This window comes from Lethenteron reissneri, unplaced genomic scaffold (genome assembly GCF_015708825.2).
Source record: "Lethenteron reissneri isolate LAM-NWPU_2019-01 unplaced genomic scaffold, ASM1570882v1 scaffold_1405, whole genome shotgun sequence".
Taxonomy (NCBI): domain Eukaryota; kingdom Metazoa; phylum Chordata; class Hyperoartia; order Petromyzontiformes; family Petromyzontidae; genus Lethenteron; species Lethenteron reissneri.
The window spans coordinates 92874-232117 of NW_026891119.1; the positions used below are offsets into that span (position 1 = coordinate 92874).

Below are 139244 nucleotides of genomic sequence, written 5' to 3' on the forward strand. Positions count from 1 at the left end.
GCATACACACTTCTTCATACATACACACACGGGCGCACATGCATACAAGTGCGCATACACACACGAGTACAAAGGGATTGCGTTCTACTACACGAACAAATGTGCGAACAAATGATTTTACATACCTATACACACACATTCACGCATGTACATATCCACATCAACGAGTGTAAATAAACACACGAGTGGACATACACAGAAGTACAGATCCATGTACATACAAACAGTAGTATTTTTTCACGACCTCCTGTTGTTTGGAATTACCCAGCCACGAGCAGAGTTCGGAAAAAAAGAATCCGCTACCTAATCCGCGGTGCCGGACGGTAACGCTGCGGTGGATGTGAGCAATGTCCTGGAGGGAAGGCGCGTAGCCACCACAGATACCCACGAGGTCTCTGGACGGGTGCGAGGCGCTGGTAACCTCTCCAAATTCAATGCAATAATTATTTTTAAAAACATCCAAAATATTAAACACATACACACGAGTTTAACACGTAGGATTTCGGGGCCAATATCATCCATAATAGAGGTTGTTAGGTTAGATCGCTGAAGTATATAAATGTGTCTTTAAAATAAAACATTAAATAAATGCATGCCGACAAAGGGCAGCATACTTCAATAGAGCGCAGCTGCGTGGTCAACACATCTATGCTTCAATATAAGCAACGAAACAGTGAGACTTCCCAAATCTGATTGTCGACTGATGAAGCTAGTTTTAATTACAGGCGAAACGTCGTACTCAGATTGTAAATGTTGTGGCTTGGCTCTCCAACACACCGGTGTGCTGTACTCGTGAAACATTTGCTTGTTCTGTTTACGTGACAATCCTTACTAGTTCGCTTTGTCGGGTGGTGGCGGGTTTCAACGACACATTTATATATTTAAGCGATCGAACCCAAAAAAACCTTTAATATGGACATGATAATAAACCAAGCTTACAAGCTAAACCATTCAGATGAGCATTCAAAGTTCATGGCAGAAATTATAATATAAAACACTCGTTTTCTAGAAGCACCCCGCTCAACACGATTGTCATTAAATATATTTATAAAACAAAGTCAGTACAGTATAAACTTGCACATCTTATTCCAATCAAGCTCGAGATCACCAATTTTTATATTTCAGACTGTATGTCGCTTTATAATCCTCTAAACTTGCAGCAGTTTAGAGGACATTGGGGGGTGAATATTAGCAAATTAACTCGAAGCACGGAATAATGCATGGAGATGCACATCCTTATTCAAACGGAAGTGTACAATTATGCAGTGAGATGTACATACGTATTATGTTGCTAGATATGCGGATTGTTAATGTAAAAATTACAATTGAAGACAAAGTCCATGATAGGCCAAGGCGAGAACAAAGGATTTGGATGTAGTGAGATGTACATACGTATTATGTTGAAATGCAATTATGGGATTATTCACTACTTGTGGAATGCGTAGGAGGTGGGCGGGGGGTTTCAAAGTCATATTATGCCCGTGCATTATGCAGGATTAGCAGCATCAAAGGGAGGGAGTAGGGTTAGCATTCATAAAGGGAAGGAATGTTAATAGTATGGAGCTGCAGTAACTAAACCACCACGTAAAAAACTAAAATATGAACTACATCAGTATCATTAGTATACTAAATATACTCTCCAATAAGCTGAGCTACTAACAGAAATTCATACATTACAATTTTACGTCGCAAAAAACAGAATATGCCTCCAGCTACACTTTTTTCTCTTACATCACACGAGTCTACCCCGTACTATATACTGCCATAGACAAACCCAACATTAAATAATATGCTGTATAACTATACACCACCCTATACCTTAGACTATACATTATAATATTACACTATGTATTATTCTACCCACCCTACTGTATACCATACTGCTGTATATTCACTATACAATTATGATACTATATATTACCTTATACATTATATTAAACATTACACTTTTATACTATTTGTTATTATACAATCTTCTGTGCGCCTTTTGGCGTCATCTGGTCCAACCCATATGAGACTAGGCTCGAAGGAAAGCTGTCTCGGGTGTGGACCAATCAACTTCAAGGACAGTGCACATTATCAGAGTTATGTCTTTTGTTTGTATTTATGACTGCAGGTATTGCGGTCTATGCAAACATGACTCCTTGCAAAAAGGTGTCAGTTTTGTTGCCAGATAGAAGGGTAAAGAACCAATTATCACACTCCCTGTTGTTTGGCATTCCCCTGCCCACGAGTAAAGTTCTGTAAAAACAACCCCCTACCTCATCAGCGGTGCAGGGCGGTAAAGCTGTGGTCAATGTGAGCAATGTCCGAGAGGGAAGGCTCATAGACATCACAGAGGCCCACGAGGTCTCCGGACTGTTGCGATGGGCTGGTAACCCCTCCACATTCAATGCACTTACCGTGAGAACACGTGGTAAATAAAAACACACACATCACTGTACATACACATCAGTGTAAATACACACTGCTATAGACTGATGATGGTTATAATAATAAACAACACTTACAAACTATACCATCCAGATGGGTATCCAGAGCAATTGTAACCGTTTTAATTGATCGAATATAACAAATAACCTTCGTTGTTTAGACACACCATCAACAAGAGTCCTTAAAAATATCCATAAAATCAAGTCACCACGCTATAAAGCACCTCTTAGAATATCTCCATCAGCATTGCAACATTTTATACTTATATTCATAGTCGATAAATTGATCACAGTTTACAGGCCATTGTAAATGTGCAAACTAACAACATGTACATACCACCCCCCAATGTCCTCTAAACTGCTGCAAGTTTAGAGGATTATAAAGCGACATAGAGCCTGAAATATCAAAAATTGGTGATCTCGAGCTTGATTTGGAATAAAATGTGCAAGTTTATACTGTACTGACTTTGTTTTATAAATATATTTAATGACAATCGTGTTGAGCGGGGTGCTTCTAGAAAACGAGTGTTTTATATTAAAAAACTCTGCCATGAACTTTGAATAATCATCTGAATGGTTTAGCTTGTAAGCGTGGTTTATTATAATGTCCATATTAAAGGTTTTTTTGGGTTAGATCGCTTAAATATACAAATGTGTCGTTGAAACCCACTACCACCCGACAAAGCCAACTAGTTAGGGTTGTCACGTAAACAGAACATGCATATTAGTCACTAGTACAGCACACCGGTGTGTTGGAGAGCCAAGCCACAACATTTACAATGTGAGTACGACCTTTCGTCTGTAATTAAAACTAGCTTCATCAGTCAACAGTCAGATTTGGGAAGTCTCACTGGCCCCTACAGCTCGTGAGTGTGACGTCATGAGTGTGACCAGCGGACTGCCACGATGCTGCCAGGTAAGGGTAAACTTGTGTGATGGAGATGCTTCACCTGAAACTCGCCTCCACACGTGTTCGCTATGAACATTGTAGCAATAAGGGACGATTAGTCATCTTTAACATGTCAGGTCTTTATTGTTCTGCAAGTATATGAACGTTAAAACTCGTAGAAACACATGCACACTCGTGTGTAAATGCACACCGCTGTATATACAGTCGTGTTTGGATGCACACTCGTGTGTGTATGTCAACTCGTCCGTGTTTTTTAAAGGAAACATGGTAGCAATAACGTACGATCAGTCATCTTTAAAAACAAATCAGGTCTTTATTAATTTGCAAGAAAACTCACGTTAATACTCGTGTAATAACAGCCATAGAGGGTTCACGTGGGGATTGGCTTGCCAATCCTGCTTTGTAGCCAATAAGGGTTGAGATAGGGAGCATGGCCCCGGCGTGATCACGGCATGTCATCAGGAGTGATTGGCCCAGCCATTCGGGGCCCCAGCTAATGGGAAGCCGGATGAGAGGCGTGGTCCCGGGATTGACAGGGAACCATCGAGAATGGTCGAGGCTGTCCATGAAGGATTGGCCGGGGGGACCACGTGACGGAGGGATTAAGAGGGAGTGAGAGAGAACGATCGAGAGCAGACTGGGGAACGAGCAGAGCGAGATGCCACGCGCGTACGGGGGCTCTGGGTGCCACGTGCGCGGTGGGAACTGGTGTGAAGTCTGCCCGCTCTCTGTTGTCTGCCAGCAACGGAGAGTGTGTGAGTAAAGTGTATTGTGGTGAAAATAAAGAGGACCGATTCCGAAGCCGTCTCAGAAGGATTATTACACTCGTATCGACATCTTTATTAATACGCTTGCTCAAACAGGAAAGGAACTAGGCAAATTATTTCCCAATAGGAATTCAACAGTTAAAAGATATTCTTAAAATCAAACTTAGGATGGCTCTCTTTTCATGTTCACGGAGAATCGCTACAAATCCTTTGTTCTTCCCCAACATACAGGGTGCACCATCAGTACAGACAGAAATAAGTTTATCCATCGGTAGTTTTTTTTATTTAGCAAACTCCATGAAAGACGTGAATAAATCCTCTCCTCTTGTTGTCCCTTTCATTGGCAAAACAGCCAAGCTTTCCTCACGCAGTGTGTCACCTGCAGCATACCTGGCAATTATACTGAACTCAGATAGATGGCTAACGTCTGTTGACTCATCTAACGCGAGAGAAAAGTATGTCCCGGCGTTTATGTCCTTAATTTGTGTTTCCTCGACTTGATTTGCCATCATGATGCTACGATCGTGAACAGTTCTTGCTGACAGAGGCATGTCTTTTATTCATTTGATTATCTTGTCTTTATTTGGGAAGTCATCAAACAGTTCATTGGCCACATCAAGCATGAATGTTTTGGCATACTCGCCATCTGTGAATGGCTTTCCATTCCTTACTATTGCCAAAGCACCCGCAAAGCTAGCGGAATTCCCGTCACCTTGCTTGGTCCACACACGTAGTTGCTGCTGACTCGTCTGCACTCTCCGCTGTAGCTCTTCGCATGCCTTTTTCCTGCTGTCCCCCGCTGGATATTTCGATGCAAATGAAGCATGGTGCGTATCGAAGTGCCGCTTTATATTTGACCGTTTCATCAATGCAATTTTATCATTGCATATTAGACATACCGCAGATCCTGCTCTCTCCACAAATGCAAATTCCTCTGCCCACGCAGCCTGGAATGCACGGTAATCATTGTCTTTTTTATTTTCACCATCTTTTCCGTTACAAGGGTTGAAGCGGATAAACTAGTTGGCTATCTGATCAAATGGATTTCTACACCTTTACAATAACCCGTCACATGCTCGCGAGCCATTGGTTCCCGACCCGACCCACGGGTCACGGGTCACAGGGCCCGTGACCCGTGAAATTTATCTTCAAAACTAATTTCTGTTTACTTTAAAATGACACAGTATTATTAAGCAATATCACAAGTATTTAAAAATCAGTTCCAAACTGATTTTTTAAAATTATTATTATTTTTTTCAACTCAAAATTGTCTGGGAGCCATATGCCGTCACCGGAAGAGCCATATATGGCTCGCGAGCCATAGGTTCCCGACCGCTGGTGTAGTGTATAGTGTAGTGTATAGTGTAGTGTATAGTGTAGTGTATAGTAGTGTAGTGTATAGTGTAGTGTATAGTAGTGTATAGTGTAGTGTATAGTAGTGTATAGTAGTGTATAGTGTAGTGTATAGTAATGTATGGTAATGTATAGTAGTGTATTGTAGTGTATAGTGTAGTGTATAGTGTAGTGTATAGTTTGTTGATGGCTCGTGTGCCATCAACAAAAGGACCCTGTCCACCAAAACATGAAGTGGTAGATTAGTGAGATGAGAGACCTGGAGACAAGACACAGGCCAGTGAGATGAGAGATGAATAAGCGGTAGAGTTTGGAGAGCTATAGACATACAGATTAGTGGTCACAAGCACACACATGTTACATGACCCGCCAGCACATGTCAGCTTTCTTTTACGTGGCTCTGGAAAATGTGGCTGAAGATCCCCCGCTCGAGAGTGGATTGGCAGCAAGGTGGCTCTGCACGACGCGAGGAAGCAGCAAGGTTGGACTGGACAACACTCGAGACTTTAATTGCATTTCAGGGCGAGCCACAGGTGCCACGATCGCACGTGGGCACTCGGTCAGTCGCGACGAAACCTACAGATCACATTCATTTAAGCAACACACAAGGTACACAGCAAATGCCACTTGTACGCAGTTAGTGCTTCGCTTTGGGCCAGTTCATTAGCAGACAACCGCTGGAGTAATTTTGAACTTTGCTCTTAACATCCCCGAGTGATTTCACTGTGCCACGTGCTGCTATTCTGCGCGCAGTAGCGAAGCTGCCTTGTCAACGATGAGAGGCGACTCCTCGCACCGATGATGGCGATGGCGGAGGCGATTGGATTCGTAGCCGGATCAAGCGGTGCCAGTCCCCCTTTATACCGCGTCGACTCGTGTCGTCGCCGAGACTCCGCGAGCATCCACTACACACCACTCTCCACCTCCGCCACCGTCACGTCGAACAAAGACAGGTCCACGACGCCGCGCTCCACATCGACGTCGATCGGCGCAAACAGCCGACCGGCCAGGACCTCCGACCTCAGGTACGAGGTCCTCTGACGGCAGACGGTGCCCGAGCCCTCGCAGGTGGCCTGCAGGAACACGGCGAGCTCCACGTGCTCGTCCGGCCACCTCGGCTCTCGCAGCAGCAGTGGCAGCAGGGGGCTGTCGGGGCCCAGCTCGTGGTGGAAGGTCAGCGGGAAGAGGAAGTAGGGCCAGGGCCGGGCCCCCAGCTGGTCCGGCCAGAAGTCGACGGCGCTCTGGCGGAGAGGCCGGCCCGGCCGCGAGCGGTAGAGCACGGCCGACACGGCCACGTCCAGCAGCGCCGACGGGCGCAGGTTGGCGACGCGGAACGCGAGGCGGCGGCGGCGTCGCTCCCCGCCGCGGCCCCCCCAACACACCACCGCCACGTCGCTGAAGCGGATGGTGCCCGTGTGCGGCTTGGGCCGCGCCATCTTGGCCACGAACGCTCCTGGGGGCGGCACGGGGGCGGCTCGGCCGCCGGGGTCAATTAATAATTGTCGCGCGCACAGCGCGTCCCAAGAGACCCGGGAGGGTCCCGCTACGTCGGGATGTTGGGCTGAGGGGGGCCGCATTCACCCAATGAAGCCAAACTGCGATTGTGCTCAACACCGACCTGAAGCTTTCGTCTCCGCTCCATTTCTCATCATCTCCACTCTCGCGAGCACCGCTTAGTTTCACTTGTCAAACGTCACAACTTGACCACTACCCCCGAGGGCGCTCTCGGTGCCAAACCACGAGACCGAGAAGCCGTTGGGGACTCGCACTCCCGTCGTAGGTCGCTCACAAACTTGGGAGACGGTGACCTCTTGATGAGGTTTATCCAAATGTATTCTGATAGTGACCCTAAGAAAAGCGGACCACAAAGCAGTTCTACAGGAACCGTGGACGGTTTCTGCCTAATGCACAGAGGCCGAGTGCCTGTTGTGCGCGTTGTAGGTGACCTGCGTCTATCCTCGCATCACTAGCATTGAAACGGGCGTTTTACTTCCCCCCCCCCCCGCCAACCCCCATGAATCCGGCGGCCACGTGGCGCGGAAACTCAGAGGAGCCCCCCACGTGTCCGGGCACGGCTCTAGCCACGGGCGGGGGGGGGGGGGGGGGGGGGGCTGCTCCGGACGCCGAATCCACGGGGAGGAGGAGGAGAGCAAAGCCACAACATTTACAAGGGGAGTGTGACGCTTCGCCAGTAATTACAAACTAGCGTCGTCGAGTGGACGGCCAAGATTTGTCGAGAAATCCGTCCCGTTTCGTTCCTTGGAGGGATAGATGCGACGACGTCACACGCCGCGAGCCCTTCGCGTGCGAAGAGGGGAAAGTAACGAATGCACGCAGATTACAATGGGCGGCCATTGCTGGTCGGGTCACTCGTGGTAATCAACGTGAACTAGCTCAGATCCACTGCTGGATTATATGTTTCCCGCCCGAGGACGGCCGCTTGTGTTGACTTTACCGAAAGAACCAAAGGGGTGTGGATTCCAGCAGTCACGAAAGCTTCAAATCACATCGTGCTCATTGATATTCTTGGGTCAATGGGTAAAGTCACGTAGATAGGCTCAAAGAAAATAACAAAAAACAACAAAAAACGACGACGCTTCGATCGCAACACAAGATGAAACGTCCCGTAGACCCAAGCTTATTAATTGCTACAGTCACGGAAGCTTGAGGTCAAGATGCTCATTTCTGGCCAACCCTCACATCAACTGTGTCGCTCATCTCCAGGAGAGGTCCCGAGTGGCAACGTGCGCGCAAGGAGTCCCGCTGGGATCGGCTCAGCAGCCGCCCCCCGCTCCACGGGGCCACACACACGGCTGACAGAGGAGCGCTTTGAACGTTGGCAGGAAAGCTTCATCAGAGGACTGCATCCCGCGCGAATGTGAGGGAGCGTGCGAGAGACTGTGGGAGCCCGTGCCTGCGATGGACGCTGGAATTCGGAAGCCACGGAGGAGTGCGATTATAGCCACGCAACCCCCAACGGTGCGGGTCGCGGTGGCAGTAAAACCACCACGGTAGCGGAGTATGGGCAGCAAAACGACGGCAACTCTGTCTGTGCCACACTCTCTCCTCCCGCTCACACCGCCGCGTCTCACTCGCTCACACGCACGCTGAGACAAATGTCCTCGGTGTAACCGTAGTCAACTTGTGGGGCGAGTGCTGTTTGCGAGCACATACGAAGAAGGAGCACGAAGGGATGGATGGCCAGCACCACACCCGTCAGCCTCCGTCTCCTCGGTGGCGATATTCACACACGTGGAGTGGTGGTGGTGATGTTCACACACGTGGTGTGGTGGCGATGTTCACACACGTGGAGTGGTGGTGGTGATGTTCACACACGTGGTGTGGTGGTGGTGGTGTTTACACACGTGGTGTGGTGGTGGTGGTGTTTACACACTATCTCTAACACACACACACTGTCTCGAACACACACACACTAACACACACACGCACTGTCTCTCACACACTAACACACACACTAACACACACACAATAACACACACACACTGTCTCTAACACACACACTAACACACACTAACACACACACACACTAACACACTCTAACACACACACACTAACACACACACACACTAACACACACACACACTAACACACACTAACACACACTGCCTCTCTCACCGGTCATGAACGCGTCCAGCATGAGTCCCAGCACCATGTGCGTGCCCAGCAGCGCGGCGGCCGCGGGGCACGCCTCGGGGTCGGGGTGCATTGCCCCGTAGCCCACGGTCAGCTGCGTCTCCAGGGCGAACGAGAATGCGGCGAGCAGCCCCGTGAGCCGCCGCACGCACACGGCGCCCGAGGGGGGCGGGGGGCCCAGGTCGCCGTGCAGCAGCGCCAGCGCGTACCAGGCGAGGCCGAACAGGAGCCACGAGAGCGTGAAGCTGGCGGCGAACGCGAGCAGCACCAGCCCCCAGCGCAGCTCCAGCAGCCACGTCCACAGGTCGCCGAGGCGCTGCAGCGCGGCGCGGGGACCCCGCGGAGCCCAGCGCCGGCGGCTCGAGCCGTCCCGGCCGATCAGACGGCCGCCGCCGCCCCCCCCGGGGACGCCGTGGGGCCGGTGTCCGCCTGGGGAGGGGGGAGCCGGGGCCGGCCTCCACGGCCAGGGACACAGGCGCCGCAGGCGACTGGGTCGAGTCACCGACTCGCTGCTTCTCATCCGGGTCGGGGGTCTTCTCGGCTTTGCCTGCACTGCGAGTCTGGCTCGCTGTGGTGTCAGTGCCCCGTCTGGGTTGCACGCCCTGGCGACAAATTTAACATAATAAAATACAATTCTCACGACGTTTCGGCCACAACGCAAGCAGCCGTCCTCAGGTGAAGAACAGGTCTGTCGGGAAGACGGCGTCTGAATGAAACACCACCAGGCTTGGCAGCGTATATTTAAGCTGGGTTGGAGGGGGGAAGGGGCGCCTTGACAAAGGAATCTGCATATCAAGAGGAATTTAGACACGGGGAGACACGCTGAGACACAGAGACACGGGGAGACACGCTGAGACACAGAGACACGGTGTGACACAGAGACACAGAGACACAGAGACACGGGGAGACACGCTGCGACACAGAGACACACAGACACGGAGAGACACAGAGACACGGTGTGACACAGAGACACGGGGAGACACGCTGCGACACAGAGACACACAGACACGGAGAAACACAGAGACACACAGAGACACGCTGAGACACAGAGACACGGGGAGAGACACAGAGACACATCGACGATGATGGTGATGATGGTGACGATGATGGTGATGATGGTGATGTTGACTATGGTGATGATGGTGACGATGATGGTGATGATGGTGATGTTGACTATGGTGATGATGGTGGCGATGGTGGTGATGGTGACGATGATGGTGACGATGGCGATGTATCCTGGTGGCGATGGTGGTGATGGTGACGATGATGGTGATGATGGTGATTGTACCCTGGTGGCGATGATGATGGTGATGATGGTGGTGATGGTGACGATGATGGTGACGATGGTGATTGTACCCTGGTGGCGATGGTGATGATGGTGACGATGATGATGGTGGTGATGGTGACGATGGTGATGGTGACGATGATGGTGACGATGGTGATTGTACCCTCGTGGCGATGGTGATGATGATGATGGTAATGATGGTGGTGATGGTGATTGTACCCTGGTGGCGATGGTGGTGATGGTGGTGATGGTGGCGATGGTGATGATGGTGATTGTACCCTGGTGGTGATGATGATGGTGATGATGGTGATGATGGTGATGATGGCGATGTACCCTGGTGGCGATGGTGATTGTACCCTGGTGGTGGAGATGGTACCCTGGTGGTGACGATGGTGATGATGATGGTGATGATGGTGATGATGGTGACGATGGTGATGATGGTGATGATGGTGGTGATGGTGGCGATGGTGATGATGGTGACGATGATGGTGATGATGGTGACAATGGTGATTGTACCCTGGTGGTGATGATGGTGATGATGATGACGATGGCGATGTACCCTGGTGGCGATGGTGATGATGGTGATGATGGTGATGGTGACGATGATGGTGATGATGGTGATGGTGATGATGATGGTGATGATGGTGGTGGTGATGATGGTTGTGGTGATGGTAGCGAGTAGCAGCAGCACCTATGAAGGTAGACACAGACAAAGATCCCCCGTGTAGCCTCTACAGACTGCTGAGGCAAGTGCTGTTAGTAGCGAGTAGCAGCACCTATGAAGGTAGACACAGACAAAGGTCCCACAACCACCACCACCACAACCACCACCACAACAACCACCACCACCACCCCCATCATCACCACCACAACCACCACAACCACCACCACAACAACCACCACCACCACCACAAGCACTACCACCACAACCACCATCACAACCACCACCACAACCACCATCACAACCACCACCACAACCACCACCACCACCATCACAACCATCACAACCATCACAACAACCACCACAACAACCACCACCATCACAACCACCACAACCACCACCATCACAACCACCACAACCACCATCACAACCACCACCACAACCACCACCATCACAACCACCACAACCACCACCATCACCACCACCACCACAACCACCACCATCACCACAACCACCACAACCACCACCACCACAACCACCACAACCACCACCATCACAACCACCATCACAACCACCACAACCACCACAACAACCATCACCATCACAACCACCATCACCACAACCACCACAACCACAACCACCACCACAACAACCACCACCACTACAACCACCACCACAACCACCACCATCACAACCACCACCACAACCACCACCACCACAACCACCACCACAACAACCACCACAACAACCATCACCACCACAACCACCACCCCCACCACCATCACCATCACCACCACAACCACCACCACAACAACCACCACCACCACAACCACCACCACCACAACCGCGATGAGAATTTCTCACCTCGGGTTGCAGTTCACACGAGGCGGCAGGAGCAGCTGCTGCTGCTGCCTCGTGACGTCACGCGGCACAGGCCGTGACGTCACTTCTGGGATTCAAGTTCAAGTTTTCGGTGTCGCCCCGGGAGCCATTCGGCTCTTGAATCGGGTGCAACCGCAACAAACAGAAAACAAAAACACGAACAAGAAACATCTTAAAGTGAATACTCCCCTCCCGCAACGAGCGGCTCTGTAACTTAAATAAATTATGTTAATGAGCCCCCAGTCACCGGGCGTGGCTTTGCCCAAATAAGGATTGGCACTGGGACGTAGGTGACGTCACGCTCAAGAGCTTCGCGGTCGGGAGTGGGTGACATGACATCACTTGCGAGGCACACCGCCCCCTGGCGTTTGACGCCGATGAGGTCACGCTGCGTGGTGACGTCAGAGAGCGGGGTCAGAGTTCAAGTTGTTGTTGGCAGTGTCGTGAGCGCTGCGCTCCGCACCGACTACCCGAGTTCCATTCCCGCTCGTGGCCAACACCGCCAGTGACGACTTTCTGAGCCGGTCCTGAGCCTCCCCTACGTCGACTCAGCCTCAAACGAGTACCCGGTGCGGTGTGTCCAACATCGCTAGCACTGGGGAGACAAAGGCGGCCGGGCGTGGTGCTGGCCACCCACCCCCTCGTGTGCCGTCCCACCCTTAATAGGTGCTCGCTAACAGCACTTGCCCCTACAGTCTGTGCAGGCTATACGGGGGATCTTTGTCTTTGTGTGTTGGGAGCAAGTTTGAGTGGCGTATAGTCGTGGGAGTTGAACGGGCGCCTGCTGCTACTGACAGTCATTGACTGCGGTGGGACAGACGCTCATAGACACACACAGACAGAGAAGACAGGCGGACAGACAGAGACAAGAGGAACACAGACAGAGAGAGACGACATAGACACAGAGACAGGCAGAGAGAGACACACACAGAGGCAAACAGAGATACAGACAGAGATGTTGAATCGAACACACCGAACTCGCTCCATTGAAAGAGATTCCTCGATCTTTGCCCATCCCCGGAAGTCGTTTTAGTTTCTATTTATTTCCCTGTGTGGTGTGTAGTGTAAGCAATGTGGGATATTGATGTACACGGACATGAACAAGATCAGCAGACAAGACGTCTTTCATACTCTTTGGTTCTTTCAGTAAAGTCACGTAGGTAGAAAAAATTAAATAATAAATAAATCACGACGTTTCGATCGCAACACAAGCGGTCGTCCTCAGGTGAAAACTTCCAGACATTGTCGCGGCAGAAGTCACGTGAGCTACAGCTGAGCATTGTTTGACTGGTAAGAACGAAGTGGACCAGCCTACAATAGATTATTTCGTCCGTCCGTCCATCCGTCCGATGTCCGATTACGTGTAGCAACATCGCCCCCTACTGAAAACACTTGGCATGATCCTACAAAAACCTTTAGACTCTGTGAGGCTTTCCTGGCTAAACAAGTGTAACATTCCCTTATAATTCCCTCAGATAGCTTTTAATTAAAACATTTAAATTAATGAGGCTCTCCTGGCTAAACACGTGTAACATTCCATTATAATTAAAACTTTGAAATTAAATAAAAAACTCACAGCGCCCTAAAGCCTACAGCTAGGCCTAAAGCCTAGAACTAGGCCTCACAGTCTCCCTTCGTATCGTACCCCCGCGTGTGTGAAAGGGAGTTCATGTTTAACAATGTTACATTCCCTGATGTTTTTAATTTAAATTAAAAATTAGGTCACAGCGCCCTAAAGCCTACAGCTAGGCCTAAAGCCTAGAACTAGGCCTCAAAATCTCCCTTCGGATCGTCCGATTAGGTGTAGCAACATCGCCCCCTACTGCAAACACTTGGCAGGACCCTACAAAAACCTTTAGACTCAGTGAGGCTTTCCTGGCTAAACAAGTGTAACATTCCCTTATAATTCCCTGGGATAGTTTTTAAGTAATACATTTCAATTACAAATGTACTCGCAGCGGCCTAAAGCCTACAGCTAGGCCTACAGCCGAGAACTAGGCCTCAAACTCTCCCTTCGTATCGTACCCCCCCGCGTGTGTGAAAGGGAGTTAATGTTTAACAATGTTACATTCCCTGATGTTTTTAAATAGAAACATTTAAATTTAAAGCTTTTACATAAAAATAAACTCCCTACCCCCCCGTCGTCGGCGGGTCTCCAGCCTAGAGCCAGGCCTGGAAATCTCTCCCCCGCTTGGGGTGTATTGGGCGGGGCTACAGCGGTAGGGGGTGGGGCTGGGCGGGGCTACTGCGGCAGGGGGCGGGGCCACGAGGTGCAGGGCGGGGCTACGCGGGGTTGGGGCGGGGTTACGGCGGTAAGAGGCGTGGCCACGAGCTGGGGGCGGGGACACCGAGATGGGGCGGGGCCACGGGTGGCCGGGGCAGGGTTACGCGGGTGTAGGGCGGGGCCACGGGGGCGGAGCGGGGCCACGGGGGACCGGGGCGGGGTCAAGCGGTGTGAGGCGGAGCTTAGCGCGATGGAGGGAGGGGCCGTTGGCGAAAAGGGCCGGAGTCTACAGTCGAGAATACAGTACCGGGGGCGAGAAGGCGGGGCTAATAGTCATAGGGGCGTGGCTTACCCCAAGAGGTCAAGACCATGGGGGCGGAGTGTGGGAGGGGCAGAGCAGAAAGGAAGTAGAGATACGTCACGTGAGGGCTGCGTTAACCAATCGTATCCCACGTCTCGCGTTATCGGTTCCCGCGCGTGTCGTGATTTGTCGGATGAATCAAGCACGTGGAGTCCAGCGGACCAATCGCAAGGCGTCTTGCTGGGGGTGGGGGGGTCGGTTCACTCGCGCTGCCATTGGATGCGCGCGCCGCGGGCGCGTGGTTGGTTGTCCTAAGAATGAATTACTGGGGACGTCCAATTTATTTCAATGCGAATTTAGCGTTACTAAAACAATAGCTGCGTGTAATTCACGCAGTGAGGGAAAACTGTTAAAATTTCTGATAGTATAAAATATCTCGCAAGCCATTGACCGTTGCTAGGAGACCCAACGACCAATGAGCGCGCGCCTCACTGCGGTGACGTCACGCCACAACCTCACCGGTTAACTTTTTTCGGTCAAGTCACGTACATAGAAGAAATAATACTGAGTGAACCTGCCTACTACTACTGAGTTAACCAGCCTACAATATATTATACTGTCCGTCCGTCCATCCGATGTCCGAATTGGGTGTTATGACGAAGGAGGCAGAAGCCATGCAGCGGCAGGCCAATACCGAGGCCCGCAACACCGGCCGAGCCGTCTTGACGGAGGAGGCAAAAAGCAAGCAGCGGCAGGCCAATACCGCCGCCCACGCCGCCGCCCGAGCTGTCTTGACAAACGACGCAGAAGCCATGCAGCGGCAGGCCAATACCGACGCCCGCGCCGCCGGCCGAGCTGTTTTGACGAAGGAGGCAGAAGCCATTCAGCGGCAGGACAATACCGAGGCCCGCAACGCCACCCGAGTAGCCCAGTCCGATGAGAAGATAAGGGACGCAAAACGACAGGACAACACGGCTAAGCGTCGCGGCGCTAGGGAAGGCCTTTCAGTGACCAGCAAGGACATCCAATAACAACAGAACACCTCCAAACGTGGCATGTCTCGCACCATTCAAACCCAGGCGATACGCTGTGCCGGGGATGAGCGGCTGATGAGGCTCGCATCGACTATTGTCGAAAAAATAACGATCGATCAGGCTGACATCGATGTCCTTGCTCAAGGTCAGAATTACACAAAGCACCCTAATTTGGGTCTTGCCTACTTTCACCTTTGCTCCGCCGACCCGAACGGCCACGTGTTCAACAACGAAACGTTATTTGGCGACCAGTCTGGCGCAACATGCGAGCTTATTACTTCAACTATTGGTGCGCCTGTGTCCAAGGGTGACGCCATGCGTTGTCAAAAGAGTGCGGCCACTCACGATCCGTCAGGCGCCATTGCCGTGTGTGCCTCTTGCAACGAAATTATCTTTCCTGGCGAGAACGCGCCTGTCCAGCTCGATATCGTGGGGCTGCATGATGCGTTCCATTTGACATTGCAGCAGATGCAGCAACTCGACAGCATGCCAGCGGATGTTGTTTTTGTGCATGTTTCCGTTCTGCGGTGGAATCGACGCTGCTACCACTTGAACCCCGACTTGGTTTATGACATTCATGCGATCGCTCTGTGCACGACATGCGCTGCCAACCCATTGTCTCATGAGTACAGCATTGCTTCCGGACATGACTACGGCCGCCAATCCGCAATGCCGCACCTCAATGCGACGACCTTGAGTGCAGTTGTGCCTGTGCACAACTTTAACATAAACATTTTGGTGCGCCCACATCACTCCATGGGACAGTATTTGCTTTCCAAGTGACGGTCCAGTTGAAGTCGCGAAAACGCTTCCTGTTGTTGACGTCACGCGCCGTCCACACATCACATTCCTTGGCCCTCGTGATCAGTGGCGCAAAATCTGTGGCAAGTTTCATGCTTTGTACGATATCGATGTCCACGGGGCTTACGCGTGGCTTCGGGTTTGGAAACAGCTGCAGCACCCATTCTTTGTGGATGTCACTGTGGACAACTCAACATCAACGCAGTCGAAGCTGATGGAACTCGGGGCGCTAATCGAAGATGAGGCAATTGCTTACGACGAAAAGGATGTGGCCGACATGAGCAACGAGCTGGACCGCGAAGATGAAGCGACACCCGTCCTCGACGACAAGGCACCAGTCGCACTAGTACACTCTGCTGTTTTGCAGACCCAAACCCTCGTACCTCTTGGTCAAAATCTGGCGCTGGATGCTTTGGTGCAAATCGTGCAGCCTGACGACGCCCCGTCTACGAAACCTCCCCGCGAAAAGATCAGGCCTGTTGTGGCCGTGTCGTGGCGCGGAACACGGCTTGTGGAGTGGGACGAAAACGACGAGATATTGATGGGGGCATTTCCCACGCTCTTCATGCTGGGCAAAGGTGTGCCCAAAGGACCAATGACCGTGAGCTTCCATCGGCATCTAGGCCAATTCTACGATGGACGCTTTGAGGACACTCTTTGGATTTCTACAGCGTTCAACCAAAAGCAACGACACGCCTGTATTCGCAAAGCGGCTTCAATTGGAACGAAAAATTCAAAGACGCTCGAAAGCCTCGGAGACCTCGCAAATCTGGATTCCTTTCGTGAGACTCTTGCTCGGGCTCGAGACAACCCGTTGACTCAGGAGGCGAAAGTCCTGAACGCCAAAATATGCAAAGTTCTCTCGATGGTGGGATCCACTGTCCCCTTCAGCCCATTTGAGCGTGCCGCAACGCGTCCGAAACTGCTGTCTACGCGCTATCGTTATGGCGTTGGACTCCATTTCATCACTTTGGCACCCCCCGAGTTCGAGGATTTGACAACATTGCGCGTGGCGATCTTGCGAGTCAAGCACTGGAATGCATCGGTTCAAAAATTGCACCAAGAAGGAACTTCTCGATCGGACTTGCCCAATGATGTGACCGACGGTCCTGGTGGTCGACTTTGTCTGACGGGTCAGAATCCCATGCTGGTCGCACTTTCCTTCCTGCGAAAACAGCTGGTTCTTTTGCATGACGTTATCCGTTGCCCTGCTACGGCAACAACTCGCGTCAGTCGCAACTACACACAACGTGAGCGTGGAGCTTATGGCGTCGTCTCGGTTTTCAACGCCATTGTGGAGCCACAGTTGAGTGGCCGCTTGCATTGGCACATGACGCTCTACTCCTCCTGCCTAGAACCTTCGCTATTCACTCGGCTTGCAGCCGCGCCTGACAACCTGAAAGACGCAGCCGCGGCGTTTCTTGCGAGCACATCATGCACGCACGTGTCTTTGGCCACCCACGACTGGTTACGTGAGTTCGAGGCACACGAGGTCCCAAAACCTCGTGCTGCCGAAATTGCTGTGCCTCCTGCCTCGGACTATGAAGCCTTCGTTGAAGTCGCCGAGCGCAAAGCGATCCTCACAGGATGGCACAGCCATGGGTTCACGTGTGAGAAAGGAAAACGTGGCAAATATATGTGCAGCCTGAGCATGGGACGCGGAGTGCACGATCGTCCTAGCTGTCCTCTTCTTCTCACGATGCACAAAAACGAAGACATCAGCAAGGGCATCCGATGCGACATCGAGGGCCGCGAAATTGACGCCGCAACGATTCAGTTCCTCGAGCAGCCATTGAACCACCTCAATGGCGTCCTGCTGCGGCCTCATTTACGGGGACCGATTGTTTGGGAGTTGCACCGTCCAGAGCAAGACGCTATGTTTGTTGAAACTAACATCATCGCAACCAACCTGCTCGGGTGCCACAACAACTCCTCGATTATCAGTGGTCAAGACGTGGGCGAGGCTGTCGAAGAATACGAAGCTTCCTACATGACAAAAGGAACAGCTGAACTGCGGCAGGCAACCGCGTTCCTGCTTGCCGCAGTCGATGAAATTCACGCCCATCCAAGTCGAGCAGACGACAGTGGTACGAAACGGCGGACCGGCAAACATTTGGCTACTCGCACTGTCAACGCATTCTCGGGCGGAGCACAATGGTCTCTACCCTTGATGGCCTACGCACTTTTGGGACACGTCTCACATCACCAGTGAGTCTTTCCGATACGTCTTTGCCAACGAGAACGTTGCCTACATTGCTCATTGCCTCAAGGCAAAGGACGATGTGCAAGTCGATGCGTCACAGTCAACTGAGGTGCGCAATGACAACCTTTATGCCGAGGCGTGCTTGGACGAGCTCATCGCATCAGTTGACTGCAACGAGAAGAGCGTGGATTTCTGTGGGGGTACTGCGGCTTACGTCATTGGGGACAAGCGATTTTTTTTTTCTTTCGCAAGCAGAGTCGTACGCACACCGAGGCCAGCACTTTCAAGCTTTTTCACAGCTCGAGTTCGAGTGCATCGTTGAGCTAGTACCGAAAAGGAAGCCTGGGGAAGAGTACTCTGGCCGTGGGCGCCCTTCACGCAGAACCTTTCCTCTTGGCAGCGGCCACAAGCTCTTTGATCACTATGACGGCTTAATCCGGACGAAAATTAAGACAGCGATGCTAGCTGGATCCCACCCACCACTTTTTCCCGGAAACAAGCCTGACGAGGATTCAGCGCAGCTCCGGTGGTACAAAGACATGGACGAGCTCGCCAAATACGTCATGGCTCTGCTCACACCATGGGGGGTCCATAACATTGCTTCGACTATGGATCATTGCAGCGATGGACTATGTCAGCTTTTCAACGATTGGAACTGCAGCACTGCGTCGCTTGTAAATCGACAGCGCCTGCGATACATCCAAAACATTATGAGCAAGGGCCATCAAAGCAGCCGCAACGAAGTCGCATCGAGTCGTTGGCGCGAGCGCAATGCCGATTGGTGGGCAAACCTTCGTCACTCGAGCACAGTCAATTGCTCTGTGGGTTCTGGTGAGATCCTACCGGACGACGCAGAGGCAATGGGTCGCATAAGCCACAGAGAGCTTCAAGAACTTACAACTGCGGCTTCAGCAGGTGACAACAATATGGATGCTGCGCACAAGACACTGCGGGACAACTGCTTCGCCCTTCATGGCTCATTGAGCTCTTTGCGCCCACATGCAGCAGCTTCATGTGTCCCGGATTCTTCTATCGTGTACCAAGACCATCATTCTGCCACCAGCACCGCCCCCGATCTTTTGGTGATATGCAAATCAATCCACAGCATGACAATTTAGGATGCCACTGCCACGGGGTCGGATTCATTGCTCGGTGGGAATGGACCTTCCGCGGATACCAACTCGTTGCATGCTTCACCACCCGTCGCCCGCAGTTCTTTAACCGAGGCGCAGCTCGCGATTGTAAAATTCATCATGGACGACGCCGGCCAGAAGCTGTGTCTCATGCACGCCGGTGGTGGAACTGGAAAGTCGTTCATCATCAACCATTTGCAGCGCGAGCACGAGCATAACAACAGTCCAGGTCAACTGCTGCCCGACCGGCGCGGGGGCCATAAAGCTTCCCAACGGACGCACATTCCACATGGTCTTCAAGGCGCACCAGCCAAATTTAACTGCGGGGACGGCAAATGGATGCTATTGCGAGGTCTTTGGGTGGCAACCGTCTCGCACTAGTGTGTATTGACGAAGTCAGCATGTTTCCTGCGAACTATCTCGTTCTCATGGACACCCGCCTCAGATCGATCTATGACCGAGAGTTGCCATTTGGTGGCATCTCTATCCTTCTCAGTGGCGATTTTGTGCAACTACCGGTGGCGGGAGCTGGTCAAGATTTGTATCGCGCCATGTACGGAAACGCAAACAGCGACTCTGCCCAGGCTCGCAGTCTTTTTGCCCAATTTCGCGTCTTCGACATCACCCAGCAAATGCGAGCTGCAAAAGACCCGGGTCATCAAAAGCTGTTGGAGCTTTTTCGGGCACTCCCTCAAAATTACCCCGTTGGATCGCGATGGTCGAAAGACATGTCGTCCTATAAGCTCATGACGGACCCATTGCTTCAAGCTCTTACGCGTGCACTGACGACGGTTGAGGTGGCCCAAAGCGTTGAATGGACAACGAACTCAGTGGTCCTAACGACAAGTAACACCGATCGGAGCGTCATAAACGGGGCAATGGCTGCTATCTTCGCGGCGTCCAACAATACTCCATTGCTACGTTGGCGTCGACAGCTCAAGCTCGAAATACCCAATGCTCTAGCGGTGTTGCTGTACAACGAGGACGCATATCCGGAGCTTTTTGACTCCTTTGTGTTCGATGCACCAGGTCAAATCCTTTGCAACGAAAATGTCAACGTCGAGTATGGCATAGCAAATGGGACAAAATGCCGATATGTGTCGCTGGCATGGGTCGACATCGAGACCAAACACGCTGCTCTTGGTGCCATAAAAGCGCGTACAGACGGGCAAGTCATTGACTTACATTTTGCACTGGACTACATTGTAGTTCAAGTCCAAAGCACGTCCATTGGATCGTGGCCAACACACCTAAACCTCTCTTGCGACAAATCGGTCCTGCATATCCCCATTGGACTAATCCAGCGATCCCAAAAGCATTCCCTCCGCATGGGCAAGAACCTACGAGTCGAGTATCGAGCCCATGCATGTACCTTGGCCTTCGCCCTCACTGTATGGAAAGCTCAAGGTGACACGTGCCCGCGCGTCATAGCCCACCTGGAAAGCAGTCCCAATGCGCCATCATTGACCTACGAGCTTCTTTACGTAATGTTCTCGCGGGTGCAATCGTCGGAAACTTTTCGATCCATGCCGCTGTCTCTCGGTTTTCAACCTAAACGTCTTTATAAACTGCGACCGAATCTTTTTGCGACACGGTGGCGAATGGACATTGCAGAGGACGGGTATTGGCGTTCAAGGGACAATATGCAAACAGAACTCGCAAACCCGCGACGCCCAAAAGCAGCTATGGCACGTGTTCAAGGCAAACGGACATCTACAGGTGTCAACGCACAACTGCCGATCACGCGTCCTGTTAAACGCGCTCGAACAGATGTAACGCGACCTCCAAAACCTACTCAGCGCTACAACGTTTCCATGCTCGAAAACCCCAAGTGTGATTTGACTACCGAGAGCAATCGGCAAAAGATGGTAACAATTCGCACTGTTGCAAACCCCGACATCGTCGATGTTGACGCCCTGGAAATCGACACGGCTCAAACACATCTCTTTACGCACTTTGGAGTACCTGTGTACAAATCAACTAAACGTTCATTGGTGCCAGGCGTTTGGCTCACGAGTGCTGCTGTCGAGCTTTTGATGCACTGCGCTATTCAGGACCAACGCCAGACTATCGCCATCATCTCACCCGACATTTATGCGACCTATTCCCAGGATCCTACGAATTGGCCACGTCAAATCTTGGAGAACGACCGACGTGCTCTTCGATGCCAGCACGGGTTTGGTGACCTTTTCACTCGCCACCTGTGGTTTATGCCTATTTGCAAGGATGGCAACCACTGGCAACTCTTCTGCTTTGTTAACCCTGGACGTCCAGACGCGTGGGTTACTTTGCTTGACTCGTTGAGCCGAGACGGAAAGCCAAACAACGCTATGCCACTCGTCACATTTGCCAACATCTTTCTGGCCATGCTCCTGGCAAATCACGCTGGACAGCTGCAGCCTGCCCAAAACGTGTGCCGTGTCCCGTTGCAAGCAAACGGATACGACTGTGGTATTTTTGCTCTTCTCAACACCAAACATTGCGTCCAGAATGCCGCTTCACTTGTGGGATTGCACCCACCTCTTGGCCCCCTCGACTTCACTAAGTGGTACACACCAAACGACGGCGCTGCATATCGTGCAGATTGTTACTACTCACTGTGTCTGCTCCAAGCTGCACTCACGTAGGTACATACTTGTGCAATACTAGTATTTTTTCCACAACGGTTACTACTACTTTATTGTTTCCTATGTTCCACTACGTCTACGTTTCCATCCACTTATTGGCGGCCATTTTTTGCCATTTCATTTTATTATAGCCATTCATTTGTTCGTTCCTACCAGCCCACCCCGCAGGGACCTGTTTCTGAGTTATGTTTTAATGTCCTGAGGTTAAGTGTGTTGGACGGAGTGGAGCAGCTCCATGGAGTCGGTGCAGTAAAATGACAGCAGCCCCGCCTCCCAGTGCAGGTGACACCCGACTCTCCGGGGAGGATCCTTCACCGGCACTGAGGTCAATACACCACCATGATACACTGAGCAGCTGTTGGTATTTTTATATAAAACCCAGGATGAGTCGTTCTGTCCCAGCCCGCACTCTTTACCACTCCCTTTCAGTGCGATCGTCCCGTACGCGACTCCAACCATCCAAATCCCCGCCACGCCCCCCACGTCCACCTCCCAGTAGTGCTGACCCGACGAGAAGCTCTCGGTGCACAGGGCTTGTGGCCAGTGATCAAAGCGGTGCGGGTGATCGGGGGGGCGACCCTGAGAGACAGTGGTCCGCGTCACCATCCTGAGGTCTGAGGAAATCTGGAGGATGTTGTGGGCCGAGTTTGGGTCCACAGTCGGTGAGCGTCCGTACGTGAATGCCAGCAGGTTTATCACAGCTCCCTGCAGGGCTCTGATCGAGGCGATGTCTTTTTCACTGGGAGATGACGGTGGAGATTCCTTCTGAGTGTCTCTCCGGTTTGTCTCCTTTAGGTGAACCTGCAGGAACGTGAGCCAGTCCCTCTCCTCCTGCAGAGCGCGCGGGCGCGTAGCTGCTGCCTGGAGGTTGCTGATATCACGCTCGTAATGAGCGATGTTCTCCTTGATCTGGGACAGCAGCTCACACCCCTTCACGTCCACGCGATCCAGAGCTGCCTTCTCGTCTTCATCCAGCGTCGCCCTCACGCGGGTGAACTCGCCTGAGATGCGAGCCTTGGTCTGGACCGTGGAGTCCTGCACGTCCTTGCGAGCGGCCTTCATCCGTCCCACGGACGCCTCCGCCTTCTTCCTCTTCTCCTCCACCGCTCGCGTCTCCTCTCCGACTCCATTCTTCAACCAGACTGCTTAGAGACCTGGTAATTAAGGGCCAGAGCCAGGGTTCGGCAATCAGAGCCGTATCGGAGGCGGCAGAAGGCAGCAGTCAGTGGCTCTGGATGAAGAGGAAAGACCCCAGCTGGGCCCCGAAATGAGAGGGCCAGGAGGTATGCGGTCAACAATGCTTGACTCAGGGAGGAGGACGCCCCTGCCATGCATAGTCCCATGGGATGTTGGCTATCAACAACAAGGCAACTCCTATGACTAATTGGGAATGGGACGCAAGCGTAGGATTGATCACCCTGTCGCTGGCCGCCTTTGGGGAGGGTGTATCGTGTGAAAGGCCGAAACACCCTAGGAACCTAAGGTACACTACTGACGATGCGCTCCCCAAATTTCACCAGGCTCACTGTTCATGAACTCTTGGAAGTGCTTGCACAAAGGATAGTAACATCTCATCCTATGTTCTTGGAATCTATTCCGTGTCTGATGCTCATCCTCCAGTGCGATAAACTTATGACCCGTGTGGTCTCCTGCGATGGTGCAGTCCCTGCACACGATGCTGAGGAGGTCTTGCTTGCAGTAGAACTTGAGCTACTCTTTGTGCCTCTTGCACTTGCGTTCTTCAGGGTTCACATCTGGTGAAACCAGGACGTGATCATTGAACTTCTTCTTCGCTCCTGCCCCCCCCCAAATCTCGCGAGAACTCGCTCCTGCCCCCCCCCAATCTCGCGAGAACTCGCTCCTGCCCCCCCCAAATCTCGCGAGAACTCGCTCCTGCCCCCCCCCCCCCAATCTCGCGAGAACTCGCTCCTGCCCCCCCAAATCTCGCGAGAACTCGCTCCTGCCCCCCCCCCCCCCAATCTCGCGAGAACTCGCACCCGGCGCACGTCCTCCAGGCAGCTCCTCTGCAAGAAAGGCGGCACACAGAGCGTCGGGACTTAATGATCATGCACACCGCCCTGCTGCATGCGTGGTGTGTGTACAGAGCGGGTAGTGTAGCAGTTAGCACCTCCTCGTGACTTGCAGCTTGCACTTGCCCCCATGCGTTGCCAGACTTGTGCTTGGAGCCCGTGGCATCAGGCGTGGCGGCAAGCTGCCTGCCACCGGCTCCAGCGGCAGAGTTGCTTCCTCTCCGGGCCCCGCGGCCACGCGGCGAGGTCAGCGGTGGCAGATAGTCGGGCACGGCGAACACGGCCATATCCGGTGGCGGTCTTGTTGTCTTACTGCGGGGCATGGCGGATATTCCCCAGATGTAAGGCTGCTTCTCGCCATCTTCTTCCGTCTCTGCGTCCCAATCCTCCGGGCATGGCTGTGCCTCTCCGCTGCTCTGCGGCACCGAAGAATGACCATCTCCTCTCTCCGCACGCGCCGCCCCTTGCGACGAGGAGCGTTTGTTGCCATAAAGGCAGGTACACTGAATGATTCGGAAGCACACCGGACACTGGCTGCGGGGCGGTGGCGATGTGGTGCGCGATGACTATGCAGTGTTTGATGTTGCCATGAGACCACCCCAAATGCACTCGGAATGTCTCAGCGCAATTTGCGCGAGAGCTTGAACGGTGCGTACACCGGACATTGATGGCGAGACGGTCGCGATGTGTTGCGTGACGGTCAATGAAGTGAATATTATTGCCATAAAGGCATGTACATTGTTTTTGAATGCACGCACAAGTGATCAATGAAGTGAATATTATTGCCATAAAGGCATGTACATTGTTTTTGAATGCACGCAAAAGTGATCAATGAAGTGTATATTATTGGCATAAAGGCATGTACATTGTTTTTGAATGCACGCAAAAGTGATCAATGAATTTCGATTTAAAGCTTTCGTGACTGGAGGGAATCATCTTGGTTTTTTCGGTAAAGTCACGTAGAAGGGAAGTAATAAAATAATAATAAAACATAATTAAATAATTCTCACGACGTTTCGGCTACAACGCAAACAGCCGTCTTCAGGTGAAGAATGAGACTGCCAAGCTAGGAGCTTATATATAAGCTGGGTTGGAGGTGGAAGAAGAGCGCCTTAACAAAAGAATGTGCATATCAAGAGGAATTTAGCATATTCATGGGAAATGCGTAGGAGGTGGGCGGGGGGCTTTCAAAGTCATAATATGCCCATGCATTATGCAGGATCAGCAGCACCAAAGGGGGGGGCATGGGGTAGCATTAACAAAGGGAGGGAATGTTAATAGTTTGTAGAAGCAATGAAACATGTCAATGGGAGAGCGGTGGCAGGAGACCCGCAGCGGAGCAAATAATGCATTCCCTGTGGAGAACACAAGATACACAGTTAATGCCAGTGAGTGGACTGCGGTCCGAAAGTCACCGTAAACGTGAACAACAATCAGTTAAGATCCGAAATGATTTATTACGTCCTTCCAATGATTGCTGAGCCAGAATCCATCTTCTCGGTTGAAATTGTCTGTGTATATGTGGATCGCCTCATGAACGAATCTCTCATGGTAGCCAAATGGCTTGCAGAGAACCTCTGTCTTGGAGAAGTCAATGTCATGTGAGCCCACTGAATTGTAACAGTGATCTGCCACGGCTGAGGTGTTTGTCCTACCATTTTCTAGAAGCACCCTGATCAACACGAGTGTCCTTAAATGTATTTATAAAACAAAGTCAGTACAGTATACATTTGCACCTCTTAGTCAAAATCAAACTGGACAACAGCATTTTGATACTTCAGACTGTATGTCGTTTAACCTGCAGCAGTTCAGAGGACATTGTCGGGTGAATATTAGCAAATTCACAGGAAGCACGGAATTATGCATGGAGATGTATGTAATTATTCAAACAGAAGTGTACCATTTCGCAGTATAATGTACATATGTATTAAGGTTAAATTACAATGGCCAGATTCGCTAAGCGGATTGTTAATGTGTAAATTAACAATTGAATGCAAAGTCCATGATAGGCCAGGACGAGAACAAAGGATTGGTATGCTAGAGGGGAGTTATAAGGGGCTTAAAATCAGACCTCAAGACCATTTCGAGAGGGATTTCACTGAGGATAGACGCGCAACTCCTCGCTCTGCAGATGACCCTTCTCCTGCGAGACCAGCCTGGCGAGCACGATTGCACGGCGACTGGGAGAGTTCGTGGCGATCTCTTGAGACGGGTTACAGGGACATCGATACGCCGTGCATCAACAAGTGTCTTCATTAGTGGATACACTGGTAGTCGCGTGTAGCCCGACTTACGAGACTTCACTGTGTGTCGGTTAGCGATTTGAGCAAGACCTCCACGCAGCTTAAAGGGCGCCTTTAACTCTCAACAAGACCCGCGACTGTTACTCTGCTCTGAAGAATCAGTCACATGGAGCAGATGAACTCTCCACAGCGCCACACACACACGGGCGAAAAGCCGTTCAATTGCTCTGTGGGAAGGCATTTTTACAGAAATCATATCTTAAGATTCACCATAAAACACACCAGAAAATCTGCAATGATAGGGAAGTTATAAGGACACTCGTGTTGAGCGGGGAGCTTCTAGAAAACGATGGTGTTATATCATAATTTAATAAACTTTGAATAATCATCTGAATGTTAAAGCTTGTAAGCATGGTTTTTTAATGTCCATATTAGAGGTTTTTGGGTGAGATCGCGTAAATATATAAATGTGTCGTTGAAACCCGCCACCACCCTACACAGCCAACTATAAAGGGTTGTCATGTAAACAGAACGTGGCCAATTCGTCACTAGTACAGCACTAACCGCTGTGTTGGAGAGCCAAGCCACAACATTTACAATCAGAGTACGACGTTTCGCCAGTAATTACAACGAGCTTCATCATGCGACAGCCAGATTTGTGAAGTCTTACTGTCTCGTTCCTTATATAGAAGCGGAGATTTAAGGTGCCATGTCATCTTCTCACAGCTAATTGCGTGTTAAAGTTAATTCTAGACTTCGTCACGTTAAGGTGGTGCTTTGTAGTCCTATCGGACTACTTGTTGATGTGTTGTGAAGCGCAGTGGTTGTGTGGTGGTTCAATTTCTAATTTTTCTCTCGTGGTTAAGTGGTTTTGTTGAGCTAAAGTTGGAGAAATACTGTGATCACAACTTTGCTCAATATTTTAAACACGTTCTTTTTTTTTTGTTATCATTGTGTAATAAATAAAATAACTTAAAACAACAGGTTTCAGAGTGTGCGTGGATTGCACGTTCGTTCTTGTGTTTGATGGCTTGGACTTCTGGACGAATGGCTTCAGTCGAAAAGGACGTCAATGGGGAAATCGACGTTTACGTGTTAGAATTTAAGAATATGTTTTAATTGTTGAATTCCTATTGGGAAATAATTTGCCTAGTTGCTTTCCTGTTTGAGCAAGCGTATTAATAGAGATGTCGATACGAGTATTAACGTGAGTTTTCTTGCTGATTAATAAGGACCTTATTTGTTTTTAAAGATGACTGATCGTACGTAATTGCTACCATATTTTTTCTTTAAACAAAAACGGACGAGTAGACATACACACTCGAGTGTGCATCCAAACACGACTGTATATACAGCGGTGTGCATTAACACACAAGTGTGCATGTGTTTCTACGAGTTTTAACGTGAATATACTTGCAGAACAATAAAGACCTGATATGTTGAAGTTGACTGATCGTCGCTTATTGCTAATTGTAGCATCGCGAGACGAGGTGTTTGAGGAGCACTTGAAAACTGCCACAGTCTTTAAAGGAACATCAAAGACTGTACAAAATGAGCTGTTGGATTGCATGCTATCAGTCATCAGGGAGCATATAATGGAAGAGGTGAAGTCAGCTAGATTCGTAGCAATTCAAGCAGATGAGACTACTGACGTTTCTACACAGACTCAATAAGTGCTTGTGTTCAGATACATTAACACGGACCATGCTGTGCAAGAACGTTTCTATGAGTTCATCCCTATCTTGAATACAACAGCCGAGTCGATTGCCAGTATGATTCTGGAGAGGCTGAACAGTCTTTTCACTGATGATGACAAATCTAAACTCATCGCGCAAGCATACGACGGGGCAAGTGTGATGAGGGGAGAGCGGGCTGGTGTGCAGCAAAAGGTGCGTGAACATTATGAAAATGCACATTATGTGCATTGCTATGCACACCAGCTGAATTTGATCATGCAGCAAGCTACATCTCAAACTCCAGCAGTTAGAGTATTCTTTTCTGATCTGAGTGGCATTACCAGCTTTTTTACCCGGTCACCAAAAGGCACTACTATTCTCGACGAGATTGTTACACGAAGGCTGCCAAGAGCCTCATCCACAAGATGGAACTTTAATAGCAGAATCGTGAACACTGTATACGAGAACCTAGATGACCTTATAGAGTGTTTCAGATCTATTGCGACTGACAGCTCATTTGATAGCAACACGGTGAGGGAGGCATCTGGCTTCCTGAGGATGCTGCAAGATGAAGACTTTCAGTTTTTTCTGCATCTGTTTCATCAAATCATGCCTCACGTTGACGTGATGTACCAGCAGCTGCAGAAGAAGAACCTTGATGCAGTCTTCATCAAACAAGCCCTCCAGAACTTCACAATGAAAGTGCAGTCCATCAGGTAAGATCATATAATATTGTTCATACCTTCTCAATATAGGACCATGTCATTTAAAAATGCATGCTATATGGTAACAAGATTTAGACACTTAAAAGTGGGGAACTAATTTAATCATCTGCATCTTTGGAAATTGTAATTACCTTGTTTGTAACAAAGTTTAGCCAGCAATTTTTATATCTTTTGAGCTATTCTCAGAAAATATATCTAAAACAGACTATTTGTGTTGCTTCTGTTTTTCTAAGACATGAATAAGTATTGTCAATGACATGAGATTATTCATAAAACATGTTTTATTCATAAAAACACTGTTGATCTATCTGTGTTCAGGGACCAGAGCTCATTTCAGGAGCAGGAGCACGTAGCAACAGGAACAACACGATCTAGGAGGGACTTGGGAGAAGAAGACAAGCAGAGGCTGTCTAAAGAGGTCTTTATTGCTGACCATTTAAATACTCGAGTGTTGGAGAATCTCACTTTATTTTTACAATCAGTTTAGGAAAGGATAGTAGCAGTATTTTTTACTCCTAGCATTGTACTTTGAAATTTGTACATTCCATTCGAACACCAACACAATCTTTATCCTACACGTCAACGATTCAGTGAACAATATTATTTGTCGCCACCTAGTGGAATCTTTAATAAAATAAACTGAGTGGATTGAAAATACATTTACTGGTCAAAAACCCTTGTCAAACTCCATTTGAGCTTGAATTTTGGTAATATGTTAATTAACGTAATAACACACACACACACAAATCATCGCTGTCGGACGGAAGCCTTGTATGTCCAAAACTGTTACTTTTCAGGAAACGAAAGAAAACCTGTTTTTTCCCCAAAATAATTTCCAAGCTCTTTTAATGATTTTCATTGGCTACATATTTGTAAAACACATTGACAGATGTAAAGGGTGACCAATAGCATTAATTTTTGAAAAAAATATTGAGATATAAAATATGGATTCTTCTTGATACATTGTTGCTGTCGGGATGGAAACCTTGTATCTCCATATTTATATTATAATACATAATTTATGTTATAACTAAAATAAATGTATTTATTTTGTCAGGTCTGCGACACAATCTTGGTCCACACCAAAGAAAGTTTCTCCTTTACCGACCACCTTGTAAGTGCCACGCTGCTACAAGGAGAGATGTTTCAACAGCATGGCCATACATTCCCTGTTGAGGCTTTGAACATCACTGTCAGGGCATACCCTATGTTAAATAAGGCGAAGCTGAAGACTGAACTGTCTCTCATTTATGAGAGTCCAGAATTCAAGGGCTGCTGTGGTGCACTGGCGCTGTACCAGGTTTTGCTGAAGTACAACCTCCAGGATACTTTTCCAGAGACTGTTGCTCTGTTGAACATCCTCATAACCACTCCCATGACAATTACTGAAGCTGAGAGGTGTTTCTCAACCTTAAAGAGAATCAAGACATTCCTGAGAAATGTAATGGGACAGGAACGTCTGAATGCAATGGCTATGCTTTCCATGGAGAGGGAACTAGTCAGGAACATGCCTGCTTTCAATGAGAGAGTAATTGATCACTTTGCTACTTTGAAAGAGAGAAGAGCAAAATTTCAGTATAAGTAAGCAGTGTATTAAGCGAGTAATGTGATGTAAGCAGTGTAATAATAGTGAGTGTAGAAACAAACAAGGAGATGTATTGTAAGAGTCACTTTATTTTTCATTAATATTAAAGTAGTGAAGTTGCCTTTACATGCTTAAGCTGTTAATGTATCCATTGCATGGGTGGACCTTATCCTTATCAATCATCCAGACATTTGCCCCCCCTGAGAGATGTTGCAGGAGCCGCCACTGCTCCAACACACAGCAACCAGTTAGTGCTGTACTAGTGTAATGCGAGCAAGAACAGGGTGGGTGCTGCCTCCACGCCACTCACACGGGCCGGAGTATTGGGGGGCGGAGCCTGGTCGACGGAGCGTGTGGGAGGAGCCACTGCTCACCTCGGCTCCAATGGGAGTCGGGGTGAACGGGGGGCGGAGACGGGGGCAGTACGGGAAGGAGGAGTCAGGGTCACGTGATGGGGAGGATATAGGGAGAGAGCCGGAAGAGATCGGGAGTTGGAAGAGAGTGGAAATAGGGGGAAGCCACGCTGGGCAGTGGTGGCGGCGCCATTTGCCACGTGGTGGAGGCCACGGCACCGTCGGCCAGCGGTGTGCGTGGGGTAGCCGCGGCTAGCGGAGCGCGAGGGGCTAGCGGAGCGCGAGGGGCTAGCGGAGCGCGCGGGGCACACGGAGCAGCAGTGTGGCTGTGGAGTGTACGGGGCACACGGAGCGTGCGCGGGGTGCACGGCAGAAGAGGCGCGGGTCCGACCGAGGACGCCGCGGGGTGTGAGACAAGAACCCAATGAAGGACGAACGGAGACCTACATCGCCTGACAGAGTCCTTTATTACACATTTGAACCACGACGAGTGAGCGTGGTGCTGGAAATGCCACGGGCCGAGTAGCGGGTGGATGCAATAATGCATCTCTCGTCTTCAGCCGAGTTCAATTGTCCCATCATCGTGAAGGCTGCACGGTTAGGAGTTGCCACAAACAATGGCGCAGCGACAACTTTGAACGCCGAAGGCTTGCCCCCAAAGTTCTGGAGGAGCATGCGTACACATTTCTCATTTCAGGCATCAGCAATTTACAAAGGTGGGAACAGTGAATTACATTCAGATTCCAACTACACCAAGTTTTACTTTTCTCAACGTAGATCCTGAAAAAATGAACAGGTTCGGTCATCAGAGATTGCGTCTGTCCATCTTATTTTACAATGAGCGTACGAAGACATTGACGATGTATTTTAAATGCATTTCCATATCGTTATATGTACATACACATAAACAGCATACATTCATAATAGATTCTGCTCCAGTGATGTTGCATAATGAATAGAAGCTTAATTATATATACAAGTTATTTACTGTGCATATTAGCATTTAGACGCTCAACTCGTGTTTTTATAGTCATGTGCCTGTGTTGGAAATTCCACATTCCTATGACAGTCGAATCTCGGTGCAGGACAACCACGGCTGACACCCCCTGAAAATAGATCGGAAATAAGCGCTGAGAATGTTCAAACAATACTCGGCACCTGCACATTAAAGCCTGTGTACACGCACACTGAAATATGAGGATAAGGTCCCCATTTTGTGCCTCCCAGCAAAATACGATCCAGAGCTAAGGGTTGCCAAAACTTTACACCACAAACTCTGATTGTGAATGACAAATGAAAGCCGACAGGGAAGAAGAATAGGGCTTTAAAAAAATTAACCCGTAAAAACAAAGTTTTTCACTATAAATCCTGTATATGTGTGGCATCGGTTTTATTTTTTTATTCATTTGTTTTTCTTGAGTAAGAGTTTCATTTTTATAGTGTGTTGACACACATCCAGAATAATTTTCTGTGTTTAGGAAAAATATATGATTGTGTTAGTGAAATTTTTTTTTCCTACAAAGTGGAAAATTTTGGAAATTTTTTTTCCACGAAAATACTTTGTCACGCACAACGAGTCTGTGTGCAAAATGTCAGCTCGATTGGATCACAGGAAGTGGGTTAAAAACGACCGAAAGATTTGCACGGTCGTAAGCAAGTGAACTTAATATAAAGGATTTTAAAATGGATATGTATTTCCCCCTTTCGTCCCCTCTGCTTTATCAGTGTTGATTCCTGTCACCAAAGTACACGGATTTCAAACTCTTTTCGATCGGCACAGTACCACCCTTCGCTTCTCATCGTCAGATTCATAAACTTGACGTCTACAAAATGAACAACTTTTTCTCAGCAACCCCAGTTGGGACTCGAACCCACAATCCCTGGCTTAGGAGGCCAGTGCCTTATCCATTAGGCCACTGGGGCTACATGTAGCATGATGAAAACCTGGCTTATGTACAGACTTCGTAAATAAACTCACAATAAAAAAATATATGTTTTTCCCCTTTCATCCCCTCTGTTTAATTCATGTTGATAATTGTTTTTTTTCCTAAAAGGTGGGAAATTTTGGAAAAAAAATTTCACGAAAATAAATTGTCACGCACAACGAGTCTGTGTGCAAAATATCAGCTCGATTGGATCACGGGAAGTGGGTTAAAAAACGACCGAAAGATTTGCACGGTCGTAAGCAAGTGAACTTAATATAAAGGATTTAAAAAAAAGTTAAATTGCAGTCACAGTTGACGTTCTTAAATGCTCTCAACAGTAACCCAAAGTTTACTCGGATGACACATGCTGGGTGAAAGGTTTTGATTGTGGCCTTGTTAAATAATTGCGCTGTGTTTTTTTCAGGCCCAATAATTGCTTCCAGGTTGATCGTTCGCCAAAACCTTCCATGCTGCGCACATTCTTGCTGCGTTGCGAGCTGTAGGAAGTAAAGGAAAAGAAGAGGGAGGGAGAGAAAGAGAAAAGCCCGTATAATTAGAGTCGGGCAGACATGTGCGGGACACTTGCAAATGCGTCAGTTGTATGACAGGCGATACATTTGAGACTAAATATTAGGTTACCGTTCTTCGCGGCATTCGTTATTTAAACACGTACCTGACAAAGACAACCGGCTACGACTTACCCATTGGGCCGTGTGTTTATTGGCGTGTGTATCAATACAATTGCAAAGGGGAGTGGTGGACATGACGGCTCGTGCATTTGAGTTCACGAGCCTCGTTTTATAGGATCCCGTTCTTTGGCCACAGGGCCCAACGCAACTGAACCTGCCCGAGGTTGACTCGGGGAAAAAATTAGTACTCGGTACGGTGAGGACAACACGAGTACTCAGGTGAATAACAAAACAAAACCAGTGCACTTTGTTGCTGGCCACACAACAAGGCTTCATTGATCTTGCAAACAGCACTTGCCCTGATAGTCTACAAGGTAATTTGTATATTGATATATTTAAAGGAAATATGTTTCAGGCAAAAAACGTACATTTGTGAGTATATAAGTGAACAGTAATTGCCACGTGTTATATTTGTGCCTGGAAAATAATTGCACCCAGAAAGAATTACATAGCGTTACACATCATTAATAAGCACATACATTAAAACAAACTATCTAGTTGACATGCCAATCAATTGTTAACTGCACACACAAGTTCGACCTATAATGGGCTCTTAACATTTACGTTTTATTAACGCGAGGTACTCTTCTTAAACATTTCCACATGAAACCTGTTCGATGGCCCACTCTCACAGAGTACCTTTGAAGAGATATGGCAACGTTCCACAATCCAAGTGCATACTTGTTTTTTTGCCCATGTGTATGGCCATGTGCCGTTAGCGATCACCTATTACACCCGACACCCAATCAGAGGAAAGTTAGTCAAATTGCACATGTATTGCTCTCTGATCTAAGCCACCCAATATGATTTCTGCCCATGGGAAATCGGTATTCGAAATAGGCTTAGGTTTCCTTTAGGTGAATTCAGCCAAAATAATGATTATCTACGGCAGTATATCAGTATAAGTGATGAGAGACAAAGGCAGTGGCGGCGTGGTGTGATGCTGGCTACACGAGCTTCGTGTAGCTGTGCCGACCTTAACAGGGCGCTCACAACGCACTGTGAACACTTGGCTTGACAAATGGCTAAACAAGGTTCTGTGTGCGTCGGTTTGTCTGCGTGTATGCTGGGAGCTGTGCTGCAGATGTCCGAGCACTGTGCAGCGCTACAATCCCACCAAAAATTGTTCAATTCCCCACCATACACATCTGTCCCGGGTCACAGCTAGGTTTACTCGGCCAAAAGTGAGTATCTGGTACAGGACGTATTATATCAACAAAGGTAAATAGGCAACCGACAATGTGGTGTGGGCCGAACCGCTCTCTCGTGTGCAAAGCTGGCCGTGGCGAGTTCTTGCTCATGATAAAGTCTCCAAGTCTCCAAGGTTCAAGGGCAGGGGGGGGGGAGGAATCATTGATTTCTGTGTGTGCATCACTGTGCGTGTGTTTCCTATATCCCCCTTTGGGTGCTCCCCTCTATGAGCGCGGCAAGTATGTGCAGGTGTGCCATGTGTATGGCCCGTCATGCGCGGGTGAGCGAGCTTTCCCAGGCATGTACATACCACCCCCCCCCCCATGTGTTGAAGTGCACACGCGCACGTGTACGAGTGCGCCCAAGCAAAATGTGTGTGTCCACCAGCGCACGTGCGTTGCGTTCACCTGCACGGGGAGCACGTGGCTTGCTTCTAAAACACCTGCGGGTGTTTATACACCGCAGCAGGTATTTATGTAGGGCTGAGTTAACCTAAGGGAAGCCCAGGACATCATCAAAAGTCACTCGCCGTTGATGTTTACCATGGCTGCAAATCAAATCCAGGACACTAATGTCGTAGCGCAATTGCGCTGACACACACGTCCATGCACACGGGATGTGTTTTAAACGTGCGTTCATTTTCTTTTTCGTTGATTCTGACGTGAATTTGCAATCATCACTGATTCTTTCTCATGGGTAATCAATAATGGAACATTTCTTTGAGAAAGCAACGTTAACCAGTATAATCATCATGTTTAAATAATAAGTCAGAAATTCAAGCCCTTGAACAATCTACCGCTGAATGACGGCCTCTCCTCGCCTTGTTGGTTTTGAGGGTCGCCTGACCATATTTAACGGTGCTGGGTTGGCAAAGGTTAAGACGAAGCCAAAAAGGATTTCAGATATTAAAGAGCACTGATGTTCTCTCTGGTTAGAAATTTTACTTTTGGGTCTGAATTGATAGCTTAGTGCACTAACCACGGCACCACTGATCCTCCCAACGTATTCATATTCATATGTAACTACCACATCATCATCAGTTATGGTATATACACTGCTGGATGAAGATCTCCATATGCCACGTCAATCCTGTCTTGTTTATTTTAACTCGTATTGCGTGCCCTTCAGTTATCAGATCAACCAATAACAGCAAAACAAATTCCATTAGGAATTTGAAGATTAATTCCTACAAACAAGCAAACTCTCTATAGATGCCCAATGACGTTTGAGAGAAAGAGCCACTCGTTGAGGAGACACAACACATTTTCGATTCCGGTTTCCGGAATTGAGGATGCATTTCTATTGTCCTCGATGTGTGAGAGTTTTGTGGTGGAATTCCGAGACAAATTCCCAATAGAATTCCAACAGACGTTAGAAATGGGATTGAGGAGGTGTAAAAGAGCCGGGGTAATCTGGTGAAAGCTGTGAGCTTAATGCCTCTGTCGAGAATTACATTTCCATCTGCTTACCAGTGTCAGGAACTGTAATGTCCAGAGGCATACCAGTGATCGTACCAGCTGTAAAACGCTTCTTGACCACAATTACAACGTTCAGTGGATTCGCAACCCACCGCTAACGGTTGCAATCACAGCTCGATATCGACAATTCCCAAAAACAACGGCATCGTGAGGTCATTTTCTCCGTGTATGCGAGTGTGTTTAGTAGCACGCTGGTGCTTTTTGTCTTGTGAAAATGACTTAATAGGAGTGCTAATTTGAATGCTGCAACATTTCACTTTGCACTTGTGATTTGGGGAATTGGCAATCGTCTCCTAACCCTCACGAATTCCCATTGCAGCCAGTGCTGTGGCCCATCGTGGGATAAATGGCACTCGTGTGCTTATGCAGCAATGGATGGTTTTTTTCGAAAGAAAATTATGGTTTATTTGTATAAAAAACAGTCAGATCTATTGGTAAAAATGTTTTTATATTTGCTATGAGGAAGGTTAATCGCAATTGTTAGAAATATCACTTATTGTACGTTATGCTGTGTCCTTTGCGCAGTGTGACGGAGGAATGTGTTGTAGTTTGCATTATTTGTTGTCGTGCACCACTGCCAATGCAGATGTAGAGGTGTAATTGCGCATGGCTACGAATGTTGAGGTGTGATTATGCATGGCCACGGATGGCCAACAAACACAAGGGGCGGGGTTACGGCCGTACACAAGGGTGGCACTCGCACCGACGTCCGCATGTGTATCCCCCACGGGCCCCCCCTCGGGGGCGAGTCCTATAAAAGGTGATGAGCTCGAGGGCTCGAGGTCGGGACTCAGCTTTAACCAGAGAAGACGGAAGACCAGCTAGTGTAGGCCCCAGAGCTCCCCTGGCTCGCTGTCCTTATAAGGGCCGACCAGGGCAAGCCGGTGGCGTGGCCCCGAGAGCCCAGACGAAGCTGGTCTGGTGACTCAGGGAGCCGGGATCCCAGCTTAACCAAGCTGGGACAGATAGCCTCCCCTAGTCCCGTAGTGGAGGAATTGGTATAGGTTAGAGGGGTTAGCTGTCGAGAATCCCTGTAGCCAAGTGACCTGTAATAAATGTGTTGGTGTAATAAATAAGTGTGCCTCCGATCCTGTCGTCAAGCCTCCATATATACTTACTACATCTGGGGTCAGAAGTAAACGTCCAACGATGGACACACGAGGGACGACACGTACCAGGGAGTCGGAGATGGAAGACGCCGCGGCCGAATCACCACCAGAGATGGCCGGGGTCGAATCGGAGCAGCCGGGGCCGAGTACGCCCGCGCCGCTACGACAGGAGGAGGGGGATGCGTCGGCCGAAGGACTCCGGCTGGCCCACTCCCGCCTGGCGGACCTGCTCTACGCCGCGGCCGCCGCGTTGGAGGAGATCACGCGGCTGGGGGCTGGAGGAGCAGCGCGGGTCGACGACGGCAGCCGGCGCGGGGCGACGTTTCCCGCCACCCCGACGCGGCTCGCGGTCAAATTTCCCGCCATATCTACAGTACGAGCGGAGGGCGGGGCCGGCCCGCGTCACGTGTCTGCTGAGCGCCAAGCACAAGCCGTGACATCATCAACGCCGGCCGGCGCGTCAACATCGGAGCGACCGGCGATGCCATGGGCACGGCCCGCCCACACTGTATCATCGGCGGGGAGCGACGGAGAGCGTTCTGCGGCCACGGACGCCGCCTTACAACAGCGTCTGCCGCCTCTTAAAGAATTTGTCGGCGCTGACGGAGACTGGGGCGGCTTCAAGAGGCGGTTCATCGCTCATCAAGAGATGGCGAACTGGTCGGACGCCGAGGCCCTACGCGCGCTGCCAGCGATGCTGGACAACGACGCCCTGGCTACCCTCACCTCGGCGCCGAGGGAAAAGCGCGCCACTCTACACCTGGCGTTGCAGCTGCTGTCAGCCGTCTATGGGCCGCCTTCGGACTGCAGGCAGCTGTTCCACGATCGGAGTCGGGGCGCCAACGAGTCACCCCTGGCCTTCCGGACGGCCCTCCTGGCTCTGGCGAAGGCTGCTTTCCCAAGGATGGACGAGGAAGGAGTGGATGCCATGGTGGCTGAGAAGCTGCTGCTACTCGCTGACGAGCTGGACGTCAACGTCCTGGCTCAGGACGACGCGGAGATGTCGTCCCTGCTGGTCGCGCGCCACATCCACGGGGGCTTGCGGTCCCTGCGTCGAAAGGCGGCAAAGGGGGCGGCCAGCCATGCCATGGCGGCTACCACCCTCCCATCGGAGGAGGTCTGTGGGGTGGAGCGGCGAGGGGAATGGAGAGCGGCGGCACCACAGGCTCGGAATGGACCGAGCCGCCAGGAGCAGCCCAGGACATCGGGGGCGCTCACACGCTGCTACAACTGTGGCCTGCAAGGCCACGTTGCGTCAGGATGCCGGGCTCCCCGTCAGCGCGGGGCGACACCTCGTCAGGACGCCACGCCGTCTCCTCCCAAACTCCAGCAGAGAAATACGGCGAGTCGCGGCACCTCACACGTTTGGCCCACGCACACATCCGACACACACTCACGCGCTCAACCAAACAGGGCTCCAAATTCCCCGTCCGTCGCGCGCGATTGTTCTATAATGCGGCGAGCGCTCCAACCGGGTCAGTGGTCGGAGCTCGCCCATCGTGTCGTTGCTGCGTCGGCGGGATCATCGGTTGTGGTCGGTCATATTGATGGGGTAGAGGTGCGGATTTTAATTGACACAGGGGCATCGGCGACCATTATATCTGATTTGATTTATAACATCCTTCCCGTTCAAAGTCGTCCCTTGCTCCCTGTTGACGTGCCATGCTATGCTGCTAACGGGGGCTCGCTGGGCATTATTGGGCAAATCCGCGCCACTATCTGCATTGGAGACATTAAATTATCCGGGCCTGTTTTGGTTTCCTCCTCACTCGCGGTTCCGTGCCTGTTGGGGACGGATTTCTTGGCCAAAATGCCCATCCGTATCCTGATTGACCAGGGGTGCATTGAGCTCCCATCGGGCCGACGCGTTACATTTTTGTCTTTCCCCACCACGGAGCGCCGGGCGTTTGCTACCGTGCAGGCGCTCGTGACAAAAACTGTGCGCGTACCTCCGGGGGCTCAGATGCTCGTCCCTCTTAGGTTGCGTCGGCCGTTTAATGAAGGGGTTGCGGATCGGGGGGTCTTGTTGGGACCATCTCGGGCCGGGGTAAATGGACCCGATTTGCTCGCGGCTCAGACCATGGTGAGAGGGGATGGGGACCCCTTCATTGCAGTCCTTAATGTGGGATCGCGAACGGCCGTGGTTCCTCAAGGGACCGTGCTTGCACACGCAACGCCGGTACCCTATGAGGAACCACTCGTGGGTCAGGTATCCACCGATCCTCCGTCGCGACCGCATTCGGACTGTGATGACGGATGGCTGGATGCGCTTTGCGCGGGTTCAGTGGACCTGTCCGACTCGCAGCGCGCGCAGCTGCGAGTTCTCCTGAGCGAATTTGCTGACGTTTTTAGTCAACACAAATTTGATATTGGTTGTACTAAATTGCTGCGACACCATATTGACACGGGTGACAGCGCGCCAATCCGCCAAAATCCCTTTCGGTTGAGTCCCGCCGAAAAGGATCATGTCAAATCGGCTGTTGATGACATGCTAGCCGCCGATATCATTTCCCCTTCCAACAGCCCGTGGGGCGCGCCGATCGTTTTGGTGAAAAAACATGACGGCTCACTGAGATTTTGTGTCGACTTTCGGCGTCTCAACAAAATCTCTGTGGCAGATGCGTACCCGCTTCCTCGGATGGATGAGTCGCACGACGCCTTGGCCGGTGCGCGATTCTTTTCCACCCTCGATTTGCTATCAGGATTCTGGCAGCTTCCTCTGGATGACGAATCAAAACCTAAGACTGCTTTTCGTACACCGCAAGGTCTCTTCCAATTTAACCGCTTGCCGATGGGTTTACATTCTGCGCCGGCAACTTTTCAGCGGTTAATGGAATTGGTCTTGGCAGGTTTGCAATGGGATTCGTGTTTGATTTACTTAGACGATGTCATCGTCTTTAGCAAATCCTTCGAGGAACACCTCCAGAGGTTGCGTGCTGTTTTTCTCAAAATGCGGGCTGCCAATTTGAAATTTAAACCACAGAAGTGCCATTTACTCCGCGAATCGGTGCGATATTTGGGTCACATTGTTGGGCGCTCGGGGATATCCACTGATCCCGCCAAAACGGAATGCGTCAGCTCCTGGCCGACTCCCACCTCTGTGGGAGAGGTCAGGAGTTTCATTGGGTTCGCGTCGTATTATCGGCGATTTGTGACTGACTTCGCTACGATTGCGAAACCATTGCATGCCTTGACGTCCAAGGGAGTCAGGTTTCATTGGGGGCCGGAGGAGGAGGCTTCTTTTCGCGCCCTCCGGAATGCCCTGGTGGGGGCTCCGCCGTTGAATTACCCCGATTTCTCACAACCCTTCTTGCTCGATACAGATGCAAGTAACACGGGCATCGGGGGCGTGCTGTCCCAGCTCATTGGGGGCGTAGAGCATGTGGTGGCTTACGGTAGTCGGGTACTGTCTCCAGCCGAACAGCGGTATTGCGTTACCCGGCGGGAATTATTGGCGATTGTTTATTTCATTCAGCAGTACCGCCCGTATCTGTACGGTCGGCGGTTCACCGTCCGTACAGATCATGCGGCCCTACAATACGCCCTGCGGGTTCAACAACCATCGGGCCAGTTGTCTCGATGGTTGGAGATTCTCCAAGACTATGACTTTGTCACCACATATCGTAAGGGTCTCCGCCACACGAACGCTGACGCCCTGTCGCGATTGCCACCCACTTCGGAGTGCGCGTGCCTCTTGGGTTCGGGGCGTTGTAGGTCTCCGAACGTCACCACCGATTCGGTCCTCGTGGCCGCTGCCGATGCGCCTTCGGTTTCGGGTCCTATCGAGCAAGAAGGGAGGGATTCGTTGCTGGGGTTGTCGGTCGCGGAATGGGGTCGCCTCCAAATGGAGGACACCTCCCTCCTCGCTCTGCGCCGTCGCGCCGGGGGGGTTGGCCAGGGGGTGGAAAACGTTGACTCGTGGGGGTTGTTCCAGGGACTTTTAATGCACTGGGATGGTAAAACCCGGCGCCAGCGGCTCGTGGTGCCTGCTGCTTTAAGGGGTAAGGTGGTATGGGCTGTTCATGAGCGGCTTCTGCACTTGGGGGTTCACAAGACCTTTGCCACGCTCCAGCTAGATTTCTTCTGGCCGGGCATGGAAAAGGACGTGGGGGATCTCCTGGGGTCATGCACGCAATGCGCGCAGAGGAAGCCACCTGCTAGGGGGTCCAACCCTCCGCTGCAGTCCATAAAAGTTTCCCGGGTTAACGAGCTCGTCGCTCTGGACATACTTGGCCCATTTCCCGCTACACCCAGGGGCAATAGGTATTTACTAACGGGGGTTGAATACTTCACGAGATGGCCTATGGCCTGGCCCCTGGCGAACCAGTCGGCAGCAGCCATCGCGGAGGCCTTTGTCCAGGGCTATGTCCTCGACAAGGGTGCTCCGGAACGGCTGCTTACTGACCAGGGTAGGAATTTTTCTGGTAAACTCCTACGTGAGGTGTGCGACCTCTTGGGTACGGAGAAGGTTCGGACCTCTCCGTATCACCCACAAACTGACGGGATGGTGGAACGGCTGCATCGGACCATCACGTCCATGCTGTCCCAGCAGGTGTCGGTATCCCAGACGGATTGGGACCTCCGCATAGCCGGTGTGTTGCAAGCCTACAGAATGGCTCCCCATGCGGCCACCGGATTTTCCCCTTTCTTTTTAATGTATGGGCGCGAAGTTAACCCCCCTGTGGCGACCCAGCTGAAGCTCTCGGCGCCCCAGGCGAAGTCTAATTTGTCCGAACACGTTAAATTTAACATCGCTCAATTGTCTGAGGCGCGGGAAGCGGCCGTGCAAAATTCTGAACTCCGCCAGAAGGCGAACGAGAGGCTTCGGTTGGGGCGGGTGCAGGTGGTCAAATGGAAACCAGGGGACAGGGCGTGGTTGCACTGTCCCCAGGTGCCGCTGGCAACCTCGTCAAAATTGGTACGGCCGTGGCGGGGGCCAGTGGAGGTCGTACAGGTCTTGCGGCCGCAATGTGTTCGCGTCAAATGGGGGAGGCGCCGGTGGTATGTGCACCCCTCAAGGTTGAAACCATTCATCGCGCCGCCCCGTGGTTCACACACACACATGCATGGCCAAACGTGTGAGGGTTCCGCCGACTCCCCGACGTCGCTGCACTCGCCTAACCCGACATCAACTGTTCCGTCCCCAGGCGCAACAGGAGTGACGGGTCCACACCCACCAACCCCTCCCGGAGGGGTCGGGGGTCACTCGGCAGCGACGCCTGACTCTCTTGCACCCGGACCGTCAACAACCGTCACTGAGCGTGCCAGGACGGGCCCTTGTGACGGGCCCGCCGCGAGAACGCGCGCCAAAACGCGCAGACTATTGTGAGGTCGGCCGTTGGGGGGCCTTGCGGACAATGGGAGGGGTGGCGTCCGGAGTGTGTGTATATATGTTGGTTTTGGGGTATTTATTCGGGGGGGGTGCGTCGGGTTATTTTTTTTTCTCTCTCTCTCTCTTCCTGTTGTTGTTCTTGTTAAGGTTCTCTTGTTCTTGTTAAAAATTACGCGAGGCACACACACGGGGTTTTCGTGAGGGATGCACCTTTATTCTGATTTTTTTTTGCAGCCAGGGATGGCTGCGAGCTGTACAGGGGGGGTGATGTAGAGGTGTAATTGCGCATGGCTACGAATGTTGAGGTGTGATTATGCATGGCCACGGATGGCCAACAAACACAAGGGGCGGGGTTACGGCCGTACACAAGGGTGGCGCTCGCACCGACGTCCGCATGTGTATCCCCCACGGGCCCCCCCTCGGGGGCGAGTCCTATAAAAGGTGATGAGCTCGAGGGCTCGAGGTCGGGACTCAGCTTTAACCAGAGAAGACGGAAGACCAGCTAGTGTAGGCCCCAGAGCTCCCCTGGCTCGCTGTCCTTATAAGGGCCGACCAGGGCAAGCCGGTGGCGTGGCCCCGAGAGCCCAGACGAAGCTGGTCTGGTGACTCAGGGAGCCGGGATCCCAGCTTAACCAAGCTGGGACAGATAGCCTCCCCTAGTCCCGTAGTGGAGGAATTGGTATAGGTTAGAGGGGTTAGCTGTCGAGAATCCCTGTAGCCAAGTGACCTGTAATAAATGTGTTGGTGTAATAAATAAGTGTGCCTCCGATCCTGTCGTCAAGCCTCCATATATACTTACTACACAGATGTAGAAAAGCGTTGGGGGAATTAAACGAAAAGGAAAGTGAGATACAAAAAAGACTCTCAACTTGACGGATACACCGCATTAGCAATGATACATTTAAATAATGGGAAATATTTTACATGATCGTGAACAATACATGTAAGTGTCATGTATAAAAACTTTGCATTTTAATCATTTCTACGTTAATTTATCTGGGAAAACATACCGACCTGACTGAGAAGATTATCGAGTTGTGCCTAAGTGCATCCAATGGTTGATTTATGTACAGACGTTGGTAGAATAGAGAATGTCTTTGTCTCAGGGCTCTACGGGGTAATTCCCTGGTCTCTGTCAGTTGCCAGTCACAATATGCCTGTCCTTTAAACACGGAGGCCACGTGTAATGCAAATGCTGCTTGAGTGAGCTCACTCGTGATGACCAAGGTTAAAAATAAAAATAAGTTTTGGCTCGTTCATTAATGTACTTAAATAATGCCGTGTAGCCCGGGAGAGAACATGTATATAACGTCTAGCAAAAAAATTAAAACACTTTTGGCCCTGACAGTGTATTGGCTTGAGCCATCAAACTGCACGTGCACAAATAGAGCAGATTGTTTGTTCATAGTGCATCGGCAGTGGCGCCCAAAGCACAAATAGCAAACAACGCAACACATTTGTCAATAACACTGTGGCCGTCAACATTTAAAATCAAGTGTATAGGCGATATATACAACCCAAAGCATGTCGTATGAAGCGATGTCTCCAACTCTTATGCACTCCACCTCTCTGGTCCGCTATGTGTGCTGTGAAGGAGGGCAAATGCCCCAAACATCGCCCGTCATAGCCCTTTTTCTTTTTCAGGCTATGGTGCTGTTGACGAATGCGTGTTTTTGTTGTTATTACGTGTGCGAATATGCTCAGCTTTGAAAACAAACGTAGGGAGAGCGTGGCGGTTACCTGCCATGGCACCGGTGTAGCTTAGCGTGGCTCATGCGCGGTGAAACAGCGGTGCAGGAAAAGCTCGCAGCTTCCTCTTCAAGCGTTTTTTTTTTGTTGCTTTAAAAATATGCCTCCTTGGAACACTGATGCCCTGTTCGTAATGCCCCAAAAATGTGGCAGCCTTCATAAAGCTCTATATTAATTAAAACAATGCGTTGCATTGACCATTTTTTGGACTCGTACACATTGCCAGCAGGCACATTGTGTGCTTGCCAAGAAATATTCCTTTTAGACATCTCCGCTGCGGGTGAAATCTTGGCGGGACTATCTCTCTCATGATCCAGCATCACAACAAGATATCTGCCCATTGTGTTGGCTGAATATGGTCTAAATTCTGGATCTAAGTGATGGCGCCAAAGGTGGTGGCGATTATTATGTTCATGGTAGTGATGGTGATAATATAATACAGAAATGACATTATTGATCATCATCTTCATCTGTCGTCACGATGGTTACGAGCATCTGGCGGAGGGTAGAAAGCTCTGGTTAGGCCTGGTACCATTGTTGCTTTGGCCACGATGGCATATTTTGATCTTGATCTTGACCAGCATCAGCACCATGAGCGTGTTTGCTGTCAAAGTTATCTGTTATCCAGCCAGATGCCACTGCGGCAGAGTGCTTGCCTCGGGGGAGCGGGGCTGGGTCCTTAACTCCGTCCATCATCCATCGAGGGTCAATACACTCCATACCAATTTGTGAGACTCCACTAGTGGCTGCCATGTATAGAAACCGAGCCCGTAGCATATTATCGTAGAATATCCACTGCTGGATGGCAATAATGGCCTCGAAGAGAAATGAACACTGCCTCACCCCTCCGCAGTGCAGCGAGAGAGCCGGACTCAACTCCAGTCGCTTATGGCCCCGTGCATTGTACCTTTGCGCCATTACCGATGACTCTGTGCGTGTGTGTGTCTCTTGTAGCCAGAGCCGGCGGCGGCGGCGTTAGCGCTGCCACGAGACATTCGATCACCCCCCCCCCCCCTGCGCCTGTCGTACCCCCCCCCTCCCCCCGTGCACGAGCATTGCGGCCACGTTAGGAAGCAGCCACCATGTGGTTTGCGTTTTTCTTTTTGGCCAGGGGACGGTTCTTTGCTAAACAAACAGACGATGAGATTAGTTTGTTGGTGATTGGTGTGTGAATGGGCATGCTTTTTTGTGTCTGGTGTTTGCATGTGTGTGGAGAGGTGATAAGCGCATGTTGCCGCTGTCCTTGAGACCAAGGTTTGTGTGATGTTTCACAGACGTGTAACGATGCATGGATTCGATTTAAATTGATTCTCACAATCATGATACAATGATCAAATTGCGTGTGAGAGCTTTGATTCTTTTAAATTCGTATATGTTGTATTTAATTGGCTCATCGTAAACTCTGCAACCACTAGAAGTGATACATTTACCAAAATAACAACACTGTTTTACAGAAACCGTGACCCCCAAATTGTGAACATTTCATAGAATTGCCAGGAAGGGGATCATTGAATGCCCGATAGTAAATGCAATACCGTACATTACAATCTCAGTGACTCGGGTCTGATTCTATTGCTGGTCAGAAACTGACTTTGGCCTCCACTATGTTGACTTAGACTAAAATGAGGTCCATCCCTGATGAGAAGACAACACGACGGACACCGCACTCGCCCACCTCTCGTCTCGCAGATCATGACGTTGCTGAACGCGCTCTCTCCCGCCGTGCTAAACCACTGGATCTTGATGTCGTACGACGTCTTCGGCTGAAGTCCGCTCAGCACGTGCCAGTCTCTGCTCCCTGGGGTGAAACGGCGAACGTGGATCAATTCGACCAACGCGTGACGCGTGACTCACGCGGCACGCCACGTGTCAATCAGCTACGGCATGACATATCTTCACGCTCCTGTAACGTGATTGTACTATGAGCATCTCGATGGCGAGATGCTAGCGACCTCACCTGGTATAGAGGAGGTCGTGAGTTCGATCCCGACCCTGACGCCGACATATTTGGAGTTTGCATGTTCTCCCCATGGTTGCGTGGATCATTCTCCAGGTCCTCGGGTTTTTCCCCTCGACATTTGGAAACATGCATTTAGAGTATTTGGCTGCTGTAAATGTCCACATGATAAACCACTTCGTTGAGCCATCATTTGAGGTCAGGTCGCTGGCCACTTCGTTGAGCTATGTAGCTCAATGGGCCTTACCTGATAAAATGTTAAGTTTGGTTTAGTCTTTGTTTCGGAATGAAAGTTACAGGGGACTTGTTCTCTTGAACAGTGAATTATGTTCGTGCAGTATTCGCTACGTCTTCTGTAGACGTGTTTCGTTTGCTCTGATTTGCACGTGCTTCGTTGCTGTACTTTATATTGCAAATGGGTCTATGCTTGGTCTCTTGAGCTCTAACCTGGTTAAAGAAATGAATCTGAATTCTAGTGCAAGCTAGACAAAGACATAAAGACAAAGATCCCCAAAATGGCCTTAACAGATTGTAGGGGCAAGTGCTGCTAGCGAGTAGCATCTATGAAGGCCGGCACGGCACACGAGGGGGTGGGTGGCCAGCACCACTCCCAACCGCCTTTTTCTCCCCAGTGGCGATATTTACACACCGCACCAGGTACTCATTTGAGGCCGAGTTGACCTCGGGGAGGCCCAGGACCGGTTCAGATAATTGTCACTGGTGTTGGCCGTGAGCAGAAATTGAACCCGTATCGCTGGGTTCATCGTGCAGCGCGCTAACCGCTGCACCACCGCTCCCCACAGTGCAAGCTCGGACAACATACACAAACAGAAATCTGAAAGACATTACAGTCATTTCTCAAATGACTGTGGCAAGTACCCACAATGCACACGTCATACAACTCAGACCGTTATACTAATGCATGTGCTCTCTTTACAACGCTTTCTAGAAATTATGAGAAAACCCATGCCAACAAAATGGGACGGCCACATTTCACATTCGAGTTGGCGATCTAAACAACTGTACGGCCCCACCACGTTAAGCTCTCTTGAGGTGGCAGCCTCGACAAAGCTGACAGCGGCGGTCACATGACACGCGTGCACGGCAAGACGGGGAAGCCGCACCTTCTGACTGCTTACGAGCGGCGCGCATTTGTGCGCTGTTTTTTTACTGCGAATTTGCGTCGAACCTGAGGCCACTAAACCGAGGAAGGCTGCGTCTGTAGCTGGAACGGTGTTCACCTGCGTACAACTTGCACAGCGCGAGGGCCGCTCACACGTGACGTCCCTCAAACTCTAAACATCCCGCAGAGCTCTAAGCCGATGTGACGGCGGTGGCTCGTGCCGGATGCCGCCGAGGCGCTCACCGTGCAGGATCTTCTTGTGGTAGTCTTCTTCGTTGTCGCAGTCGGTGGGGCGGTAGTAGACGGTCACCTTCTGCACGGGCTGCGCCGGAGCTGCGGCAGACGCAAACTGCGCACGACGAGCGCGCGGGGGGGGGGGGGGGTCACGACCATCAGCGTGATCATCCTCGTCGTCGTCGTCGGCATTGTGACCGTCATCACCATCGCCATAATCACCACCATTACTACCAGTTTTTCAATCATCCTCGCACCACTCTCATCATCATGAATCGCACCTCCGATTATCACGGTTGGCTACGTACGGTGCGAAAGACGTTCAACACACACACACAACATTCTACTTGAGAATTATTGCTCCATCTCCCGGAACGGCAGTTAGAAACAAATCGAGCAAGTTTCTAAAATTCCTCCAACCTGCTTCTGTCCTCCCAGCAGTTTAAACAGGGAACCCCACAGTTAGACGATCAGCAAGTACCAAGTGGTGGGGGTAAAGTGTGCGTACTCCAACACTCTTCCGAGACATCTGGTCGGCGTGAAAGAGGAGACCAAACACAGCGGAGGCGAGAGCAAGTGACTGCGCAGCCGCACACCTTTGACTTGACTCCACGCTGCTCTGATGAGCTTGGGGCATTTCTGGTGAACCAGCACATCTTGGTTGGATTTAAACATTCCTATGGTGGGTGCCAGTCATTGCACATGACAACTGGCATCCCACGAATGAGGCACTCATTTCACCGTCTTTCCCAGACAGGGATGTGAACCTGCCGCAAACCACTGACACGAGACGGTTGTTACGACCAAGTACTACCGCGCTCTCCGGCATCATCGTCGTCATCGTCGTCATCGATCGTTGAAATAGTTACGTACGGTCCAGGTGATGCGAATGGACGTGTCGCTCACGGCCTTCGTGGCGGAGATGTGGGGGGCGGCGAGCATTCGCTGGGAGGCGGACGCCCCCCCGGGGGAGCCCGAGAGATAGAACGGCGTGGAGGGGACGCTCCAGGGGCTCTCGCCGTGCGCGTTCAGCGCCGCCACGCGGAAGCGGTACGCCCAGCCTGGGAGCGTCAAGGAAGCGAGCACGAATTGGCGACGGTCACAAGCTGCGCGACAATTTATGTCGAGGTTTTTTTGTTTGTTTTGCTCGTTGTCTATAGGAGGTAAAGTGGGAAAAAATGTTTTGCAAAGATTGCGGACCCTGAAATGTGCCGAATCGCGCCAACGCTGGCGAGAGCGAACTACAACGGAGAGTTTTTGGGGCCTACTCCGCCACGTCGACTAGACTCGTGTTGAAAGGAGATGGGCATAAGCCACACTACTTTACTCCGCCACACGCGACCCGCCGATCGACCGACTGTGGTGTAGCCATTTATACTGCGGGCGGGCAGAAGTGAGGGTGGGGGGCATTAAGAAATGTGAGGGTGAACCGGTCACCTCTGGATTGCAGGCCCAGTGTGCCAACCATTACAACGTGGCAGCGCCATCATCCCCACATGCATGAATAGCTCGTAAACAATCAGCTGTCTGACAATTGGTGCCAGATCAGGAAGGAAGGACGGTGGGACAAGGGGGGGGGGGGTGAAGGCAATTGCCACCCCCTTGACAGCCAAACAATTGGTATGTTATCAATATTCATAAATCAGAGCGAACTCCGGTCATCCTTGCAATGGATTTTGGCAAGCCATCGAACAAGGACGGTCATCGCATTTTAGGTGCACTTCAGCGGTCCTCTGGAATGCTCTTCATTCCGATATTAGTGTAGGGGTGTCAGGGGAAGGATTCCCACCAATAGATGGGTTAGTGGGAGGGGTGATCGAAGAGATATAAGGAGAGAACGGGCGGGAAGAAGGGGCCTTTGGCGGGAAACGAGATTGGGACGGCTGGGGACAGGTGTGGATGGAAGGAAAGGAATAAAGGACGAGACCCCTGCAATCTGGTGTCGGCTCCTACTTTACATCTGGTGGCAGCGGTGGCTGAAAGTATGAATAGATCGGGAGAGGGGAGGCACGCGGGGGGCCCGTACACAGATTCCCACGGCGAGCCTTTGTGATGGACGCCGCCGCATAATCTGCAATAATAAAGGCCTGCGTGAGAAAGGGATTAATTAGAATTTACGCCGCGCACGCCGCACATTGATTAGCATATCAAAGGCGCCCGGAACCGCCGTGCACGTGCTCGCGGGCGCGAGCCCATTGTTAAGGAACAGCTGAGGGCCGCCATCCCGCTCAGAGCCGCATCCCTTTGATGTAGGGAGGATAAAAACGGGGTGCAAAGGAGAGATCGGGACTCACTCCAGCGCCAGGCGACAGGACGCTCTCCAGTCCAGCGACCCGGACGTCCGTGCGACGCATCGAGGTACGCTGCTGGCACAGGGATCAACGGACCGCCGTGAGCACCTAACTGTGAGTAGCAAGGTGAATTAGGATCATAGCCGATAAATAGAGGGGTGGTAGAATAGGCCAGCCTCGTCGACCCATACTGACTCCACAACCAGTTCCAGGTAGCAAATAATAAATCATTAATAGCGAATCGTGGCCTCGTGTGATCTCGTGAGCAGTGTGAACGCGGGTGGTGCTGCGGCTCGCCTCGTGGGAGCGCTGCACAGAGCGGCGCGAGAGTGGGTGTCGCGTGTGGAGCTGCGTGTGTGCGCGTGCGTTCACTCCGTGTATGATACAGGTGCGCGATCATAACGTGAGTAGTCAGGGTTGAGTTGGAGTGCACGGAGCTGCGTGTGTGGGTGTGCGTACGTTCGCTCCGTGTGGGTTGCAGGTGCGCGATTAGGAAAGGGAGGTATCGTGGTAGCGTAAAGGGGGCATAATACTACTCGGTATCTAACCATGCCTACGACGCGGACCCGCGCTGGGGAGGAATCCTCGAGCGACGGCTCACACCCCATGGGTGAGGAACCCAGCAGCGGTTCGCCTAGCAGCGGGGGGGCGAGTAACGATGTTAGCCCGGCCGTTAGCATTATCGAGGGAGGGATCTCGGGGGCCAGCGACCCCGACAGTTTCAACACTGCCCACAGACTCAACACTGCCCACAGACTCAACACTGCACCACAGACTCAACACTGCACCACAGACTCAACACTGTACCATAGACTCAACACTTCCCATAGACTCAACACTGCCCACAGACTCAACACTGCCCACAGACTCAACACTGCCCACAGACTCAACACTGCACCATAGACTCAACACTGCCCATAGACTCAAGACTGCCCATAGACTCAACACTGCCGATAGACTCAACACTGCCCATAGACTCAACACTGCCCATAGACTCAACACTGCCCATAGACTCAACACTGCACCATAGACTCAACACTGCACCATAGACTCAACACTGCACCATAGACTCAACACTGTCCATAGACTCAACACTGCCCATAGACTCAACACTGCACCATAGACTCAGCACTGCCCATAGACTCAACACTGCCCATAGACTCAACACTACCCATAGACTCAACACTGCACCATAGACTCAACACTGCCCATAGACTCAGCACTGCCCATAGACTCAGCACTGCCCATAGACTCAGCACTGCACCATAGACTCAACACTGCACCATAGACTCAGCACTGCCCATAGACTCAGCACTGCCCATAGACTCAACACTACCCATAGACTCAACACTGCCCATAGACTCAGCACTCCTCATAGACTCAAGACTGCCCATAGACTCAACACTGCCGATAGACTCAACACTGCCCATAGACTCAACACTGCCCATAGACTCAACACTGCCCATAGACTCAACACTGCACCATAGACTCAACACTGCACCATAGACTCAACACTGTCCATAGACTCAACACTGCACCATAGACTCAACACTGTCCATAGACTCAACACTGCCTATAGACTCAACACTGCACCATAGACTCAGCACTGCCCATAGACTCAACACTGCCCATAGACTCAACACTACCCATAGACTCAACACTGCACCATAGACTCAACACTGCCCATAGACTCAGCACTGCCCATAGACTCAGCACTGCCCATAGACTCAACACTACCCATAGACTCAACACTGCCCATAGACTCAGCACTCCCCATAGACTCAACACTCCCCATAGACTCAACACTGCACCATAGACTCAACACTGCCCATAGACTAGCACTGCCCATAGACTCAACACTGCCCATAGACTCACTGCCCAATAGACTCAACACTCCCCATAGACTCAACACTGCACCATAGACTCAACACTACACCATAGACTCAACACTGCACCATAGACTCAACACTGCCCATAGACTCAACACTCCCCATAGACTCAACACTGCCCATAGACTCAGCACTGCCCCATAGACTCAGCACTGCACCATAGACTCAACACTGCACCATAGACTCAACACTGCACCATAGACTCAGCACTGCCCCATAGACTCAGCACTGCACCATAGACTCAACACTACCCATAGACTCAACACTGCACCATAGACTCAACACTGCCCATAGACTCAACACTGCCCATAGACTCAACACTGCACCATAGACTCAACACTGCCCATAGACTCAGCACTGCCCATAGTCTCAACACTGCCCATAGACTCAACACTGCCCATAGACTCAGCACTGCCCCATATACTCAACACTGCCCATAGACTCAGCACTGCCCCATAGACTCAACACTGCCCATAGACTCAACACTGCACCATATACTCAGCACTGCACCATAGACTCAGCACTGCCCATAGACTCAACACTGCCCATAGATTCAACACTGCCCCCCCTGCACCCCCCTGTACCCCTCCTCCTCATCCAGCAGTAGACAGAGTCTACCCTACACGATGTTGACTTTAGACGTGAGTATTGAGCAATGCATTCCATGATTGTGAAGCTTAAATCCACACAGCTCAGTGGAAACCATCGACCATTCGCCAGAGTCGAGCCAGCCTTTGGCAAGGGGCGTGTTGAGTCACCAGGGCTGAGTCTACACGGAGCCCTGGACACAGACGCTGCTGCAGTCAAGCTGCTGGGTGCTGGCTGGGTTCTTGCTGGGCTACTGCTGCTCCACCATTCCTGTGGTGCTGGGACTGACACCTCACCAGGCAAGCCTCTCATCACCACCACCTCCACCTCATCCTCCTGCTGTGTGGGTGAGTGAGCGAGCGAGTGGGGGGTGAGTGTGTGCGTGTAGGCCTCGGCAAGGTGGAGGTTAAAGGGAAAGCAGCGATTCTAGATTTGAAGTTTTCGTGACTGCAAGGGTTCATACTCTTAGCGGGTTGTTTCGGTAAAGTCACGTTGGTAAAAAAATAAAAAAATTATAATAAAATAAAATAAAAATACATCGACTTATTTTCACGTATTATTATTTTATTATTATTATTTAACCAACGTGTCTTTACGGAAAAAAACCTAAGAGTAAGAAAAACAATGAGCCTACTTTTACCCTTAGCCCATACAAATGACCCGATGTTCATGGTAATCACTGGGGTACTACTACACATGAACAAGGTTTATAGCGGTACATGCTGTAGGTAGAGCGATTTGTTCATATAGAATACTCTCCATGATTCCAATTTTACACGTTGTTGTTGTCGTTGTTGTATCCTCAAATCTTGAAAGTCAATTTTAACCCACTTCCCAATGTGGCATCGACTGCAAACTTGGTATACTTACGTCTTACTGATGACAACACTATATTCTATCATAAAAAATAAAACATAAATATTTGGAAACATTCTTTTGTAAATGTTATGTTTCGGCTTGGGTCTAATTGTCCACGCTCAACTAACGTTGGCTGTAATTGGCCACGGTGAATGCATTTATGATACGTAGCTTTAGCGATTTTATTTACTGCTACACACTAATATACACTACACTACACACTACACTATACACTACACTATTACTATACACTACACTATACACTACACTATTACTATACACTATTACTATACACTACTATACACTACACCAGCGGTCGGCAACCTATGGCTCGCGAGCCATATATGGCTCTTCCGGTGACGGCATATGGCTCCCAGACAAATTTGAGTTGAAAAAAATAATAATAAAATAAAAATAAAATGAGTTTGGAACTGATTTTAAAATACTTGTGATATTGCTTAATAATACTGTGTCATTTTAAAGTAACAGAAATTAGTTTTGAAGATAAAATTTCTCGGGTCACGGGTCCCGTGACCAGAAGTCGCATTAAAAGTAAGACATATTTAATTTATTATACGTTTAAAATACTATATGGCTCTCAATGAAATATATTAAGAAAAATTGGGCTTTTATGGCTCTCCCAGTCAAAAAGGTTCCCGACCCCTGCACTACACTATACACTACACACTAAACTATACACTACACTATTACTATACACTACGCTATACACTACACTATACACTACACACTACCCTATTACTATACACTACGCTATACACTACATTATACACTACATTATGATACGTAGCTTGAGCGATTTTATTTACTACTACACACTAATATACACTACACTATACACTACACTATTACTATACACTACGCTATACACTACACTACACACTACACTAAACTCTACACTACACTATTACTATACACTACGCTATACACTATACTATACACTACACTATGATACGTAGCTTTAGCGATTTCATTTCAATGTTACCACGATACGATACGTTCAATGCATGCTAAAAGTTTATTTTTCGAGCAGATAGGATTGTTTCCTGAACAAACTTCATATTAATTTGCAGTTCATATAGGTAGGTTAAGAATTTACCTTGTTTTTTTTTACTTTAAATGTTACTGTGCAATACAGTCTTGTAATTAATAAACACACACAGGATATAGTTAATACAGTACGCTACTGTAATTTGCTCTGTTTTGCTAGATTACCACCACCCTGTAAGACTCCTGGCTAGGCTAGAGGCCATCTTCGACTTATGATATTTTCGACTTACGATGATAGGGTCGTTGTAACACATCTCCATCGTAAGTAGAGGACTGCCTGTATAGAAATAGAAGTGACATTCAGATCGACATCACATGCCACCCTCCATCTGCACTGCTCCTTCTGCTGCTGCTGAGTTCAACAACTCGGCAGAATCAGTGTCACCGCCACGCAAAGTAGAGGAAAGGTAAAACCATCATTTACATGTATTTATAAATACTTATTCAACTTAACTAATTCGTTATCTATATACAGATAACATGAAAACACGATATTGTTTATCGATATACAGATACAGCTAAACTACGTGTTATCCATATACAGATACAACTAAACTAGATTTAATCGGTATACAGATAATTGATATACTCTTAGGTTTTTTTCGGTAAAACTACGTAGGTAAGAAAAGTTATAAAATTACAATAAACGAAAAATAACTCAATTGTGATGTAATTTAGTTATTTTTCATTTATTATAATATTTTTCTTATTTTTTTCCTACGTGACTTTACCGAAAAAACCTAAGAGTATGAATCCTTGCAGTTACGAAAGCTTCAAATCTCAAAGAAAATTGACGTATTTTTAAATCCTTTATATTAAGTTCACTTGCTTGCGCGCTTAGGACCGTGCAAATCTTTCAGTCGTTTTTTAAACCACTTCCCGTGATCCAATCGAGCTGACATTTTGCACACAGACTCGTTGTGCGTGACAATTTATTTTCGTGAAAAAAAATTCCAAAATTTTCCACTTTTTAGGAAAAAAACTATTATCAACATGAATAAAACAGAGGGGACGAAAGGGGAAAAACATATATTTTTTAATTGTGAGTTTATTTACGAAGTCTGTACATAAGCCAGGTTTTCATCATGCTACATGTAGCCCCAGTGGCCTAATGGACAAGGCACTGGCCTCCTAAGCCAGGGATTGTGGGTTCGAGTCCCACCTGGGGTTGCTGAGAAAAAGCAGTTCATTTTGTAAAATCAAAATGCCAAGTTAACGAATCTGATAATGAAAAGCCAAAATGGCGCTGTGCCTATAGAAGAGAGTTTTAAAACAGTGTTCAGTTATACTCTTTGGTGCTTTCGGTAAAGTTACGTCGGTCTAGTGCCCATCATCAGGTGATGATGATGGACGCTTGTGATGATGATGGATGCTTGTGTTGATGATGGACGCTTGTGTTGAGCCCGAAACGTCGTGATTTATTTTATTTTACACCTACGTGAATTTACCGAAAGAACCAAAGAGTATGGATTCCTGAAGTCACGAAAGCTTCTAATCAAGAGAGCTTTAAACATTCTAGATTTGAAGCTTTCGTGACTGCAAGGATTCATATTCTTAGGTTTTTTAGGTAAATTCACGTAGGTAAAACATTAAAATTAATAAAAGTAAAATTTTACTTTTTTTTACTTTCATTAATTTTAATCTTTTACCTACGTGACTTTACCGAAAAAACCTAAGAATAAGAGTTTTAAACAGTGTACTTTGGTGACAATTATCAACATTGATAAAGCAGAGAATAAAAGGGGAAAATACATATCCATTTCTATTATTATTAAATCCTTTATATTAAGTTCACTTGCTTGCTTACGACCGTGCAAATCTTTCGGTCGTTTTTTAACCCACTTCCCGTGATCCAATCGAGCTGATATTTTGCACACAGACTCGTTGTGTGTGACAATTTATTTTCGTGAAACATTTTTTCCAAAATTTTCCACTTTTTAGGGAAATAAATTTCACTAACACAATCATATATTTTTCCTAAATACAGAAAATTATTCAAGAAAACAACAAAAATGTACAATATAAACAATCATACAAAAACTGAAAACCTTATAATCCTTATATACGACTTCCCTTATATTTAATTTAAAATACCAATGTGATAAAAATGAAACTCTTACTCACGAAAAACAGAAATGAATAATAAAATAAAACCGATGCCACGCATATAAAGGATTTATAGTGAAAAACTTTGTTTTCACGGGTTAATTTTTTACAAGTGATTTGTCCACCTTTCCTTCACTTATCGTGCTTTTGTACTGAATGTTCTCATGTCCTGACCCCGTGACCTTCCTCGGCGTTTGTGTAAAAGAACTTGATAGCTCACCGGAATGAAGACCTTCATCTGTATTTCTAAAACACCTCAATGCTTCTAGATTTGAAGCATTCGTGACTGCAAGGATTCATACTCTTAGGTTTTTTCGGTAAAGTCAGGGAAAAATAAAAAATAAATATTAAATAATAAAATGATGGGAAAAATTATAGAAATTAAATAATATAAAATAATATTATAATAATTTTATTTCTATAATTTCTATCATTCTATAATTTATTTATTACTATTTATTTTCCCCTACGTGACTGAAATTCGCTGCCTGGATGGCTTTTAGTAGACAAACAACACGTCACAGATGTTCCATTGTAAGACCCCCAAATCTCCCTCCCATCCTTCCCCCTCCTGCCGCCCCTCCCTCTCCTACTCCCTCCCCCCTCCCTCTTGCTCCTCCCCCCTCCCTCCCACCCCTCCCTCCCTCCTCCCCTCCCTCCCCCCCTCCCTCCCACCCCTCTCTCTTTTTTTTTTTTACGATCAGTGGAAACAAGAAGATGCTCGGTGTATTCGGCACTTTGTTTCGGTCATCATTTCGTAATTTTTTTTTTTTTTTTTTTTAAACGGGGCTTTATGTTGCCCTCGCTCGCTCGCTCTCTCGCTCACTCGCTCTCTCGCTCGCTCTCTCGCTCGCTCTCTCGCTCACTCTCTCGCTTGCTCGCTCTCTCGCTCTCTCTCACTCGCTCTCTCTCTCGCTCATTCTCTCGCTCACTCTCTCGTTATTTACGCCGCCCCCCTCGCAGTCCTATGGCCTCCGACGGGTAGCTCATAACAGCATGCAGAGCTCCCCGTCATCTGCCACGGAGCACACGGCCTCCTCCATCGCCCACTGCTCCTTGAAGGCCGGCACGGCGTGGGTCAGCCGCGCATGGCGGAACTCCAGCCACACCCTGGCTCCGACCAGAGCGCGGAAGATGCCCAGGCTGCTGGCCGGACGTTTCCCCCCACCCCTCTCTCACCTCCCTCCCTCCTCCCCTCCCACCACTCCCTCCCTCTCTCCCTCCCACCCCCTCTCTCCCTCTATCCCTCGTCCCCTCCCCCCCTCCCTCCCACCCCTCTCTCACCTCCCTCCCTCCCACCCCTCTCTCCCTCCCCTCCCTCCCTCCTCCCCTTCCTCCCTCCCCCCCTCCCTCCCACCCCTCTCTCACCTCCCTCCCACCCCTCCCTCCCTTCCACCCCTCCCCTCTCCCTTCCCTCCCTCCCTCCCACCCCTCTCTCCCTCTATCCCTCCCCCCCCTCTCTCACCTCCCTTCTCCCCTCCCTCCCACCCCTCTCTCACCTCCCTCCCACCCCTCCCTTCCTCCCTCCCCTCTCCCTCCCCTCCCTCTTCTCCTCCCCTCCTAGCCAAGTGAAGGAAGCCCCCCCCCCCACCCCGATGGCGTCTTCTTTCTCCACCACCACCGCCGCCCCCCACCTCGTGGTGGCGTCTCTGCTGCTGCTGCTGCAGCTCGGCGCTCTTTGTGAGCAGCCCCTCGTCCTGCCCCTTGACCGTGAGTAGCAAACACCCCCCCCTCCCGTTAAGCAGCTGATACCCCCCCCCTACAGCACCTAAGGTCCATCTTCTTGATTCTTTCGGTAAAGTCACGTAGAAGGGAAATAATAAAATAATGAAAATAAAATATTTTATGTTTTTAATAATAAAAATTAAAAATGTAATTTCGATGTAAAGCTTTCGTGACTGCAGGGATTCATCTTCTTGGTTCTTTCGGTAAAGTCACGTAAAAGGGAAATAATAAAATAATAAAAATAAAACATAGTAAAATAATTCTCACGACGTTTCGGCCACAACGCAAGCAGAAGACCAGGTCTGTCGGGGAGACAGCGTCAGATGCTGTCTCCCCGACAGACCTGGTCTTCACCTGAGGACGGCTGCTTGCGTTTAACCAATAAGATGAATCCCTGCAGTCACGAAAGCTTTAAATCGAAACACCTAAGGTCTTCGCTCATTTACCAGCTTCACATTCCCTATTGCCGTACAAACACTGGAGGAAGGGCCTTTGCTATTGATGCCCCCAGGGTCTGGAATGCTGTCGCCAATAAACTGCAATTTGAATCTCTACCTATGAGATCTTCACTCAAAACTGCTCTAGAGGAGTTGTACACCCCTAACTGCCACTGCAATTTAGTGGCCTAAAATACAATGTTTCGCTCTGGATGATCGCTGCAAAGTATGATCTGTGTTTTGATTTAGTGTGCTGATCTTAAAGGTACATTGAAAAATGTTGACACTCCGACTGATGCTCCTCCTGCTGTTGTGGAGTGACCCATGCAGCCAGCTGTGGCTGCAGGGTTTGGTGGTACATGTTGTTTACATCGTTTATTGTGAAAACTCCGTCACAGTTCCTATGACCTGCACTGTTGCATTGCTTTCATGGCTTTATTTTGGTGATTTTCGAAAAGTTCTTTGGTTTGGCCATGTTTGTTTGTTGTAGTACAGAGTTAGACTGTTGTTGTTTGACTTGCATCCCACTGGGATGTTTGCACACAGCGTTGGTGTACGGTGATTTTTCTGCAATATTTTGCTGTCTCTTCTTGGATTTGCTTTTAGCACTCAGTCACATCGTCACTTTAAGATGTTTTTTGTTCGTGTTTTTGTTTTTTGTTTGTTGCGGTTGCACCCGATTCAAGAGCCGAATGTCTCACAGGGCTCTACACCCACTACATGAACTTGAAACTTGAAACTACACCCATCACTCATCCACCAAAGTCCATCAACTCAACTTTGTTGTTGACCCGTTGGTCTCTCGCAGTCACCCAGCCCCCGTCCATCACGTGGCAATCGCGCGAGGACTACATCGTCGACCCACGTGACAACATGGTGCTGCAGTGTGAAGCACGCGGCAACCCAGCGCCCATGTACGCTGCACACTCCTCCATCCATCCCTCACTCCATCTCCCCTCACTCCCGACTTACCCCCCCTCCCCATCTCCCTACCCCCCTTCCTCCCTCCATCCCGAATTAACTCTCTCCCTTCCTCCTCCCTCCCTTCCCTCCATCCCATCCCCACCTCCCCTCCTCCTCCCTCCCCCCTCCTCCCCCCTCCTCCCTCCCCTCCCTCCCCCTCCCCTCCCTCCCTCCCCCCTCCCTCCCCCCTCCCCTCCCTACCCCCCCTCCCCCTCCCTCCCTCCCCCCCCCCCCACTCCCCCCCCCCTCCCCCCTCCCCGCCTGTGCTGCAGCTTCTGGTGGAGCAAGGACGGGGGCAGCTTTGACCCCGACAGTGACCCCCACGTGCGGCGCCGTGGGGATGGCTCGGGGACCTTCACCGTCGACTTGGCGGCGGTGGCGGCGGCGGCGGCGGAGTCCGGTGGTGACGGTGGCGGTGACGGTGACGGTGACGTCACCGCGGCGGTGCAGCGCTACCAGGGGGTCTACCGCTGCTGGGCGGGGAACCGGGCGGGCACGGCGCTCAGCAACGACATCACCGTGAGGCTGGCGCGTGAGTGGGGGGGGGGCACGCTCGCACCGTCAACTACTCACTCACTCACACACACACAGGGTGTGCTAACCGCTGCACCACCACTCCCCACTCACACACACACACACACACAGGGCGCTAACCGCTGCACCACCACTCCCCACACACAAAGTGCTGAACCCGTCCTGGGCCCTCCCCTAGGTCGACTCAGCCTCAAACGCGTACCTAATGCGCCATGTAAACACGTCACCATCGGGGAGACAAAGGCGGCCCGGTGCTGACCACCAACTCGCTGGCAGCACTTGCCCCGACGCCCTGCGAAGGCTACACGGGGAGACTTTGTCTGTACCCTGCAGGTGCCCCGCGGTGGCCGCGTGAGCAGCTGGCGCCCGTCATGGCCGCCGTGGGCTCCCCGGCCGTTCTGCACTGCCGCCCTCCTCCCCACGGCTTCCCTCCTCCCACCGTCTTCTGGCTGGACAGCTGTGAGTACCATGCTGGCTATGAGATGTTGCAGCTGTGAGTACCACGCTGGCTATGAGATGTTGCAGCTGTGAGTACCACGCTGGCTATGAGATGTCACAGCTGTGAGTACCACGCTGGCTATGAGACATGGCAGCTGTGAGTACCACGCTGCCTATGAGATGTCACAGCTGTGAGTACCACGCTGGCTATGAGATGTTACAGCTGTGAGTACCACGCTGGCTATGAGATGTCACAGCTGTGAGTACCACGCTGGCTATGAGATGTCACAGCTGTGAGTACCACGCTGGCTATGAGATGTGGCAGCTGTGAGTACCACGCTGCCTATGAGATGTCACAGCTGTGAGTACCACGCTGGCTATGAGATGTCACAGCTGTGAGTACCACGCTGGCTATGAGATGTAGCAGCTGTGAGTACCACGCTGGCTATGAGATGTTGCAGCTGTGAGTACCACGCTGGCTATGAGATGTCACAGCTGTGAGTACCACGCTGGCTATGAGATGTCACAGCTGTGAGTACCGCGCTGGCTATGAGATGTCACAGCTGTGAGTACCACGCTGGCTATGAGATGTTACAGCTGTGAGTACCACGCTGGCTATGAGATGTCACAGCTGTGAGTACCGCGCTGGCTATGAGATGTAGCAGCTGTGAGTACCACGCTGGCTATGAGATGTCGCAGCTGTGAGTACCACGCTGGCTATGAGATGTAGCAGCTGTGAGTACCACGCTGGCTATGAGATGTCACAGCTGTGAGTACCACGCTGGCTATGAGATGTCACAGCTGCGAGTACCGCACTGGCTATGAGATGTCACAGCTGTGAGTACCACGCTGGCTATGAGATGTTACAGCTGTGAGTACCACGCTGGCTATGAGATGTCACAGCTGTGAGTACCACGCTGGCTATGAGATGTCACAGCTGTGAGTACCACGGTGGCTATGAGATGTCACAGCTGTGAGTACCACGCTGGCCATGAGATGTTACAGCTGTGAGTACCACGCTGGCTATGAGATGTTACAGCTGTGAGTACTGCGCTGGCTATGAGATGTTACAGCTGTGAGTACCACGCTGGCTATGAGATGTTGCAGCTGTGAGTACCACGCTGGCTATGAGATGTTGACTACCTCGCCTGGTGTGCAGGAGGTCTGTGTCTCTCTCTCATCATCATCATCACGGTGGCTATGAGATGCTAACTACCTCGCCCCTCCCCCCTTAGGCCCTCCCCTGACCCCCCCCTTCCTTAGGCCCCTCCCCTCTCCTATACCCGGCAGTAGGTCTCCACCAATCAAAGAGCTGTTTGTATTATATATTTATTTATGCACGACAGACATACAAATAATCCCTGGTGGGCAGTGTGGAACATTGTTGCTGCCTGTACAACGATTCCGATCTCCTCAATCCCTCCTCCCGCCGCCCCTCAGACTGCCCACCACCACCGCCACCACCACCGCCACCACCGCCGCCACCACCACCACCGCCACCACCACCACCGCCACCACCACCACAACCGCCACCACCACCACCGCCACCACCACCACCACCACCACCGCCATCACCACCACCTCCGCCGCCACCACCGCCACCACCACCGCCACCACCACCACCACCACCGCCACCACCGCCACCACCACCACCACCGCCACCACCACCACCACCACCACCGCCACCACCACCACCACCACCACCGCCGCCACCACCACCACCGCCACCACCACCACCACCACCGCCGCCACCACCACCACCACCACCGCCGCCGCCGCAGCCGTGGAGAAAGTGCCGCTGGATGGGCGAGTGACGCAGGGTCCGGAGGGTGACCTGCATTTCGCCAATGTGCTCCCCGGCGACGAGGGTGACTACGTGTGCCACGCTCGCTACCCGCACACGGGCACCATCCGCTACAAGCAGCCGCTACGGCTGGTCGTCACACGCAGTGAGTGGCGGCAGCGGTGGCAAACGCCGGGAAGTGCGTGCATGGACGTGTGCGTGTGTGTGTACGTGTGTGCGTGTGTGTGTACGTGTGTGCGTGTGTGGACGTGTGTGTGTGTACGTGTGTGTGCGTGGACGTGTGTGTGTGTGCGTGGACGTGTGTGCGTGGACGTGTGTGTGTGCGTGTGTGCGTGGACGCGTGTGTGTGTGCGTGGACGTGTGTGTGTGCGTGCGTGGACGTGTGTGTGTCTGTGTGGCCGTGTGTGTGTGCGTGGACGTGTGCGTGTGTGTGTACGTGTGTGTGTGTACGTGTGTGTGTCCGTGTGTGTGTGTACGTGTGTGTGTGTGCGTGTGTGTGCGTGTGTGTGTGTGCGTGTGTGTGTGCGTGGACGTGTGTGTGTGTGCGTGGACGTGTGTGTGTGTGTACGTGTGTGTGTGTGTGTGCGTACGTGTGTGTGTGCGTGTACGTGTGTGTGTGCGTGTGTGTGTACGTGCGTGTGTGGACGTGTGTGTGCGTGTGTGTGCGTGGACGTGTGTGTGTGTGTGTACGTGTGTGTGTGGACGTGTGCGTGTGTGTGCGTGGACGTGTGTGTGTGTACGTGTGTGTACGTGTATGTACGTGTGTGTGTGTGTGTACGTGTGTGTGTGTACGTGTGTGTGTGCGTGTGCGTGTGTACGTGTGTGTGTGTGCATGTAGATGTGTGTGTGTGTGGACGTGTGTGTGTGTACGTGTGTGTGTGTGCGTGTGTGGACATGTGTGTGTGCGTGGACGTGTGTGTGTGGACGTGTGTGTGTGCGTGTGTGTGTGTACGTGTGTGTGTGTGTACGTGTGTGTACGTGTGTGTACGTGTGTGCGTGTGCGTGTACGTATGCGCGTGTTCACATAACCGTCACCGGTGTTGCCCTACGGCGGGAATCAAACTCGCCTCATGGCCAGCTTTTGTAGCGCAGTGTAGACGCTAGCCACTGTGCCACCGCTCCCCGGATGATGCACACGCAGAGCGTCCGTCAAAAAGCCGGCCGGTGTTCGTGGAGCCCGCGGGGGAGTCGAGCAGCAAGGTGGTGCTCACCGGGGAGACGCTGCTGTTGACGTGCATCACACGAGGCCTGTACGTACACACACTGCATGCACACGCACAAGACAAAGACCCCCCGTATAGCCTTAACAGACTGTAGGGGCAAGTGCTGTTAGCAAGCACCTACGAAGGCCGGAACGGCACACGAGGGGGTGGGTGGCCAGCAACCACGCCCGACTGCCTTTGTCTCCCCAGTGGCGATGTTTACACACCGCACCAGGTACTCATTTAAGGCTGAGTCGACCTAGGGGAGGCCCGGTACCGGTTCAGATAATCGTCACTGTTGGTGTTGGCCGTGAGCGGGAATCGAACTCGTGTCGCCGGGTTCGTAGCGCAGCGCGCTAACCACTACACTACCGCTCCCCACACACACGCACACACACATCTACACACACACACAAGTGCAACACAACAACAACCGCCATTCGCCACTAAGTGGCGTTGACGTCACTTGCGCCAGGCCATGTGCGCCTTGAGGCTACCACGTGAAGTGTCGAACGCCCGCTGGCAGGAGGTCACGGGGCAGACCCAGCAGGTGCCACGGGTCAACTGACACACACACACGTGCACACACACACACACACGTGCGCGCGTGTGTGTGCGTGTGCGTTCCCTGTGTGTGTGTGCGTAGCCCCACGCCGGAGGTGAGCTGGAGCAAGTGGGGTGGGATGTTGTTGTCGTCGGATGAGGAAGCCGCCCCCCTCGCCGCACCCCCCGGCACGGCTCCGGCACGAGGCCGGCACGACCCCGGCACGACGCTGGCCATCCGCAACGCGACGCTGTCACACGGCGGCAGCTACCAGTGCCGCGCCGTCAACAGCGAGGGCGTGGCGCTGCACACCGTCACGGTCACCGTGGAAGGTGTGCGCCTGTGTGTGTGTGTGTGCACCTGTGTGTGTGTGTGTGTTTGCGCCTGTGTGTGTGTCTGTGTGTGTGTGTTTGTGCCTGTGTGTGTGTCTGTGTGCCTGTGTCTGTGTGCACCTGTGCGTGCGTGTGCCTGCGTGTGCCTGCGTGTGTGCGTCCGTGCGCCTGTGTGTGTGCCTGCGTGTGTGCGTGCGTGCGTGTGCGTGCGTGTGCCTGCGTGTGCGTGTGCGTGCGCCTGTGTGCGTGCGTGTGTGTGTGCGTGCGTGTGCGTGCGTGTGCGTGCGTGTGCCTGTGTGTGTGCCTGCGTCTGTGCGTGTGCGTGCATGTGTGTGCCTGTGTGTGTGCCTGTGTGTGTGCCTGTGTGTGTGCGTGTGTGTGTGTCTATGTGCGTGCCTGTGTGTGTTTGTGCCTGTGTGTGTATGTGTGCCTGTGTGCACCTGTGTGTGCCTGCGTGTGTCTGTGTTCACCTGTGTGTGCGTGCGTGTGTATGTGTGTGCGTGCGTGTGCCTGCGTGCGTGTGCCTGTGTGTGTCTGTGTGTGTGTGTGCCTGTGTGTGTGTGTCTGTGTGCCTGTGTGCGTGTGCGCCTGTGTGTGTCTGTGTGTGCCTGTGTGTGTGTCTGTGTGCCTGTGTGTGTGTGCCTGTGTATGTGTGCGTGCGTGTGCCTGTGTGTATGTGTGTGTGCCTGCGTGTGTGTGTGCCTGCGTGTGTGCGTGCCTGTGTGTGTGCCTACGTGTGTGCGTGCGTGTGTGTGTGTGTGCGTGCGTGTGTCTGCGTGCGTGTGTGTGCGTGCCTGTGTCTGCGTGCGTGTGTGTGCGTGTGCCTGCGTGTGTGCCTGCGTGTGTGCCTGTGTGTGTGTGCGTACGTGTGCCTGCGTGTGTGCCTGCGTGTGTGTGTGTGCGCCTGCGTGTGTGTGTGCATGCGTGTGCGTGTGCCTGCGTGCGTGTGCCTGCCTGCGTGTGTGTGTGTGCGTGTGTGTGTGTGCGTGCGTGTGCGTGTGCCTGCGTGCGTGTGCCTGCCTGCGTGCGTGTGTGTGCGTGTGTGTGTGTGCGTGTGTGTGTGTGTGCGTGTGTGTGCGTGTGTGCGCGTGGCGGAGTGGTGGCTCAGGTGTTAGCGCCACTCCGCTACGAACCCGGCAACAACCTCGAGTTCCCATTCACAGCCGGGGGTCTGCCTCCATTCTCCCTCCGCTGTCTGGTGGTGCTGCTGCTGCTGGGGTGGTGGTCCCTGTCTATAGGAAGCCGGCCACACCGATGGTGACTGACACCTCGCTTTGTTCATTTCCATCAGCCGCCTTTCCCTATCGCAGGTGGGGACCCCCCCCCCACCCACCCACCCCCCTGTCTGGTTCTGCCTTGACACTCGCTGGTGCCGCGCGACACTTGCTGGTGCCGTGTGAAAGTCACGTGGGTTTGTTCGTCCGAGAGCCGGTCCGCCTGTGAGCTACGTAGCTCAGTGGACCTGCCTGGTAACCACACATGTGTGATGTCTAGTTGACAAGCAAGGGACATTGTCTAACCCCTCCTCCCCCCCTGTCCCCTCCGCCCCCCCTCCTCCTCTTCCTCCCTCCTCCTCCTCCCCCCTCCCTCCTCCCCCCCCTCCTCCTCCCCCCCTCCTCCTCCTCCCCCCCCTCCTCCCCCCCTCCTCCTCCCCCCTGCCTCCTCCTCCCCCCTCTCCTCCTCCTTACCCCCTTTTCCTCCTCCCCCCTCCTCCTCCTCCCCTCGCTCCCCCTCCTCCTCCCCCCCCGCCCCCCCCCCTCCCGCCCTCTGCAGCGAAGCCGCACTGGTTCGCTCCGCTGCCAGAGAGCCGCAGCTACGCGCCGGGGGACAGCGCCAAGCTCACGTGCTTCGCAAGCGGAATCCCCGCACCGACCATCCGCTGGTTCCTCAACGGTGTGCCCATCGACGGTGAGACGCGGGGGGGGGGGGGGGGGTCAGTCTCGCTCGCCCACTCGCCCCGCCCGCTCACTCGCGGATCGATCGCACGCTCGCTCGCCCGCTTGTCCACCGACGTGCACGTGCACACGCTCGTCAGCCGATCGCTCGGTCGACCGATCGCGGTAAAATCACACGCTCGGTCAACCAGTCGCCCGCTCACTCGCCCACTCACTCGCCCGCTCACTCATCCGCTCACTCGCCCGCTCACTCGCCCGCTCACTCGCCCGCTCACCCGCCCGCTCACTCGTCCGTTCACTCGCCCGCTCACCCGCCCGCTCACCCGCCCACTCACCCGCCCGCTCACTCGCCCGCTCACTCGCCCGCTCACTGGCCCGCTCACTCGCCCGCTCACCCGCCCGCTCACCCGCCCGCTCACTCGCCCGCTCACTCGTCCGCTCACTCGCCCGCTCACCCGCCCGCTCACCTGCCCACTCACTCGCCCGCTCACTCGTCCGCTCACTCGCCCGCTCACTTGCCCGCAATGTGCACGCCCTCACCCAGCCAGTCGCACGCTCACCCACAGGACGTAGCGAAGTGAGCCGGATCACGCCGCGTTGCGCTAAATGCATCCTGCCAAACAATGCCAAATCGCGCTCAGGACCATTCCACATCGTGGTTAAAATCGTTCCGCATCGTGCGCCGAGACCGCGCCAAACCGTGCCGGGCGTCGTGCCGCCGTGCCACGGAGCAGAAGCCCCCGCGGTGCCGGACCGGCGGGTGGACCGCAACTTCCTGACGCTGACCCGGCTGCGGGAGGAAGACACCGGCGTGTACCAGTGCCAGGCCTCCAACCGTCACGGCACCATCCTGGCCAACGCCTACGTCAACGTTCTGGGTGAGAGCCGCACGTAGCCAACTATGACGGTCGGAGGTGCGGGGGAAGGACGACTGAGTCTCTGTGCGAATCTGTGGGTCTCTGTGTGGTGAGTCTGTCGGTCTCTGTGTGGTGAGTCTGTGGGTCTCTGTGTGGTGAGTCTGTGGGTCTCTATGTGAGTCTGTGGGTCTCTGTGTGAGTCTGTGGGTCTCTGTGTGAGTCTGTGGGTCTCTGTGTGGTGAGTCTATGGGTCTATGTGTGAGTCTATGGTTCTCTGTGTGAGTCTATGGGTCTCTGTGTGAGTCTCTGGGTCTCTGTGTGAGTGTGGATCTCTGTGTGAGTTTGTGTGTGAGTCTCTGGGTCTCTGTGTGAGTCTATGAGTGTCTGTGTCTGTGTAAGTCTACTAGCTGTACTACCCGGCTTCGCCCGGGACTTGTATCCACCACGGCCGGCCGCCTTTGTCTCCCCAGTGGCGATGTTAATACGCCACACCAGTTACTCGTTTGAGGCTGAGTCGACCTATGGGAGGTTCAAATAATCTTGACTGGTGGTGGCCATGAGCGGGAATCGAACTCGGTTCGCCGGGTTGGTAGCGCAGCGTAGCGTTAACCACTACACCCACCGCTCCTCACACACACAGACGCACAGACACACACACAGACACACACACAGACACACGCAGACACACACAGACAGACACAGACAGACACACAGACACACAGACAGCACGCTAACCACTACACTACCGCTCCCCACACACCACACACGCACACACACAGACACACACACAGACACACACACACAGACACACAGACAGACACACACACACAGACACACAGACAGCACGCTAACCACTACACTACCGCTCCCCACACACCACACACGCACACACACAGACACACACACAGACACACACACAGACACACACACACAGACACACACACACAGACACACACACACAGACACACACAGACACACACACAGGCAGCACGCTAAGCACTACACTACCGTTCCCCCTACACACCACACACGCACACACACAGACACACACACAGACACACACACAGACACACACACAGACACACACACAGACACACACACACAGACACAGGCAGCACGCTAAGCACTACACTACCGTTCCCCCTACACAACACACGCGCACACACACAGACACACACACAGACACACACACACAGACACACAGACAGACACACAGACACACACACAGACACACACACACAGACACACAGACACACAGACAGCACGCTAACCACTACACTACCGCTCCCCACACACCACACACGCACACACACAGACACACACACAGACACACACACACAGACACACAGACAGACACACACACACACAGGCAGCACGCTAAGCACTACACTACCGTTCCCCCTACACAACACACGCGCACACACACAGACACACACACAGACACACACACACAGACACACAGACACACACACACACAGACACACAGACACAGGCAGCACGCTAAGCACTACACTACCGTTCCCCCTACACAACACACGCGCACACACACAGACACACACACACAGACACATAGACAGACACACACACACACAGACACAGGCAGCACGCTAAGCACTACACTACCGTTCCCCCTACACAACACACGCGCGCGCGTCCATAGGTACACATACACGCGCTTGCTGCAGACACACACATACACACACATACATACACGCACATACACACAAACACATACACACACATACACACACATGCATACACACAGACATACACATACATACAAACACACACATACATACACACAAACATACACAATACACACACACATACATACAGACACACACATACATACACACAAACACATACAGACACATACATACACACATACATACAGACACACAGACATACACATAAACACATACACACATAGTCATGACCCGGCTTTGCCCGGGACTTGTATCCACCACGCCCGGCCGCCTTTGTCTCCCCAGTGGCGATGTTAATACGCCACACCAGTTACTCGTTTTGAGGCTGAGTCCCTCACTCGCCACTCTGCCTCCCTCGCCACTCTGTAGAGGACGTGAAATTTGTATGAATTTACCTCAGAGTGGCGTGTTGGGTGTCGAGGCCTAGCACCGTGCAGAGCCTCACGCCTTGCCTGATTTTCCCACCTGGCGAACGCTGGGTACGGGTGCCGGTCCCCCCCCCCCCCGCGCTATTAAAAATGGCGTCCACCCCGCGGCGAAAAGTTGCTACTCGTTGCCAGGGGCAACCGCCGTCCAATGAAAGCGGCGAAGGCGTCGTTAGCTGTTGCCAGGGGCAACCGCCGTCCAATGAAAGTGCGTATGGTCCGAAATCCACACACACATACACAGACAGACAGACATGCACGATTTTATATATATAGATGTGTCTCAGTGTGTGTATATGGGTCTCTGTGTGAGTCTGTGGGTCTCTATGTGAGTCTGTGGGTCTCTGTGTGAGTCCTCTCGGTAAACATCTGTCTTGCTTCTCCTCGTGTTGCTCCCCCCTTCAAATCCTCCCTCTCCTCCCTCCCCCTCCACATTCCACCTCCTGTGTTCCGTGGAGGGATAACCACTCAGTGTCTCCCTCCGCTCCTCATTCTCCAATCTCCTGTCTCTCTCTCTCACTTCCCTCCTGAAGCTTCCCTCGTCAACTCCTGCCACCACCACCCCCCAAGATCTCCTCCTGCTTCACCTGGTGGCATCTCTGCTGTGGTTCCACAACATTCCTCTACACTGTGAGATCTCTTTTAGCAGTGGCAAAATATAGTAGTAGATTTTTACCCTTTTAAACTGGTACAAAACTGACACCTTTATTCAAGGCATCATGTTTGCAATAACCACAACACAAGTAGTCAAAAAAGCAAACAAAAAGAAGCAATTCTGATAATGATAATAATATGCACTGTCTTTGATGTTGATTGGTCCACACCCGAGACAGCTTTCTTTAGAGCCTAGTCCCCATTGGTGTTGGACTAGATGACACCAGAAGGCGTACCACTGGTAAAAGAGATCTCATAGTGTAAATGCTTACTTAGAGCTCTCAATACTCTGATATTGCACTGTGTTTGAGTTGTATCAAGGACAGTGCATATTATTATCATTATTAGAGTTACTTCTTTTTGTTTGCTTTTTTGACTACTTGTGTTGTGGTTATTGCAAACATGATGCCTTGAATAAAGGTGTCAGTTTTGTACCAGTTTAAAAGGGTTAAAACCTACTACAACATTCCTCTAACTCAGCAACCCTCCCTCCCCCTGTCTCTGCCCCCCCCCACCTCTCCCACAGCCGTGGCCCCACGGATGCTGTCGAAGCCGGACAGGCTGTACACGGCCACAGAGGGACAGGCCGCGTACTTAGAATGTGCCGTGTTTGGGTTGCCACGTCCCAACATCCTGTGGTGAGACCGACGCTGGCCCGGCTACTTTACTGCCTCCATGAACTAAACACTGTCAAGGATGACGTAGTGTAGTTCATACTGGTAATTCTCTAACCCTAATACTGATTTAAAGCTTTCGTGACTGCAGGGATTCATCTTCTTGGTTCTTTCGGTAAAGTCATCACGTAGAAGGGAAATAATAAAATTATAAAAATAGAACATAATAAAATACAATTCTCACGACGTTTCGGCCACAACGCAAGCAGCTGTCCGCAGATGAAGAACTGCTGTATGTGTGTGTGACACACACAGTGAAACTGCTGTGTGTGTGTGTACAACACACACAGTGAAACTGCTGTGTGTGTGTGTACAACACACACAGTGAAACTGCTGTGTGTGTGTGTACAACGCACACAGTGAAACTGCTGTGTGTGAGTGTACAACACACACACACAGCAGTTTCACTGTGTACAACACTCAAGACTCCCTCCCCCCCCCCCCCCTCTTTGCTTACGCCGCGCACCGCCAGGTTCCAGGGCGACCACGGCGCATCCCTGGCGAGCGAGCGCCACCAAACCTTCGCCAACGGCACGCTGCTCATCTCGGACCTGTCGCCTGCCGACTCCGACACGTACACCTGCTACGCAGTCAACAAGCTGCACCACCAGCAGCTCCAGGCACGCCTCTACGTCGAAGGTTTGCACACCGAGACCGATAGACTCATCACAACGAGACCGATAGACTCACACAGAACCATAGACTCACCACACAGAGACCCATAGACTCACACAGACCCATAGACTCATCACACAGAGACCCATAGACTCGTCACACTGAGACCGATAGACTCACACAGACCCATAGACTCATCATGCAGAGACCCATAGACTCATCACACAGAGACCCATAGACTCATCACACTGAGACCGATAGACTCACACAGACCCATAGACTCATCACACAGAGACCCATAGACTCATCACACAGAGACCCATAGACTCATCACACAGAGACCCATAGACTCATCACACAGAGACACATAGACTCATCACACAGAGACCGATAGACTCACACAGACCCATAGACTCATCACACCGAAACCCACAGACTCATCACACAGAGACCCATAGACTCACACAGACCCATAGACTCATCATGCAGAGACCCACAGACTCACCACACAGAGACCCACAGACTCACCACACAGAGACCCACAGACTCATCACACAGAGACCCACAGACTCACCACACAGAGACCCACAGACTCATCACACAGAGACCCATAGACTCATCACACAGAGACCCATAGACTCATCACACAGAGACCCATAGACTCATCACACAGAGACACATAGACTCATCACACAGAGACCGATAGACTCACACAGACCCATAGACTCATCACACCGAAACCCACAGACTCATCACACAGAGACCCATAGACTCACACAGACCCATAGACTCATCACACAGAGACCCATAGACTCATCACACTGAGACCGATAGACTCACACAGACCCATAGACTCATCATGCAGAGACCCACAGACTCACCACACAGAGACCCACAGACTCACCACACAGAGACCCACAGACTCACCACACAGAGACCCACAGACTCACCACACAGAGACCCACAGACTCATCACACAGAGACCCATAGACTCATCACACAGAGACCCATAGACTCATCACACAGAGACCCATAGACTCATCACACAGAGACCCATAGACTCACACAGAGCCATAGACTCATCACACAGAGACCCATAGACTCATCACACAGAGGCCCATAGACTTACACAGACCCAGACTCACCACACAGAGACCCATAGACTCATCACACAGAGACCCATAGACTCACACAGACCCATAGACTCATCACACAGAGACCCATAGACTTACACAGACCCAGACTCACCACACAGAGACCCATAGACTCATGAGTCTATGGGTCTCTGTGTGATGAGTCTATGGGTCCAGCAGAGGTCGTCTCGGCCACGTCCATGCCCTCCCTCCCTTCTCTCGCTCGCAAAGACACGTGGATCCCCCCGCTAACGCAGCATCTTTGTCGGTTATAAACATTCAGGCTGCTTTGCCAATCGCTCGCCGCTGTCTCCCCTTCCCATTGGTAACTGTCCCCCCACAGTCGCCAGCAGCAGCTCGGAGCCGGGAGCGGTGTCACGCGGTGACCCGGCACGGCCCAGCGCCACACCACGCACGCCGCAGGGCGGGGACACAGGCCTCTGGGACTACATCACCACCACCGCCGCAACCGACGCCACGACCGCCGATAGCACCACCACCACCACAACCACTCGGCAGTGCTTCTACGGCGTGAGCACAGCGTCGGCATGCACGCCGCCAGGCAGCGGTGGAGGTGCCAGCGCTGACGACGGTGAGTTCCTCTCCTCCCTCCCGCCACGATCGCAGCGACGCCAAAATGTTAACTACCTCGCCCGATGCGCAGGAGTTTGCGGGTTCGATCCTGACCCTGACGATGCCTGTACGTTTGTTGTCCGCGTGTCTCTCTCCCTGCGGTTGCGTCGATTTCCTTGCGCAATCGCAAGTGAGATTTGTGGGAAAAGTCCACGATGTTTTTCATTTGCCGGACAGCTTCAATGGAGCCAGTTGGATCGCTGTGCACAAGATGGCGGCGATGGCTTGTCTAGTCTCCAGGGGGGTTCGTGTATCAGGTAGATCGATGGTGGCCGCTGATTATGAAAGACGAACCAGGAGGGTCACCAAGGCAGTGAAATGAGTCCGGTCCCAGTGTTTTTTATTATCGATGAAAAGTCACATCGCTCGTGGCACGGGCGACTACGACGCTCGCCGTTGCTGGATTTCTCTCTGCTCTCCGTGACCCCCCGACCCCCCACCCCCAGCCCGCTCCTCGTCAGAAGAAGAGGCGGTCGCCACGACGACTCAGAGCCCCTTCGTCAGCCCCACGGTGGGCGTCGTGGTGGTGGCGGCGGCAATGCTCCCGCTGGTGACGCTTGCAGTGGTCGCCGCGTGCCTGTGAAGGCGGCGGCGGCGGCAGCAGAGCCCCCTGGTGAGCGGCAGTGGCATCGTGAGTGACCAATCAATCAAGCGTCGTGGCAGTACAGGTTCTTTCGGTAAAGTGACGTATAAAGAGAAAATAATAAATTAAATACTAGCATACGACGTTTGGACTGCAACGCAAGCAATCGTCATCAGGTATAAATGAAATGGAAACACAAATCTAGTATACTTAGAAATGTAATACAACAGAGAGTCGGAACAGGACCCTGCGGGGTGGGCTGGTAGGAACGAATAACCAAAGAATATAAACATAATGTATTATTACACTTGTTTAGCCAGGAAAGCCCCACTGAGTCTAAAGGTTTTTGTAGGGTCCTGCCAAGTGTTTGCAGTAGGGGGCGATGTTGCTACACCGAATCGGACGATACGAAGATAGAGTTCGAGGCCTAGTTCTAGGCTTTAGGCCTAGCTCTAGGCTTTAGGCCGCCGTGAGTTAATTTTAAATTTAAATGTTTTTATTATTTATGTAAAAGCTTTAAATTTAAATGTTTCTATTTAAAAGCATCAGGGAATGTAACATTGTTAAACATTAAATCCCTTGCACACATGCGGGGGTACGATACGAAGGGAAAGTGATAGGCGTAGTTCGAGGCTTTATGCCTAGCTGTAGGCTTTAGGGCGCTGTGAGTTTTTTATTTAATTTCAAAGTTTTAATTAAAAGCTATCTCAGGGAATTATAAGGGAATGTTACACTTGTTTAGCCAGGAAAGCCTCATTAATTGAAATGTTTTAATTAAAAGCTATCTGAGGGAATTATAAGGGAATGTTACACTTGTTTAGCCAGGAAAGCGTCACTGAGTAAAGGTTTTTGTAGGGTCATGCCAAGTGTTTGCAGTAGGGGGCGATGTTGCTACACGGACGGACGGACGGAAAAACGGACGTACGATATAATCTATTGTAGGCTGGTCCACTTTGTTCCTACCAGTATAACATAACAGTCAACACCCCACCTGGTTGATTACGTTCTTCCTGAGAATGCTAAATTTGAGAGAGAGATAAAACACAAAAGAGTTGTTTCTATTTGTTTGCATTTTGACTGCTTGTGTTGTGGTTATTGCAAACATGATGCCTTGTATAAAGGTGTCAGTTTTTGTACCAGTATAAAGGGTAAACACCTACTACGTGTGTGTAGTTGCCGTGGTGCGGTACCTGTGCTCAGCAGAGACGTTCTCTCCCATTCGCAGGATCTCAAACTCTGGATAGGCGCTCTGTCCTCATCCGTTCACTGGGAACAACAACAGCAACAACAACAACAGCAACAACAACAGCAACAGCCAAACGAGAAAACTCGAACGCTTCCCGAAATATTGTCGTGACCAGGGTGTGGAGACCCACAGACTCACTACACAGAGACCCATAGACTCACCACACAAAGACCCATAGACTCACTACACAGAGAGCCATAGACTCACTACACAGAGACCCATAGACTCACCACACAGAGACCCATAGACTCACTACACAGAGACCCATAGACTCACTACACAGAGACCCATAGACTCACTACACAGAGACCCATAGACTCACCACACAAAGACCCATAGACTCACTACACAGAGATCCATAGACTCACTACACAGAGACCCATAGACTCACCACACAGAGACCCATAGACTCACTACACAGAGACCCATAGACTCACTACACAGAGACCCATAGACTCACTACACAGAGACCCATAGACTCACTACACAGAGATCCATAGACTCACTACACAGATCCATAGACTCACTACACAGAGACCCATAGACTAACCACACAGAGACCCATAAACTCACCACACAGAGACCCACAGACTCACCACACAAAGACCCATAGACTCATCACACAAAGACCCATAGACTCACTACACAGAGATCCATAGACTCACTACACAGAGATCCATAGACTCACCACACAGAGATCCATAGACTCACCACACAGAGACCCACAGACTCACCACACAGAGACCCATAGACTCATCACACAAAGACCCATAGACTCACTACACAGAGATCCATAGACCCACTACACAGAGACCCACAGCCTCACCACACAGAGACCCATAGACTCACTACACAGAGATCCATAGACTCACCACACAGAGACCCATAAACTCACCACACAGAGACCCACAGACTCACCACACAGAGACCCATAGACTCACCACACAAAGACCCATAGACTCACTATACAGAGATCCATAGACTCACTACACAGAGACCCATAGACTCACCACACAAATACCCATAGACTCACCACACAAAGACCCATAGACTCACCACGTAGAGACCCACAGACTCACCACACAGAGACCCTCAGACTCACCACACAGACACCCATAGACTCACCACACAGAGACCCATAGACTTACCACACAGAGATCCATAGACTCACCACACAGACCCATGCACCTATCCTGGAACAGCAGTCAACTCATGGCACCTGCTGGGTCATTCCCGTGACTTGCTCATGCACCTAGCATGGCACAGCAGTCAACCCACGGCACCTGCAGGGTCTGTCCCGTGACTTCCTCCTCATGCACCTAGCCTGGCACAGCAGTTAACCCATGGCACCTGCAGGGTTTGTCCCGTGACTTCCTCCTCATGCACCTAGCCTGGCACAGCAGTCAACCCACGGCACCTGCTGGGTCTGTCCCGTGACTTCCTCATGCACCTAGCCTGGCACAGCACGGCACCTGCTGGGTCTGTCCCGTGACCTCCTCCTGCACCTAGCCTGGCACAGCAGTCAACCCACGGCACCTGCTGGGTCTGTCCCGTGACCTCCTCATGCACCCAGCCTGGCACAGCAGTCAACCCATGGCACCTGCAGGGTCTGTACCTTGACTTTTTCATGCATCTAGCCTGGCACAGCAGTCAACCCATGGCACCTGCAGGGTCTGTACCTTGACTTTCTCATGCACCTAGCCTGGCACAGCAGTCAATCCATGGCACCTGCAGGGTCTGTCCCGTGACTTTCTCATGCACCTAGCCTGGCACAGCAGTCAACCCACGGCACCTGCTGGGTCTGTCCCGTGACCTCCTCATGCACCCAGCCTGGCACAGCAGTCAACCCATGGCACCTGCAGGGTCTGTACCTTGACTTTTTCATGCATCTAGCCTGGCACAGCAGTCAACCCATGGCACCTGCAGGGTCTGTACCTTGACTTTCTCATGCACCTAGCCTGGCACAGCAGTCAATCCATGGCACCTGCAGGGTCTGTCCCGTGACTTTCTCATGCACCTAGCCTGGCACAGCAGTCAACCCACGGCACCTGCTGGGTCTGTCCCTATGATGATAAGCCACTTCGCTAAGCCATCTCTCTCTCTGCGTGTGTGTCTGTCTTTGTGTATGATAACTGTAATGTACATTGTATTATGGTTGTCATTGTTTGATATGCGCTGCTTGATATCGGGGAAGTTTTTTTTCTCCTGGATGTTTCTGTTGCGCGTCGTCATTTTAAGAATTTTATTTCTTCGTGTTTTTTGTTTGTTGCCGCATGGGTCACGTGGTTATACCTCAAAATAAATGAAACTTTAAACTGAAACTGTCTCCGTGTCTGTGCCTCTGTACATCTGTAACGGGAAGACATCTTCTGTAACGGGAAGACTTATTTATACACTACACACTACACTACATTATACACTACTATACACTACACTATACACTACACACTACACTATACACTACACTATACACTACACTATACACTACACTATACACTACACTATACACTACACTATACACTATACACTACACTATACACTACACTATACACTACTATACACTACACTATACACTACACTATACACTATACACTACACTATACACTACACTATACACTATACACTACACTATACACTACACTATACACTACTATACACTACACTATACACTACACTATACACTATACACTACACTATACACTACACTATACACTACTATACACTACACTATACACTACACTATACACTATACACTACACTATACACTACACTATACACTACACTATACACTACATTATACACTACACTACACACTAGTGCTGTGCTAGTGACGAATTGGCACGTTCTGTTTACGTGACAACCCTTACTAGTTGGTGGTGGCAGATTTGAACGACACATTTATATATTTTTGCGATCAAACCCAAAACACCTCTTATGGATTCACCACGTTATGAACATCACATTTGCATTCATACGTTGCTTGCTTAATTGCCTCAGCAACTCGGTGTTTCGTATGGAATCTCGTCTCAAACAATCGAAGGGCGCCCCTAAGTGGCAGCTGCCCCTGTGTGGCACAAGGTGGTTGTGGGGTTTCTGGATAATATTCTTAGGTTTTTTCGGTAAAGTCACGGAGGTAAAAAATTAAAATTAATAAAAGTAAAATAAAAATCACGACGTTTCGATTGCAACACAAGCAATCATCATCAGGTATAAATGAAATAGCAACAAAAAATTCTAACCAGAAAAACTATAGACAGACATATGAGCAGACAGATATCACCAAGATACATAGAGAGACACAGGCACAGAGAGGGAGATCGTCTCTGTGGCGAGGCCTTAAATAGGCAGAGGGGGCGAGGGCAGAGAGAGGGAGGGGGCAGAGACAAAATTAACATGTCAATGAGTGCGGAAAACGCGTAGTGAAGTAAGCAAGTTTGAACATTAGGAGAGAGGGAGAAAGAACACACTAAATTAAATAACCTAGATAATGTCTGGACAATGTCTGGAATTAGCACGATTTAGACCGTGACACCAACATGCAATGGACCTGTGCGTTGTGAGTGACACGTGGCTTGTCTTACATCCGCCGTGAAGCAGACTGCGCATATTTTGGTGAATGTCACTGGGGTAGCCAGCTGTGCCTGTCCGATTTGAACCTTGAACCTCTGCAATGAATAGAGAATGCGCTACCATATTGTGTGCACACACATAGTGTACACACACAATGTACACTCACTCACTGTGTACACACACAATGTACACACACACACAGTGTACACACACAATGTACACACACAGTATACACACAATGTACACACACACACTCACAGTGTACACACACAATGTACACACACACTCACTGTGTACACACACACACAGTGTACACACACAATGTACACACACACTCACTGTGTACACACACACATAGTGTGCACACACAATGTACACACACAGTATACACACACAATGTACACACACAGTGTACACACACACAGTGTACACACACTCACTGTGTACACACACAGTATACACACACAATGCACACACACACTCACTGTGTACACACACATAGTGTACACACAGTGTACACACACAGTGTACACACACACACTGTGTACACACACGCTGTGTACACACACACACAGTGTACACACACACACTGTGTATACACAATGTAGACACACACACAGTGTACACACACAATAATGTCCACGTTGTTGTTGCTGAGCTCACGCACCCAAGGGGTCTCTGTTCAAGAGATGGAGCAATGGAAATTTAATCTAAAAACTTAAACTCCAATCTAGCTGTGTGACGTCACACTCCACCGCGCTCTTGTGCGTGACGTCACCTCCGCGATGGTCACTGCTGAATCTGTGGGAGGGGAGTGTCTTGTATCCCGGAAGTGACGTCATGTCACTTTCTGCTGCCGCGTGACGTCACGAGGTAACAGGAAGCTGCCCGCTCCGCGCTTTATCTGAAATCTGAGGTGATAAATTCTTGTGGTTGTTGTGATTGTTGTTGTGGTTGTTGTTGTTGTTTACCAAGGTAGAGCCTCTCGTAGGGATGTCAATTGAGCAGCATTGGAATCGATGTCCACGTTGGAACATTACAACGCGCGGCCTGGCCACGCGGGGCCTTGCCTCCTGCCCTCGCCTGAGTTAGTTTAGTTTGTCTTCACGCGGCTCGCCACTTTGTAACTCTGTTTTATTGTTACAGTGAGGGGACAAGTATTTGATCTAAATTTAGATTTAAAGCGTCTTTCGTGACTGCAGGGATTCAACTTCTTGGTTCTTTCGGTAAAGTCACGTAGAAGGGAAATAATAAAATAATAAAAATAAAACATAAAAATTCTTATATTACTATTATATTATTTTATTGTTTTATTTTTTGTTGTTTTATTACTTACCTTCTACGTGACTTTACCGAAAAACAATAAAATAATTATATTATTATACCATTTTATTATGTTTTATTTTTATTATTTTATTACTGCCCTTCTACGTGACTTTACCGAAAGAACCAAGAAAAAGTATTTGATCCCCTGCTGATTGTGTACGTTTGCCCGCTGACAAAGAAATGATCAGTCTGTAGTTTTAATGGTAGGTTTATTTGAACAGTGAGAGACAGAATAACAACAAAATCCAGAAAGACGCGTCAAAAATGTTATGAATTGATTTGCATTTTAATGAGGGAAATAAGTATTTGACCCCCTCTGCAAAACATGACTTAGTACTTGGTGGCAAAACCCTTGTTGGCAATCACAGAGGTCAGACGTTTCTTGTAGTTGGCCACCAGGTTTGCACACATCTCGGGAGGGATTTTGTCCCACTCCTCTTTGCAGATCTTCAAGTCGTTAAGGCTTCGAGGCTGACGTTTGGCAACTCGAACCTTCAGATCCCTCCACAGATTGTCTATGTGATTAAGGTCTGGAGACTGGCTAGGCCACTCCAGGACCTTAATGTGCTTCTTCTTGAGCCACTCCTTTGTTGCCTTGGGCTGTGTTTTTTTGGTCATTGTCATGCTGGAATACCCATCCACGACCCATTTTCAATGCCCTGGCTGAGGGAAGGAGGTTCTCACCCAAGATTTGACGGTACATGGCCCCGTCCATTGTCCCTTTGATGCGGTGAAGTTGTCCTGTCCCCTTAGCAGAAAAACACCCCCAAAGCATAATGTTTCCACCTCCATATTTGACGGTGGGGATGGTGTTCTTGGGGTCATAGGCAGCATTCCTCCTTCTCCAAACACGGCGAGTTGAGTTGATGCCAAAGAGCTCCATTTTGGTCTCATCTGACCACAACACTTTCACCCAGTTGTCCTTTAAATCATTCAGATGTTCATTGGCAAACTTCAGACGGGCATGTATATGTGCTTTCTTGAGCAGCGGGACCTTGCGGGCGCTGCAGGATTTCAGTCCTTCACGGCGTAGTGTGTTACCAATTGTTTTCTTGGTGACTATGGTCCCAGCTGCCTTGTGTAGTTCTGGGCTGATTCCTCACCGTTCTCATGATCATTGCAACTCCACGAGGTGAGATCTTGCATGGAACCCCAGGCCGAGGGAGATTGACAGTTCTTGTGTGTTTCTTCTATTTGCGAATAATCGCACCAACTGTTGTCACCTTCTCACCAAGCTGCTTGGCGATGGTCTTGTAGCCCATTCCAGCCATGTGTAGGTCTACAATCTTGTCCCTGCCATCATTGGAGAGCTCTTTGGTCTTGGCCATGGTGGAGAGTTTGGAATCTGATTGATTGATTGCTTCTGTGAACAGGTGTCTTTTATAAAGGTAACAAGCTAAGATTAGGAGCACTCCCTTTAAGAGTGTGCTCCTAATCTCAGCTCGTTACCTGTATAAAAGACACCTGGGAGCCAGAAATCTTACTGATTGAGAGGGGATCAAATACTTATTTCCCTCATTAAAATGCAAATCAATTTATAACATTTTTGACACGCGTTTTTCAGGATTTTTGTTGTTGTTATTCTGTCTCTCACTGTTCAAATAAACATACCATTAAAATTATAGACTGATCATTTCTTTGTCAGTGGGCAAACGTACAAAATCAGCAGGGGATCAAATACTTTTTTCCCTCACTGTAAATATTCACGCAGTTTCTATTTTTCATTTTTTGTACCAGGCCAAGCCGGCTTGAGCTGCTCTACCACTCTTGTTCTCAGAAGCTACCTGCCCACAACGCAAGGTGAGGCTTTGTGAACTTGTGTGTGAATGTGTGGACTTAAAACTTTCGTGACTGCAGGAATTCATATTCTTGGTTCTTTCGGTAAAGTCACTTAGACAGAAAATTTAATAAAAATAACAGATGATGAAATAAAAATTATAAAATTGTAAATAAAGAGAAAAAACACAACGTTTCGATCGCAACACAAGTGGTCTTTATTTTATTTAATTTTATTATCTATTATTGATATTTTCTACCTACGTAACTTTACCGAAAGAACCAAGAATACGTGTGGAAATGTGTATCGGTCAAAGACGCTAAACGCGTACTGATGTTGACTCTAAATGTGGAGGGCAAACCCGGGGAATCCGGAGGAAAATCCACGCGACCACGGAGAGAGAGACACGCAAACTCCAAATATACAGCAGCAGCAGGCGCCAGGGCCGGGATCGAACCCACGACTTCCTGTACACCAGGTGAGGTAGTTAACATCTCACCACGTAGAGAGAGAAACACGCAAACTCCAGTTAGCCTCGGCTATGTTGATTGATCCTCAATTAATTACTTGGTGGAGTGAGGAATCATTTATTCTGAGCAGATGAAGGTGGCCAGGCATGGGTCTGGACACACCACCACCTGTGAACCATGCCAGTGTGTGACAGTGTCAAGTTTGTGTTTGCAGTAAAGTCTATTAACTCTATTGAACACAGAGGTTATATCACAACAATAGTTTATTTTTGTTTTCCTCTGGAACTCTTTGTAAGAATGGAAACAGGAAGTTAACACAGCACACACGTGCAGCTGAAAGTCGGATCTGTTCATCCCAGCCTTCAAGGACATCTGAGCCTGGATTCACACCTGAGTTGCGATTGAACATGAATTTATGCATTTCTGCATAACACAAATAGAATTGTTTTAACACCCTTTGCAATGTCAGCTGAATTTAGCTTTTATACATATTCCTTTTGTAGCCAGACAGCCGAAATTGTGTGCTCGGAGTTTTGGGTTAACATTCATTTTTAAGATATGAGGGCTCCCAGGCATATTTATGACCACTTGCCCTCTCATTGTGTGCCATTACAGCCCGTGTGATGAATTTGAGAAACGTTTTTACTACATAATGAATATATGAATAAGTATAGACGTGTAAGTCACGTGTGACTGTACGTATGCGTTCTTCTGTGCATAGATACCGGAGTGGATATATTCTTAGGTTTTTTCGGTAAAGTCACGTAGGTAAAACATTTTAATTAATAAAAGTAAAATAAAACAAATTAAAAAATTGACGACGTTTCGGAAGCAACACAAGCCTCCGTCTTCAGGTGGAAACGTCACAGCCACGACAGCTGTATTTTTTTTGTATTTTCTTTTTTTACTTGATACAGCTGTCGTGGCTGTGACGGTTCCACCTGAAGACGGAGGCTTGTGTTGCTTCCGAAACGTCAATTTTTTTTTTTGTTTATTTTTACTTTAATTTAATTTTTTTACATACGTGACTTTACCGAAAAAACCTAAGAATATGAATCCTTGCAGTCACGAAAGCTTCAAATCTAGAATGGTGTGGACATTCCTATTATCTGTCTGCAGCTGACGCTTCCTTCGACGCTTCCTCTGCAGAATTGGTCTAATGGAGCAAAGGCAGTCAGCACAGCTCGGTACGGCAAGGCAACAATGCGACCAGAGTGCATACAGCACGGATCGCACTGGAAATTTGACACAGCACCAGAGAACACACACAGGAGAGAAACCCTTCAAGTGCACTGTGTGTGGGAAGGCATTTCCACTGTCATCTGTTCTTAAAAAAACACCAGAGAACACACACGGGAGAGAAACCCTTCAAGTGCAGTGTGTGTAGCATGGCATTTTCACAGTCGTATCATCTTGAAAATCACAAGAGAACACACACAGGAGAGAAACCCTTCAGGTGCTTTCTGTGCGGGAAAACGTTTGCAAAGTCACAAACTCTTCAAAGACACCAGAGAACACACACGGGAGAGAAACCCTTCAAGTGCAGTGTGTGTGGGAAGGCATTTTCACAGTCACATAATATTGTAATACACCAGAGAACACACACTGGAGTGAAACCTTTCAGGTGCACGATTTGCGGGAAGGCGTTTGCACAAGCATCCGTTGTTCAGGCCCACCAGAGAACACACACAGGAGAGAAACCCTTCAAGTGCACTGTGTGTGGGAAGGCATTTTGTCAGTCATCTACTCTTAAAAATCATCAGAGAACACACACAGGAGAGAAACTCTTCAAGTGCACTGTGTGTAGCAAGGCATTTTCACAGTCATCTGCTCTTAAAAATCACAAGAGAACACACACGGGAGAGAAACCCTTCAGGTGCTTTCTTTGCGGTAAGGCGTTTACACGGTCAGAACATCTTCAAAGACACGAGAGAACGCACACGGGAGAGAAACACTTCAAGTGCCGTGTGTGTGGGAAAGCGTTTGTACATTCAACTACTCTTGTAAGACACCAGAGAACACACACAGGAGAGAAACCCTTCAGGTGCACTTGGCGGGAAGGCGTTTGCACGGTCATCAAATCTTCATGTACACCAGAGAACACACAAGCATCAGAAGATCTGCAAGGAGTGGAGTCTGAAATCAGCTTGTGAAAGTCAAAGTGCCGCAATGAGCCCATCCCTCATCAAACAATAACTGGAGGAAAATCCCAGCTTGGACACTTAAAGGTATCGAGGTGAAATGTGAAGAGGTGATGGTGAAGAGCAAAGAAGTGATGGTGAAGAGTGAAGAAGTGATGGTAAAATGTGAAGATGAAGATTATACTGCAAAATGGGACCTTCACATTGATGGAGGCAACGTGAAGCAGGAGGGGAATTCTGACTGTGAGGCAGAGTGAGGCAACTCCCAGCAGTTTGTGGAGGTGGAGGTGTGGATGAACTTCTTAGAAAACACAAAGTCAAAGGGAGACCCGGTAGATGTGTCAGCTTGAGACGTCGCTCCAATAGATGCTCCTTTGTCACGGGCCTTTAATGAAAATAATGTGAAGTTGAACACTCAGTTCCTGGGTTCAACCTGCAGAGTAAGAGTGAGCGGCCAGTCTTTGTGTTCCCTGTGGGTTGGGTAGATCCCTGTGTTACGATCTAAACTTCCTGATCTACTATTATTTTTGCTACTGACATGACTTTACTGAAAGAACCAAAGAGTGTGTGAACAAGAGCCTGTCAGTAGGGGGCGATGATGTTTCATCTCAGTTGTGTAATTTGTCGGTAATGTTGAGAATTTGCTACATTTTGACTCGAGACGCAAGCATGCAATGGCCTACTCGTTTTGAATGACACAATAGTATGTTTTACATCCACTGTTAAGCAGACGGTGCATAATTATTTGAAATAGCTTAACCTGGTGCAGTATATTTCACTGCAGTAATTACATTTTGTTAAAATGGAAAATGTCTGTCAATAATTTAGAATGAACACTGATTTTGTGTACATGCAACATTTTATTTATAAGGGTCAAACATTGAATAAGTGATGTTAGGACAAAGTTTGTGTTTTTGGAAGTAACCTGTACAGATCACTCAGGTGAGACCCGTTGTTCTTGTGATACAGGTCAAAGGGTAGTATCCACACATGCCCGTTTGCTTTTAAATAAATGTGTGCATCTTTTGATTGAAAGCTTTCGTGACTGCAGTGAACTATTTGTCTTTTGTCAACGTGACATAATCCTGTGTTGGGATCTTGAGAGATGACGATAGCTGGGGAGGCTTTCATTCAGCCGTAGATCAATCACGGCTGACAATGGTCATTCCAATTACGAGACTTTACCCGGTGTAAGAGGCCGGAGTATACCCAAATGCCGTAGTATACCCACAGGCCGTAGTATACCCACAGGTGTAGTATACCCGGGGTCTAAACGGCCTAGGCTAGATTATAGCCGGGTATATTATGGCCTAGGCCAAATGATGCCCCTCTAGGCCAAATCATACCCCCGTGATAGTAATGGCGTTGAGCGATATACACGTGAATTACTAAATTTTTCCAACATTTTATTTTAAACTGTAAACACATCGACTTTGACTGCTTCAACCAGAAAAAAACTTTAATAATAACCCCTGAACCCTAAAAATGCTTCAATTGATCAAATTTAGATTCTTACTTCCACGCGTACGCGTTTTAGATATCGATTGCAGTTCGTTGTCGCCTGTTCTCTGTCTGGATAATTGCCTTTGAACTTTCACATGGGCAGAGTCTGGCCTGGAGCGGTATGGTCTGGCCCAGTCGAGTTTAAACCCCCGGGGGGTCTAGTTTAGCCTTGGAGACTTCATCCCCCCCCCCCCCCCCCGGGTATACTCTGGACTGGGCCAAACTATACCCGGGTTTAATCGGGGCAGGGGTTATTTTAGCCTGTCGGGATGGAACTCACGACCTCCTGTACACCCGGCGAGGTAGTTAACATCTCATAGCCACCGTGATGATGAGAGAGACACGCAAACTCCAAATATACAGAAGCAGGCATTGTCATGGTGTTGTATGTGTCGGGTTATGAAATTTTGATAAAAATAATAAAAATTAATAATTTTCCGAAAAATGCGCAAATTGCATTAATTATGATAGTGTGTGTATTAACATGCATAAATTATGATAATGCGTGTAATTTATATGCATAAATTATGATAATCGTAGTAATTTATGCGGAGGCTTGCGGTTATGTTAATGTGTGCAGTTGTGATAATTAGGCTCAGCTTCGTTTATCCAGAGTTATATCAATCAGGATAACACGATTATCATCGATTAAACGTTTACCGATTATCTTAGTGTGTGTTATGATATTTCAGGTCACCAGTTTCAGATCTCATCACAGGATACAGTTGTCAAGAATAAGACAGTTTTGCATGGACTTGGAAAGAAGCACTCGAACAGTTGGTGTGAAGCAATTTATTCTAACAAGCATGTGACATTCTATCATGCAGGTCAAACATGCGTCAATAATTCATGAATAACCAAACTCTTATACATTTGCGATATTATGCATTCGATTAATATGGATAACTAAAATTCTTATGCAATTACGATATTATGCATTTGACTAAAATGAATGAATAAACTCTTATGCATTTGCGAGACTATACATTCGATTAATATGAATAACCAAACACTTATGCATTTGCGAGACTATGTATTTAACTAAATTGAATAACTCAAAACCCTCCTAACAGTCGTAACCTCTACCTTTCCACCAGGCATTTCATTAGTTCACCCATGTATCGATCACAATCGGCGACTGGCCGAGTTTGATAACAAGCATGACACACTTCATATGGCGGTAATAAAAAGCACTTATTGTATCCCAGAGGCGAAAGTATATGTCAATAGATTCATCGGCAAGTCTAAAATCCTTTTTAACGAAATGTTTGAGACCAGGGTGGGTGGATGCGTGTGGTGAGAGGGAATATCGGCTCTCGCTAATTCCTCAGCGAGATTCTCTGACAAAGAAAACCGATTTGACAAGATATTCTCTCTATATATATATGGGTCGATTCGTAATGAGGATTCCGAGAGTTTGAGTTTGCCTCGACGAATCTATTGATCGCCTATGCGATGAACGGGACAAAAGAAAAAGGCAAGGAGAATAACCTCACTCTTATAACCGACGGACTCTTAATCACTCGATGGGCCGCGATTCCTCATGGCCAGCTGATGGTTCATGTAGTTGATAATCAGTCTTCTGATAATTGACTAGGGTTGATACGATGGTAAGGGTGAACTAGATGGGATAGTCTCACAGGTGAGTGGGGCGTCGATGCGTGCGTGGGTCTATTGGTGGGGAAAGTTGTGGGTACGAACGACTTTCGGAGAAGGACCCTCTGGCTTGCGCAGCTGCGGTGAGAGGGTGAGCGGCTCGCTTTCCGACTCCTCCCTCGGCTGACCCCGTACGATGACTGACGGCGCGGCCACGCTCGTTTGCGTGGTCAGGCGATGCACCTCGGCGTGGTGACACGGCAAGAGAGCTGGGCTCGTACACTCGTGTGCGGCAGGCGATGCACCTCGGCGTGGTGACACGGCAAGGGAGCTGGGCTCGTACACTCGTATGCGATAGGCGATGCCTCGGCACCGCGCGAACCTCGTCCTTCTGGATGACGAAAAGCTTCTTCGTTGGCGGCGACGAGAAGAGATGGAGCCGAAGCCCTGGAGATCTGTGATGGGGGCCAGAGCCCCTGACGATCTGAGTTGAATGGATTTTTCCCCGGCTTATATTCAGAAAATCCACTCAATCTTCCCGAGTTGTTTGAAGGCCGTCATATATCTTTCTGTGGGTTGAACACATCTGCGTTCGTGTGTTTCGTGTGTCGTGTGCGTGTTTATTAGTAAAGACCCAGCGGTGTAACCATTCTGGGAGGAGGGGTGGGGAATGTTATTTTGCTTGCGTGTGCAAATCTTGCTGTTTGTGCTCAAAACGCGATCACCCTCCTCTTTCTTTTGCGAGAGACAAACAACCTAAAACAGTGCGAGAATAAGCAGACATCACCGCGTCCCCTCCTCGTGACCTTCCTAACCCTCCAAGTATTCATGGGCCATCTGTTTGTGCTGCGGGGAGACAAAGACGGCCGTGCTTAACTCAAACACGCGAGCATCCACTCCTCTTTCCGCGTCTCTTGCGAGAGAAAACAACCAATGTCAGCACAAACCCCCCCCCCTTTGTGACCTTTTTGCTCCCTCCTTGCTTACCCTGGGTGGGTCATTCTGAGGTCAGACCCCGCTGGAAGACAAAGGTGGTCGAGGAGATGTTTGCAATACATGTATGTGGTCCTGTGTGTTACATTTATTCTTGAATTATATTTTATGAGTTCCTTCGGTCTTGGTATCGGGGTTATCATTCGTCTATGTTTAATGAATATTCGCCATGATCCTCGTCACATTATTATTTTGGGCTTCGCCAAGTTTAGTTCTCCAGAGATTGGTGTTTTATTCTGAGTTAATTTTTTTATGTCCTGAGGTTAAGTGCACATGCACTTAAGCTTTCTGGAATTCGTACTCTTTAGTTTTTTTGGAAGGTCGTGTAAGTAGGAAACATATAATAATAGTAAAAATATTATTGTTTGTTGGTTAATTATCTTTGTTAAGTTTCTACTTTTCGGTGCGGAAAACGTTAAGAAAACGCGAAGTTTCAACCGTTATTTACTCTGCACCTTATCTGTACATCTCCAGATGTCTTGGGAGGTTTAGTCCATACATCTTTTTGTCCGTCTGAATGTCTATGACCTCTTCGTGACCGAATTCCTATCATTTCAACCGCCCTCCATGTCTCATGGACTCCCGGTGTGCCCGTGAGGAGAAGTGAGCCGTCCTCATTATTAAAAAAAATATATATATAGATATAATAAAAACAAAAATAATTTTTTTTCTTAATTATTCTTAATATTAATAACGGAAAACAGGGCATAGATACAACAGGGGCGATGGTTGATCTGTCATCTCAGTTGTGGAGTTTGTAGGTAATGTTTAGAATTTGCTACATTTTTGACCCAGACGCCAACATGCAAAGGCCTACTCGTTTTGAATTGCACAATTGTGTGTTTCACATCCACTGTTCAGTAGAGAGTGCATTCTTTAAATAGCTCCTTGTTAATAAGATGTTATCTAAACTAAATTATTCAATTTTGGAAGAATGTAATCCACCAGGTAGGGTGTTGACTTGTGTTGGCTGACTCTTGTGTTGTGTTGCATTATATTTCTAAGTTCACTATGTTTGTTTTCTCATTCACTTGTTGTACCTGACGATGGTTGCTTGTGTTCCAATCGAAACGTCGTTTTCTATTAAATTTCGTTCTACATGAGTTTACTGAAAAAACCAGAGAATAAGATGTTATCTGATGCAGTATATTTCACTGCACTAATTCAATTTTGTGCATATGCCTGTCAATAATTTAGAATGAATACTTGTCTGATTGTGTGCGTACATGTAACACACACTGTACGTACACAATGTACACACACCGTGTACACACAGTGTGTACACGGTGTGTGTGCATTGTGTACACACACAGTGCACACACACAGTGTACACACGCACAGTGTACACACACAGTGTACACACAGTGTACACACACACAGTGTACACACACACAGTGTACACACACACTGTACACACACAATGTACACACACACTGTACACTGTGTGTGTGTACACACACTGTGTGTGTGTACACACACAGTGTGTATACACACACTGTACACACGCACAGTGTACACACACACGCAATGTACACACAGTATACACACACAATGTACACACACACACTGTGTACAGACACAGAGTGTACACACACACACACACTGTGTACACACACTGTGTACACACACAGTGTACACACACACACTGCGCACACATAATAATGTCCACGTTGTAGTTGCTGAGCTCACACACCCAAGGGGTCTCTGTTCAAGAGATGGAGCAATGAAAATGGATCTAAATCAACTTAAACTCCAACCCCGCTCTGTGACGTCACCACTCAGCATTACGTCATCCGCGTGAAACACCAGGGGAGGTGTACCTCGCTAGTGACGTCATGTCGCCAAGGATGTCACCCCCCTCCCCCCGTCCCCCGCGCTCTTGAACGTGACGTCACCTCCGCCTCGGTCACTGCAGACATCGTTCCAGTTGCCAATCCTTATTTGGGCAAAGCCACGCCCAGTGACTGGCGGCTCATTAACATAAAGAGTTCGTTAAAGACGTCACCAGTATATTGCGACGGTCTCATTAACATAATTTATTCATACGTACCCAGGAAGTGACGTCATGTCACCTACTACCGCGTGACGTCACGAGGTCACAGGAAGCTGTCGCTCCGCGCGTGCAGTGAAATCCGAGGTGAGAAATTCTCATCGTGGTGGTTGTTGTTGTTGTGGTTGTTGTTGTGGTTGTTGTTGTTGTTTACCAAGGTAGAGCCTCGCTCTCTCTCTCGTAGGGATGCCAATAGAGCAGCAGCAGCAGCTTGTGAATCGATGTCCAAGTTGGAACTTTACAACGCGGGGCCCTAGACACGCGGGGCCTTGCCTCCTGCCCTCGCCTGGTCGCGTTTGCTTTAATTCCCTCCCTTAAGTTTAATTTGTCTTCACGCGGCTCGCTACTTTGTCACTTTGGTTTATTGTAGATATTAACGCAGTTTTTTTTTCGTTTTTTTACCAGCCCAAGCCCGCCTGAGCTGCTGTACCGCTCTTGTTTACAGAAGCTACCTGCCCACAACAACAACAAGGTGGGTGGGTGGGGTTTTGTCAACGCGTGTGTCAATGTTTTGACTTAAAACTTTAGTAACTGCAGCAATTCATATTCTTGGTTCTTTCGGTAAAGTCACGGAGATAGAAAATAAAATAACAGATCAAAATTTTTAATTAAATAAAAATTTGGAAATAAAACAAAAAAACCCACGACGTTTTGACCGCAACACAAGTGGTCTTTGTTTATTTCCATGATCTGTTATTTGTATTTGCTATCTACGTGACTTTAGAACCAAGACTACGTGTGTCAATGTCTGTCAAACACGCTGAGCGCGTGCTGATGTTGACTCTAAATGTGGAGGGGACAACCCCTGCTGCTGTTAACCATGGCAGTGTGTGTGTGCCAGAGTCAAGTCTGTTCACTCTGTTGAACACGCACGTTATATCAAAACAATATTACATCTTCTTGGTTCTTTCGGTAAAGTCACGTAGAAGGGAAATAGTAAAATAATAAAAATAAAACATTTTAAAATAATAAAATATTAAAATAAAATAATATGCTCATATAATATTATATTTCGATGTAAAGCTTTCGTGACTGCAGGGATTCATAATACAAATAAAACATAATAATATCAAATATTGTATTAGTTTTATTTTTATTATTTTATTATTTCCCTTCTACGTGACTTTACCGAAAGAACCAAGAAGATGAATCCCTGCAGTCACGAAAGCTTTAAATCGAAAGTTACATTTCAGATTAGTCTATGGGTCTCAACCATGTGTCTCTGTGGGTCTTTATGTGTATCTGTGGGTTTCTATGTGTCTCTGTGGGTCTCTGTGTGACTCTGTGGGTCTCTATGGGTTTCTATTAATCTCCATAGGTCTCTATTCATCTCGATGTATCTCTATGGGTCTCTATGTGTCTCTGTGTGACTCTGTGGGTCTCTATTAATCTCCATGGGTCTCTATTCATCTCGCTGTATCTCTATGGGTCTCTATGTGTCTCTGTGGGTCTCTATTAATCTCCATGGGTTTCTATTAATCTCCATGGGTCTCTATTCATCTCGATGTATCTCTATGGGTCTCTATGTGTCTCTGTGTGACTCTGTGGGTCTCTATGTATCTCTATGGGTCTCTATGGGTTTCTATTCATCTCCATAGGTCTCTATTCATCTCGATGTATCTCTATGGGTCTCTGTGTGACTCTGTGGGTCTCTATGGGTTTCTATTAATCTCCATGGGTCTTTACTCATCTCGATGTATCTCTGTGGGTCGAAATGGAAACAGGAAGCTAACACAGCACACACGTGCAGCAGCAGAAGTCGGATCTGTTCATCCCCAGCATTCAAGGACATCTCAGCCTGGGTTCACACCTCTGAGTTGCGATTGAACATTAATTAATGCATTTCTGCACAACACAAACAGTGTTGGTTTCAACACCCTTTGCGATGTCAGCTGAATTTTGCTCTTAGAAATATTCCTTTTGTAGCCAGACAGCCGAAATTGTGTGCTCGGAATTTTGGGTTCACATTCATTTTAATGACTATTTGCCCTCTCATTGTGTGCCATAACAGCCCGTGTGATGAATTTGGGAAACTTTTTCACTGCATCATGATTATATGAATAAGTATAGACGTGTAAGTCACGTGTGACTGTGTATATATGCATTCCTCTGTGTCTGACGTGTAGGTGGTGTGGATATTATTTTTTTCTGTCTGCAGCTGTCGCTTGGTCTGATGGAGCAAAGGCGCTCAGCACAGCTCGGTACGGCAAGGCAACAATGCGACCAGCGTGGATACAGCACGGAGCGGACTGGAAATTTGACACAGCACCAGAGAACACACACAGGAGAGAAACCCTTCAAGTGCAGTGTGTGTGGGATGGCGTTTGCATGGCCATCAGTTCTTCAGATCCACCAGAGAGCACACACGGGAGAGAAACCCTTCAAGTGCAGTGTGTGTGGGAAGGCATTTTCACAGTCATCAAATCTTAAAACACACCAGAGAACACACACGGGAGAGAAACCCTTCAAGTGCAGTGTGTGTGGGAAGGCGCTTTCACAGTCATCTACTCTTGTAGCACACCAGAGAACACACACAGGAGAGAAACCTTTCAAGTGTACTCTGTGCGGGAAGGCGTTTTCTTTTTTACATCATCTCGTAATACACCAGAGAACACACACGGGAGAGAAACCCTTCAAGTGCAGTGTGTGTGGGAAGGCATTTGCACAGTCATCAGATCTTAAAAAACACCAGAGAACACACACAGGAGAGAAACCCTTCAAGTGCAGTGTGTGTGGGAAGGCGTTTGCAAAGTCATCTACTCTTGTAACACACCAGAGAACACACACGGGAGAGAAACCCTACAAGTGCAGTGTGTGTGGGAAGGCGTTTGCACTTTCATCTACTCTTGTAAAACACCAGAGAACACACACGGGAGAGAAACCCTTCAAGTGCAGTGTGTGTGGGAAGGCATTTTCACAGTCATCTTCTCTTATAAAACACCAGAGAACACACACGGGAGAGAAACCCTTCAAGTGCAGTGCGTGTGGGAAGGCGTTTGCACAATCATCTGCTCTTGTAACACACAAGAGAACACACACGGGAGAGAAACCCTTCAAGTGCATTCTGTGCGGGAAGGCGTTTGCAGATTCTTCCAATCTTCAAGCACACCAGAGAAGACACGAGCATCAGAAGATCCACAAGGAGCGGAGTCTGAAGTCAGCTTGTGAAAGTCAAAGTGCTGCAATGAGCCCATCCCTCATCAAACAAGAACCGGAAGAAAATCCCAGCTTGGACACTTTTAAAGGTACCAAGGTGAAATATGAAGATGTGAAGGTGAAATGTGAAGAAGTGATGGTGAAGAGCGAAGAGGTGAAGGTAAAATGTGAAGATGAAGATTCAAGTCCAGAATGGGACCTGCACATCGATGGAGACAACGTGAAGCAGGAGGATAATTCTGACTGTGAGGCAGAGCGAGGCAACTCCCAGCAGTTTGTGGAAGTGGAAGACAATACAAAGTCTAATGGAGACCCGGGAGATGTGTAAGCCAGAGACGATGTCGCTCCAATAGATGCACCTTTGTCACTGGCCTTGAATGACAATAACGTGAAGTTGAACTCTCAGTTCCTAGGTTCAATCTGCAGGGTAAGAGCGGCCAGTCTTTGTGGACCTGTGTGTTGGGTAGATCTCTGACCAGCAGAGAGCCAATAAGCTCCCAAGCATTCACGATGTTATAATTGCTTTTACATGGTGCTGACTTAATCCGCTCAGCAACTCGGAGTTTTGTATCGTACCTCGTCTCAAACGCTCGAAGAGCACCCCAAGTGGCAGCTGCCCCTGTGTGGCACAAGGTGGTGGCCTTGCACCGGCCTGCGTGTTGTCAAGAGCCTGTCAGTAGAGGGCGATGATTGATGTGTAATCTCAGCTGTGTCGCCAACTTGCAAAGGCCTACTCGTTTTGAATTGCACAATTGTGTGTTTCACATCCACTGTTCAGTAGAGGGTGCATTCTTTAAATAGCTCCTTGTTAATAAGATGTTATCTAGACTAGATTGTTCAATTATTGGAAGAACGTAATCAACCAGGTAGGGTGTTGACTGTTGTGTTGGCTGACTGTGTGTTGTGTTGCATTATATTTCTAAGTTAAATGTTTGTTTGCTCATTCACTTGTTGCACCTGATGATGGTTGCTTGTGTTCCAATCGAAGCGTCGTGTTCTGTTGTTATTTAATGTCTTTCTCCGTGACTTTACCGACGCGGTAAGTTTCACTGCAGTAGTTCAACGTTGTCGATTTGCCTGTCAGTAGTTTAGAATGAATACTTGTCTGACTGTGCGCGGACATGGAACATTTTGTCTGAGGGTCAAACATCGAGTCAGCAATGTCGGGGCAAAGTGTGTTTGTGTTTGTAAGTAGCCTGTAGAGATCACTCAGGCTAGACCCGTTATTCTTGTGATACAGCTCAAAGGGTACTTTTGTGTTTCAAGGAAGTATCTGCCTCTGGAGTAGGGAGCATGCAACTGGGAGCATGCTCGGATCATCCGTCAGTTACAAGGCATACCGCTTAAAAGTTACACGTAGAGGAGATACATTCTCTACAACACGAATTATAATTTTGTATTACGTGTTGACACATTGTGTCAAACTCGGGCGAGAAATGCCCCTTGCTGATTCACGTCTGGAGGTTAGTAGCGATCAGTTGAAGCAAGTCCGGCTGCTGTTGAGACGCTGCGCACCAATAAGGGTCACCAGGTGGCTTGCGCTGAATCAGCGATGCACTCCCAGAAGGCTGTGATGATTATAGTTTGTGTTGTTTCAACTCTCTGTGTGAGTCTGTGAGTCTCTGCGTGAGTCTCTGGTTCTCTGTGTGAGTCTCTGATTCTTTATGTGAGTCTGTGCGTCTCTGTGTGAGTCTGTGGGTCTCTGTGAGTCTGTGGGTCTCTGTGTGAGTCTGTGGGTCTCTGCGTGAGTCTGTGGGTCTCTGTGTGAGTCTGTGGGTCTCTGTGTGAGTCTGTGGGTCTCTGTGTGAGTCTGTGGGTCTCTGTGTGAGTCTGTGAGTCTGTGTGAGTCTGTGGGTCTCTGTGTGAGTCTGTGGGTCTCTGTGTGAGTCTGTGGGTCTCTGCGTGAGTCTGTGGGTCTCTGTGTGAGTCTGTGGGTCTCTGTGTGAGTCTGTGGGTCTCTGTGTGAGTCTGTGGGTCTCTGTGAGTCTGTGGGTCTCTGTGTGAGTCTGTGGGTCTCTGCGTGAGTCTGTGGGTCTCTGTGTGAGTCTGTGGGTCTCTGTGTGAGTCTGTGGGTCTCTGTGTGAGTCTGTGGGTCTCTGTGTGAGTCTGTGAGTCTCTGTGAGTCTGTGGGTCTCTGTGTGAGTCTGTGGGTCTCTGCGTGAGTCTGTGGGTCTCTGTGTGAGTCTGTGGGTCTCTGTGTGAGTCTGTGGGTCTCTGTGTGAGTCTGTGGGTCTCTGTGTGAGTCTGTGAGTCTCTGTGTGAGTCTGTGGGTCTCTGTGTGAGTCTGTGGGTCTCTGTGTGAGTCTGTGGGTCTCTGCGTGAGTCTGTGGGTCTCTGTGTGAGTCTGTGGGTCTCTGTGTGAGTCTGTGGGTCTCTGTGTGAGTCTGTGGGTCTCTGTGTGAGTCTGTGGGTCTCTGTGTGAGTCTGTGGGTCTCTGCGTGAGTCTGTGGGTCTCTGTGTGAGTCTGTGGGTCTCTGCGTGAGTCTGTGGGTCTCTGTGTGAGTCTGTGGGTCTCTGTGTGAGTCTGTGGGCCTCTGTGTGAGTCTGTGGGTCTCTGTGTGAGTCTCTGGGTCTCTGTGTGAGTCTGTGGGTCTCTGTGTGAGTCTATGGGTCTCTGTGTGAGTCTGTGGGTCTCTGTGTGAGTCTATGGGTCTCTCTGTGAGCCTGTGAGTCTCTGTGTGAGTCTATGGGTCTTTGTGTTAGTCTGTGGGTCTCTGTGTGAGCCTGTGAGTCTCTGTGCGAGTCTGTGGGTCTCTGTGTGAGTCTGTGGGTCTCTGTGTGAGCCTGTGAGTCTCTGTGCGAGTCTGTGGGTCTCTGTGTGAGTCTGTGGGTCTCTGTGTGAGCCTGTGAGTCTCTGTGTGAGTCTATGGGTCTCTGTGTGAGTCTCTGGTTCTCTGTGTGAGCCTGTGAGTCTCTGTGTGAGTCTATGGTTCTCTGTGTGAGTCTCTGGGTCTCTGTGTGAGTCTATGGGTCTCTGTGTGAGTCTGTGAGTCTCTGGGTCTATTATTTTAGTATGTATAATAAAAAAATAATTTTATTTTGTTTTGTATTGATTATTTTATTATTTCCATTCTACGTAATAAAAATAAAACATAAAAATAATTATTTTACTAAGTTGTATGTATTTTATTATTGGGGTCTGTGGTGTAATGGATAACGCGGCTGCCTGCGGACTACAAGGTTGTGGGTTCGACTCCTGCCAGGCTCGATAATATTTTATAAATATTTTTTATTTATCGTCACATCTCTAACGCCTTAACAGGGGCTTCAAAACAGCAAAATCGAGGTCAAGCTGGTTCACCAATGTGAACATGTCACCAACAATAACGCTGGGGCGTTACATTTAAAATTTGATTAAAAAAAAATATTCCCCGTGGAGGATGCGGGAATCGATCCAGCGACCTAAACGGAGATCAGTGTACTTAGTAGCGTGCTCACGCTACCAGGTACACTGATCTCTCCGTAGCATCGAGAGGGTCCTAGTGTCGTTGGTAGCGTGCAAGCTGTGTGTGTCATCTTCTTGGTTCTTTCGGTAAAGTCACGTAGAATGGAAATAATAAAATAATAAAAATAAAACATTAAAAAATAAATATTTTAGTATGTATAATAACAAAAATAAAAAAATACTACCTAATAAACTAATTACTTTGTTATGTATAATAAAATATAAATAAATAAAACTCTTTTAAATATTTATTTTGTTATGTATAATAAAAGAATAAGAATAAAATAATAAAAATAAATCTTAATAAAAATTACTTTAGTATGTATAATAAAATAATAAATGTATTTATGTTTTATTTTTATTAGAAAACATAACTTATTGTGTATAATAAAATAATTATTTTATTATTTTTATTTAGATTTTTTTATTATTTCATTCTTCGTAATAAAAATAAAACATAATAAAATAATTATCTTAGTATGTATATTTTTTATTTCTCGTCACATCTCATTCGCCTGAACAGGGGCTTCAAAACAGCAAAATTGAGGGCGACGAGACGTCAAGCTGGTTCACCAATGTGAACATGTCACCAACAATAACGCTGGATGTTACATTTATAATTTTATTTTAAAAATATTCCTCGTGGAGGATGCGGGAATCGATCCGGCGACCTAAACATCGAATAGTTCAGTGTACCTGTCAGCGTGCTCACGCTACCAAGTACACTGAACCCTCCTTAACCTGGAGCGGGTCCTAGTGTAGTGACTAGCGTGCAAGTTGTGTGTGTTAGCGAGCTCTGTGTTGAATAAATGTCAAATAAAATATTCGCCTGTGGAGGATGCGGGAATCGAACTCGCCACCTCTCTCAAGGTCCCCTCGGAGGATGTGAGAGTCACGTGGGGTCTGTGGTGTAATGGTTAGCGCGGCTGCCTGCGGATCAGAAGGTTGTAGGTTCGATTCCTGCCAGGCTCGATATGTATATTTTTTATAAATATTTTTTATAAATATTTTTTATAAATATTGAACGTGGGGAAAGTCTTCTCGAGTCCCTTATCTGCGTCACCCTCTCATCAAAATCGAGGGCGACGAAAGGTCAAGCTGCTTCACCAATGTGAACATGTCACCAACAATAACGCTGGCCGTTACATTAAAAAATTTGATAAAAAAAAATATATTCCTCGTGGAGGATGCGGGCATCGAACCCGCCAACTAAACACCATGCAGCGCAGTGCGCTTAGTGGTGTGCGCACGCTACCAGCTGCACTGCTCTCTCCTTGGCATCGAGAGGGCTCAAGAGTTCTTAGTAGCGTGCAGTTGTGTGTGTTAGTGAGCTCTGTGTTGTTAGCAAGACACTTCACACCGTCTACACTTGTACTGGACGTGCATTTGAGATGTGTTCACTTCATTTTTCTCGAGCGCGCTACCATCTGAGCCAATAATAAAATATTTATTTTATTTATTATAAAATAATTACTTAAATTATTATAAAATAATTATGTTATTATGTATAATAAAATAATCATTTTATTATGTTTTATTTTTATTATAAAGCATAATAAAAGAATTATTTTATTATGTATAAATTTTATTTTATTATATTTTATTTTTATTATAAAACATAATAAAATAATAATTTTATTACGTATAATAAATTAATTACTTTATTATACATATTTTTACAAAACATAAAAAAAGAATGTGAACATGTCACCAACAATAACGCTGGCGCGTTACATTTAAAATTTGATTTAAAAAAAATATTCCTCGTGGATGATGCGGGAATCGATCCGGCGACCAAAACAACGAATAGATCAGTGCACCTGGTAGCGTGCTCACGCTACCAGGTGCACTGAACCCTCCTTAACATGGAGAGTTGTGTGTGTTAGCGAGCTCTGTGTTGCTAGTAAGACATTTCACACCGTCTGTCCTTGTACTGGACGTGCATTTGAGATGTGTTCACTTCATTTTTCTCGAGCGCGCTACCATCTGAGACAATAATAAAAATAAAACATAATACAATAATAATTTTATTTATTATAAAATAATTACTTTAATTATTATAACATAATTATGTTATTATGTATAATAAAATAATTATTTGATTATGTTTTATTTTTATTATAAACAGAACAAAATAATTATTTTATTACGTATAAAAAAAGAAATATTTTATTATATTTAATTTTTATTATAAAGCATTATAAAATAATTATTTTATTATGTTTTATTTTTATTATAAAACATAATTAAATAATAAAATTTTACGTATAATAAATTAATTACTTTATTATATATTTTTTTATAAAACATAATGAAAGAATGTGAACATGTCACCAACAATAACGATGGACGTTACAGTTAAAATTTGATAAAAAAAAGAATATTCCCCTTGGAGGATGCGGGGATCGATCCGGCGACCTAAACATGGAAGAGTTCAGTGCGTTCAGTGGCGTGCTCACGCTACTAACGACACTAAACTCTTGGTAGCATCGCGAGTGTCCTAGTGTAGTTACTAGCGTGACAGTTGTGTGTGTTAGCGAGCTCTGTGTTGTTAGCAAGACATTTCACACAGCAAAATCCCCGTGGAGGAGGCTGGCATCGATCCGGCTACCAAAATATCGGAGAACTCAACGTACTTAGTGGCGTGCTCACGCTACCAGGTGCGCTGATGTCTCCGTAGCATCGCGAGGGTCCTAGTGTCGTTGGTATCGTGCAAGCTGTGTGTGTCATCTTCTTGGTTCTTTCGGTAAAGTCACGTAGAATGGAAATAATAAAATAATAAAAATAAAACATAAAAAAATAAATATTTTAGCATGTATAATAAAAAAATTAAGAATAAAAAAATACTACCTAATAAACTAATTACTTTGTTATGTATAATAGAATATAAAAAATATATTTTAAATATTTATTTTATTATGTATAATAAAAGAAAAAAAATAAAATAATAAAAATAAACCTTAATAAAAATTACTTTAGTATGTATAATAAAGTAATAATTTTATTATGTTTTATTTTTATTAGAAAAAATAATAACTTATTATGTATAATAAAATAATTATTTTATTATTTTTATTTAGATTTTTTATTATTTCATTCTACGTAATAAAAATAAAACATAATAAAATAATTATTTTAGTATCTATATTTTTATAAGTATTTTTTATTTCTCGTCACATCTCTATCATCTTAACAGGGGCTTCAGAACAGCAAAATCGAGGGAGACAAGACGTCAAGCTGGTTCACCAATGGGAACATGTCACGAACAATAACGCTGGGGCGTTACATTTAAAATTTAATTTTTTAAAAATATTCCCCGTGGAGGATGCGGGAATCGAACTTAACAACGAAGAGTTTAGTGCGTTCAGTGGCGTGCTCACGCTACCAACGACACTAAACTCTTGGTAGCATCGCGAGGGTCCTAGTGTAGTTACTAGCGTGCCAGTTGTGTGTGTTAGCGAGCTCTGTGCTGTTAGCAAGACATTTCACACCGTCTGTCCTTGTACTGGACGTGCATTCGAGATGTGTTCACTTCATTTTATTATGTTTTATTTTTATTATAAAACATAATAAAATAATTATTTTATTACGTATAATAAAATTATTATTTTATTATGTTTTAATTTTATTATAAAACGTAATAAAATAATTCATTTATTACGTATAATAAAATAATTATTATAATAAAATAAATGTTTTATTATAATTTTTTATTATAATAAAAATAGTAAAAGAATTATTTTGTTATGTTTTATTTTGATTATTTTATTATTTCCATCCTACGTAATAAAAATAAAACATAATAAAATAATTCTTTTAGTATGTATAATAAAAAAAATACTTTATTATGCTTTATTTTGATTTTTATATTATTTCCATTCTACGTAATAAAAATAAAACAATAAAATAACTATTTTAATATGTATAATAAAAAAAATACTTTATTATGCTTTATTGAGATTTTTATATTATTTCCATTCTACGTAATAAAAATAAAACATGATAAAATAATTATGTTAGTATGTATACTAAAAGTATTATTTTATTATGTTTTATTTAGATTTTTGTATTATTTCCATTCTACGTAATAAAAATAAAACATAATAAAATAATTATGTTAGTATGTATACTAAAAGTATTATTTTATGATGTTTTATTTTGATTTTTGTATTATTTCCATTCTACGTAATAAAAATAAAACATAATAAAATAATTATTTTAGTATGTATAATAAAATAATTATTGTATTATATTTAATTTTGATTATTTTATTATTTCCATTCTACGTAATAAAAATAAAACATACTAAAATAATCATTTTAGTATGTATATTTTTGGAAATTTTTTTTATTTCTCGTCACATCTCTTTCGCCTTAACTGGGGCTTCAAAACAGCAAAATCGAGGGCGACAAGACGTCAAGCTGGTTCACCAATGTGAACATGTCACCAACAATAACGCTGGCGCGTTACATTTATAATTTGATTTTAAAAAATATTCCCCGTGGAGGAAGCGGGGATCGATCCGGCGACCTAAACATCGGTGAGCGCAACGTACTTAGTGGCGAGCTCACGCTACCAGGTGCGCTGATGTCTCCGTAGCATCGCGAGAGCTTTTTGGCGTCATCTGGTCCAACCCATGTGAGACTAGGCTCTAAGGAAAGCTGTCTCGGGTGTGGACCAATCAACTTCAAGGACAGTGCATACATTATCAGAGTTGTGTTTTTTGTTTGCATTACGACTGCAGGTATTGTGTTCCATGCAAACACGACTCCTTGTACAAAAAGGTGTCAGTTTTGTTGCCAGATAAAAGGGTATCAAACCAATTATCAAGGTTGATCTATATTCTTGGTTCTTTCGGTAAAGTCACGTAGAAGGGAACAAATAAAATAATAGAGACATGTGCAAGTTGCAAGCGGCTCGCATTAATGTTATTTAGAGAGGCGTAGCGCCGTTCTTTTGAAAGGCATCCTCACCGCAACACGACCGCACTATGATGGATGGTGCCAAACCATGTGCCAGGTGCCTCGTTAAGTCTTCAGGGCGAGAGACATGCCGTCATGGGAAAGGGTTACATTGCGTTATTTATTGTGTCCATAGCACGCAGATCGTGTGGTCAACATTTATTTTTTATATTGTCAAGTGGCCTACAAATCTTCTTGGTTCTTTCGGTAAAGTCATCACGTAGAAGGGAAGTAATAAAATAATAAAAATAAAACATAATAAAATAATTCTCACGACGTTTCGGCCACAACGCAAGTAGCCGTCCTCAGGTGAAAACCAGGTCTGTCGGGGAGACAGCGTCTGAATGAAACAGCACACGAGCTTGGAGCATCTATATAATCTGGGTTGGAAGGGGGGGAAAGGGCGCCTTGACAAAATAATTTGCATATCAAGAGGAATTTAGCATATTTATGGGAAATGCAGGAATGTGATTAGTACTACTTATGCCCGTGCATTATGCAGGATTAGCAGCATCAAAGGGAGAGGGATAAGGGAAATGCAGGTATGTGATTAGTACTACTTATGGCCTACAAATGTTAACTTGCAACTTCTTCTTGTTCCAAAACAGTACAAGGTAATCGCTTGGTCAGAACACAGAGTTATGCAGAAGCCATTGACAAGTTTACCGAAGCAATTAGCTTATGTCCGCGAGATCATCGGTAAGTCAACTCCCGTAGTGTAGTTTAACACGTAGGCTTTCGCGACCAATATTATTCATAATCAATGAGTTGATGAGTTAATGATGACGTCATCCTGCTGCTGCTGCTCTATATAAGAATGGGAGACACAGCAGAGCCTCACCATTCTGGCGAATTGCCCGATGATGCTGGATGCAATTACCAGCGAAACGTCGTGCTACTCAAAACTTGTAAATGTTGTGGCTTCACGCTTCAACACACCGGTGGGCTAAAGCAGTGAACTATTTGTCTTTTGTCAACGTGACACTTTTTTGCTGATTGGCCGTGTCGGGTGGTGGAGGGTTACGACACATTTATAAATAACGCCATCTAAACCCAACAACGTTGATTATGAATCTCATAGTGTAACTTGACAATTTTTAAAGCAAAATTTGAATACTAATATTAACATTCCATGAGCATTAAACACTTCTATACAGCCAATTTGAGTTGATGGAAAGTAGCTTGGCAGTTCAACGTCGTGTGTGTGTGTGACAGGCATAATGCATTCTAAAGGCAAAATGTTGCGTGATAAAGTTGGCAGGATGGGAACATCACAGCGAGTTACGACTTAAACTGCTTGATGACGTCTTTCCAATGATTGCCGAGTTTGTACCCATCCTCTCGGTTGAAACTGTGTCTGTATATATGGATGGCTTCATGAACAAATCTTTGTTGATAGCCAGTGCGCGTACAAAGTACCTTCATCTTAGAGAAATCCTGTGAGCCCACCGCATTGAAACAATGATCAGCCACGGCCGACGCGTTGGTCCTGCCGTGTTTCAGATCCGCCTCATGCTCACGGACACGGTCCGAGACGCCAGGGTACTGCATATCCATATTCTTAGGTTTTTTCGGTAAAGTCACCAGGTAGGTAAAAACATTAAAATTAATAAAAGTAAAATAAAATAAAAATCACGACGTTTCGGAGGCAACACAAGCTTCCGTCTTCAGGTGGAACCGTCACAGCCACGACAGCTGTATCAAGTAGATGTGTTGCCTCCGAAACGTCGTGATTTTTATTTTATTTTAATTTTATTAATTTTAATGTTTTTACCTACATGGTGACTTTACCGAAAAAACCTAAGAATATGAATCCTTGCAGTCACGAAAGCTTCAAATCTAGAATTACTGCATATCCTTCACAGATGGGATCAGATTACGAATTTGACGTAGAGTTAAATGGAGCCTGGATCTTGTGTTTGCTCAAGATTTAGGAAATATTTTGGTGACCCCTGCTATGTATGGCAAGGTGATGGTTTTGATGGTTCTTTCCCAACGTTTGGGGTGAACGCTTTACGGATTGTGTGGTCCGAATATTCATTCAGCTTGAGAGCTTGGTGTACGTGATAAAGTTCACTGGCTCGGTGATGATGGTCGGAGATACATGGAGCTCTATGGTGTAGCGTTTTGATAAGGGAATTCTTTTGGGATGGATGGTGGTGGGAGTCAGGTTTTAGATAAGCATCCGTATGGGCGGCTTTGCTGTAGACAGGGTGTCCCATTGAGCCATCAGTTCTCTTTTCGATTAAAACATCCAAGAATTCTAGATTTGAAGCTTTCGTGACTGCAAGGATTCATATTCTTATGTTTTTTCGGTAAAGTCACGTAGGTAAAAAACCTAAGAATATACATCCAAGAATGGTAACTTGCCATACTTTTCCACCTCAATGGTGAATGTGATGGCTGGGTGTATGTAATTAATGTGGTTGAGGAATTGGTTCAGAGCTGGTAGGCCATGTGGCCAGATGACGAATGTGTCATCTGCGTACCTCTTCCACAAAGACGGATAACAACCTTGTCAACGTGTAACTTTTTAACGTGTTGATCTGTTACCTACATGTTTCCAATCAGATGCAGACATTTTTAAATCCTTTATATTAAGTTCACTCGCTTGCTTGCTTGCGCGCTTACGACCGTGCACATTTTTCGGTCGTTTTTTAACCCACTTCCCGTGAGCCAATCGAGCTGACATTTTGCACACAGACTCGTTGTGCGTGACAATTTATTTTCGTGAAAATTTTTTTTCCAAAATTTGCTACTTTTTAGGAAAAAAAAATTTCATATTTAATTTAAAATAGCAATGTGATAAAAATGGAACTCTTACTCAAGAATAACAGAAATGAATAATAAAATAAAACCGATGCCACGCGTATAAAGGATTTATAGTGAAAAACTTTGTTTTTACGGGTTAATTTTTTAACGTGTTGATCTGTTACCTACATGTTTCCAATCAGACGCAGACATTTTTTCCGTCAACGTTCAGTGTGATTTCAAGAGTGTCTTATCCACATGGCCTAGTTCAATTCGGAGCAATCGAATTCTAAAGATGGTCTGTCAATTGGATTTGATTTCTCATCTGTGTCATTATTCACCAGATTTTATGGAAATCGGTCATTTTGTTTGGAACATCTTGGATTGTACACTGATGCCTTGTTCGATGCGGAGATCGCTATATATCTAAACCCAACATGGCCCCGGGGATACTTCAGACAAGCGCGGGCTTGCATTGGACTGAAGGTAAGGCTGCTGTGTTTGCAATCTTTGACAGTTCACGTGCAATTTGCATTACACCGTTGACTGGTTTTTTTAAAGATAAAGGACTAATTACAGTAAAACCTTGGATTGCGAGCATAAATCGTTTGTAATCCAAAGCACTCGTATATCAAAGCACTCGTTGTTTATCAGTCGTGATCACGTGACAAAGCGTATACTATATGTACTGCTCGTATTGCAAGACGTCGCTCGTTTATCAAGTTAATATTATTTTAAAATCCTTTATATTAAGTTCGCTTGCTTGCTTGCGCGCTTACGACCGTGCAAATCTTTCGGTCGTTTTTTAACCCACTTCCCGTGATCCAATCAAGCTGATATTTTGCACACAGACTCGTTGTGCGTGACAATTAATTTTCGTGAAAAAATTTTTCCATAACTTTACACTTTGTAGGAAAATTTTTTTTTCATATTTAACTTAAAATGCTTGCGTTGTGGCCGAAACGTCGTGAGAATTATTTTATTATGTTTTATTTTTATTATTTTATTACTTCCCTTCTACGTGACTTTACCGAAAGAACCAAGAAGAGGAATCCCTGCAGTCACGAAAGCTTTAAATCAAAAACAAATATCACGTTTTATGTTTCATTTGTTTAATCGTGTTATCGTTGTTATTATTAGGACTTAGATTAAGATCTAATAACATTTTAGGTTTGAAATATGTAAAAGATGTGAAAATCCGAAGGGGTTCACACTTTCTCTCGACCCTGCAGAAGAAAAACAGCCTGTGGAGTATTTGGCTTTGTTCAAATTGTCCGTTTCAATTGCTCAGTAAGTCGTGGAGTTACTCACCCCCCCCCCACCATTATATGAATCGTCAGGAACAGGTGTTGCAATTCAATTCAAGGATAAAATTACTTTATTTCTCCTTTGGATTTTCTCATGTTCTGTCTTGTACTGTGTGCATTCAAATAAGTCCATCAATTGTTGTATGCATGCATTTATTTAATTGTTACATGCCTACTGACCTTCCATTGCGCATGTAAGTTTCTGACTAAACACGTGTTGTGTTTGTTAATTTGACAGCGTTACAGAGAGGCAGAAAGTGCGTTATGTCAGCTGATTTCTTTAAATGTGTCTTCTGAAGAAGCAAAACAAGAGCTTAGGAAAGTGCGAACACTTCTCCTTGTGGTAAGCCGGTGCACCAGTGTCATACATTGTGTGTGCATATTGGAGTGTCTTTAAGTTGAGGCATAAGCAAATGACTTCGGACAATTTTTCACAAGGTAATTGAGTGCAAACGTAATCTCCATCTATATCAAAGGCAAAGTTGTAATTGTGTGTGTTTGTTCAAAATGTTTAGCGTACTTCCCGACATGCAACAAACTGGAAATTAGCCATGTGGCTACTTTCCAGACTGTACACCATGCAGGCATTATAAAAATACACTTTTTTTTGGGGGGGGGAGCTCAATAATGCATTTATTTTTTGCACGGCAAGTGAGCTGTGACGTAAAATCTGTCACGTGACCCGCGCATGTGGAAGCGTAACGCAATGTAGTGTAGTGGTTAGCGTGCCACGCTATGAACGCGGCGTCCCGAGTTCGATTCCCGCTCACGGCCACCGCCGGTGACGATTATTTCAACCGCTCCTGGGCCTCCCCTAGGTCGACTCAGCCTCAAACGAGTAACTGGTGCGGTGTGTGAACATCGCCACTGGGTGAAGCCAGGTAGTACAGCTCGTGTGTGTATTCATGTAAAGTGATTTTCACAGCTGATAAAGTCGTGCGGAACTTTAATGAGAATGTATATATGGCAGAGGTCGCTAACGGGTTTTGATTCCTTACCCATACCCGTACCCGGCCGCACCAGGGTCGCAAATGGGTACCCGTTCCCTACCCGTACCCGTACCCTACCCGAAATGAGTGACGAACGGTGACTCACCAGTGACTCACGGCCTACCCGTACCCGGCCGCACCAGGGTCGCAAACGGCTACCCGTACCCGTACCCTACCCGATACGGGTATCGGGTACCCGGTTGCGACCTCTGATAAATGGTAATGTTGCCCTTTGACCTTGAGCGAAATGGACATTTTGGCCTCGTGCCAAATTCATGATCGCTTGCAGAGTGCCAATTGCCATCTCGCATGCGTGGAATTAATAAGTTAGCACCGTCGTATGTGAAAACCGGTTAGATTTAAAGCTTTCGTGACTGCAGGGATTCATATTGTTGGTTGTTTCGGTAAAGTCACGTAGAAGGGAAATAATAAAATAATATTGTTTTATTGTTTAATATAATATTGTTTAATACTAATATTATTTTATTATTATTTTACCTAGAATACACATCTGGTTTGCCGATGTTTCTCTGCGCTTTTGTAGGAGATGGGCTTTCCACAGCAGCAGTCGGAGGCTGCAATCTTGGAGTACGACACGGTGTACGCCGCTTCAGAAGCACTGCTTCGAAACACAGGTGCTTATTGCAAAGCTTGTATTTTTGAAATGCCGTGTTTGTTGCCATAATTGTCCTAATCCCTACGATGAGCTTTGCTTAGCGTGGATGCTTGATGTGGATGGATACTACAGCTCTGCACAGCGATCTCGCCACGGTGGTAGCAAGATGTTAACTACCTCGCCTGGTATACAGGAGGTCGTGGGTTCTGTGAGATGTTAACTACCTCGCCTGGTATACAGGAGGTCGTGGGTTCTGTGAGATGTTAACTAGCTCGCCTGGTATACAGGAGGTCGTGGGTTCTGTGAGATGTTAACTACCTTGCCTGGTATACAGGAGGTCGTGGGTTCTGTGAGATGTTAACTACCTCGCCTGGCATACAGGAGGTCCTGGGTTCTGTGAGATGTTAACTAGCTCGCCTGGTATACAGGAGGTCGTGGGTTCTGTGAGATGTTAACTACCTCGCCTGGCATACAGGAGGTCGTGGGTTCTGTGAGATGTTAACTACCTCGCCTGGTATACAGGAGGTCGTGGGTTCTGTGAGATGTTAACTACCTCGCCTGGTATACTGGAGGTCGTGGGTTCTGTGAGATGTTAACTACCTCGCCTGGCATACAGGAGGTCGTGGGTTCCATCCCAACCCTGACGCCTGCTGCTGTGTATTGGGAGCTTGCGTGCTCTGTCCATGGTTTTCCCCTTCACATTTAGAAGCATGCGTGTTTAGAGTATTTGCTATAAATTTCCACAAGTCACTTCATTGAGCTTCATTTGTGGCCAGTTGTCATCTGAAAAAGAGATGTTTAGCTTAGTGGCCTTACCTGATAACATTTAAAGTTTGATTCTAGATTGGAAGTTTTCGTGACTGCAAGGATCCATACTCTTTGGTTCTTTCGGAAAAGTCACGTAGGTAGAAAATAAAAATAATGATAAAATTTAAAATACAAATGAAATTAACTCAATTTTAGTTATTTTCATCTTTAAAATTAAAATAACTAAACTTTAGTTATTTTAATTTTACATCTTAATTTTATTCTTTTTTTCACCTACGTGACTTTACCGAAAGAACCAAAGAGTATTTAAAGGTTAGTATCGATTTTAGCAGCAGCCATAACACTCGTCAATTCACAAACTCGGAACTTAAGTACTCACCAATCAGCTGACTGTCACTGATTGCGGTTTGCTCTAATTACATGCAAGTGTAGAGGTGTAATTGCGCATGGCTACGAATGTTGAGGTGTGATTATGCATGGCCACGGATGGCCAACAAACACAATGGGCGGGGTTACGGCCGTACACAAGGGTGGCGCTAGCACCGACGTCCGCATGTGTATCCCCCACGGGCCCCCCCTCGGGGGCGAGTCCTATAAAAGGTGATGAGCTCGAGGGCTCGGGGTCGGGACTCAGCTATAACCAGAGAAGACGGAAGACCAGCTAGTGTAGGCCCCAGAGCTCCCCTGGCTCGCTGTCCTTATAAGGGCCGACCAGGGCAAGCCGGTGGCGTGGCCCCGAGAGCCCAGACGAAGCTGGTCTGGTGACTCAGGGAGCCGGGATCCCAGCTTAACCAAGCTGGGACAGATAGCCTCCCCTAGTCCCGTAGTGGAGGAATTGGTATAGGTTAGAGGGGTTAGCTGTCGAGAAATCCCTGTAGCCCAGTGACCTGTAAATAACTGTGTTGGTGTAATAAATAAGTGTGCCTCCGATCCTGTCGTCAAGCCTCCATATACTTACTACATCTGGTGTCAGAAGTAAAACGTCCAAACGATGGACACACGAGGGACGACACGTACCAAGGAGTCGGAGATGGAAGACGCCGCGGCCGATTCAACACCAGAGATGGCCGGGGTCGGATCGGAGCAGCCGGGGCCAAGTACGCCCGTGCCGCTACGACAAGAGGGGGGGGATGCGTCGGCTGAAGGACTCCGGCTGGCCCACTCCCGCCTGGCGGAACTGCTCTACGCCGCCGCCGCTGCGTTGGAGGAGATCACGCGGCTGGGGGCTGGAGGGGCAGCGCGGGTCGACGACAGCAGCCGGCGCGCGGCAACGTTTCCCGCCACCCCGACGCGGCTGGCGGTTAAATTTCCCGCCATCTCTACAGTGCGAGCGGACGGCGGGGCCGGCCCGCGTCACGTGACTGCTGAGCGCCAAGCACAAGCCGTGACATCATCAACACCGGCCGGCGCGTCAACATCGGAGCGACCGGCGATGCCATGTGCACAGCCCGCCCACACTGTATCATCGGCGGGGAGCGACGGAGAGCGATCTACAGCCACGGACGTCGCCTTGCAGCAGCGTCTGCCACCTCTGAAAGAATTCGTAGGCGCAGACGGAGACTGGGGCGGCTTCAAGAGACGGTTCATCGCTCATCAGGAGATGGCGAACTGGACGGACGCCGAGGCTCTACGCGCGCTGCCAGCGATGCTGGACAACGACGCCCTGGCTACCCTCACCTCGGCGCCGAGGGAAAAGCGCGCCACCCTACACCTGGCGTTGCAGCTGCTGTCAGCCGTCTATGGGCCGCCTTCGGACTGCAGGCAGCTTTTCCACGATCGGCGTCGGGGCACCAACGAATCACCTCTGGCCTTCCGGACTGCTCTCCTGGCTCTAGCGAAGGCTGCTTTCCCAAGGATGGACGAGGAAGGAGTGGATGCCATGGTGGCTGAGAAGCTGCTGCTACTCGCTGATGAGCTGGACGTCAACGTCCTGGCTCAAGACGACTCAGAGATGTCGTCCCTGCTGGTCGCGCGCCACATCCACGGGGGCTTGCGGTCCCTTCGTCGAAAGGCGGCAAAGGGGGCGGCCAGCCATGCCATGGCGGCTACCGCCCTCCCATCGGAGGAGGTCTGCGGGGTGGAGCGGCGAGGGGAATGGAGAGCGGCAGTACCACAGGCTCGGAATGGACCGAGCCGCCAGGAGCAGCCCAGGACATCGGGGGCGCTCACACGCTGCTACAACTGTGGCCTGCAAGGCCACGTTGCGTCAGGATGCCGGGCTCCCCGTCAGCGCGGGGCGACACCTCGTCAGGACGCCACGCCGTCTCCTCCCAAGCTCCAGCAGAGAAATACGGCGAGTCGCGGCACCTCACACGTTTGGCCCACGCACACATCCGACACACACTCACGCGCCCAACTAAACAGGGCTCCAAATTCCCCATCCGTCGCGCGCGATCGTTCGGTAATGCGGCGGGCGCTCCAACCGGGTCAGTGGTCGGAGCTCGCCCATCGTGTCGTTGCTGCGTCGGCGGGATCTTCGGTCGTGGTCGGTCACATTGATGGGGTAGAGGTGCGGATTTTAATTGACACAGGGGCATCGGCGACCATTATATCTGATTTAATTTATAACATCCTTCCCGTTCAAAGTCGTCCCTTGCTCCCTGTTGACGTGCCGTGCTATGCCGCTAACGGGGGCTCTCTGGGCATTATTGGCCAAATCCGCGCCACTATCTGCATTGGGGACATTAAATTATCCGGGCCTGTTTTGGTTTCCTCCTCACTCGCGGTTCCGTGCCTGTTGGGGACGGATTTTCTGGCCAAAATGCCCATCCGCATCCTTATTGACCAAGGGTGCATTGAGCTCCCATCGGGCCGACGCGTTACATTTCTGTCTTCCCCCACCACGGAGCGTCGGGCGTTTGCCACCGTGCAGGCGCTCGTCACAAAAACTGTGCGCGTGCCTCCGGGGGCTCAGATGCTCGTCCCTCTTAGATTGCGTCGGCCGTTTAATGAAGGGGTTGCGGATCGGGGGGTCTTGTTGGGACCATCTCGGGCCGGGGTAAATGGACCAGATTTGCTCGCGGCTCAGACCATGGTGAGGGGGGATGGGGACCCCTTCATTGCAGTCCTTAATGTGGGATCGCGAACGGCCGTGGTTCCTCAAGGGACCGTGCTTGCACACGCAACGCCGGTACCCTATGAGGAACCACTCGTGGGTCAGGTATCCACCGATCCTCCGTCGCGACCGCATTCGGACTGTGATGACGGTTGGCTGGATGCGCTTTGCGCGGGTTCAGTGGACCTGTCCGACTCGCAGCGCGCGCAGCTGCGAGTTCTTCTGAGCGAATTTGCTGACGTTTTTAGTCAACACAAATTTGATATTGGTTGTACTAAATTGCTGCGACACCATATTGACACGGGTGACAGCGCGCCAATCCGCCAAAATCCCTTTCGGTTGAGTCCCGCCGAAAAGGATCATGTCAAATCGGCTGTTGATGACATGCTAGCCGCCGATATCATTTCCCCTTCCAATAGCCCGTGGGGCGCGCCGATCGTTTTGGTGAAAAAACACGACGGATCACTGCGGTTTTGTGTCGACTTTCGGCGTCTGAACAAAATCTCTGTGGCAGATGCGTACCCGCTTCCTCGAATGGATGAGTCGCTCGATGCCTTGGCGGGGGCGCGATTCTTTTCCACCCTCGATTTGCTATCTGGATTCTGGCAGCTTCCTCTGGATGACGAATCAAAACCTAAGACTGCTTTTCGGACACCGCAGGGTCTCTTCCAATTTAACCGCTTGCCGATGGGTTTACATTCTGCGCCGGCAACTTTTCAGCGGTTAATGGAATTGGTCTTGGCAGGGTTGCAATGGGATTCGTGTTTGATTTACTTAGACGATGTCATCGTCTTTAGCAAATCCTTCGAGGAACACCTCCAGAGGTTGCGTGCTGTTTTTCTCAAAATGCGGGCTGCCAATTTGAAATTTAAACCACAGAAGTGCCATTTACTCCGCGAATCGGTGCGATATTTGGGTCACATTGTTGGGCGCTCGGGGATATCCACTGATCCCGCCAAAACGGAATGCGTCAGCTCCTGGCCGACTCCCACCTCTGTGGGAGAGGTCAGGAGTTTCATTGGGTTCGCGTCGTATTATCGGCGATTTGTGGCTGACTTCGCTACGATTGCGAAACCTTTGCATGCCTTGACGTCCAAGGGAGTCAGGTTTCATTGGGGGCCGGAGGAGGAGGCTTCTTTTCGCGCCCTCCGGAATGCTTTGGTGGGGGCGCCGCCGTTGAATTACCCGGATTTTTCACAACCCTTCTTGCTCGATACAGATGCAAGTAACACGGGCATCGGGGGCGTGCTGTCCCAGCTCATTGGGGGCGTAGAGCATGTGGTGGCTTACGGTAGTCGGGTACTGTCTCCAGCCGAACAGCGGTACTGCGTTACCCGTCGGGAATTATTGGCGATTGTTTATTTCATTCAGCAGTACCGCCCGTATCTGTACGGTCGGCGGTTCACCGTCCGTACAGATCATGCGGCCCTACAATACGCCCTGCGGGTTCAACAACCATCGGGCCAGTTGTCTCGATGGTTGGAGATTCTCCAAGACTATGACTTTGTCACCACATATCGTAAGGGTCTCCGCCACACGAACGCTGACGCCCTGTCGCGATTGCCACCCACTTCGGAGTGCGCGTGCCTCTTGGGTTCGGGGCGTTGTAGGTCTCCGAACGTCACCACCGATTCGGTCCTCGTGGCCGCTGCCGATGCACCTTCGGTTTCGGGTCCTATCGAGCAAGAAGGGAGGGATTCGTTGCTGGGGTTGTCAGTCGCGGAATGGGGTCGCCTCCAAATGGAGGACACCTCCCTCCTCGCTCTGCGCCGTCGCGCCGGGGGGATTGGCCAGGGGGTGGAAAACGTTGACTCGTGGGGGTTGTTCCAGGGACTTTTGATGCACTGGAATGGTAAAACCCGGCGCCAGCGGCTCGTGGTGCCTGCTGCTTTAAGGGGTAAGGTGGTATGGGCTGTTCATGAGCGGCTTCTGCACTTGGGGGTTCATAAGACCTTTGCCACGCTCCAGCTAGATTTCTTCTGGCCGGGCATGGAAAAGGACGTGGGGGACCTCTTGGGGTCGTGCACGCAATGCGCGCAGAGGAAGCCACCTGCTAGGGGATCCAACCCTCCGCTGCAGTCCATAAAAGTTTCCAGGGTTAACGAGCTCGTCGCTCTGGACATACTTGGCCCATTTCCCGCTACACCCAGGGGCAATAGGTATTTACTAACGGGGGTTGAATACTTCACGAGATGGCCTATGGCCTGGCCCCTGGCGAACCAATCGGCAGCAGCCATCGCGGAGGCCTTTGTCCAGGGCTATGTCCTCGACAAGGGTGCTCCGGAACGGCTGCTTACTGACCAGGGTAGGAATTTTTCTGGTAAACTCCTACGTGAGGTGTGCGACCTCTTGGGTACGGAGAAGGTTCGGACCTCTCCGTATCACCCACAAACTGACGGGATGGTGGAACGGCTGCATCGGACCATCACGTCCATGCTGTCCCAGCAGGTGTCGGTATCCCAGACGGATTGGGACCTCCGCATAGCCGGTGTGTTGCAGGCCTACAGAATGGCTCCCCATGCGGCCACCGGATTTTCCCCTTTCTTTTTAATGTATGGGCGCGAAGTTAACCCTCCTGTGGCGACCCAGCTGAAGCTCTCGGCGCTCCAGGCGAAGTCTAAGTTGTCCGAACACGTTAAATTTAACATCGCTCAATTGTCTGAGGCGCGGGAAGCGGCCGTGCAAAATTCTGAACTCCGCCAGAAGGCGAACGAGAGGCTTCGGTTGGGGCGGGTGCAGGTGGTCAAATGGGTACCAGGGGACAGGGCGTGGTTGCACTGTCCTCAGGTGCCGCTGGCAACCTCATCGAAATTGGTACGGCCGTGGCGGGGGCCAGTGGAGGTCGTGCAGGTTTTGCGGCCGCAATGTGTTCGCGTCAAATGGGGGAGGCGCCGGTGGTATGTGCACCCCTCAAGGTTAAAACCATTCGTCACGCCGCCCCGGGGTTCACACACACACACGCATGGCCAAACGTGTGAGGGTGTCGCCGACTCCCCGTCGTCGCTGCACTCGCCTAACCTGACGCCAACTGTTCCGCCCCCAGGTGAAACAGGAGTGACGGGCCCACGCCCACCAACCCCTCCCGGAGGGGTCGGGGGTCACTCGGCAGCGGAGCCTGACCCTCTTGCACCCGGACCGTCAACAACCGTCACTGAGCGTGCCGGGACGGACCCTTGTGACGGACCCGCCGCGAGAACGCGCGCCAAAACGCGCAGACTTTTGTGAGGTCGGCCGTTGGGGGGCCTTGCGGACAAAAGGGGAGGGGTGTTGTGAGGTCGGCCGTTGGGGGGCCTTGCGGACGATGGGAAAGGTGACGTCCGGAGTGTATATATATGTTGGTTTTGGGGTGTTATCCGGGGGGGGTGCGTCGGGTTATTTTTTTCTCTCTCTCTCTCTCTTCCTCTCGTTGTTCTTGTTCTTGTTAAAAATTACGCGAGGCACACACACGGGGTTTTTGTGAGGGATGCACCTTTATTCTGATTTTTTTTTTGCAGCCAGGGACGGCTGCGAGCTGTACAGGGGGGGGTGATGTAGAGGTGTAATTGCGCATGGCTACGAATGTTGAGGTGTGATTATGCATGGCCACGGATGGCCAACAAACACAATGGGCGGGGTTACGGCCGTACACAAGGGTGGCGCTAGCACCGACGTCCGCATGTGTATCCCCCACGGGCCCCCCCTCGGGGGCGAGTCCTATAAAAGGTGATGAGCTCGAGGGCTCGGGGTCGGGACTCAGCTATAACCAGAGAAGACGGAAGACCAGCTAGTGTAGGCCCCAGAGCTCCCCTGGCTCGCTGTCCTTATAAGGGCCGACCAGGGCAAGCCGGTGGCGTGGCCCCGAGAGCCCAGACGAAGCTGGTCTGGTGACTCAGGGAGCCGGGATCCCAGCTTAACCAAGCTGGGACAGATAGCCTCCCCTAGTCCCGTAGTGGAGGAATTGGTATAGGTTAGAGGGGTTAGCTGTCGAGAAATCCCTGTAGCCCAGTGACCTGTAAATAACTGTGTTGGTGTAATAAATAAGTGTGCCTCCGATCCTGTCGTCAAGCCTCCATATACTTACTACACAAGCATCGCTGACTGTAACGAATGTTCCTTTTTTATTCCATTGTGTTAAATCACAAATGTGTAATGTATTTTAGTTGTAGACACTATTTGATACACTAATCGAGAAATTTAAACCAATACACCGTTCAAAAGTAATGCAATGCTAAATCATACATTTCGATTTAAAGCTTTCGTGACTGCAGGGATTCATCTTCTTGGTTCTTTCGGTAAAGTCATCACGTAGAAGGGAAGTAATAAAAAAATAAAAAATAAAACTAATAAAATAATTCTCACGACGTTTCGGCCACAACGCAAGCAGCCGTCTTCAGGTGGAGAACAGGTCTGTCAAGTAGACTTCAGACTCTGTCTACTCGACAGACCTGTTCTTCACCTGAGGACGGCTGCTTGCGTTGTGGCCGAAACGTCGTGAGAATTATTTTATTGTGTTTTATTTTTATTATTTTATTACTTCCCTTCTACGTGATGACTTTACCGAAAGAACCAAGAAAATAAATATTCTCACGACGTTTCGACTGCAACACAGGCAATCACCATCAGTTGTGAAATCCACAGCAAGAAAATTTGAAAAAAGTGGCGATTTTTCTTAACGTCAGCACCATAGACAGCGATTTGGCAGTTTGCCAGATGAACGAGTCCATCTTTGTTTTATTGTTTTATATTTTATTATTTCCCTTCTACGTGACTTCACCGAAAGAGCCAAGAATATAATGCTACAACATGTTAAAGCAACACAATCTGGTTATACCCAGCACGTTATGGGCAATCTCCCCAACTCGGTGAGTGTGACGATGAGCTGTATAGGAATGTTTTTGTTTCACGAACTTGTGTTCACTTTGGTGTGATCTCGCCTCACGTTGACCTCCTTTTCACAGATACTCCCAATTCACTTAGCACGTGTTTAAAACACGTGCTTCCCCAATGTATCGCCTTTGTAAAACAACAAGTTTATTAACTCGGCCAAGCTTTCCTGGATGAAACTTGTTTTATTTTCTTGGATAAAAAAACGTGTATTCTTACTTGCCTGGATAGAACATGTATTCTTACTGCCAGAGGTCGCAAATGGGTTTTGATTCCTTACCCGTACCCGGCCGCACCAGGGTCACAAACGGCTACCCGTACCCGGCCGGGTACGGGTAGCCGGGTTTCGGGTAGGGTACGGGTATCGGGTACCCGGTTGCGACCTCTGCTTACTGCCTGGATGAAACATGTGTTCTTGCTTTGCTGTACTTGGTGGTAGTAAACCGACGTTTGTCACCATTTTGGAACGGTAAAGCAACTGGTGTTTATTCTCGAGATTATCAAAAGAATGTGAATCTTCTGGGAATGAGAACACTGATCCTGTATCTGATTTCTACTCCTGTTTCAGGTTCCTTGTCAACATCCGGTGTGGGCAACGTGGGGATACAGAATGATAAACCACCAAGTCCTCAGCCTAGTAAGTAAACTTGTGTATAACTAATATATACGTCGAAGGAAATGTTTTTTATAATTGTGCGTATCGTGTTAGAAAGCTGTACATCCATTTCAATAAATGAGCCTCTTACACTAGAAATGTTTGTATGGAAACATGCAAATGGACAAATGCGTTCGGAATTGCTAACTTATTACCCATGAACTTGCATTGAAATTCCCAAACGAATTGCACTGGTAATAAGATGGAATGTGCATTTCATTCTTTAAAAATAAATAGTTTTTTTGTGGTACATTTATAGAAATTGGTGTCTGGTCCAACACCAATTGAGACTAGGCTCTAAGAAAAGCTGTCTCGGGTGTGGATCAATCAACTTCAAGGACAGTGCATATCATTATCAGAGTTGTTTCTTTTTAATTGCATTTTGACTTCTTGTGTTGAGGTTATTGCAAACATGATGCCTTGTATAAAGGTGTCAGATTTTGTACCAGTTAAAAGGGTAAAAATCTACTACTATATTTTGCCACTGGTAAAGGAGATGTCTCATAGTGTAAATGCTTACCCCAAGCTTTCAATACTCTGATAGTGCGCTGTTTTTGAGTTGTGCGCCTTTTGGCGTCATCTGGTCCAACACCAATGGAGACTAGGCTCTAAAGAAAGCCGTCTTGGGTGTGGACCAATCAACTTCAAGGACAGTGCACATCATCATCAGAGTTGTTTGCATTTTGACTGCTTGTGTTGTGGTTATTGCAAACATGATGCCTTGTATAAAGGTGTCAGATTTTGTACCAGTTGAAAGGCTAAAAACCTTTCACTACACGCCAGTGTTGTCAGAGAGAATGAGCGAGTGTAGAGTGAGCTTAGGTTGGTGGTCACCTCCCTACGTGTCATGTGAACGTGTTACCGTTCTGTTCAGAAATAAATAGAGCTGTCTTTCCAGCTCAGTGTGTGCGCCTCGATCGAACCATCTCACTCGCATCATCAGGTTTCCTGTGTGCTGTACAAGTAACGAGTCGCCACGAACAGTGACAAACCTAACTAAATGGCCGGTGGTGTCTGGTTTTACGGCACATTTATATGAATGCGATCTAACCCAAAGAAAACCTTTATTATGCAGGATATTGGTCGCGAGAGCCGGCGTGTTCAACTACGTGGATCCTTTATCTAAAACGCCATCCTATTTGTGTGTTGCCCGCACCACGTTGTGCATGTACACAAGCTGTAGATGTCGCCGCACAGAGGAGCCAAGACTCACGTGGTGCTTTGGGCAATTCTCCAGTGCCTCCACCACCTTCGTGAGTAACGCACCATCGCTGTGACACTTGAATCCGTAGCGTAATGTCATGGTTTTGCTTGATAATGTTACTGGTAGACTTGCAACACAATATGCGTGCATCATTAGACCTTCTTTGCCAGTACGAAAATATAATAATAGGATTTTTCACCTTTTTTCAGGCAACAAAACTAAAAAAATATTTTGATGTGGACCAATCAGCTTCAAGTACAATGCCAATATATTGTCATAGTGTGTTTTTGTTTGCATTTTGACTGCAAGTATTGTGGTTAATGCAGACATGAATCCTCGTAGAAAGGTTTCAGTTTTGTTGCCAGAAAAAAAGGGGAAAAACCCTACTATTAATATGCGTGCAATTGAGATACTTTCCAAATGTTAAGATCCATAGTACAAAGGTGGCATTTTTAAATCATCCTTTATATTAAGTTCACTTGCTTGCTTGCTTGCTTGCGCGCTTACGACCATGCAAATATTTCGGTCGTTTTTTAACCCACTTCCCATGATCCAATCGGGCTGACATTTTGCACACAGACTCGTTGTGCGTGACAATTTATTTTCGTGAAAAAATTTTTCCAAAATTTTCCACTTTTTAGGGAATTTTTTTTTATATTTAATTACCAATTGCTTAATGGTGGCAGGCAATCATCTGACCCATAGGTGGCAGCCATCTCAAGCCAGAGGATGAGAGGACTCTAGCCGCCACGCATATAAAGGATTTATAGTGAAAAACTTTGTTTTTACGGGTTAATTTTTTGCATATAAAAAATGAAAATTAAGCACTTGTGAGCATGCTGGCTATGTTATCTAACGACTCTTTACCATTTTATTAGTCCGTCTGCAGTTTAAATTTTGTATTTTATTTTATTCTCAGGTATAAGCATGTCTCTTTATGGGTGGGAAATATCACTTCTGCTGTTACTGAAAAAATGCTTCAAAAGCTGTTTCACCCGTAAGTATGTATTTGCGGCTATACGGTGTGTTACTATTCCAAACATCTAATATTGACTGCATTCACAATACATATTCTTTACCAAAAGAACCAAAGAGTAATGGATTCGTGCGGTCGCGAAAGCTTCAACTCAACATCGCCCCGATCGATTTGTCACTTGTACAGATTTGGACAGATCCACAGCATCCGAATACTGGTGGACAGGAAGTGTGCGTTTGTCAACTACACGGACAAGGAGGCCGCTGAGAGAGCTCTCTGGTCCCTGCAGGTGCGTTTGTGGATGCCGAGGGAAGGGCCTCTATGGCATCTGCGGTCACCGTGCGCCTCTGTTAATCACACTGGTCAACACACTTTGTCTGGCATAAGGTATTACAGTGATCCCTCGCCACTTCGCGGTTCAAGTTTCGCGGCCTCAGTGCATCGCGGATTTTTCTAACTGATTTAAAGGCCTCATTATTATACCTGTGCAGTAACACCATCATCATCATTCATCATCACATTCATCGAACTGCACAGGTCTGTCATCGTCGTCATCGTCATTGTCATTGTCGTCGTCGTCATTACTGGAGTCAAGTCTCAAGATACTACTGTCATTGGTGAGTGTAGAACACCATAATACGTATCGTAGTGACATAAAAGCCTGGGCATGCATACGTGCTCGACATGCCTAGCACGTTCGCGGTTGTGCTGCCCTTCCGCGCGTTTCCCGGTTGGCTGTGCTGCGTGTTCATCAACGTGGATGTCCGACGTTTCGCCGCACGTTGCCGGGAGCTTTCCGACCGAATTCCCAGCACGTGCAGATAATTATTGGACATCATCGTGCCGAGTACCAAAGCGTGTTGCAGCGGGAAAGCGCATAGCAGCGTGATTATGCAACACCCCAGCGCCCCATGTGACGTGAGTGGTTTATTAGAACAGATGTTTATTGCCGAGTTTACGCTCATGCTAATGTTCTTGGGAGCGCATTTCCCTCTGCTCAAATTTGCCGGCAGCATGTACAAGATGCCGCACTGGCAAGCCACATTAGAAAGCCGGAGTATAATTTAATGAGTACAACCAGCATTCGTTTCCCCGAGCGTATAAAACTATCAACTAAACTATTTTGTTTGATTTTGTCAGGTAAGGCCCACCGAGCAAAGATGCTCTTTTTCATAGCAACAGGTGTTGAACCAACAGAGAGGGCCATTGCCTCAGCCTGCTGCTCTGAAAATAGCCAGTTTCTCAATATGCTGAGACATTGCTGGCATATAAATAGTACATACGATAGGCGTGGTCATTTAAGCAACTTAAACGATGACACTATCTTTGATGGAACCCAACAATCTTCACCTGTCTCAGCTAACAAAATAAAATAAAACAACAGTAGACAACACCGCCTCTCAAACCATGAAGCACCACTTCTCTCTAATCAGGATTTGCCACGTGGTGTAGGCATGGAGCTGCCAGGTGGCTAAAGTATGACGGTGCCGAGTGTCACTGTCCTGATATGCGTGGTGGATTAAATAAAAAAAACATTTTACCAGGTAAGGCCCACTGAGCTATATAGCTATTACAGGTAGGAACAACAGGTTCCACACTACCCGCCAGGGATTATTTGTCTGTCTGTCGTGCACGAATGCGCTGTCCAACCAAGTTCCTACCTACCCACTCCGAAGGAATGTGTTAATAAGTGACCTGGCCATAAATGATAGCCCATAGAAGTGCCTTATAATGCGGAAATGTATAGTAGCCAAATTATTATTTTCTCCAGGTTACTCCAGTTTCCTCCCACATGAAGCCAAAACACCCATTCACGGTGTTGGCCTAACGTACGGCAAGACTCTCCTGAAACAGAGTCTTGAGACTCAATGAGTCCTTCCTGCGTAAATAATAATTGCCATGATTGTCGTTAACAATCGTTGGCAATAAAACGGGTAAACTAGCGCTCGGGTTTATTGAACCATTCTTTCAGCCTTGTGACCATGTGCGCTTGAATTATTTTTTCGTGAGGTCCGGTGAAAATCCGCATTGCAAAGTTTGGCAGCGAGAAGGTGCCACGGTGTTTTTTGTTTTTTCAAGGTGGTCCCTCTACCCACACTGCTCCCCCCGCCCATCTAACTCTCTCTCTCTCCCTTTCCACTGGCCCTGAAGGAGCCTGCCTGCCCAGCTGCAAGTTCCAGGCCATATTTGCACATTGCGTCGTCAACATCGCTGAGTGAGCGTGCCTTTATATGGAAGAAATTCCGCACAATAAAAAAAATCCATTTCGGGCGAGAGAAATTACGGTGTTCCAATCTGGCTATCAAGCGAGAGGAGCGGCGAATTTCTTTTCTTCATTATTTGGCAGGGGTTGGAGAGAAAAAAAAGTGTTCCTGTCGCGAGCAAGATTTGAAAATGTGGTGATTAAAACATAATTCGAGACAACGTTTTATACGCAGCTAAATTGAATCCGACACCCCCCCCCCTCCGCGCCACCGCCACGTTCCCTCCGCGCGACGTTCTGTTCGCTCCTACGCGCCGCTGGGGTTGGATCATGCCGCTTACTTGTCGCAAAAGAGTTTCTAGCAGCGGAGCAATTCACGCGCAACGCCTCCTCCACTCGAGCAATAAAAGCATCAGCCCAGAAATGCAATCTGCAGCGGTGGCACGATGATCACAGTCACATAAGAAGGGAGGGGCTGCTGGGGGCTCTGGGTTCCCGGGCGGGTCCAGACGCTTAAGCCTCTGGGCGCCAGGCGCTGGGTTCCCAGGGGGTCCAGACGCTTAAGCCTCTGGGTGCCGCCAACGGGGGGGGGGGCTGTGTGTGCTCTGTGGGATGTCTGGTGGCGCACACGGCCCCACCCCTCGTTGGACCAGGCATAAAAGGGGAGCTCCCTGGACGATCGGGGCCCAGTTGTAACTCAAGACCCAAGACCCACGACCAGCCATCTGAAGACCCTGGGATGCTGTGAGAGCCAGTGCTGGGACTCTGGAACTCTCGACTCTACGACCTTGTGAGGGCGAGTTCCGGAGCGTAGCCAGAGTAGAGTATCTAGGCTGTGTAGCTAGGCTGTGTACCTTGGCTTTAACAGAGTATCAGGACTGTTGGGAGTACTGTTGGAGTGTTGTAATAAAGAAGTTACCTCTACAAGTGTGTGTGTACACTGTGTACACACACACAGTGTACACACACAATGTACACACACTCACTGTGTACACACACATAGTGTACACACACAGTGTACACACACAGTCTACACACTCACTGTGCACACACACAGTCTACACACTCACTGTGTACACACACAATGTACACACACACTCACTGTGTACACACACATAGTGTACACACACAATGTACACACACACACAGTGTACACACACACTCACTGTGTACACACAGTATACACACACAATGTACACACACACAATGTACACACACACACACTGTGTACACACACAATAATGTCCACGTTGTAGTTTCTGAGCTCACGCACCCAAGGGGTCTCTGTTCAAGAGATGGAGCAATGGAAATTTAATCTAAAAACTTTAACTCCAATCCAGCTCTGTGACGTCACCCTGCACCGCGCTCTTGTGCGTGACGTCACCTCCGCGATGGTCACTGCTGAATCTGTGGGAGGGGACTGTCTTGTATCCCGGAAGTGACGTTATGTCACTTTCTGCTGCCGCGTGACGTCACGAGGTAACAGAAAGCTGCCCGCTCCGCGCTTTTTCTGAAATCTGAGGTGATAAATTCTTGTGGTGGTTTGTGGTTGTTGTTGTTTACCAAGGTAGAGCCTCTCGTAGGGATGTCAATTGAGCAGCATTGGAATCGATGTCCAGGTTGGAACATTACAAGGCGCGGCCTGGCCACGCGGGGCCTTGCCTCCTGCCCTCGCCTGAGTTAGTTTAGTTTGTCTTCACGCGGCTCGCCACTTTGTAACTCTGTTTTATTCTACAGTGAGGGGACAAGTATTTGATCTAAATTTAGATTTAAAGCTTTCGTGACTGCAGGGATTCAACTTCTTGGTTCTTTCGGTAAAGTCGTCACGTAGAAGGAAAGTAATAAAATAATAAAAAATAAAACATAAAAATTATTATATTACTATTATATTATTTTATTATGTTTTATTTTTATTATTTTATTACTGCCCTTCTACGTGACTTTACCGAAAGAACCAAGAAAAAGTATTTGATCCCCTGCTGATTGTGTACGTTTGCCCACTGACAATGAAATGATCAGTCTGTAGTTTTAATGGTAGGTTTATTTGAACAGTGAGAGACAGAATAACAAAAAAAAAATCCAGAAAGACGCGTCAAAATGTTATAAATTGATTGGCATTTTAATGAGGGAAATAAGTATTTGACCCCCTCTGCAAAACATGACTTAGTACTTGGTGGCAAAACCCTTGTTGGCAATCACAGAGGTCAGACGTTTCTTGTAGTTGGCCACCAGGTTTGCACACATCTCAGGAGGAATTTTGTCCCACCACTCCTCTTTGCAGATCTTCTCCAAGTCATTAAGGTTTCGAGGCTGACGTTTGGCAACTCGAACCTTCAGCTCCCTCCACAGATTTTCTTTGGGATTAAGGTCTGGAGACTGGCTAGGCCACTCCAGGACCTTAATGTGCTTCTTCTTGAGCCACTCCTTTGTTGCCTTGGCCGTGTGTTTTGGGTCATTGTCATGCTGGAATACCCATCCACGACTCATTTTCAATGCCCTGGCTGAGGGAAGGAGGTTCTCACCCAAGATTTGACGGTACATGGCCCCGTCCATCGTCCCTTTGATGCGGTGAAGTTGTCCTGTACCCTTAGCAGAAAAACACCCCCAAAACATAATGTTTCCACCTCCATATTTGACGGTGGGGATGGTGTTCTTGGGGTCATAGGCAGCATTCCTCCTCCAAACACGGCGAGTTGAGTTGATGCCAAAGCGCTCCATTTTGGTCTAAACTGACCACAACACTTTCACCCAGTTGTCCTTTGAATCATTCAGATGTTAATTGGCAAACTTCAGACGCGCATGTATATGTGCTTTCTTGAGCAGGGGGACCTTGCGGGCGCTGCAGGATTTCAGTCCTTCACGTCGTAGTGTGTTACCAACTGTTTTCTTGGTGACTATGGTCCCAGCTGCCTTGAGATTATTGACAAGATCCTCCCGTGCAGTTCTGGGCTGATTCCTCACCGTTCTCATCATTGCAACTCCACGAGGTGAGATCTTGCATGGAGCCCCAGGCCGAGGGAGATTGACAGTTCTTGTGTGTCTTCCATTTACGAATAATCACACCAACTGTTGTCACCTTCTCACCAAGCTGCTTGGTGAGGGTCTTGTAGCCCATTCCAGCCTTGTGCAGGTCTACAATCTTGTCCCTGACATCCTTGGAGAGCTCTTTGGTCTTATCCATGGTGGAGAGTTTGGAATCTGATTGATTGCTTCTGTGAACAGGTGTCTTTTATACAGGTAACAAGCTAAGATTAGGAGCACTCCCTTTAAGAGTGTGCTCCTAATCTCAACTCGTTACCTGTATAAAAGACACATGGGAGCCAGAAATCTTTCTGATTGAGAGGGGGTCAAATACTTATTTATGCCATTAAAATGCAAATCAATTTATAACATTTTTGACATGCGTTTTTCTGGATTTTTTTGTTGTTATTTTGTCTCTCACTGTTCAAATAAACATAACATTAAAATTATAGACTGAGCATTTCTTTGTCAGTGGGCAAACGTACAAAATCAGCAGGGGATCAAAATACTTTTTCCCCTCACTGTAAATATTCACGCAGTTTCTATTTTTCATATTTTGTACCAGGCCAAGCCGGCTTGAGCTGCTCTACCGCTCTTGTTCTCAGAAGCTACCTGCCCACAACGCAAGGTGAGGTTTTGTGAACTTGCGTGTGAATGTGTTGCCTTAAAACTTTCGTGACTGCTGGAATTCATATTCTTGGTTCTTTCGGTAAAGTCACTTAGACAGAAAATTAAATAAAAATAACAGATGATGAAATAAAAATTATTAAATTGTAAATAAAGAGAAAAAACACGATGTTTCGATCGCAACACAAGTGGTCTTTATTTTATTTAATTTTATTATCTATTATTGATATTTTCTATCTACGTAACTTTACCGAAAGAACCAAGAATACGTGTGGTAATGTGTATCGGTCAAAGACGCTAAACGCGTACTGATGTTGACTCTAAATGTGGAGGGGAAACCCGGGAGATCCGGAGGAAAATCCACGCGACCACGGAGAGAGAGACACGCAAACTCCAAATATACAGCGGCAGGCGTCAGGGCCGGGATCGAACCCACGACTTCCTGCATACCAGGTGAGGTAGTTAACATCTCACCACGGAGAGAGAGACACACAAACTCCAAATATACAGCAGCAGGCGCCAGGGCCGGGATCGAACCCACGACTTCCTGCATACCAGGTGAGGTAGTTAACATCTCACCACGGAGAGAGAGACACGCAAACTCCAAATATACAGCAGCAGGCGTCAGGGCCCGGATCGAACCCACGACTTCCTGTATACCAGGTGAGGTAGTTAACATCTCACCACGGAGAGAGAGACACACAAACTCCAGTTAGCCTCGGCTATGTTGATTGATCCTCAATTAATTACTTGCTGGAGTGAGGAATCATTTATTCTGAGCAGATGAAGGTGGCCAGGCATGGTTCTGGTCAAACCACCACCTGTTAACCATGCCAGTGTGTGACAGTGTCAAGTTTGTGTTTGCAGTAAAGTCTATTAACTCTGTTGAACACGGAGGTTATATCAAAACAATAGTTTATTTTTGTTTCCCTCTGGAAGCACATGCAGCTCAATTCAGATCTGTTCATCCCAGCATTCAAGGACATCTAAGTTGTGATTGAACGTTAATTTATGCATTTCTGCATAGCACAAATAGAATTGTTTTCAACACCCTTTGCAATGTCAGCTGAATTTAGCTTTTATACATATTCCTTTTGTAGCCAGACAGCCGAAATTGTGTGCTCGGAGTTTTGGGTTAACATTCATTTTTAAGATACGAGGGCTCCCAGGCATATTTATGACCACTTGCCCTCTCATTGTGTGCCATCACAGCCCGTGTGATGAATTTGAGAAACGTTTTTACTACATCATGAATATATGAATAAGTATAGACGTGTAAGTCACGTGTGACTGTACGTATGCGTTCTTCTGTGCCTCGATACCGGAGTGGATATATTCTTAGGTTTTTTTCGGTAAAGTCACGTAGGTAAAAAATGTAAATTAATAAAAGTAAATAAAACAAATTAAAAAATTGACGACGTTTCGGAAGCAACACAAGCCTCCGTCTTCAGGTGGAAACGTCACAGCCACGACAGCTGTATTTTTTTTGTATTTTTTTTTTTACTTGATACAGCTGTCGTGGCTATGACGGTTCCACCTGAAGACGGAGGCTTGTGTTGCTTCCGAAACGTCGTGAATTTTTTTATTTGTTTTATTTTACTTTTAATTAAAATGTTTTACCTGCGTGACTTTACCGAAAAAACCTAAGAATATGAATCCTTGCAGTCACGAAAGCTTCAAATCTAGAATGGTGTGGACATTCCTATTATCTGTCTGCAGCTGACGCTTCCTTCGACGCTTCCTCTGCAGAATTGGTCTAATGGAGCAAAGGCAGTCAGCACAGCTCGGTACGGCAAGGCAACAATGCGACCAGAGTGCATACAGCACGGATCGCACTGGAAATTTGACACAGCACCAGAGAACACACACAGGAGAGAAACCCTTCAAGTGCAGTGTGTGGGAAGGCATTTTCACAGTCATAGCATCTTGAAAATCACCAGAGAACACACACAGGAGAGAAACCCTTCAGGTGCTTTCTGTGCGGGAAAACGTTTGCAAAGTCACAAACTCTTCAAAGACACCAGAGAACACACACGGGAGAGAAACCCTTCAAGTGCAGTGTGTGTGGGAAGGCATTTTCACAGTCACATAATCTTGTAATACACCAGAGAACACACACTGGAGTGAAACCTTTCAGGTGCACGATTTGCGGGAAGGCGTTTGCACAAGCATCCGTTGTTCAGGCCCACCAGAGAACACACACAGGAGAGAAACCCTTCAAGTGCACTGTGTGTGGGAAGGCATTTTGTCAGTCATCTACTCTTAAAAATCATCAGAGAACACACACAGGAGAGAAACTCTTCAAGTGCACTGTGTGTAGCAAGGCATTTTCACAGTCACCTGCTCTTAAAAATCACCAGAGAACACACACGGGAGAGAAACCCTTCAGGTGCTTTCTTTGCGGTAAGGCGTTTACACGGTCAGAACATCTTCAAAGACACGAGAGAACGCACACGGGAGAGAAACCCTTCAGGTGCACTTGGCGGGAAGGCGTTTGCACGGTCATCAAATCTTCAACGACACCAGAGAACGCACAAGCATCAGAAGATCTGCAAGGAGTGGAGTCTGAAATCAGCTTGTGAAAGTCAAAGTGCTGCAATGAGCCCATCCCTCATCAAACAATAACTGGAGGAAAATCCCAGCTTGGACACTTAAAGGTATCGAGGTGAAATGTGAAGAGGTGATGGTGAAGAGCAAAGAAGTGATGGTGAAGAGTGAAGAAGTGATGGTAAAATGTGAAGATGAAGATTATACTGCAAAATGGGACCTTCACATTGATGGAGGCAACGTGAAGCAGGATGAGAATTCTGACTGTGAGGCAGAGTGAGGCAACTCCCAGCAGTTTGTGGAGGTGGAGGTGTGGGTGGACTTCTTAGAAAACACAAAGTCAAGGTGAGACCCGGTAGATGTGTCAGCTTGAGACGTCGCTCCAATAGATGCTCCTTTGTCACGGGCCTTTAATGAAAATAATGTGAAGTTGAACACTCAGTTCCTGGGTTCAACCTGCAGAGTAAGAGTGAGCGGCCAGTCTTTGTGTTCCCTGTGGGTTGGGTAGATCCCTGTGTTACGATCTAAACTTCCTGATCTACTATTATTTTTGCTACCAACATGACTTTACTGAAAGAACCAAAGAGTATGTGAACAAGAGCCTGTCAGTAGGGGGGCGACGATGTTTCATGTCAGTTGTGTAATTTGTCGGTAATGTTGAGAATTTGCTACATTTTGACTCAAGACGCAAGCATGCAATGGCCTACTGGTTTTGAATGACACAATAGTATGTTTTACATCCACTGTTAAGCAGACGGTGCATAATTATTTGAAATAGCTTAACCTGGTGCAGTATATTTCACTGCAGTAATTAAATTTTGTTAAAATGGAAAATGTCTGTCAATGATTTAGAATGAACACTGATTTTGTGTACATGCAACATTTTATTTATGAGGGTCAAACATTGAATAAGTGATGTTAGGACAAAGTTTGTGTTTTTGGAAGTAACCTGTACAGATCACTCAGGTGAGACCCGTTGTTCTTGTGATACAGGTCACATGCCCGTTTGCTTTTAAATAAATGTGTGCATCTTTTGATTGAAAGCTTTCGTGACTGCAGTGAACTATTTGTCTTTTGTCAACGTGACAGAATCCTGTGTTGGGATCTTGAGAGATGACGATAGCTGGGGAGGCTTTCATTCAGCCATAGATCAATCACGGCTGACAATGGTCATTCCATTTACGAGACTTTACCCGGTGTAAGAGGCCGGAGTATACCCAAATGCCGTAGTATACCCACAGGCCGTAGTATACCCACAGGTGTAGTATACCCGGGGTCTAAACGGCCTAGGCTAGATTATAGCCGGGTATATTATGGCCTAGGCCAAATGATGCCCCTCTAGGTCAAATCATCATACCCCCGTGATAGTAATGGCGTTGAGCGATATACACGTGAATTACTAAATTTTTCCAACATTTTATTTTAAACTGTAAACACATCGACTTTGACTGCTTCAACCAGAAAAAAACTTTAATAATAACCCCTGAACCCTAAAAATGCTTCAATTGATCAAATTTAGATTCTTACTTCCACGCGTATGCGTTTTAGATATCGATAGAAGTTCGTTGTCGCCTTTTCTCTGTATGGATAATTGCCTTTGAACTTTCACACGGGGCATAGTCTGGCCTGGAGTGGTATGGTCTGGCCCAGTCGAGTTTAAACCCCCAGGGGGTCTAGTTTAGCCTTGGAGACTTCATCCCCCCCCCCCGGGTATACTCTGGACTGGGCCAAACTATACCCGGGTTTAATCGGGGCAGGGGTTATTTTAGCCTGTCGGGATGGAACTCACGACCTCCTGTACACCCGGCGAGGTAGTTAACATCTCATAGCCACCGTGATGATGAGATAGACACCGCAAACTCCAAATATACAGCAGCAGGCGTCGCCATGGTCTGGATCGAACCCACGACCTCCTGCGCACCAGGCGAGGTAGTCAACATCTAGCCACCGTGATGATGAGAGAAACACCGCAAACTCCAAGTGTACAGCAGCAGGCATCGTCAGGGTCGTGATGGAACTCACGACCTCCTGTATACCAGGCGAGGTAGTAAACATCTCCTAGCCACCGTGATGATGAGAGACACGCAAACTCCAAATATACAGCAGCAGGCGTAGCCATGGTCTGGATCGAACCCACGACCTCCTGCGCACCAGGCGAGGTAGTCAACATCTCCTAGCCACCGTGATGATGATGAGAGAGACACCACAAACTCAAAATATACAGCAGCAGCAGGCGTCAGGGTCGGGATGGAACTCACGACCTCCTGCGCACCAGGCGAGGTAGTTAACATCTAGCCACCGTGGTGATGATGAAAGAGAGAGACACAGACCTCCTGTAGACCAGCCGCGGTAGTCAACATCTCATAGCCACCTTGATGATGAGAGAGACACCACAAACTCCAAACATACAGCAGCAGGCGTAGCCATGGTCTGGATCGAACCCACGACCTCCTGCGCACCAGGCGAGGTAGTCAACATCTCCTAGCCACCGTGATGATGATGAGAGAGAGAGACACAGACCTCCTGCGCACCAGGCGAGGTAGTCAACATCTAGCCACCGTGGGGCAGTCACGGCTAGAGTGGTGGAGGGGGCGTGTCACCCTCCGTGTCTGGGCGGTGCGTTCGAGACCGGCTCTGGTTTGGCCCCGGAACCGTCTCGTTCTGAGTCGGTCAAGTGGCGTTCTTCGTTCGATTCAGCCCACTCCGAAGGAACGTGTTTTTTAAACGATGCGAAATAACGGCACTAAACTGTTCATTTAACTACTTTCAAGTTTCCGGATGGGAAAGCGGAACAGCGCCGGCTCACCGCGGGGCTTGCGGCGTGGAACCAGCGACTCGTCGTCAACGTCAACTCCACGGCTCGCGAGACAAACCTTTCGCAAGTCTAGCGTCCACACGGAGACAGACGGACGGGACAGACAGACACACGGAAAAAAACACGTTCCTTCGCAGTGTGCAGGTCGGAACTTGGTTGGACAGCGCATTCGTGCACGACAGACAGACACATAATCCCTGGTGGGCAAGTGTGGAACCTGTTGTTCCTCTACCTGTGTACAAGATCACGTGACTTGAGGTAGCCAGGCAGCCAGCCAGGCAGACAGCCCCCTTCACTATCGGCCCCTCCCCTTACCCCCTCTCCCTTAGGCCCCTCCCCTGACCCCCCCCCCCCTCACTTAGGCCCCTCCCCTGACCCCCCCTCCCTTAGGCCCCTCCCCTGACCCCCCCCCTCAGGCCCCTCCCCTGACCCCCCCTCCCCTGACCCCCCCCCTCAGGCCCCTCCCCTGACCCCCCCTCCCCTGACCCCCCCCCTCAGGCCCCTCCCCTGACCCCCCCTCCCCTGACCCCCCCCCTCAGGCCCCTCCCCTGACCCCCCCCCTCAGGCCCCTCCCCTCTCCGTACCCGGCAGTAGGTCAAGTTCAAGTTCAAGTTCATTTATTAGGTATAGCCCTGTGAGCCATTCAGCTCTTGAATCGGGTGCAACCGCAACAAACAAAAAACAAAAACATGAACAAAAAAAACATCTTAAAGTGAATATGTGACTAAGTGCAAAGAGAAAATCCAAGAAAAGACAGCAAAAATATTGCAGAAAAAACACCGTACACCAACGCTGTGTGCAAAAATCCCAGTGGGATGCAAGTCAAACAACAACAACAACCACAAGACAACTTAGATTAAGGCCATCAGTCTAACTGTACTACAACAACACAAACATGGCTAAACCAATACACTTTTCGAAATCACCAAAATAAAGCCATGAAGGCAATGAAAAAGCAATCATAGGAACTGACGGAATTTTAACAATAAATGGCATAAACAACATGTACTACCAAAACCCTGCAGCCATAGCTGGCTGCATGAGTCACTCCACAACAGCAGGAGCATCAATCGGAGTATTGTAATTTTTCAATGCACCTTTAAGATCAGCACACTAAATCAAAACACAGGTCATACTTTGTAGCGATCATCCGGAGCGAAACATTTTATTTTAGGTCACTGAATAGCACTGGCAGCTAGGGGTGTACAACTCCTCTAAAGCAGTTTTGAGTGAAGATCTCATAGGTAGTGACTCAAGTTTCAATTTATTTGCAACAGCATTCCAGACCCTGGGGGCATCAATAGCAAAGGCCCTTCCTCCAGTATATGTACGGCAATAGGGAATATTAAGCTGGTAAATGAGTGTAGACCTTAGGTCAAATTTGTTCTTTGAAACAGAGACGAGATCCAGCAGGTAATCTGCAGATTTTTTTGCAAGTACATCATGAATAAATAAGATCTGGTGCACAAGCCGTCGAACATTCAGAGATGTTAAGTTTGACCCAATGTAGAGATCACAGTGGTGAGTCCTATATGGGCAGTTCAATGCAAATCTTAAGGCCAGGTCTCCACCAATCAAAGAGCTGTGTGTATTATATATTTATTTATGCACGACAGACAGTCAGACAGACACGTGATCCCTGGTGGGCAGCAGTGTGGGACATTGTTCCTGCTGCCTGTAACACGTGTCTACCTACGTCACTCCATGGGCAGTGCTGTCAATGGGCGGTGCTTATCAATTCTACGGATTGTGATTCGCGCTCACGTGTTCTCCTATCCGCGCTACGTTTTCTAAAAGCGCTCTGCCAAGGCTCCACGCGATCACAGCCGCACGCGTTCGCCTGCCTGTGGTAGAGGCACGAAACGTTGGATTTCCACCACCACCCCCACCACATGAGGACACAGAAAAGAGCTCAAGACCCCCCCCCCCCCCCAGACATCTACGCAGCGTTGCGCCGGTGAGTGACGTGTTGAGGCCTTGTCAACTTCATATTTGTCTTCTTGTTTTTTTCGGTAAAGTCATCACGTAGAAGGGAAGTAATAAAATAATAAAAATAAAACATAATAAAATAATTCTCACGACGTTTCGGCCACAACGCAAGCCGCCGTCCTCAGGTGAAGAATGAGACACTGCCGAGCTTGGAGCGTATATATAAGCTGGGTTGGAGGTGGAAGAAGAAGAGCGCCTGAACAAAAGAATGTGCACATCAAGAGGGATTTAGCTTGCTAAATCCCTCTTGATGTGCACATTCTTGTGTTATGTAGCAAGCTACATCCCTCTTGATGTGCACATTCTTGTGTTGTGCACATCAAGAGGGGTTTAGCTTGCTAAATCCCTCTTGATGTGCACATTCTTGTGTTGTGCACATCAAGAGGGATTTAGCAAGCTAAATTCCTCTTGATGTGCACATTCTTGTGTTATGTAGCAAGCTACATCCCTCTTGATGTGCACATTCTTGTGTTGTGCACATCAAGAGGGGTTTAGCTTGCTAAATTCCTCTTGATGTGCACATTCTTGTGTTGTGCACATCAAGAGGGGTTTAGCAAGCTAAATCCCTCTTGATGTGCACATTCTTGTGTTGTGCACATCAAGAGGGATTTAGCAAGCTAAATTCCTCTTGATGTGCACATTCTTGTGTTGTGCACATCAAGAGGGGTTTAGCAAGCTAAATCCCTCTTGATGTGCACATTCTTGTGTTGTGCACATCAAGAGGGATTTAGCAAGCTAAATTCCTCTTGATGTGCACATTCTTGTGTTGTGCACATCAAGAGGGGTTTAGCAAGCTAAATCCCTCTTGATGTGCACATTCTTGTGTTGTGCACATCAAGAGGGGTTTAGCAAGCTAAATCCCTCTTGATGTGCACATTCTTTTGTTGTGCACATCAAGAGGGATTTAGCAAGCTAAATTCCTCTTGATGTGCACATTCTTTTGTTAAAGCGCCTAGCTCGGCAGTGTCTCATTCTTCACCTGAAGACGGCTGCTTGCGTTGTAGCCAAAACGTCGTGAGAATTATTTTATTACGTTTTATTTTTATTATTGTATTACTTCCCTTCTACGTGACTTAACCGAAAAAACCAAGAAGATGAATCCCTGCAGTCACGAAAGAAGCTTTAAATCGAAATGTAACTTGATATTTCCCCCCCGTGACAATTGTTTCACACCACACAGCACTCGCGCAGGCGTGCAAGTGCTGCTGTGTTGGTCTCTCTTTATCCTGGAGGGTGTTCTCACTCGGGGGCTCTTTAAGTGATGGGAGAAACCTGGAGCTGTGGCTGATACAGCGTTGCCCTGTTTGCTGGGGATAAGCAATGTTGGTTTTTAAATCCTTTATATTAAGTTCGCTTGCTTGCTTGCTTACGACCGTGCAAATCTTTCGGTCGTTTTTTAACCCACTTCCCGTGATCCAATCGAGCTGACATTTTGCACACAGACTCGTTGTGCGAGACAATTAATGTTCGTGACAATTTTTTCCAAATTTTTACACTGTTTAGGGAAAACAAATTAAATATTTAATTACCAATTGCTTAATACTGGCAGACAATCATCTGACCCATAGATTGCAGCCATCTCAAGCCAGAGGACGAGAGAACTCTAGCCGCCACGCATATAAAGGATTTAGAGTGAAAAACTTTGTTTTTACGGGTTATACTTGTTTACCTTTTCTTATTGATCTGGTTTCAAAAATCGGTGCCACTGGATGAAATGCAGCCGATGTGAAATGTAAACATTCTGCTGCTCAACGCAGGAGCACGTGACCATCAATGATGAGCGTGCATCCAAGTGTCCCTTGCAAAGGAGGTCTTTGACTGGTAGGAACCCACTGGTTCCACCAGCCCACAGGGGATTATTGTGTCCGTCGTGCAGGGAGGGGTTGGGTGGGGAGGGGCTGGGTGGGGGGTGGGAGGGGTGGGGCTGGGTGGGGAGGGGCTGGGTGGGGGTGGGGCTGGGTGGGGAGGGAGGGGCTGGGTGGGGCTGGGTGGAGGGGTGGGGCTGGGTTGGGAGGGGCTGGGTGGGGCTGGGTGGGGAGGGGCTGGGTGGGGAGTGGGAGGGGTGGGGAGGGGTGGAGAGGGGCTGGGTGGGGGGTGGGAGGGGTGGGGCTGGGTAGGGAGGGGCTGGGTGGGGGGTGGGGGTGGGAGGGGTGGGGCTGGGTGGTGAGGGGCTGGTCACCCCGTGGTGCCCTTATAAAACTCAACGTTTCACCTACTCACGCCGGCTTGTGCCCACCCTCGCAGTCGGGCATATTTGCGGAATACACCACATTGCCCTGGCCGTTGACCCTGCAGGCCATTGACCGAGCAACCCGACGTTCCTACCAGCTCCCTCCGCAGGAATGTGTAACCTGGCACGGTTGTCACCCGGTGTACTGGAGGTCGTGGGTTTGATACCGACTGACACTACCTGCTGTATATCTGGAGTTGACGTGCCTCACTCCCGTGGTCACATGGAATTTACTCCGGGTCCTCCGGTTTTTCCCTCAGCATTTATAAAAATGCGTTTCGAGTACCGTGTTTTGTCTATACTGCAACATCAAACATTGGCTAGTTTTATTAGTATACTAGCTGGACTTCCCCCGGCTTCGCCCGGGACTTGGATTCACCACACCCGGCCGCCTTTGTCTCCCCAGTGGCGATGTTCACACACCACACCAGTTACTCGTTTGAGGCTGAGTCGACCTAGGGGAGGCCCAGGACCGGTTCAAATAATCGTCACCGCTGGTGGCCGTGAGCGGGAATCGAACTCGGGTCGCCGGGTTCGTAGCGCGGTGTAGCGCTGACCACTACACTACACACGCGTGGGTCACGTGACAGATGTGACGTCACAGTTCACTTGCTGTACAAAAAAATCTCTGCATTATTGAGCTCCCCCCCCAAAAAAGTGTATTTTTTATAATTGGTTCATGGTGTACAGTCTGGAAAGTACCCACATGGCAAATTTCCAGTTCGTTGCATGTCGGGAAATACGCTAAACATTTTGAACAGACACATAATATTCACAACTTTGCCTTTAATGTACATGTAGATATTTGTAAAGTGATTTGTTTACTCTTACTGTACTCTGCACTCACACCGTGTTGTTGTATTGTGTGTGTTGTCACGTTCTGACCCAGTGTCCCAGCTGGACATGTGTGAAAAAGAGCTTTATAGCGCTTTGGATTCATCCTCTTGCAGTTTAAATGCTTCTAATTCCTCCTGCTCCCCCTCCTACTCTGCTCCCTCCCTTCTACGCCCTCCTCCTAGCCAAGTGAAGGAAGCCCCCGGTCTGACCATCTGTCCCCCCCCCCCCCCCCGCTGATGGAGGCCTTCCTCATCACCGCCCTTCTTCTGGCGTCGTTGTTGTTGGCTGTGCTGGGTGACCACCTCGACGCCCTGCCCCGTGACCGTGAGTAGCAAACTGCACCGCTACCCCCCTTGAGACGATGCCCCCTCTCAACGCTACACCCACCAAATCGTCCACTAAAGACTATCAACTAAATCTTGACTTGAAGCTTTCGTGACTGCAGGAATTCATATTCTTTGGGGTTTTCGGTAAAGTCGCGTAGATAGGTTCAAAGAAAATAGCAAAAAACTTAAACTACGACGTTTCATCTTCTTGGTTCTTTTGGTAAAGTCACGTAGAATGGAAATAATAAAAAAATAAAAATAAAACAATCAAATTTCGATTTAAAGCTTCTTTCGTGACTGCAGGGATTCATCTTCTTGGTTCTTTCGGTAAAGTCGTCACGTAGAAGCAAACCAATAAAATAATAAAAATAAAACATAATAAAATAATTCTCACGACGTTTCGGCCACAACGCAAGCAGCCGTCCTCAGGTGAAGAACAGGTCTGTCGGGGAGACAGCGTCTGAATGTCTTCTCGACAGACCTGTTCTTCACCTGAGGACGGCTGCTTGCGTTGTGGCCGAAACGTCGTGAGAATTATTTCATTATGTTTTATTTTTGTTATTTTATTATTTCCATTTTACGTGACTTTACCGAAAGAACCAAGAAGATGAATCCCTGCAGTCACGAAAGCTTGAAATCGAAATTTTACGACGTTTTTATCGCAACACAAGCGGTCGTCTTCAGGATAAGGAGGGTTAGCTTCCAAGGCAAACTGTTTGTAAGGGTTTCAAATGGGCGTCGCCCAAATGTCAGCAGCCAATGGCAATGCAAGTGGTGGGCAGCAAACCGACTGGGGTTGGTATTCCACCAATCAAAGGGCTGCCAGGTGCAAATTGGCATGTTGGTGAGAGATTAGCATGTTGATTGAAAATCGTAAAGCCGCGCGAATTGGCTGTGTTTGTGTGAATCTGCTATTGCCGCTGCTGCAGCCACAGCTTTGTTAACCCATCAATCTCTGGCAGGTACTCGCCCTCCGTTCATCACCCGGTATTCGCCGGAGGATTACATAGTGGACCCGCAGGGCGAGATCGTCATGTAGTGTGAGGCTCATGGCAACCCAACGCCCAAGTACGCTACCTCCCCACCTCCCTTGTTGTTGTATATGTCGGGTTTTGAAATTTGTATAAAATAATAAAATACTCTTAGTTTTTTCGGTAAAGTCACGTAGGTAAAAATGAAATAAAAATTAATAAAAATAAAGGAATAAGAATCACGACTTTCGGAGGCAACACAAGTCTCCGTCATCAGGTGGGACCGTCACAGCCAGATTTGCTGTATACAGCCTCCGAAACGTCGTGATTTTTATTCTTTTATTTTTTTAAATTTTTATTTCATTTTTTACCTACATGGTGACTTTACCGAAAAAACTAAGAGTAGGAATCCTTGCAGTCACGAAAGCTTCAAATCGAAATGTTACTATGTTTTATTTTTATTATTTTATTATGTTTTATTTGTATTATTTTATTATGTTTTATATTTATAATTTTATTATGTTTATTTTTATTATTTTATTATGTTTTATTTTTATTATTTTATTATGTTTCATGTTTATTATTTTATTATGTTTTATTATTATTTTATTATTTCCCTTCTACGTGACTTTACCGAAAGAACCAAGAAGATTATTTTACCTCTCATGGCTTGATACCGTACCACTTGTGTAGTTCTGATTCTGTAAGTGACTCAAGCTATGTCTGTAGCAGTGTTCACAGAGGCTCTCTCTCTCTCTCTCTGTGGGATACATTTTATCTTGGTTATGGGTGATTGACCGGTTTCGCCTTTTTTATTCTTGTGGTTGACTCTTGGTCGAATACTTCATAATTATTATTATTTGGTTCTTTCGCTAAAGTGACGTATAAAGAAAAAATAATAAATTAAATAATAGCATACGACGTTTCGATTGCAACACAAGCAATCATCATCAGGTGTAATGAAATAGCGACATAAAATCTAACCAGAAAAAACTATAGACAGACATATTAGCAGACAGATATCACCAAGATACACAGAGCGGGCAACACAGGTACAGAGAGGGGTGATCGTCTCTGTGGCGAGGCCTTAAATAGACAGAGGGGGGCGGAGGCAGCAAGAGGGAGGGGTTAGAGACAAAATGTACATGTCAATGAGTACAACAAAAAGGAGTGAGCAGGCTTAGGGGGAGAAAGAGACACACTAAAATTAAATAACCTAGCAAAGTATCGATATGTTATGTAAAACGACACAGAGAGTCAGTCAACACACGAAAACTCCAAAGTTAAGATTCATAATTATTATTTGGTTTGTGTTTATCCAAGATTTGTGATTTAGCATCCAGGGATTTGTGCTGTTTTACTCAAGTTATATTTTGATGTCCTGAGGTTAGAGATCTAACTAAAATTTCACTTCAGCTTTCTTGACTGCTGGAATTCATATTCCTTGGTTTTTGGTAAAGTCACGTAGATAGCAAGATACAACAAGAAACAATGTGAGGTCAATACGAGTAAAACGAGGTAATTAATCAATCAAGGCCACCAATGTGACTGCAGTGTAGTTTTTAATCTGGGTGAGTGTGTTGGCAGACTACGATGTCGACTTAATCTACGTCGCTCAGTTTTGAACTTTTAACCGTTGTATTGAGAGAAACGAGAAAAAAAACTATTAAAATAACATTTTTGACTTGCGTTTTTCTGGATTTTTGTTGTTGTTATTCTGTCTCTCACTGTTCAAATAAACCTACCGTTAAAATTATAGACTGATCATTTCTTTGTCAGTGGGCAAACGTACAAAATCAGCAGGGGATCAAATACTTTTTTCCCTCACTGTATATACAACACCCTCTCCTCTCCTCCCCACCCCTCTCTCCCTCTCCTCCTTCCATCCCTCACATCCCTCCCTCTCTCCCCCCCCTCCCGTTTGTGCTTGAGGTTTCGGTGGAGTAAGGACGGCCGGCGCTTTGACCGAACGGCGGACCCTAACGTGAAGCGGCCGTGGAGTGGCTCGGGTCACCTTCACCGTGGAACATGGCGGCCGGCTGGTGGCCCGGCGTCGCGGAGTCCGGACGGACGCGCAAAGAGGGCCTACGAGGGCGTCTACCGCTTTCCTCAGGGAAGAACCAAGGACTGCACAAACGCTCTCACCCAAACATCACGTGGCGGCTGGCGCTGTGATTGGGTGGGGGGGGGGACGCACTTGGACCGTGGCTACCACACAGAACGCTAACCACTGTGCCACCACTCAACACCACAAAGAACGCTAACCACTGTGCCACCACTCCACACACACAGAACGCTAAACCACTGTGCCAACACTCACACACACAGAACGCTAAACCGCCTGTGCCACCACCACACACACAGAACGCTAACTGCTGTGCCACCATCACACACACAGACACCGCTAAACCGCTGTGCAACCACTAAACACACAGAATCTTGTAACGCTTTGCCACCAACTCACACACACAGAACGCTAAACCGCTGTGCCCCCACCTCAACACAACAGAACGATAACGCTGTGGCCACCACTCACACAACAGAACCGCTAACTGCTGTGCCACCACTCCACACACACAGGAACGCTAACCGCTGTGCCACCACTACACACACACAGAACGCTAACTGCTGTGCCACCAC

The 139244-nt window shown here is 48.4% G+C and overlaps 3 protein-coding genes, 2 long non-coding RNA genes and 2 other non-coding genes across 8 annotated transcripts; 4 read left to right on the plus strand and 3 right to left on the minus strand.

Moving 5' to 3' along the window:
- Positions 1–5553: 5553 nt before the first annotated feature.
- Positions 5554–14505, minus strand: LOC133362218 (inward rectifier potassium channel 13-like). The gene is made up of 4 exons (XM_061581152.1): positions 14476–14505; positions 12287–12332; positions 9099–9545; positions 5554–6915 (listed from the first exon to the last, which is right to left on the minus strand). Exons 1-4 carry the CDS (start codon positions 14503–14505, stop codon positions 6368–6370), a joined length of 1071 nt encoding a protein of 356 aa, XP_061437136.1. The 3' UTR covers positions 5554–6367.
- Positions 14506–32729: 18224 nt separating this feature from the next.
- Positions 32730–32802, minus strand: TRNAR-CCU (transfer RNA arginine (anticodon CCU)). The gene has a single exon. It is a non-coding gene; the product is annotated as a tRNA-Arg (tRNA).
- A 214-nt stretch (positions 32803–33016) lies between these two features.
- On the minus strand, positions 33017–46420 carry LOC133362214 (uncharacterized). The gene is made up of 3 exons (XR_009757472.1): positions 46310–46420; positions 46028–46150; positions 33017–33301 (listed from the first exon to the last, which is right to left on the minus strand). It is a non-coding gene; the product is annotated as an uncharacterized LOC133362214 (long non-coding RNA).
- Positions 46421–55457: 9037 nt separating this feature from the next.
- On the plus strand, positions 55458–55530 carry TRNAR-CCU (transfer RNA arginine (anticodon CCU)). Its single transcript has one exon. It is a non-coding gene; the product is annotated as a tRNA-Arg (tRNA).
- Positions 55531–56690: 1160 nt separating this feature from the next.
- On the plus strand, positions 56691–73620 carry LOC133362219 (neuronal cell adhesion molecule-like). The gene is made up of 14 exons (XM_061581153.1): positions 56691–56706; positions 59437–59542; positions 59864–59981; positions 60042–60123; positions 60459–60584; positions 62345–62512; positions 63509–63617; positions 64216–64445; positions 66219–66353; positions 67075–67218; positions 70509–70620; positions 71129–71295; positions 72748–72996; positions 73484–73620. Exons 1-14 carry the CDS (start codon positions 56691–56693, stop codon positions 73618–73620), a joined length of 1899 nt encoding a protein of 632 aa, XP_061437137.1.
- A 5686-nt stretch (positions 73621–79306) lies between these two features.
- Positions 79307–85141, plus strand: LOC133362216 (zinc finger protein ZFP2-like). 2 transcript variants are annotated; one of them, XM_061581150.1, is made up of 3 exons: positions 79307–79352; positions 81500–81562; positions 83159–85141. In XM_061581150.1, the coding sequence occupies exon 3, from the start codon at positions 83398–83400 to the stop codon at positions 84160–84162; it is 765 nt and encodes a 254-aa protein (XP_061437134.1). In that variant the 5' UTR covers positions 79307–79352; positions 81500–81562; positions 83159–83397; the 3' UTR covers positions 84163–85141. The 2 variants fall into 2 exon arrangements, with proteins under 2 accessions (XP_061437134.1, XP_061437135.1); XM_061581151.1 differs by lacking the exons at positions 79307–79352; positions 81500–81562 and adding an exon at positions 81994–82017.
- Positions 85142–104955: 19814 nt separating this feature from the next.
- LOC133362213 (uncharacterized) lies at positions 104956–118175 on the plus strand. The gene is made up of 5 exons (XR_009757471.1): positions 104956–105091; positions 106151–106255; positions 107446–107536; positions 116772–116840; positions 118036–118175. It is a non-coding gene; the product is annotated as an uncharacterized LOC133362213 (long non-coding RNA).
- The last annotated feature ends 21069 nt before the right edge of the window (positions 118176–139244 follow it).

What these genes read in the sequence shown, in the direction of transcription:
- LOC133362216 (XM_061581150.1), top strand. Translation starts at nt 83,398, where the DNA reads ATGGCATTTTCACAGTCGTATCATCTTGAAAATCACAAGAGAACACAC.
- LOC133362218 (XM_061581152.1), bottom strand. Translation starts at nt 14,505, where the DNA reads ATGACTATTAGCCCCGCCTTCTCGCCCCCG. An exon ending in GGGGGCGGTGTGCCTCGCAA is followed by an intron (nt 9,546 to 12,286) that starts GTGATGTCATGT and finishes CCCCCTCCCCAG; the next exon opens with GCGGACACCGGCCCCACGGC. An exon ending in GCTGGACGCGTTCATGACCG is followed by an intron (nt 6,916 to 9,098) that starts GTGAGAGAGGCA and finishes TGCCGCCCCCAG; the next exon opens with GAGCGTTCGTGGCCAAGATG.
- LOC133362219 (XM_061581153.1), top strand. An exon ending in CGTCTTCTGGCTGGACAGCT is followed by an intron (nt 60,585 to 62,344) that starts GTGAGTACCATG and finishes CCGCCGCCGCAG; the next exon opens with CCGTGGAGAAAGTGCCGCTG. An exon ending in CGTCACGGTCACCGTGGAAG is followed by an intron (nt 64,446 to 66,218) that starts GTGTGCGCCTGT and finishes CGCCCTCTGCAG; the next exon opens with CGAAGCCGCACTGGTTCGCT.